This window comes from Peromyscus eremicus, chromosome 6, assembly GCF_949786415.1.
Source record: "Peromyscus eremicus chromosome 6, PerEre_H2_v1, whole genome shotgun sequence".
Lineage (NCBI taxonomy): Eukaryota > Metazoa > Chordata > Mammalia > Rodentia > Cricetidae > Peromyscus > Peromyscus eremicus.
This window is the reverse complement of record NC_081421.1, coordinates 14310380-14454558: the sequence shown is the minus strand read 5'-3', so window position 1 is coordinate 14454558 and position 144179 is coordinate 14310380. Positions and strand designations below refer to the sequence as shown.

The 144179-nt window shown below is 41.4% G+C and overlaps 1 protein-coding gene across 1 annotated transcript; it reads left to right on the top strand.

The window, feature by feature from the left end:
* Window positions 1–56927: 56927 nt before the first annotated feature.
* Window positions 56928–134271, top strand: Fat4 (FAT atypical cadherin 4). Its single transcript, XM_059265076.1, has 17 exons — window positions 56928–56990; window positions 57754–57885; window positions 65932–66193; window positions 67507–67857; window positions 73397–74319; window positions 75129–75303; window positions 90768–90948; window positions 97527–97777; window positions 99583–103932; window positions 113015–113119; window positions 117192–117499; window positions 120223–120308; window positions 121085–121264; window positions 122292–122416; window positions 123981–124198; window positions 128189–128450; window positions 131279–134271. Exons 1-17 carry the CDS (start codon window positions 56928–56930, stop codon window positions 133138–133140), a joined length of 9834 nt encoding a protein of 3277 aa, XP_059121059.1. The 3' UTR covers window positions 133141–134271.
* The last annotated feature ends 9908 nt before the right edge of the window (window positions 134272–144179 follow it).

Sequence of the window (144179 nt, the reverse complement as noted above, 5' to 3'; positions counted from 1 at the left end):
AGGGCATAGCATCTTCCAGGCCAAAGCCGTGGACCCTGATGAGGGTGTCAATGGCAGGGTGCTCTACAGCCTGAAGCAGAACCCCAAGAACCTGTTTGCTATCAATGAGCAGAATGGTAACATCAGTCTCCTGGCTCCGCTGGATGTCCACGCTGGCTCATACCAGGTAGAAATCTTGGCCTCCGATATGGGTGTCCCCCAGCTCTCCTCCAGCATCATTTTGACAGTTTATGTCCATGACGTAAATGACAACCCACCAGTGTTTGACCAGATTTCCTATGAGGTCACACTTTCTGAGTCGGAGCCTGTGAATTCTCGATTCTTTAAAGTGCAAGCTTCCGATAAAGATTCTGGGGCAAATGGGGAAATAGCGTACACTATCACAGATGGGAACACCGGGGATGCCTTTGGCATATTCCCAGATGGCCAGTTGTACATCAAAAGTGAATTGGACCGTGAACTTCAGGAGAGATATGTGTTATTGGTTGTTGCCTCTGACAGGGCAGTGGAGCCCCTAAGTGCTACTGTGAATGTCACTGTGATTTTAGAAGATGTGAATGACAATAGGCCTTTGTTTAATAGTACCAATTACACATTCTACTTCGAAGAGGAGCAGAGGGCCGGGTCATTCGTAGGCAAGGTCAGTGCGGTGGACAAAGACTTCGGGCCTAATGGGGAAGTAAGGTATGCTTTTGAGGTGGCACAGCCTGATTTTGAGTTGCATGCTGTCACTGGGGAAATCACCAACACTCACAAGTTTGACAGGGAGTCACTCATGAGGAGACGGGGAACAGCAGTCTTCACCTTCACAGTGATAGCCACAGATCAGGGCCTCCCTCAGCCTCTCAAGGACCAGGCCACTGTGCATGTCTACATGAAGGACATCAATGACAATGCCCCCAAGTTTCTAAAAGACTTTTACCAAGCTACAGTGTCAGAGACGGCGACCAATCTGACCCAGGTCTTACGGGTGTCTGCCTCCGATGTGGATGAAGGAAATAACGGCCTCATTCACTACTCTATCCTCAAAGGAAACGAAGAAAGACAGTTCACCATAGACAAGTTCTCTGGTCAGGTGACTCTTATAGGTAAGTTAGACTATGAGGCGACCCCGGCCTATTCCCTCCTCATCCAGGCAGTGGATTCAGGGGCCATCTCCCTCAACTCCACCTGCACTCTCAGTATTGACATTTTGGATGAAAATGACAACACGCCCTCGTTCCCGAAGTCAACACTGTTTGTGGATGTCTTGGAAAACATGAGGATTGGTGAACTGGTGTCCTCTGTTACTGCCACTGATTCTGACTCAGGTGTCAATGCAGACTTACACTATACCATCACAGGATCAAACAACCATGGGACTTTTAGTATTAGTCCAAACACTGGGAGTATCTTTCTTGCCAAGAAGTTGGACTTTGAGACACAGTCTTTATATAAATTAAACATCACAGCAAAAGACCAAGGGCGACCTCCTCGGTCATCCACAATGTCAGTGGTGATTCATGTGAGGGACTTCAATGACAACCCCCCAAGCTTTCCTCCAGGAGACATTTTTAAGTCTATAGTGGAGAACATCCCTCTTGGTACATCTGTCATTTCTGTGACAGCGCATGACCCAGATGCGGATATCAATGGGCAGCTGTCTTACGCCATCATCCAACAGATGCCCCGAGGCAACCACTTCAGCATAGATGAAGTCAAAGGAACCATCTACACCAGTGCTGAGATCGACCGGGAATTTGCCAATCTCTTTGAGATAACAGTGAAAGCCAATGATCAAGCTGTGCCGATAGAAACTAGGAGGTATGCTTTGAAAAATGTGACCATTTTGGTAACAGACCTCAATGACAATGTCCCAATGTTTATATCACAAAACGCCCTGGCTGCAGATCCTTCAGCCATGATCGGTTCTGTCTTGACTACCATAATGGCTGCAGACCCCGATGAAGGCGCCAATGGAGAGGTGGAGTATGAAATAGTCAATGGAGACACAGAAACCTTCACTGTGGATCGCTACAGTGGAGACCTTCGTGTGGCTTCTGCATTAGTGCCTTCACAGCTCATCTATAACCTCATAGTATCAGCCACAGACCTGGGCCCAGAGAGGAGGAAGTCAACCACGGAGTTGACCGTCATCCTCCAGGGCCTTGATGGGCCTGTTTTCACACAGAACAAATACATAACCATCTTGAAGGAAGGGGAACCCATTGGTACCAATGTCATATCCATAGAAGCAGCTAGCCCCAGGGGGTCAGAAGCTCCAGTGGAATATTACATCGTTTCCGTTCACTGTGAAGAAAAGACTGTTGGACGTCTCTTTACCATTGGACGGCAGACTGGGGTCATTCAAACTGCAGCCATTTTGGACCGGGAGCAGGGAGCCTGTCTCTACCTAGTGGATGTTTATGCCATAGAGAAATCATCTGCCTTTCCCAGGACACAGAGAGCAGAGGTGAGAGCTTGATTTCCTTTATTATCTGCTCTGGGTGGGCTTTTTCTAAATGTCTTTGTCGTTGTGATTACTCTCTATGATTTAACTGTGTTTTCATGGCTATGTTTATAAGCAGGGACAACTTAGAAAACATTGTCACACTCTGACTGTTTCAGAAAAAAATGCAGCTATAATCCAGGTTACAATAAATAATGAACTTTAAAAAAAAAATGAATGTTCCTTAATTGCAACCATGAGTGTTAGGCTACTGACAGAGCATTTGCCATTTGCAGAAGTAATTAAAGCCCATTTGTGTGAGCAGAGGCACTGTACTCACACAGACCTCTCAGTAAGGAAATCAGCTGGGGGATGGCACTGTACTCACACAGACCTCTCAGTAAGGAAATCAGCTGGGGGATGGGCGGTCTCAGAGTTACGAGATCCCTGTTCCAAGGTGAAGAGTTTTGCTAGATCTCTGAGTGGGTTAGATTTCTGAGCTGGATTGTGCTGGAGGCTGCGTGGCAGTTTACATCAGGACGGCATTGACCTCCCCATCCTCAGCAAGCTTGGCAGATTCTTTATAGACAGTGAGTAATCTCAACGTGGTGAGCCAAGTTTGTGGAGATTCCTGTTTTTTTTCTGCCTGAGGAGCTTACAAACTACCTCCTGGCATGGAGCAAACGCTTCTCTTTCTTCCTAAACTAACTCAGGTAGCTGTGAACAGTTAGATCTGAAGTTCCACTCCGACTCTTGGGATGAAAGTGTGCTGTTATGCGATGATGCAGGCGCTTGTCCTGTCTCCAGGTGGGAAAGGCTACTCTGGGCACAAATCAGTCCCATGCCCATCCCCCAGAGGCGCAGGCTGGATTGTGGCCTCGCCCATCTTACTATCCCTGATTGACATCTTCTCGGTTAGGCTCCTCCCTTCCTGGCCAAGAACTGATTCAGCTATCTTCTAGAATGCTTGATAGATGTTTTCTGAGTCCTCCCTCCTGCTTCCCACTCCCCTCAGGGATGTCCTAGCGTCTGCCCCTCAGCCCAAAACTCAAAAGATCAAGTGTGGTTTCTGATGCCTGGCAGAGGTCCAAACACAACAACGGGGGCTGCTATGTTTATTTGCTTGCTTTCTCCTCGGGGGAGACCAAGGATGCTTTCATTTTGAGGGCTTGTTTTTATTGTTATCTTTTGAAATTCTCCGTGATTATTTATTTTTTCTGATCGCTAGCTGTTGCATCCTGTGGATGGGATCAGAGGGTGTAAGTGCTCATTAGAAATATAATTCCCAATGGTGATGTCATTGTAAATGGATTTCAATTTTTCCTTGCACATCTTTGCCCGAGAGGCTTCAGAGTTAAATTGTCTCCTTATGTCTACTTACTTCTTTAGAGGTCTTGACATGAGAGGTCTTTGGCTTGGATCAGGTCATGATTTATGCCTAAATCATTATTTGATTAGAGCTTATTCCATCTTTCACTTTCTTCTCTGTAGTTATTTCTGAGATGAACAGCTTTGATTAGTTTGAAAACCAAAATATTTACTGAAGGCTGGCAATTAAGTCTCTCTGGATAATGGCTGAATTTGTTAAGCAGATGACCTGATTAGGTGTTTATTTCACTAAACTGCTTTTATTAGAGGAGTGTAGAGCATGGGAAGGAATGCTCATGGGTGCCATTAGAAGATCCATTACGCCTGTGATTTATCCATTCAATAGGGGAAAATTGGCTTGCCATAAATGTGCAATCATTTCCGTGATGTCTCTGAAACAGGCATGAAGACTAAAAATAATTATTACTATAAATAACTTTTGTTAGGAATGGGAGCAATATGCCCACTATGTCTTTACTCTAACCTCAGTTAATATCAGTATGAAACATATTCTTTCAGACTTCCAGGGTCCTCTGTATTGACAAACCAAGGGAGAATTGATCTGAAGACTTGTGTGTGTGTGTGTGTGTGTGTGCGTGCGTGCGTGTGTGTGTGTGTGTGTGTGTGTACCTGTATGACTGTACTTGTTTCTCTCTCACTTGTACACACACACACACACACACACAGAGACAGAGACAGAGATGGAGAGAGAGACATAGAGACAGAGAGAGTAAGAGAGCACACTCACCTATGGATCAGGATACCCTCTGTGTACTAAAGTGTAGAAATTGTAAACCAACTTTGAGTTCCCAAGTTACAGCCACTCCTGAAATTTAAAAGCAAATATTTTATTTGTTATGCCCAAAGAATACTGAAAGCAATAGCTTGGAGGTAAAATTCCATGTTATTCTTGATTGTGTTTTTCCAATATGTAAAGTAAGCTATTTTTTTTCTTTTGCTCAGTTGGTTTATTATGATTCTGCAATAAGAAGACATAAAGCGTCGACAGCAGAGGTGACTTGTACATTGTTCCATTCCAGGTTCAGACTTCTGAAAGTATTTGAAAACATGCATTTGTCTGACCTGATAGGTGTCTGGGCTGCTTGCTTGGGACTCAGGCCAGTGTCACAATGTCACTCATTCTATGTGATGAGAGGATTGGACGATTGGTCCACATTCTTTTGGGATGGGCATGGGGGATGTACCTTTGATATTGGTCACTCTGGACACTTGCCCAAAGGACACATTCTCTCAATCTGCCTGTCAAAACTAAAGCTTGACAGGGCAGGAATGCCTCCAAAGGCTGTCTTCTGTAATATGTCATTAATGAATTTTAATTAACATTTAGAAATCTGTTTTATTTGCAAACTTTCAGTGTAGGGTCTCAGTTAGACCTCATGATGACCGGAGACTTGGTTATATTGGTCCTTTTTATTTCAGTCTCATTTATTATCCAGCATGCAGTAGGTGCTCCAACTTGTTACGCTGAGTAACATGGTAGACGAACCAAGATCAGAACACAGCTCCCCCTTTGAGGAGTGAGTCCAAGAAAAGCTGTGGGAAGGGAGGGTGTTGGTAAATTTGATGACCCATCAGTTGAGTAAGGACAGAGGATAGTAATTACTTCTGCTCTACAAATGAAATGAGGATTGTCAGAAATTGGAAGGAACAGAGGGAATAAAGGGTGGTCTGACATAGGGTGACTGTGTGAGTGGAAGGGGGACTGCACCCAACCAGGGTCACATAGGCTGCTTTCCAGGCCACTGGCTTCTGGATCCCCTTATGTTCCTCTGAGACTCCTTCAGGGCCTCCTGGTTAAGGGTGCACCTTAACTAGTTTTCTTTATTAGTTGTGATTTGCATGAGAAATGTCCCCCACAGGCTTCCATACTTTGGAAATTTTAGGAGGTGGAGCTTTGGTAGAAGAGTCTTTGGGGAAGGCTTAGAGAGTTTGTAGCCCTGACCCACTTCTAGTTTCCATCTCCACTTCCTGTTTGCAGTAGAGATGTGATCTCTCAGCGTGCTGCTCCTGCGGCTCGCTGCCATGCCTGTCCATTATGGTGGACTTTGATCCCTCTAGATCCATAAGCCAAGGCAGACGCTTTTGTCTGTAAGTTGCTTTCAGTCTTGGTATTATATCTCAGGCACAGAGAAGTAACTGAGGTGCTAGTTTTTCCAAAACAACAGAAGATAGAGGATACTGGATTGTTAATATCACATGGGACATGATGTTCTTTTTTGTCTAAAGATGTTCAAACTTGAAAATCTGAAGTAATGATATCTTGAATTTAAAAACTCTCTTGGACTCATGACTTACAGGATACAGTAGGCATCTCAAACCTTCTTTTTTTTTTTCCTGGTAGATTGCACAGTGGTGTTTTGTTTTGTTTATTTTTCAGTTAAAATATCTGAGATTACTCCATTCTCAAATGGGTAGGTTGAGTAGAGTACTGGAAAAGCATTTTGGTTTGGTCCTGTCAGGTAATTATTGATTTTACCAACCCAGGAAGGGCATTGCCTTGGGACTTACTGGCAGCACATCAGGATATCGATCAGCAGTTGTACCGTGTAGTTATATGAAAATCTATGGTCTGTGCTGCCTTCCAAGTGGGTCTTTGCCTCTTTAAGATGTATCTGTCAGCCGTTGGTAATTCAGAAAATACTGGTATAAATGATGGAGACTCTCTCAGACAGGATTTTTTTTTGGTAGTTTATTTCATAAATTTCAAATATGCTTGTTTTAAATGATGGATAAATGAAGGTTCTGAAGAATATGTTTGTATGTGTATGAGTGTGTTTGTATGTGTGCATGCATGTATCTGTATGTGCATGTGTTTATATGTGTGATAGTGTGTGATTTATGTATGTATGTGTGTATGCATGTATGTATGTGTCTTTATATGTACGCATACATGTATGTGTGTATGTATGTTTATTATGATGTAGTCAAACCTTGCTACTCTGTCACTTTATTATGTAACACAGTTATTTTGTTATGAGAGTCCATAGCTCACACCTCCTTTACATGTTTCACAAATACACTGTATCATCAGCCATTGTGGTTGCCTTGCTGTGTGTTAAGTCTCTTGAAATACTTTCCTCTTAATGGCAGTGGTGTAGTTGTGACAAAGATCTGACCATCTCCCCTCCAAGTACACCAGACTCCATGAATCCCACAGTACTCTCGTCTTATGCCATCAACTCTCAGGTCTGAGTGAGGCACACAGATCATGTGGCATCAGCATGTGCTTGGTGAGTTCACTCAGCCGCACACCCTCAAGGCTCATCCATGGAACTGCAGATTTCAGGTCTCACTGTTCTGACAACCATGTAGTATCACTGTACATGTGTCATGTGTACCTTACCCACTTAGCTCCTGATGCTCTCAGGGGCTGGTTGGCTTTGTATCCTGGCTGCTATACAGTGCTCAGTCAACAGGGACATGGACTTGTCTCTCCAAGGTCTGCATTTCCTCTGTCTGGACACATCCAGTGATGGGTTACTGTAACCCATGGCACTTCTCTCTTTAATGTTTGTACATAAATTCTCGTGTTTTCCATGATGGAGCCACCAGTTCACATTCCACTGCTTCAGTTCAGATTTTGTTAGCTTGGTCCCTGTGGTGTCACTACTGAGGTACGGTGGAACCCTGGAGAGCTGCAGCTTTGTGGGGTCATTTAGGATATTCAGGATGTCCTTAGAGGAGGCCAGTGCCCATGATTCCTTCCTCTTCCTTTTTGTTCTCTGGCTCATGGTATAGCCAGTTCACTCTACCATGCACTTCTAACCCGATCTGTTGCCTCACCACTGGCCCAAATTGAGGATGCCAATGGGTCATAAACCAAAGCCTCCAAAACTGTAATCCACAATCAACCCTTTATCCCCATAAATTGATCAAGGGATTTCGTTATAATCATGGGGAAGCTGTCTAACCCACCAACCAATGGTCATGTGAGTAAATTCTTACAGCCTGCAGCTCTAATCTTGTCTTTAGATGGCGGCCATTCTAATTGGAGTGGAGTGTCACTGGAGTGGAGTGTCATAGCCTGGGCTCATGTTTGCCTGGAGCTCTTCGATGTTAAACATTCTTTACAGACTTGGCCATCTATCTGTGCATCTTCTTCTGGAACTGTCCAGTCTTCTGCCCATGGTTTAACTGTGTTGCTCATTTTGATGCTATTGATGTGTTTCAGTTCCTCGTATATTTTTGTCACTAACCCCTGTCAGATCCATCATTGTGGCTGTTTTCTAATCGATAGATCTTTCTCTTACTGTGTTGGTTGTTTCTGTCATTCTGAAGCTTTCTTACTCCGATTTGTATTTGCCTATTTGTTGTTTTATTTCATTGTCAGTATTTTTGAGCTTTTAATTAAAAAAAAAAATGGACAATCACTATTTTGGAAGGAAGTGCACCAGGTGAAGTGATTTATTCTAATGCTCACCTTGAGGTCTAGCCTTTCGTCTTCAGTCCGTTTTTACATGACAAAGAATGATGGTCTCACCTGATTCACACTGCACATGAACAAGGCTTCCCCCAGCACCATCGACTTGTCCTTCCCCATGGTGTGTTCTTGCAGACCTTTGTTACTGCATGTCAGTCCACCGGCAGCCTGTGACTTTGCCTCTGCACTTGCTGTCCTCCTTCAGTGATATGTGCATCTGTTTTTATGGTGACACATGACATTTGGCTTTCAGAAAACTCTTTGCATGTATTGACTCTCAGCTCCCCGGGGATGATTAAAAATTATTCACAATTCAAAGTTTTACTTGTTAGCTCAAATCTTACCACTAACATCGTCGGTTATTTTGCCTGAAGTGCCAGGCTCCCTTCATTCATTATACAAGTGAGCAGCTTCTTTTAGTGGCTCTTTGTGGTGGAAATGGGCTTCCCCAGACAGCGGCTTCTGAGGCTTGTGGCACAGTCAGACAGTCCTTATCTGGGTGCAGAGCACTGATTCTCTGTGCATGTGTAATCCCGTGTAACACAGAACACTGATAAGACATTGAGACACAATGGATAATTGTACTGTATTCTAAAGAACATTTTTCAATTTTTAGTGAAACTAGCATTCAGGTTTACTGTGAGTACTGGTGTGAACCTGATGTTGACCTCTGACCTCACACAGGTGAAAATATCCTGATAAACACCTATGTACATGGTTGGACTGTGTTTAATTAAGACTAGAAGGAACTTTAGCAATTGGATAACCTATTAATTTTCACAACAAAGCCATACTGATTACCAAGAGAAGGTGGAGATGCTGGGTGCTGGACAGTAAGTTAAAAAATGATTTTATTCCAGGCACTTTAGAATTAGAGTTGGTTAGTGTTAGATGAGATGGCTGAATTTGCTGGGCATGGACTTGCCTAAGAACTAAGGTAGCTAGACAGTGTATTAACGGGGGAGGTGTTACAGTCTGGCTTTTCTGAGTTTTAGTGACTAACAGATGTAGAATGCTCATTCAGGACAGTAATAACTGGCAAATGACTGAGGCCAATGTACATTTGAATGTTCCTTAAAGTATCCATAAAATAGAATATGATATTTCCATATTTGGAGAGTCGTTTTAAGACAAGGGTTCTCTGTGTAGTTCTGGCTGTTCTGGAACTCACTCTGTAAACCATATTGGCCTGGAACTCACTGGAACTCATCTGCCTGCCTCTGCCTCCTGAGTGCTGGGATTAAAGGTGTGCGCCACCACCACCCATGACGGTATTTCCTAATGCAAGACTTTCAGTAGTCTGAATAAGAGCATCCCACAGAAGGAGAGTGGGATACAAAAGACAAGGGGAAATTAATTATTACATCAATCTTCATTATAAGATAGACACAATGAGACATTAGGGTGACTCAGTAGGTTAAAGTCCTTGCTCCTTACCCCATGACCTGAATTAGATCCCACGGAAGGTAAAGAGAACCAGCTCCAAGGTTGTCTTCTGACTCCTACACACACTGTGGCTCGCTCCCAACTAATAATAATAATTACAATAATAACAACGATAATACATATGTAATGATCTATTAGCAATATGCTCCTATTGTACAAAAGGTGGACTCCCCCCACCCCACACACATGACAGATTAGACAATGAAGTCATGTTGATAAACAGGGATCTGATTGGCAGATAATTTACATAAGGCCAAGAACTGGCTCTAGGTCTTCTTCACAAATTTAAGAAACACATTGAGTGAAAATCAAAGAAGTCTCTGGTTTAAGGAGGTGTCAGGAGCCACTTAGGAACATGCTGGTGTGACTGCAGCCACATAGGCATTTGTTCCCATCCCAGCAGCTCTCATCCTTGCTACTTGTTTTAAGAATGACATATTCTTTCTCACTTTTGTAGATATAGGGTTCTAACTGTGTAAAACATTTCCGTTGTTCTAAAGGTTTCCACACTGCTGAAGGAGAAAAATCACAGGGTTGCACCTGGGTGCTGCTCCAGGGGCAGGGATGCAGGGATCTGACAGTCTAGCTAAGGTTCATCATGACCTCTTCCGGTCTTATTAAACTCAAGCAGGAGTGACTTCCATGCTTCCTGTTTACACACTCAGTTTTCCAAAGGAATCACTTGTTTTTATTTTATATCTGTAAGTATTTTGCCTGCAGGCATGTGTTTGTAAAAAGTGCATGTAGTACATATGAAGGCCAGAAAGGACAAAGGATCCCCTAGAACAGGAGTTATAGGTGATTGTGAACCTCCATGTGGGAGCTGGGGACTGAACAAAGGATCTCCGTGAGAGGAGCAAGTAACAGCTAAGTGACCTCTGCAGGCCTATGACTCCTTATACATTTTTATTAGATTATATTTACTCATGTGTGTGTCTGTCTGTGTCTGTGTGTGTGTGTGTGTGTGTGTGTGTGTGTCCATCCATACGCATCTCTGTCTGTATAGTCTGTATATCAGTGGACAATCTTCAGATGTTACTCACTCTTTTTTTTTTTTTTTTTTTTTTAAATCATGTGGATTCCAAGTTTGAATTCAGGTCACTAGTCTTGGCAACAAATGCCTTTACCCACTGAGACATCTCAATGTCTGCTGACCCATTTCTTAAATGTCCTTTTGAGAATTTTGAGAACTTTGAATGAGTTATCTATACTGCCCACTTGTGTTCTGTCTACCTCCAATGTCATTTCTACCGGACCTGAACAGTGAACAAGCTCTGATGAAATTGTTCTCACCTAGGCAGCCATGATGAGCATGCCATTTTTCACATTGGCATTGCAGATGCTTGCCAGATTTAATCTTCTCAAAGTATATAGTCCTAGTCATTCACATCTGTTAAATGCCTCCTTCACTCAGCTTCCATGTCACTGAAACCTGTGACTTCTTATTTTATCCCCTTTTTATTTCTTAGATTACACCCCCTCCCCCACAGCTTCTCTCCATCTTCCCACACCACGAACATGGTAAATTATGGAAGTGAAATCTGGCAGCCGGTTTGTGAATGGGAAGAGATTCCCAGGGGCTCTCCTGGGGGAATTCTCTCTCTGTACCTGGAGAAGGTCCTGTTGGTGTTTTCCAGTGGCTCTCCAGATTGTCACAGGGAACCTGACTAAGGAGCTTTTCAGAAAAACTGTAGCTTAACCTACAGGGGACCGTTTCTTTTTTGTAAAGCATTAGGCAGTGGTTAAAATACTTGCTATTGTCTCTAGTCATCTGTGGCCTAGAGTGTCTCCACTCATTAAGAAATAGAAACCGCTGGAGCTGTAAGCTAAGAGAACCACTGAAGAGAGGATGCTGCTTTAGACAGGTGACACGGTTTCAAACATTACAAATGACTCAGAATGACTGTTATATCCACTCATCCCCTGGAGAACATCTGACCTACCGGAGCAGAGGGACAGTTTAGAGACAGGGCCTGAGGATGGGAGCGAGGCCCAGGCTTTGAGTGCTACCAGGACTTTGCAGCCTCAGTTGGAAACGATAGCAAGACGGGCAGTGATTGGCAGTCTGCTCACCTGACAGATGTCAGTGGCAGAGATGTCACAGAGTGGAAATCACCCACTTCCCAGCCTCCACTCAGGGCTGACCCCAAGCTTCAGCCTGAGACTCCAGCAGGCCAATGAGCCCCAGAAAGACGTCTCAAATGAACACTGAGTTGAACTTGAAGCTGGAAGTTTGGCTGTGAAAATTCGGCTCACAGACAATACTTCTCGTCATCTCTCCCCACTCTATGAAACTGTCACGGTTCCAACCAGATCGCTGCTCTCAAGACATCATTTACACTGAAAAAAAAAATGGATGTAACCCTCTTTGTACACGATAACACCTCTGAATTTTCCAGAGAATCCTCAGAAATTTACGTTTCGTGTTCTGGAGAAGCTGTGTGTCTTTAAATTTAAAAGTATATTAAATATTGTCCTGATTATTTTAAATTTATAGCAATTTTCAGATTTGTGACATTTTTACTAGAGGTAGTATATAAAATGAGTCTCATACTTTATCCATTGCTTTAATGATAGTTTTAAGTGTGATTATGTCAAACTGTGTAATAATGGAGCTTTGAACCATAATTGCCACTAACTGTTACTGAACTGCTTCTGTTTCTCTGTCAGAGTGATTTTTTTTTCTCAGTAGGAGCCACTCAGAGTCCTGCTATTGCTACAAAAAGTTGAGTCATTGTCTATTTTTTAAGATAGTGTATTAAATCACCCACTAAAGCCATTAAAATAGCCGCTCATGTTTGTGTCTATGTGGGCCAGGGCTGCCAGTGTTGCAAAGCCAGCTTACTGTTTTATTACTCTGCATAATAAAAGACAGAAATTATCTTTCCGTTGAGGTCAGAATTAGTTGGAAGTAAGTAATGAATCTTTAGTGTCCTGAGCCCAGGGCCGGGCAAACTGAGAGCACCACTTGACCTCTGACTTATTGAGAAATGAAGGATGTGGGAGAGGAGTTTTCCTTTGTGGGGTAAGATGGCTTTGGACAGGAGGGTCAATCTGGCTTTCCAAGAACTTGGGTCAAACCAGCACAGACAGCTGATGAGAAAGAGGTGGCCATCCCTGTGTCCTCTGCTCTGTGTATAAGCACAGACAGCTGATGAGATAGAGGTGGCCATCCCTGTGTCCTCTGCTCTGTTCATAAGCACAGACAGCCGTTGCGATAGAGATCCTGTGTCCTCTGCTCTGCGTATCTGTGGGGGTCCATCGATGCTTTTTTTTTTTTTTTGAGACAGGGTTTCTCTGTGTAGCTTTGCGCCTTTTCCTGGAACTCACTTGGTAGCCCAGGCTGGCCTCGAATTCACAGAGATCCGCCTGGCTCTGCCTCCCGAGTGCTGGGATTAAAGGCGTGCACCACCACCGCCGGGCCCATCGATGCCTTTATACCCATGAAGAATATTTGTCACTGAGCATCCAAGATACACATTAGACACACTAAATGAATCCTCTTTGTTTAAGAACGGTGGTGAATGCTGGATTGGGGGGTGGTGCTGGGGGTGAGCTGTAGCAACACAGGAAAGAATGATTGTGTGGGACAGGACTTTGGCACGCTTGCTTGGGGTTAACTTCATCACGTTACACACTTATTTCTTAGGGCATTTCATCCTCCTATCTTAGGCGTTGTCTGAAGGAGACACCCCAAGCAGACCCCTGGAGGTCACCGGCCAGGCTTCCCAGCCTCCTAACTCCAGCCTAGATATGAAAGTCTATCTCAAAAACTCAAAGTGGATAGCAACTGAGAAACAAAGCTGAAATTGACCTCTGACCTCCATACCTCTTAAATATGAATGGGCACCCATAAACACACACACACACACACACACACACACACACACACACACACACATAAATGAAAAGTATATTTAAAAAGTGCTCTAAACACATTCTATTGGTTGATATAACATGAGACAAGGTGTAAATAACTGGAGAAATAAAACACAATTTAAATTTTATCTCTTTAAGTTTGGGATTTCCTAAAGTCAATTTTTCCATTCTCCATTAATGAACTTGATATACATTTCAATTTTGGGGGCACCTCTCTATTGTTTTTGATATTAGGTATGGAGGCACACTGCATGGTGAAGTATTATAGTCAACAGAATTTGAGGTTTATTTCTTTATGTATTTTATATATACATGAGTACTCTGTTTTCACATACATCTACGTGCCCCAAGAGGGCTTTGGATCCCATTATAGATAGTTCTAAGCTACCATATGGTTGCTGGGATTTGAACTCATGAACTTCTAGGGGAGCAATCAATGCTCTTAACCTTTGAGCTATCTCTCCAGTTTCCTGGTCAACATATTTAAAAAGGGGAGTAGCTTGTTCAAAGCCCGACCTGCCGCGGGAACTTCAGGCTGATGCCCAGCCTCTTTAAGCCTTGTGCCTTTGTCTGATAAAGAGAAGACAATGTAGCCTTTCAGTGAGGCTTGGGAGGAGAATGTGCTGCACAGCAGTATAGACTGGGCTTAAAGGTTGCTCGGCCCACAGTTGAGGCTCCTGCATTCGACTATTTACTCCTTGTGTGGTCCAGAAGGCAATGATTTCACAAAAATGTAAACAACTACTGGTCAAGGAAATAGCTACTGTTCACACAGGGATGGTGGCGACACATCTAAGGACACTGTGTGGACGGGAATAAACCGAGCATTTAAATGTAAGGGAATTATTAGATGCACATCAGAGCATCTTCATGGTAATTTTCTTCATTACTTGAAATCTAGCACAAAAGAAATATAATTTAAATGACAGCAAATGTCCAGCGAGCTGGAAGGAAAAGCTCAGAACAGAAAGGATTTTAGCTAAGAGAGGGAAATGACTCCTGGTTTTGAAATATTATTTTTTGCAAACATTTACTTTAGGTAATTAACAAAATTTGTCTTGTATTTTTTGTAATGCAAACCCAGATGGGCATTCTTTAGTTCATAGTCTGTGTGGATACCTGTTTGGCACTGAAGCCATTTTTAAGTTATATTCCATCTAGTGCTTGCTATGAAATACTGAAAGGGACATTGAAATTTCAGCGACTATGTCATAAAGGAGACTTCAGGCCATGTTCAGGCTGTAAGGACCTTTGCTTTAATTTAATCACTTATAGGGAATATTTCCTAATGGTAACCTTTGAACACCCTCGCCTGATGGCTGCACACTGCAATTTCTGAGTTGTGTATCTATGAAGAATTATGGTGGAAAGTGCCCATTCTGTTTACAGTTGTCTCACTCCCGTGCTCTTTTTTGGTGCTGTAGTGGAAGAAATGAAGCAAGAGTCTTCTTTTTTATTTGTTTATTTTGTTGTCAAAACAACGTCTCTCGAAATAAAAATGTTACATTTGCAGTGACCCTGAAGTCAGAGCTGGACGCCTACTGTCCTGAACAGATTTTATGGCTGACTTGACACAACCTGGAGTCACCAGGGTAAAGGGAACCTTTCCTAAAGAATTTATGAGATTGGCCTATGGGCCTGTCTGGAGGGCACTGTCTTGGTTGATGATTGATGGGGGAGGGCCCAGTCCACTGTGGGTGGCACCATCCTTAGGCAGAAGGTCTTGGGGTATTTAAAAAGTCAGTCAGCTAGCTGAGGATGAGCCAGGAAGTAAGGCAGTAGGTATTTTTCCTCCATAGCTTCTGTTTGAATTCCTGCTATGACTCACTCAGTATTCTTCACTCAATAATGGACTGGGACCTGGAAGTGTAAGATGAATAAACCTTTCCCTTTCAATGTTGCTTTTGTTTATAGTGTTTTATCACACCAATAAAAAAGGAACTAATGTACCCTACTTTACACAGAGGTTATGAGCAACCATGACCACAGGAGCACATTGTTTTGGATAGACTTGGATTCAAGTTCATTTGTTTCCAAAGCTTTTGCTTTCTAGTACACCCCTCTGCTCTTAATTACTATACATCGTCTTAAGTCATCACATGACAATAAGATGAAAAGATGAACCTTCAAGGAATGTGATTGACAGCACTCGGGCTGGCCCGTGTTGTAAATCCACCTTCCCATTTCATTTGTAGTTGAGTGAAGATTCGCCCATTTTTAAGTCAGAAAATATATTCAACCAACATTTCTGTGAAAGAGTTAATAGTGCTCACTTTCAGAGAACGTGAATATATCACATTCAATGAAGCATTAATTAGTTGCAAAGGGAAGTATAAAGTATAAATCAACACGATGAGGGAGGATGGCCAGCTCAAGGCTTGCCTGGGCTTCAAAGGGAGACTGTGGGAACAAAGAAAAACAAAGGGAAAAGAGGAAGGACATGCTTAGGGAACAGAAAATGTGTCTTTTCTCTGAGTCGCATTTATAGTTAGCTAAATTAAATTTGGATGTGAAGCTGACTTTGAAGGGGCCGTCTCTACCACGAATATAACTAAGTATGTCTCCTAATCAAATGCTCAGACATGAATGAGTTGGTTTTTGCTTTCTAGTAGTGGTTGTGGGGAAGAAAAATTCACCTTCTGTAGGCTAACTGTTAATGAACACAGACCTGTTAGTGGTGGAAGAGATGATAAGGAGCCTAACTGTAAATGGAATTTGTATCATGCAGACACGTTGCAGAGGCACATGCCCATCATACCAACAAAGGCCTGTGGCAACGAACCCAGACACTGTGAAGGTACAAACATGTAGCTGTAGAGAGGCCTGCCTATGGATGATTGGTCAGTAGCTTTTGGGTATGCTGGTTGGCATGGCAGCAGGAAGCACAGAGTGTAGTGGAATGCTCACCTCAGAGTGACCAAGAAATGGATAGAAGGAAGAGGGGACCACGTCCCCTCATAGTGACCAGGGAACAAAGACGGGGATGAGGGGACCACTTCCCGTCATAGTGACCAGGGAACAAAGCAAGGGATGAGGGGACCATGTCCCCTCATAGTGACCAGGGAACAAACAGAGAGAAGAGGTGGGCCTATTTCCCCATATTCCCTTGGGACACTCAGTCAATACCTGAGACTCCCTACTGGGCTTATTTCTTACACTTTCCTCTATTTTCTCATATCCTTGAGCTGAGGACCAAGAATTAGATGGTTGACTTCAGACCTGGGAAATCTCGACAAGAAACAAAGACTGTCTGAGGCTACGCAGAGTAATGAGGAAAGGAAGTGTTGGTATCTTTTTGCATCTGGGCAGGGATGCCTTTGTGCAGTCCGTAACTTACCATTTGGTTCCTTTTGGAAGTTTGTTCCATATTGCTGCTTTGGGATAAAAGGTGAGCACAGCCATGGGAGTCACCTGAAACAGATTTCATCATCTCAGCCTTTAGACAGAGCCAGTGTCGAAGAGTTTCCTTGGGTTGTTTCAGCAGAGGGTGGAAACCACTTAGCATTTCCAGTTTCGTAGAGAGATGGAAGACCGAGACAGGAGGATACTGGCTGTACTCCCGACCCTGGCCTTGGGTTGGAGTCTGCTTGTCTGTAAGCAATAGCCAGAGACTTCAGAACCAGAGGGGTTGCATTAGAGTCTTATTCTCATCTTTATTGTGAACAGTTTGCTGTGACCTCCTGGTCCTCAATCTCACCCCATTGTTCACTCCCTGGAATACTGTTGAGTACTGTGGCATCAATCAGCCCCACTTCAAATCCATACCTGCAGCACACAGGAAGTCTATTGTAAAGACCCTAGTCTGTTGTCAGAAAACCTAGAAGACTGCACATTGAGTGGTGTTTCCAGTTGATTTCACTGACTCATTATTTATCCCACACAGTCTTTTAGTGTTTATGGTAGATAATCTTAGTTGTCAACTTGACCCAAGTGGGAAGAGGGGCCTTTCCTGAGGAACTACCTGTAGCATGAATCTTAAAAGTTCTTATCAATAAAATCAAACCTGAGGCCAGTTATTGGGGTGAACGCTGGAAGATCAGAGAAGCAGAACAAGCCACAACTACCTCACCTTGCCAATTCCTCAGCTGATACCGTTTCCTCAGACTGGATGCCTCTGAGTCCTCATCCAGAATGAATCTCAGATGAACTGCTGCTCTAAAGCCTGAAAGCTTAACCAGCCAAAATGCTTCTAGTTTCTGGTCCTCACTCCTTATATATCTTTTTGCTTTCTGCCATCACTCCCTGGGATTAAAGGCTCACTTTCTGGTATTAAAGGCGTGAATCACCATGCCTGGCTGTTTCCAATGTGGCCTTGAACTTACAGAGATCCAGAGGGATTTCTGCCTCTGGAATGCTAGGATTAAAGGCGTGTGCTACCACTGCCTATCCTCTATGTTTAATGTTGTGACTGTTCTCTTCTCTGACCCCAGATAAGTTTATTAACATGCACAATACCACCACAACTACCTTCATCAGACTGGCCCTTGGGTATATCTGTGGGTCATTTTCTTAATTGCTAACCTATGTAGGAGGGCCCAGCCCACTGTGGGAGGTGCTAACCGCTAGCCAGGCCATCCTGGCCTGTATAAAAAAGGCAGCTGAGCAAGCAGGAGGGAGCAAGCCAGTCAGCATTTTTCCTACATGGTCTCTGCTTCAGCTACTGTTGACCTGCCTCAGTGATGACCTGTTCCTGCAAGTATAAACCAAATAAACCATTTCTCCCCAAGTTGCTTTTATTTGAGATCACCGAAGCAGAAAGCAAACTAGGGCAGTGTTAGATTTAGAGAGGGATTTCTTGGATTATTTGACCTGTGTGAAATGAAATTGATTTCTTGGTCTCCATAATGTGACATCTGCTGAGAAGATGCCTATCTTTGTTCTTTCCTGTTTTTCAATAATTTAATATGGAACATCATTATGTAATTAAGCGGACACCAGCTTCATTCAAGAGGTTTTCTCCTGCACCCAGGTCTAGGCTGCAGTCACTTCGAATGCCTGTGTTTCCTTCTTGCTTGGGTCCAGGCCCACTCTGTGCTACTGTGATCACTGTCTTTTTCCTTTCCTTCCTGTTTGAAACCAGGTCCACCCCGTGCGACTATAATCTCTGCTCTCCAGAAACTCTTCTTCCCCCAGAGGCCCTGTCCATTTGCCTACTTAGATACCATATTTGTAGAGCTCACTCAGGAAATGCAATTACTCACTGATTTTTAACATCGTCTCTAGTTATACTAGTAGTTAGTAAGCAGTTACTATGCACTTACTGAACAAGATCATTGAGCAATAATATACTACTATTCCTGAGACAATAAAAACTAGCATTCAGTAACAACAGATGGCTACTTATGCTCTTTCATTCAAACTTAAAATGATGCTTAGAAATAAGTTCTGTTGCTGGCATCATCTTGCAGATGGTGAAATGGAGACACAGAGAGAAAAAAGTAACTGCCTTGAGCATACGCTAGAAAGGGGTGGGGCTAGGCTTGAGCCGTCACTCTAGACAACTGCACATTCTGACTGCAATTTTTTTGTTTTTTTTTTTTTCTTTTTAATAACTATGTCAGGAAAATGCTTAACTGCTATTTTCATTTATTTGTCATACATTGCTATTACTTTTTATTGTGTGTGTTTGTAGCATAGATTACAAATACCACTTGAAGTTCTTTTAGAATGAGTTAAAAAACAAAAGTGATTTAAACACAGAAGTATGATTTTAGTCAAGTGAATGAGGAACGCAACTGCTAAAATCCTGACTTATAAAAAGTACTGAAACTTAACAAAATACTTTTCTCCAATTTTTTTTTAAATCAAGGCCTCTTATTCTTTAATCTATATGTTTTTTAGTAGATATATTCAATTTAAACAAAGCCAAATTTAAGGTTTAGAAAGATATTTGACGTTTGTGTGCAAATGTTTTAATTTGATTCATTCTCAAATGTTACTATACATGAGAATCCCTTACGTGGACATCCATTTATAATGTAAATTATTCTCAAAAGTTTAAGGAAAATCCTTGGGGGAAAAATGTGAATCAGAACTTAAGCGGTGATGATGAAGTAGCACCCAGGGCATCTTAGCAAAGATCCTCTTAGGAAAGGACTCCTGCTTATTAAACAAGAGGGAAGCACACGTTTGCATATTTGGAAGAGCAGCTCAGAGAGCAGCCAGCCTGGCTCTGAAACAGCATTTGGGGTAGAAATGGAAACGGTTGGGGCAGCATCAACATCTGCACCAGCAGTGTGGGACAACAGTAACATCTGCACCAGCGGTGTGGGGCAGCAACACCAGCTGAACCAGTGGTGTGGGGGCAGCATCAACAGCTGCACCAGCGGTGTGGGGCAACAGCCACAGCTGCACAGCTGTGTGGCAGAGGAATTCCAGTGGTGCCGGAGCAGTAATGATACTCGGAGCTACTGCAGAAGGAGCAGCTCCAGTACCATTAGGGATATGGCAGCAGCAATTGCAGCAGGTGCTCCAGCACGTGAAGAACAGCCAAAGCAGAAGCACTGGGGCCTGGAGCAGAGGTTGCAGAAGCTTCCACAGGGAGGCAGGCAGGAAGCTTAACCATGGCAGGAGCACAGAGAGCATGAGCATGAAGATATCAATGGGAAGTTGCTTTTTCTGATGTAAACGCTTTTCACAACTCCTGCATTATTTCGGCATTAGCTGACCAGCTATTACAAGTGTCTGTTGTCACAATTGTTTTTGATGTCTAAGGTGAGCTTAGCTGATGAAAGGAGAGAAGAAGAGGTGAGGAGAGTGCTTTGTTTCAAGTACAGGGAACAAGGCCCTGTAAGATGCCTGAGGTAAGCATGTAAGATGGACTGAAATCAGAGCTTTTCTTAGCACTCATTAAAAATGCCACTTTAACTCCTTTCGGAACGAGCTAATGTATGCAAATGGTTTCACTGTGTGGGATGTACGAATTGTTTTAAAAAGCACATGAGGTGCCCTGAGAAAGTCACTATCTGGATTTTTTCTAAGATTACAATTGGAAATGGACGTGGTAGATGGAGGACTGAACTAGCAAAACAGTGAAAAGACAGTAAGGTCCATTCAAAAGGAAGTTGGTTGATGATGGAGGAGAACTTAGAAGACCTTATCAGAATCGATCACATCCTCAGATGCGTTTTAAAGTCTGTACCAATGTGTTGTTACGGCTTAGGGTTTCCTTATGTTCTTCCCTATCTAAAGAATACCCACATTTACATTTAAGAATACAGTAGCCTGCAACCGTTGATGCACAAGCAGTGGTTTTTAATGTAAAGTCTGTGTGTGCAGGGGAAAAGAACACTTGAGGAGAAGCAGAATTCAGCATAATTGAAACGCGGTTAGCCATCTGGAGCACTCGGTGCAATACAAAGACATTTGGTGTTTTAAGTCGAGGATTTAGAATTAAAGCTGAGTTCCTTTGTGTCTTTCAAGAGCATTGATTTATTGAGACGATGCATGGCTTTCCATCATACATGAAAGATTAATGGTGTTCTAAATTCCTTTCATTCAGTTTATAAAATGTTCAATACAATTAAGCAAAAGCAAATCTTTGAGGGTATGTAAACCAAAGAGACAGGAAATATCCAAAATATTTTATTCCAAGAATTCACTAAATTGTATAAAATACAAGTTTTTCTCTAGAAAAACAGAACGAAAAATCCTAAAAACCAAAAAACCCTGGGTATTGTGAATGTTGGCCAAATAAGGAATAAATAGATTTATGATTTGTCGATATTACACTAATTTTATGAAATAAATTTCTTTTGTTGTTTTTCGAGACATAATTTTTAGTAAATCTAATGATTAGTCTATGAACTTCAACAATTTCATAATGGTAACTGGAGTTGAAGAACTTAAGGCATAAAGTTGACATGATTTTATGTGAATGAATCCATTTCAGTAAGACATTTCATGAGTAAAAATTTTTCTAGGCTCAAACAATTCTGAATCACATTCCTGATGATTCTAAACTAAATTTTATAGAATATGATTATCTGGAGGTGTCATTATCCTAGTTTTTGGCATTTCAATTATTGAGTGTTATTTTAATTTGCAGCAGAGTTTTATTACTGAAATTACAAATGTATTATTTACATGTTTTATTTAAGTCAAAGTGGAAACCTGGCCACTTCTTCAGTAGTCTACTATTATTCAAAATTTACATGTAGTTACTCTACATGTAGAAGTAAGATTTTGTTATTTCTTCTTAAAAACACATGAACCTCCACCATATTTAAATTGATGTGGCTTCCTATGGCACCATCTACGTAAGATAAGATCTGCACCAGAAAAATACAGAGAATAATTTAAAGACACCAATTCCCAGAAAACTCACTTCAGGGTTACTGAATTTACTCATCTCTTTAAAACAATTTTTGTTATTGTTATTCATCATCAGTCTCAATGACCAATATTAAAATAATCTGAATCAATAATTACATTTATTTTAGAATTTACAGCTAATTGTTTTACTTGTTTATTCATAACTAAAACAAAACACTACAAGACTTTAATCTCCTTGTTTATGTTGTATGGTAAGCATATTGATTTGCTAGAGTAGTAAAAATTATTTTTGAAAATAACCAAAAATGCACAATTTTAACTCATTCTTAAGAGAATAAGTGAATTGTAAGGGCATGGTTTGAAGGTTGTATTTATGTAAGTGAGTACATTTGTACATGATGTATTTTCTTTACTTTTATAACATTTTAGTGGTTGTGATAGGAATGTGTGTAATTGAGTCTGAGGTGTGTTGTATATACTCAAAGCAGTGCTCTTTAGTGCTCCGTGGCACTCTGTTCCTAATGTATGAAATGTTGCTTTGGGGTTTTCTTCATGTTGGAGTCAAATGTCAGAGCTCATGCTTTCTAAGTGGCCTCCTATTTTGGGATGCTAAGGATTACTTCTCTCTGTTGGAATTTGAAACGTCCTCATTGGAAGGGAAGGATGGCCACATTACCTGGTTTGATTTTCTGCATTCTCTATCAGACAGCACACTCTGTTCAGCATGATAAAATACCTCATTATACTTGCAAAATATTTCTTTTCCTAAGACTTGGGGCTTAGGCTGCTGTTCCCACTAGCAAGAGCAGTGTCCAGATCTGCTAGGAGAGCTGTTTCCCTGCATCTATCTATCAGATACATCAGTGTACATAAACGCAGACACACATCACTTCTATCCCACAGTTCAAAAACTTGTGGACGGACACACACACACACACACACACACACACACACACACAGAAGGTTTTTCACCAGCTAGTATTGCTGTTTGGAAGATTGTAGAACCTTTTTGAGGTGTGTTCCTGGTGGGGTAGACCTGAAGGATTAAAATCTGAGTTTATTGTCTGCTAGAGGAACTTTCGTGCTCTGTGATAGAAGTTGAAAGTGTCACATATGTGGAGAGAAGCTGCTACAGTACAGAAAGACCCATCCGGTGCATGTGATTAAGGCCAGTGAGTGAATATATGAAGAACAAGTTAGATAGACTCTAAAGTCTATTAAATTGAAAATCTCCTACAAAGAAGTTTTGTCTTGTGATAATATCAATGCCATGTAAAGAGACAAAGTATGAGGCATCTTTAAAGGTGAACTCAGCCCAAAATAATGTAAAAGAAAGCAAAAGCAAACAAGACAAAACCAACCACCAGAAACTGAGCTGGTCAGTCCTCCAGTCATGCCCTGAAACAGAACTGGCAAAGACTTAGTTCATTATATGAATTAGGAGTGCCAGAAAAAGGTATTTGGGTGGGTTTCCTTGAAAAACTGATCAACTTAAATTTTTGCAGTTCTGGGAACTTGTAGCTCAACTGCTACAATGTAAATTTTTCTGACAGCTATCTAGCAGTGCTGTAAGTTTAGGCAGAACATGCCCAAAAGATGTGACACACTGCCCTGGAGTAAAGCGAGCTGCTTTGGAGGGTTATCCTTTCACTGCACTGTGTGCATCTTTGGTTCTGTTTCCTGTGCTGAATGGATTTCTGAAGCACTTGGGGAAAATGTAGGTGAAAATTGGTTAGGTAAATGACTTTCATAAAGTACTCAGCCATACACCAACAGTTTAGTGAGAAGGAGCCTCTTGACGTCTAAGCCCTCCTCCTGTGAGCTTGCTGAGGGAGACTGGTCAGTAGACCCCAAGTTTTCATTTACTAGAAAATCCCAGAACATGCCCCAAACAGATGTTTCATGGGTAATTTTTATTTTTCCCTTGCTCATGATGGCCAATCTCATTAACCTTCCTGTCTGGAAGATTTCTTCTACTCTTTGCGTAGGTCAAAGGTGCAGCTTTGGGGAAAAGTGTCCTTGCTTGCCATTCAGATAGAATCATTTGCCCCTCAATTCAATCTCCTTAGTTCAAATTATTTTGTTAGCACCACAAATGTTGTGAATTACACTATCTGTCTCTACCACCACCCCCCACTCCAGATTACGGTCTCTTTGACCTGGTGTCCTTCTCCATCCCTGGGTCCTTCACATCCATCCACAGTGTTGACTGCCAAGTAGATGCAAAGAGACAAACACATTGAAGTCAATTGTGTAAATGTGAGCAGGCCTTGCTGTCTTTCTGCAGCCTGTAGAAGACCCATGTTGCATGTATGTATGGATAGGCATTTTTCCTGTGCGGTCTACATGCAGTTTGGTCATGGTGCAGATTGCTCGCAGCTTGCTGTAGCTCAAGAGTAGCAGGCTCTTGCCTAACACTTTATGGGTGACCGGTATGTGTTTACAGTTGCTGAGCTGAAAAAAAAAGTCCTGGAGGGAACATCAGATGTACGAACCGTCTTCTGCTTAATTGTGTGGATGTAACTGACTGTGGTGAAGAATGAAAAAAAAAAAAAAAAAAAAAAACTAAGAAGAAAAAATACTGGGCATTTCAGGTGCTGAGTTTGCCCTGTCTGAGATTGCAATTTGGGGCATTTCATGTTTCTTCCCCTGCTGATCCACAATTTTAGGACAGAGAGAAACATATGACTGAGAAGGAAGGAGGAAGATGGTGGTGACGTGTAGTATTTTCTTTTAAGTAAATTGTTTTCCTTTCACTTTTTCTTTCTGGGATTCAGAACTGTCCCCAAAGCTAGCACTTAAATAAAGGTCATTTTTCTCATTACTCCTGGTGGCACCTCTCAGCTTTCTCAGCCTGTGTACCTCCTCTCTTCCTTGCATTATTTATGAGCTTGCCTTCACATTTGCATGCTGGGATTGGTTCAGCCTCTGGTTCGGCTCCAATGGGGTGTATAGACCTGACCTAGACATTTAGCTATAGTTTTTTCTCCAAAGTCTGCCCTGTGTATGCTGAGCAAATCTTTATAGACCAGGCCTCTGATGTTAACCAGGTAGATTTTTCTCTGCTGGAGGTGCCAGACTGCAGGCACTCTCTGGTCTATGGCACTCTCTGGTCTGTCCTTGCTCAATGAGATCAGTTTTTGGAAGAAGGCAAAGGAGGTTTTCTTATTTAATTTGCTTCCAGCGAGCTCCCCTCACCCCTTTTCTTATATTTGAAGTAATGCTTTCTTAGTTGGTCATTAGACTTCGGGAGTTACTCACTTTGTTGGCTCAGACACTAAAACCTTCTGTCTTTTAACTCTGATTAGTGACACTTTAATAAAGTCATTTGAAGTTCAGTGGACTGAATTTTCTAACTTTTCTGATGTTTCTATGGTCACAGCAAAGCGACCTGCATTGAAGCCTGTGTGCAATCTTTTACATGCAAATTTTGCAAAACCATGCATAATTTTGTATATCTGACTTCCACCCGACTGCAGAGTGTGAGGGATTTGAATAAAAGTAGCTGCAATGCTTCCTGCCTTTGTTGTTTCTCCAGTTGGGGTGCAGCGGGCTGGGAAATAGAGGGGCTGTCAATTTGCTGTCAGCTGTCTGAATTTGGGTCTTTCAGGATCAGCAGTCTGCTGATAAAGACTTTTATGGTCATACTTTAGGTTTTCTTAACAAACCAATGTTGACACCACCTCATTTTCTTCCCCTTGATTGGATAATCCTGGTAATGCATGCTATTGAAGGAAATATTTCTCGGAGTCAGGTCAATGAATTTTTGGTCGAAGAGGTAAAGAGAGTTTTGTCTGATGGCTGTAATTAAATCATGCATGGTGAACTGGCTTTGGGGGAATTGACGCGTTTTGTATTGCATTACAACCTGAGTGAACATTGACAACACTTGAGAACGGAACGGATGAAAAATTATGGTTGTTTTTTGGTTCCCAAGAAGCCAGCGAGTCAGGTCATTGACTTGATTTTCATGGGAAGCCTAGCTCTGCCCTGCTCGCATATTCAGGGTCCCAGCAACCTGCATTGAGTTTGGGAGGGAGCAGGCGGCAGCATTGTGCCAGGGTTTGTTGAGGAGAAACAAGGCAAGATTTAAAACAAAGCCCTGAATAGGAACAGTAGGCCTGTGTCTTGCAGCTGACCGACTTTTCCTCGGTGCTGTTTCATGCAAGTGCCCCCTCTTTTTCTAAATAAGGCCACACTGTAGTAAGAGGAATATTTCAGATATAATCCAGTGATCTGTCAGAGTCGGAGCAGACACTACAAAAGGAAAAAGTAAGTTAGAAGTTGTGGACTACAGATGTCCCAGAGTGTGAGCCTGAGAGGGTGTCTCAGAGCCAGGCAAAGACAGAAGACAGCAGATCTAACTAAATGAATAATGGACCTTGAGCATGTTATCTTTTTCTAACTCATAGTAAATTTATGCATCTAATCACATAGAAAAGACAAGTCCACATTTAGTTATTGCCTCCATCAATTTTAGAGAGCTCTGTTAATCTCTGATAGTCTGTATAGATTAATTTAATAGAAACAAAATCAATGTTATCATAGACAGGATCTTGGCAGCAGTATCAGTGGAATCACTGGGGATCTGTGGCCTTTGCTTCCCTGAGTGGGAATGTCAGTGAATTATGATGGGGCAATGGTGGAGGACAGTGGCTCTTGGGAGCTGCGCTGTATTTTCAATAAATAATAGGAGATATTAGGCAATGATGGAAATGAGTATTTGTAATTAATGGCCTTCTGAAAGCTGGCAAAAGCAAAAATATTCTTTTTGAATTTTTAGAATTTTTTTTGCATCAAATAATATTTGTATGTATTCATGAAGCACAATGGAATGTTTTGTTTTATGAGTCACTGGTTAATGATACAACCAGGGCAAATGGTAACTCTTGCCCCTTAATCCTTTACCATTTTCTTGTAATCAATACTAAATTCTTTTTTTTTGTTTCTTTTGAGAGTCTCATGTTATAGATCACTCTGGCCTCAAATTCAATGCAGTACTTCTGCCTCAGCTTCCCAAATGTTGTAATTATAGGTAAGCATCAATATGCTTGCCTTACATTATTAATTGTTAAGATTCATTGTGAGGAATAGCTGTATAAGAAATTCTTCATTTTTGGTTTCCATGGTTTTAATTAATGATCAACCAACGGTATGCATTATCAACAATATTGTATAAACTCTTTATTATCATGATATGTAGTTGTCATAGTTTGAGCTTCTATTGCTGTGAAGAGACACCATGACCTCAGTAACTCTTATAAAAGAAAGCGTTTAACTGGGCCTGGCTTACAGGCTCAGAGGTTTAGTTCATTATTGTCATGGCAGGAAGCATGGTGGCATGCAGGCAGACATGGTGCTGGAGAGGTAGCTGAGAATTCTACATCTGGATCTTCAGGCAGCAGGAAGAAATAGCCACTGGGCCTGGCTTGAGCGCTTGAAACTGTAAAGCCCACCCTCAGTGACATACTTCCCCCAACGAGGCCATGACTACTCCAACAAGGCCACACCTCCTAATAGTGCCACTCCCTATGAGCCTATGGGGGCCATTTTCATTCACACCGCCACAATAGTATTGTATATATTTTATTTCTATGTCTCCTTCAATCTTAAGACTAATTCAGAAAATTTATAGAGAGACATAGCAGTACAATGGATGCTACTGAAAAATGGAATGATGGCAAAAAAAAGAAAGAAAAAACAAAATCGTGCCATCCACAGGGTTCTTTAAAAGCAAACATCAAGGGATCATTAGGATGGCTCAGAGGGTAAAGGAACTTGCTACCAAGCTGACACTCTTAGTTTCGTCCCCATGACCCACCTGTTAGAAGGAGAGAACTGACTCCTGCAACCTCTACATATACACTATAGCAGGAGTGCCACCCCTCAATAAAATAGATAAAAATGTAATTAAATAGTTAAGCAAATGCCAAAAGAATGTCTGGAAAACTTTTTTTTTGTTGGTAATTCTATAGTTTGTTGGTATTTATGAACAATAGTTGTCAAAACTAAAGCATTAACAGTCGTTTCAGAAAAGAAAAAAACCATAATTTGTATGTTTGCATGTATTTTCAATATATAATTTGGACTATATATACAAAATGCATAGACTTAATACAATCCTTGGGTACATATATCGATATACAGCACACTGTAACTTGTAATTGTATTGAATTCCTGTTTAGGAAAACCCATTGTTCATAAGAACCATGTAAGAACCAGTTGTTTGAAATCACTGTGGATCTGAGTACACATTTCCTAAAATTTTGACCTTTGAAAAGACTGAGACTTCATAGTTTTGATTTGAGGTCATGTGATTAGATATTATTGGACATTTGGATGTGGTGCATGACTGATTCACTTGTTCATTGCTGCACTAGGGATTTTCAGTGTACTCACTTCTGATGTTTAGGAACTTATCTATCCACCATTTGGGATGTCCAGAAATTGAAAAAAACAAAAACAAACAAACAAACAAACAAACAAAAACAAAAAAACAACAACACAATGTAACTCTGAAAAGCTAGGAAAATGCTGGATCTGGGAATCAGAGGGTCTGAGTTCAAACTTCAGATCACAAACTCTGTGGACTGGGTCAATGATATTGAGAAAGTTGCTAAATATTTTTTCATCTTAATTTCTGTATCAATAAAACAAAGATGTTGCTATCTGTTTTTATTTAGTTCTAGTCCTAATTATTAATAGTTAACCATCCCAAACACCCAACCAGGGAGTTTCCATATAAGCATCATACTCAAGGGAAGATCTGTTTGTTTTACACATTAGAATGTGTCTCTGGTGTATAAAATAACATTTAGCTCACCATCTCCAATTTTAGAGGACATTGGAGCCATGCTCTCCTCAGCCATGGAATGAGGCTCTTTGTGTGCTATGTTCTCTATCAAGTAGAATTCTGGTTTCTCCTGCTCCTTACCATGATCCCAGGGCTGAGCCCACACCTAATGCATAGAGCAATCTATCACGATTTGTTAAGACAAGGAAGTAACTCCTGGGGCTAGAGTGGAGTGGAAGGAAGTTAATAAGAAAATTGTGCTTATAATCAAGTTTATAGTCTAAAAGGCCTACTGTGCCTGTGTGTTCTAAGTGTATATGTGTGTATATATGTACATGTATATGGTGTGTGTGTGTGTGTGTGTGTGTGTGTGTGGAGATGTGGGGAGAGAGAGAGAGAGAGAGAGAGAGAGAGAGAGAGAGAGAGAGAGAGAGAGAGATTAAGTACAGTATGTGTCTGTATTAAGATTAACCAAGACAACAGTTCAATTTATACTATAATATTCTGTCAGTGTGGATAATCTCTATGATGATACTGATAATGGTGATTGAGCTTATTATAAAATAAGCTCAGGGAAACTTGCAAACACACACACACACACACACACACATACCATATACATGTACATATATCACATCTACAAGAAAACTGAAGGAGTACTTTTTGATGCCAAAGAGGGTGGAGGAATGTAGGAGTTGGTAGGCAATTCTCTAAAGAGAGTGAGCGGTTACTTCTCCAATGTCCAACCAGAGCAGAAAGATTAGAAACTGAATAAATCAACTAACAGTAAGGACTCTATGTAATGGGAACTAAAGGCAGTTGGCATTAAGCTTGATGACTAAAGTTGAATCTCTGACTTCCAAAGCAGTAAGAGGGGGCCAGCTCCTGAAAGTTGTCTTATGACTTCCACATGTGTGTAGCATGGCATGTGTGTGACCACACTCACAAAAACACATAAACATTAATGATAAATAAAAATAAAATAAGATAAATAAAAATTTGGATTCTTAATTCTGCAGATGGAAATATAAATGACAAAGTCACTGAAGATTTTTTAAATATTGCTTTATGTTACTAAAATGATGAGCAAATTATACATAGTGGCTACACCTTGTAGCTTGTAACAGATGTGGTAGAAGTATAGCACATTTATGTCTTTGTTATAAGAGATGAAATGTGTTGAGAATCTAAGTTTACAGGAGGTTTAACTTAGTTGTGAATGGTTTTGACAACCATCTACAAATGGCAACATGTTTCCCCCATCAGTGGATGAATACTGAAGCAAATGTCTTATGAAATCTGAAGTTCTTCTGTCCCAATATCAAAGTCCATGCTTCGAGAGAATTACAGTGACTTACACAGGGAAACAGCATAGTGGAATTATACATTATATCTATAGCATGTGCTACATGTTTCCTGTGTGTGTATTTGTGTGTATGCATGCATACACACATGCATCCTCTGGGGCATCTACCACAATTGCTTTCTAGAGTTCAACAATGAAATAATTTCGATTATGATTTTGTTTGCCTTTTATGTAACATTGGCTAGACTTAAACATTATAAAGATGCCCTGAGGTATTCCACAAACAGAACTTTTATTAAGTTTCATTAAGTGATTGCGTGCAATTACTACTCTAGTCCGACTTGACACTGTTCAGGGCATGAGCTCAATGGGAAACCGAAGACACATCCGACATTTAAACTTGCTGACGCCATTAAAACTGCTGTCAATTTGTGTGTGTGTGTGTGTGTGTGTGTGTGTGTGTGTGTGTGTGCAGACTGATTAATTTCAGTTAAATGTGAATGCAGAGACTTCTATCCAGTAAAGCTTGATTACTTGGTGTTTAAGGAAAAAAAAATGTATGTTTTGCATAGTTAGTGAAAATTTTCTTTAAGGTTTTTTTTGGGAGAGAAGAAGAGGGCAGCTTTTTGCAGAAACACAAAGGATCATAAATTTGGATTCTAGTTGTTTCTGGTCCTTTATAGCCCATTAAATGCACATGTAGCTTGGTAATGTTTCTCTGTGGTCAGTCAGTGTTTTCTTTCTTTAACCTCACTATGATGAGACATTTGGAGTTTTATCTCTGTGTGGGTCAGGCCAATTAATAAAAACATGGGAAAGTCATAGAGTTGGACTTGACTTTACTGATGTCATTTTATTTTTGTTTCCCAAATATAAAAACCCAAACTCCATTGTCCATGCTTGATGACCATTTTAAAGTCCTGTCCTTTAACACTGATTTACTCAAAGTGCGTCTTCTCCCTGACTTGGTTTTTTTGTGTCCAGCAGGAAGAATGCAGTTTGAGCTTTGTAAGTGTGAAAGCGTAGGAAGGAAGTGTGCCTTGTGCAGCCAGCGTTTCCAGTGGGGAGTTTTGGCTTTGTTTACTGTGTTTCTCATTCAGGTCGAATGTTCCTATCTCTAATGGGCTTTGGAGCAGCACCTTTGTCCAGCGCTGGCCTCCAGGAAGGCTTGGAACCTCACAAGCTGGGAGAATGAGTCCTGGCTGCCATCCACAGGAAAACAGCTTTACAGATCTCCTGCTGCTTTCCTTGAAAGTCCCCAGCCCTGCAGAGAGCCATTTAGTGTTACTGGGGAGGTGGGGGAAGGACTGAGCAGAAAGGTTGCTGAGCTGGCCCCTCAGCCTTGCCAGTCACATCCCCCATTGCATTTGCTAAGTGTCCAACCTCCAAGGTTGCTGTCCTGTTGCATTCCCTCTGGATATTATGGAAGGAAAGAATCCCACGTTATCATGGCTGTTGGATTAAAGGCAATAGAATGTCCCTACAGGACTTCCGACTTAGTCCTGCATCATGTAGTCTAGATCCACTCCAGGGGTTAAACTGTGGCTGGTCAGGTTGCCTAAAACCTCATCTCTAGTTTTCTAAATTCTGTGCCGTTTCGTCTTTACACAGTGAAGTTACATTTTAAGGCACTGAATCTTAAGACTGTCTGAATTTTAGAATTTAAATCTGCATGACTGTAAATTTCATGCCACTGACTTAGAATTAATGCACTTATTAAATCCAAGAACTGACTGTCTCTTACCAGTCACCAGGGCTCACTTTGAAAAGTGTCACAAGTTTCACTTTGGTGTGGAGTTTGATCAGTACACTTTTGTCCATTTAGTTGCAGAGCAGTTAGTTCCAGAAGTATCTATTGCTCATAGATCAGCAGACAGCGCTCTGGTATCCTTTGGAACCGTGAGTGTCATAGTGTGTTTCCCTTGGCTGTCCTCTGCTGGTGCACCAAGAGTTTTCTTTGTCTGTCAATTCCTGTTTCATTACCATTGAGATTGCTTCAGCATATTTGCTACACTGTGGATCTACCTTTTCGTTTTCTTTATTAAGAGAAATTCTATCTTAGTGTGTGCTAAAGAGTGCTGTTCAGAGTTTGAGCTTCTTGGGTAGTACTGATTCCTTGGCTGGGTCTATCCGACTGAAGTGCATATGATCGTGGGGTTAGGCATATCACAGATGGAGTGAGGAATCTGCTGTGACTTTGAAGTTTTTGTTAATAGAGGTTGAATTGGTTTTAAACTTCCATTTGAGTATGACCCCATTAACCACATTCTCATAGTCGAACTCTTCTGATCATTATGTGTTCTCTGTTCTAAGGTAGATTCTTCAGAATTTCACCATTTGTTACTAAAGTCTGGACTTTCCTAACTTGGGATGAACTTGGCTTTAAGGAACCCAGGCTTTATGGACCAGAATTAACAATGCAATGTCTCTCATTTCAGAAAAGGAGACAGTTAGTCCATATGCAACATTTTTTTGCAGTGGCATTTCCACGAGCAACAGGTGTTTCAGCTTTTAGATTTGCTACAATCCAAATCTTCTGCCTTCTAATAAATGAAGAGTTTATTTGAGGCTTACAATTCCAGAGGGACAGAGTCCATCACCATCACGGTAGGGAGCATGGCAACAGGCAGACAGGCAGGGTGTTGGAGCAATATCTGAGAGCTCACATCCCCATTCACAAGCAGGCAGCAGAGAAAGTTAACTCAAGATGGTGCAAATGGTGTGAGTCTTTTGAAAACTCAAAGCCTACCCCAAGTGACACACCTCCTCTAACTAGGCCACACTCCTAAGCTTTCCCAAACTGTTCCTACCAAACAAGGACAAAGTTTTCAAGTAAATCAGTCTATGGGGGCCATTATCATTCAAACCACCACACAAGCCATTTTCAGAAATGAAATTGGGGTTGTCTGCCTTTTATTCCCCCAATCTTGGTACAGAAGGACAAAATGCCAGCTCCAAGGTCTAGGAAATACGACTATGTGAAAGCTTATGCTGTTGCAGCAGAATTAGAAGAAAGTTTCTTTTCCATATTGCTCTACCCCCAGGCAGAGTGCCCTGCACACAGCCGAAGAATATGTTTTTAATTCCAATTCACTGTCTTCATACTGAATTGTTAAAATATGAGTCCACTCTAACTTGAAGATGTTTTCCAATCCTTCTAAGATTTTAGAAGGACTCAAGGGTGAATTCTTAATGACTAATAAAGATTTCAAATGAACCAAACCAGATTTTATTTCTCAAGAAATGTCTAATTCCATAGAAAGTTTGGCATTTAGTCAAAATGACATTTTTTTCTTCAAGCAGTTTTACAACAATTCAAAATGAAACCCAGCGGTGCTTAGTGACAGTCATCTACAGAAGCCATACCAACTCAAATCCAACATGAAGATGCTGTTCCTGCCCCTCAGGCATCATCACACATCTGTACCCTGTTGATTTGCCTGGTTTGATGTTGTTTAAGAAGATGTTATGAATTAAAACATTTCTTTATTTACCCTCCAGTTTACAACTATGTCCCAGATTGGAATTGACTCAGAAGTGAGATAATTGTGCTTTAAAGCAAACCCTTTTCAGATATATTTACAATCCTTTGTCAGTCTTGGTTAATTTAAGGCTTGGCACCAGGTTTAAGACTGAAATTGGCCTATTATAATAGAGCAATGCTGTGTCAGATCTTAGAATTATGGAGAGTCTCAATGCTGCTATGGTCATAAAGGAGGCCTGTTGATTCTATTGTGTGGTTAATCCAGCTTTACTCTATTAAAAGTTGATGTTTGTCTTACTGTTTAGAGTAAACTGTATGGTCTCAAAATTCAAAATGAAGATTAGGCAGAATATGCATTGGGTGGACCATTATGTTTGAAAATGTACAAAGCCATCATTATAGACTTTATCTACCCAAAGGTCTTATAAATATCCCATCATCAAGCATTGCTCCCCAGGACAGATTAACACTTAATCTTCATATCTGCAATCTTACTAAAACTTTCCAAAATGAGTAAAATTCACAAGATAAACAAGGAAGTCCTCAAAATAGGGTATGCTTATAAGATAAAGGTGAGAGATGAGATTATAGTTTAGGTTAGAAAAAGAATCTCAGAGTGTTATTACTAAGAGATTTTATAGGATTTGTGATAAGTGGGAAATGACCAGTTTAATCTCATCCACTGACGTCAAAATTAACTGCACTTTATTTTAAGGTATTTGTGAATAATGGCCATTTTTGTTTGTGATACTGAGTTCATATTGATTGGGTTTGGGACTTTTGTTCTCGTTATGAAGAAAGGAATATTTAGGATTCTCCAGGGTGTCTTTGCAAATGAAATCAACTTCCATGATTTTCATGACTTTTTAAATGTGGATGGCTGAAAATGGGCTGGATTATCTCTTGATGGTGGGCTATGTGAGAATTGTCTTTCTTTCTCATGTGGTGTACAATACAGTCAATAGCTACATACCTAACACAACTTGTAGGCCAACAAATTTATCCAGGAAAAGAAACTAAACCATCTTTTTCAAGGCCAAACTCAGTGCCTAGGAAACCACACCAAGCCTCAAACCCAACTGGGAAAATCTGTGGAAACCGAAGACAGGGGACTGTTGAATACAGGCTGTCAAGTCAGCCATGCCAAGTTCAAAGACAGCTACTGCCTGACCGCTGTGGGAGCTAAAGGATGAATCTAAAAGCTCAGTCTTCTCTCTTTTATTTTCTTGTGTAGGTGTCTGTGTGGTGTATACGTTTATGCATGTTTGCATGTGTGTGAACACTTATGTGCTTTTGTTCTCATACAGAAGCCAGAGGTCGACTGTAACTGTCTCCCTTCCTTGCTGTTTGCCTTACATATGGAGGCAGAGCCTCTCACTTGAATCTAGAGCTCAGTGATTCCACCCACCTATCCAGCCAGCTTATGACATGTCAGTGATACTAGACAGGAGAGTTAAAGAAATCTTGAAGAAATATTCATTTCTGCTGGGTGGTGGTGGCACATGCCTTTAGTCGGAGCACTGGGGAAGCAGAGCCAGATCGATCTCTGTGAGTTTGACGCCAGCCTGGTCTATAGAGCAAGATCCAGGACAGGAACCAAAACTACACAAAGAAACCTTGTCTCAAAAAAAAAAAAAAACCAAAAAAAAAGAAGAAGAAAAGAAATATTCATTTCCAAGAAAATGGCTTATAAATTATTTTTAAAACTAATTCTAAAAGGTGCTTGCTTCTCTACAGGAAAAATGAAGTCTCTTTTGAGGAATGTATTACTGCTGCCCAATCATAACAGTAGATTTGGAGGGTACACTTAGTATATTGATATTCTCTATTTTTTTTAAAGTACAAATTATTATGCCTTTTCTCAGAATACATTTCAGATGAGACCACAAATGTGTTCAAAAGTTGGAATGCAAGTGGCCCTGTACCAACTGGGAAGAATGATACACAAACTTTGTTTAAGCCTCTTTTTGGTGTGATTTTTCAACTTTTTAAAAAATATGCATGTGGGAAACACCTGTGTTCAAACATGGCCAGCATGTTGCTATACAACTTTCATTATACAGGTGAAATACCTTACATTTATCTCATTTGTTCCACGATGTACAGATAGCGTTTCAAATCTGGTTCCTCCTCTCCCAGCTAATCAGTGAACTCAAAAGAAGTAGAACCAGGGGTGCCTTGTGGAAGAGAAAAACATGAGCAATTACAGTGAGGATAGCAAAGGTGATTTCTAGTGATTTTCAAAGCATTGTCTTCCTGCAGGGTCAGCTTAGATACAATCCACAGACCCATGACACCTCCCTCCCTCTAGGCTGTCTGCACCAGGGCAGCTGTGCTCTTTGATTGGCATTATTACTTCTCGGAGGAGCACCCGCTGCTAGGACCCTGTTTGGTTTTCTGTCAGCAGAATGTTTTCCCTGCAGCGGTCAGAACCGCCCCTGAGTGGGAGTCTGCGCAAAGCAACACACTGAGCAACTTCAAAGAGCAAAGACACAACCCTGATCTTGTTCATGGGAGCCACTCGGGTGGTCTCATCACATAACAGTGTCTCCTGGCTCACATTCCCCAGCTCAGAGAGCAAAGTCACCCAACAGCCATACAGCCTCAAAATGTCGGCATGTCCTCAAGCTGGATCTGAGATAGAGGGACTGACATCTCTGCTTCCTTAGGGACTTTGTCTTCAAAGGCAGGCTAGACGGGTACTCTACAGATTTATGACATGCCTGAGCCAATATTTATTTTACACAGTCACTTGAACGAATCATATATAACGTTGGTATTTACAGAAGCAGCTGAAGTTTCTTTGTTTTGCTACTCAAGCAGAGGGGCCTGACGGGGATGCTGCTCTGCTTGGAGATCTAGGTCTGCTTATTTCTCCATGCCTTTTATGGGTTGTGAAGTAAACTTACGCATTTCAACAGATGCTATACAAATCAAGTGAAAAAGTAATTTGCGGGGTTTGAGGGATGGCTCACTGGTTAGGAGCACTCACTGCTCTTGAAGAGGACCTGTGCTTGGTTCTCAGCACCACGCAGAGGCTCACAACTCTGTAACTCCAGTTATAGGGGATCAAACTGCCTCTTCTGGCCTCCGTAGGCACCTGCATGCATGTGGTGACATATATATGTTCAGGCACACACATTCTTTTGTAGTACAGGTGACTAGACTGATACTATAAAAAAGTTGGATATAATTGAGTCACAGGATATTCTAATAATTTAGTCAAATATTGAGTCATGCAATATTCTAATAGTTTAGTCAAATGTCAGTCACATTAGATTAATATTGTTTGGGTAAATAGGAATACATGTCTATCATTTATTTCTATTGACACCATAGATACAGAGCAAATATAGTAATCATATATTACAATGATCTGATTGATACTGTGATAGCTGCAGTGCAGACATTTACCAATTAAGTGATAAGACATTCTGATAGATGGTGACATTACCTTATACCTACAGGAGTTTTATGACAGACATTCATGAATGTGACACTGTGGAATTAGATTTTCTGTGGACATGACTATGTCTGTGTGTTTCTTCTATTTTGTTTCATCATAGATGCCTCTTAATGAATAAGTAAGAGGTGAATGTATCCCATGATGTTTATAAAACACCAATACATTTTTTATGAACAAAATTGAACTTACTTATGCTCAGCTACAAATAACTGTGTCTCTGGACATATGCAACACAAAATAATTATTAAGATCATCTTATAACCCATAAGATCATAGACTGAAGTGCCAAAATTGTTTCCAGAGAATGAAAATGTCTGAATAAGGTCTTCTAATTTTGTGATGACTTTAGGCAGAGACTCAACTTCTTGACCCAGAGTCAAAATCGTCGTCTGTTCTCTCACATTGATAAGATTCATATGAGCAAAGGATTTGCTCAGCAAAGCTTAGAATAAATGTTTCTTAACCCAGAAAATATGTAGATGATTTGGCCCTAACAGTACCAATAGCAAAAAGAGGAGAATCGAGGAGAATTTTGATGATAGTTATTTTACTAATGTGTTCGTAGTATTGGCTAAATGAAATCTGTTACCTACCTCAGCTGTTCTGACAGTACTGTTTCTCCATTTGGACCAGTCTTCAATAAGAACTTTACTCTTTCTCCTAAGTGGAGAGAAAATGATGTCTTTCCTTATTGTAGCTCAGATTGAAAGCCCTGGTGGTATGTTTGATTCAAGGGTTTGTGCAAAGGCTCAGTGCTTCCTCTTAGGGGGTTGTCACTGACTGTCGAGCATTCTGATCACTGTGCTGAGCGGCTCCAGGTTGCATCATTCCTGCTTATTGTAGTTTAATGATGCAATGGCCACTTCTGAGGGGAAAGCCTCACTCCTTCCCAGGGTTCATGAAGATTCCCTTGACTCCTGGTGTTAGTTTCCTTTGTAGTCACTTACTATTTATGTAAACCTAACCAACCTTTCTTATGAGTTAAGGAAGCTAGACGTGGAGTAGACCTACCATGACAGGGTGCATCTAACAAAAGGCATGGCCCTTCACCCTGACTATTTTCATCATTTATGAAGAGAAAATGTGTGTTTAGTTTGAACTTGGTCCCTATCAATAATTAAGGCATGTTGCATTTTACGATGTGAGAGGTGCTAGCTTCTGTTACCATGAACTTCTGTAGTCTCCTGCTTTGGGGGTGTAGGTTACAGGCTTGGGGGCCAACACTCCTATCCTTTGGAAGGGAGAAGGAAAAGTCGTCTTAAGGAAAAAAAAATGCTGATTCTGCTTTCCAGATCCTGTGTCCCAGGCATCACAGATCCTCAAGAGTCCAATGGACCAAGATGACTAAGTCCCACCCCTGTTCCATTGGGAAACCAAAGTGTCAGAGATGGTCACTATTGCAGATTGGCTCCTATTAGCATTACTGTCAGAGTTGGACTCACGTGTTCATGAGATAACAGGTCATATCCATCCTTTGAATCTTCCATCATTGTACACCAAAGTACATTGGGTGAACACATGAAATCTTCAAAGAATAAATAAAAATATTTTAAAAATCATTCTTTAAAATGACAAGGAAAATAGAAAAATTATTCAGCTTTGTAAATATAATTGTTAGTAAAAATAAAATTAACAAAATAAATATTGGTTATAAAATATTACATATAAAAACATTTCACCTTGCAGTTTGCACTCGGGATAACTACACTGAGATTTAGATAGAATTTTAAACACTGAATGGTCATGCAGAAGATAGAAATGAAAACATGAAAATTATGATAATTTGTCTTAAAAACAAGCATAATAGAAACAGCATAGATGGCCAAGAAGCACTTCCTGCAGTCTGTCCTGCACACAATGTACTCCGTGCTCCTGGGATTTCTGTCTTGCACACAGTGTGCTCCGTGCTCCTGGGATTCTGTTCTCCCCATTTCCCTAGAAAAAAAATGAATGAAAGGCAGGTGGGGAAAATCACCCAGTGTTACTGAGGCCAAATGTGAAACTCCTACTCTGGTACTCACTGGGCACTTGTCAATCCTTCCTGGTACATGAGTTTCCTATTAACAGAACCCTAAGTTAGCCATGCATGGTAAAGACAGGTTTTCCCCAGGCATCTCCGCTAAAGGAACTTTTATATGCATACACATAGGCACACATGCAAGCATACACATCTATTTCAAATGTAAATCTTCCAGTGCAAACAGTCTACTAGACAGGTGGGTAGGTAATCTAAGATCTATAACACTTAAGAATGTAGCTCACTTACTATTAAACTGGAGAGATGGGTCAGCACTTAGAAGCACTATTTTTCCAGAGGTCCTGAGTTCAATTCCCTGCCATCACCTGGCTGCTCACTACTGCTTGTAACTCCAGGTCCAAGAACTCTGATGCCCTCTTCTGATCTCTGTAGCATCAAGCATGCACACAGACCAAACCCTCATACACATAAAAATACCTTAAAAATATTGGAAAGTGATAAAGTATCTTCAGCCCATTGTAAAAAAAAAACTTAATCAGTGTTTGATTGTCCTGCCCCACCCTTTTTTTTTTGGTAGACCTGGGAACCAAACAGAATTTTTGTTTTTGTTTATTTGTTTGTTTGTTTTTTTTGGCTAGGCAAGCACTCTGTCACTGTGCTATATCTTCAGCCTTTTACATTTTCTTTCAAATGAAAAGCATGAGCCTTCTTCCTTTTGGCGTGAATACAGCCTCAAATGAAGATGCTTCACAGGGAAAATTGAAAGACAGGAGAGTAACTGTCACAGAAAACCAGGCTCAACTGAAATCACAATGAAATGTCACATCAGCATTCAGGGGATATGGGCTCTGTGGATTTGTCTATTTGTATGTTTCTGTTTGTTTTATTTCCTTGACCATTTATCTTGTACGTGTGTGTGGAAACCATAGGTTGATGTCCCCCTTTCTCTCGGTCTCCCTCCATGTTCCTTTTTGAGATGGGTTCTCTTACTGACCTGGAACGCTCCAATAGGCTAGTCTTGCTGTCCACAGAGCCCCAGGGATCCTTCTATCTCCACACAATCAGCACTGGCTGTCTCGTGGGTGCTGGTGACCAAGTCAGGTCCTCATGTGTAGACGGCAAGGACTTGACTGAGTCCCCAATCTGCATGGCCATCTTCTGCTTACAGGTTCAAACCTGGAGCTTCAAGGAGCAGTTCCAAGATCAGACCTTTTATTCTCCTTCTCAAAGCACTGTGCTCCCTTTGGGTGGAGAGCTGCCTGTCTAATGGGGTGCTCTATCCGACTCCCCTGAGAGGATTGCTGTCTTCCCACTAGACAACTGTTCCTCACATCACCTCAGTACAAGTATGCTGAGATCCCACTGCCTCACTTTCATCTTGGCATTACCTTGGTCCCTGTGTATCCAGAGTGTTCGCCACATGCTTTGTCACAGTCTTGTCCTAGTCTGTCTCTGACTCCAGTTCTCCCACTGCCCAGGGAGTTCTTACCTCCTTCCCCTGTCCTGAGTCACCATGTCTAGTTCACATCCCACTTACCATAATCCACTCTCTCTCTCTCTCCTTGACTTCAATCAACTCCCTCTCCATCAGCTCCCTCTGATCTTACATTTCTCCTGCTCCAAAGTATGGATGGGAGAGATGTAAAGCCATGTAGTGACCTCAGTGCCTTATCAAGGAATTTGGAATACAGATTGCATATTAGCTGTTCTTACTTCTCCACTACAACACACTTTGAAGTCATGATTTCTCAGCTAATAATGAATTGAGGAGCAATTTAATCAGACTTGTCATGTCCAAGGACCCAAGGGATAGCACCTGTCTTCCAGGAGCTCCTTCACAATCTATATGTGAAGACGAGCAAGAAGGACATCTGGACTGTTTGCATGGCACACAGGGCATGGACATTTCAGTTAGTCCTTGTCTTTCAGGTGTTGAGGGGAATTCAAGCATGGTGAATGTGTCTCTATTCTTCGGGATTTTGTCTATTCTTAGCCAAGCTTCTAGGGAAGTGCTACATACGAAGCTATTCAGGGTGGTGAAACCACAGAAGCATAAAGCACAGGAGAAATAAAGGAATGGATCTGGAACTTTCCTCTGAGGAATGGCATGGGTAGATCAGCCCTGGACAATCAGCAGGATTGCTCTTGAAGCAGAGTCAGGAGAGGCTAGAGAAATAGAATGTCATCATGTAGTTAGGAAAGATGCTGTGCAGTTGGAAATGTGGGAAGCAACTGGCATGCTCACTCAACACCTGTGAAGTAATTTAAAGAGAAATGCAAACAGAGGGGACAGGTAACTCAACCGTTACTATAAAGTTTTCTTTTCTTTTTTGACTAAATTTGAGTTATTGGTAGCTGCAGAAGCTGTCCAGGGAAAGGGTAACTCACTCTGTTGATAGGTCGCACAGGATCTGACGTGCCTGACTCTTCTGTCTGTGGTATCATAGATGATGTATATTAATATAGATTTAATTTAAGGAAGAAGAGGTGAGATGTGGGCAGAGAAGGTTTTCCATATAGAAAACTGAGTCTTCTTATTCTTTTGTGTTTTCCAATCACTTAAGTCATGAGTGGGCATATCATTTCAAGGGTGAGAGAGCCAAAGTTTGGTGGATTTTAGAAGAGAAATGGTTCCTCATTTGATAAGATGGAGAAAATGGATAACTTTTTTTAAATATACGAATGCAAACCTGGCCAGAGGTTTTCTTCAGTTAGGAAGCTGGCTACAGAGACAGATGTCCAGCCAATTCCATGAATGAGTACAGAATGGGTTTATGACCAAAATATTCAAAATTACTATTGATAGAGAATGTATTTGTCTGTTTGAATTAAAGGATTATTAAGTAAAAAAAATAAATAAATAAAAGAGGACAGACATCCTTAAACACACAAAGTTCTCCTGGAGGGATCCAGCTGTGACAGCATCCTCCACAGAGAGGAGGATCGTCTTCTAGTTTGGCATACTTGATTAGCTTATATAAAAGTTGTGAAACCCTCATAGCCCAATAGGAAAATGCAATTGTCCTATTAGGAAAATGAATTTCTGTTTTAGTTCAAAATATAACTAAAGAAATAACACTGAAATTGTCACGGCAGAGGAGGCATTGAGTGCTGTGCATGCAGGTGCGCACCTAGATGGGAATAAGCAAGCTTTCCAAGAGGTGTGACTGGTGCAGCTGGAGAGACTGTTCAGTGGAAAAGAGTACACAGTGCTCTTGCAGAGGACCGGAGGAGTCTGGTCCCCAGCAACTACCCTTGGTAACTGTCAATCACCTGCAGCTCCAGCCCCAGGGTATTTGATACCGTCCTCTGGCTTCCAGGGGCACCTTCACTCACAGGCACACAGAAACATAACTAAAAAGATCTTCTTTCATTTTTTGTAAAAAATTGTTATTTGCGTATTGGTTGTCTTCTCAGATATAATGAAGCAATAGACTGATGATCAGAGAGGAGAAAACAGTGTGTGTGTGTGTGTGTGTGTGTGTGTGTGTGTGTGTGTGTGTGTGTCTATCCATCTTAGGTAGACAGGTATTATGGACAAGAGTGCAAAGGCAGTTTCTTACCTAATGGTGTAGAATAATGTAGCCCCGCCAGGCCTATGCTCTGTCTGTCTGTCTGCTTCTGTTTCATAGGACTTTCCTAGTAGATCTTGTGGTATTTGTTACTAGCATAGAAATTAGCTTTCTGGAGGGAGGATGACATGCTAAGCATTACAGGTAAACACTTTGGCAAAGAATGGAAGGATTCTGAGGTGACCTTTCACTTTGTCAAAGAACTTGTCCTGTCACTGGTGCAGGTCTGGGAGGAAGGGTTGGGAGGGTTGGAAGGGGTGGTAAGGTTGGACCAATACAGGTCTGAGGTGGGGCTGTGCAAGTTCTTACGGACCAAGGATGCAATTCTGAAGGCCATTCACTCCAGTGCCATTTTGCGATTATTTACCTTGGTTTTTAATGTCACTGGTTAAGAGGGAGACCCCACAACATTGCTAGTAAACCATCTATGTTGTTAAAATATGGAAAAGACAAAAGAAATGCAAACTGGAAAGATATTTTAGAACAGAACTGGAACAGAGCCATTGAGACTGACTTGGTGGAGTCTTTGGAGGGAAGCCAGGGAGTCTATGATATTTCCCTAAAGTACATACACACACACACACACACACACACACACACACACACACACACACACACATGCATATCATTGGATGAAATTTAACTCTTTCTTTGAGGTTGAATTTGAGACTTTCTTGATTTTGAAACTGAAAACTGAGTGCAAATTAAGAATGTTTAAAGTACGAATAAAAATACACCACATGCCCATTTGACTTTTGGCAAAACCTCGAATCTCTCTAGAAAGTCAAGATAGGAAGATATCCAAAGCCTTTTCTTCTTTTTTTAAGGAAAAGTTGGACCATAGCCAAATGCCTGCTGAGGAATTCTTAGGAGAATTTGTGGAAACTTTAGTTTTTAAGGTAATCATATTCTCCATGCTTTTGTGGCCCCAAGTATTACTGGAGTGGTTTTAGAGTCTCATTTATTTGTCTTGTTCATCCTGTAGACTTCGGTGGTCAGATTTCACTTTGGCAAGGTGACAGAAGAAGAATGTTGTGCTTGGCCCCATACACCCTTCAATTTCTTCACAAATGAGTGTGCCAAGGAGGGGTATTTTGTACAGCTTTAGCTAGATTTCTTATATTTGATGAGTATGTCTCTTTGTGTTAGATCAACCCAGACCATGCTTTTGCTTTCCCACTAAACTTGAACACATGGCAGACACTGGATACACGTGTGTTATGGTTGGAAGGCACAAGGGAGATGAGATTTCAGGTAAACCAGCTGTGTCTTTATCCCAATTTAATTGTAAAACCCTTTCTTTTGGTTGAGCCTGTGTCTCATGTAGCCTAGGCTGGCCTCAAACTGGCGATGTAGCTCAAGATGGTCTTGAAACTTCCAGCCTCCCATTTCCAAGTGCTGGAGTTGGTGGACAGCAACACTACGCTGATTACTGTTCAAAATTGTGTGAGCACAGTTGTCTCAGCAAGAAAGAGCAATTGCAGTCAGTGATGGCCCAGAGGGAACAAAAGCTCCTGACTTTCCTGCGGCGATTTCCATGTCTACTTCCTTCCTTCTTTCCTTCCTTCCTTCCTTCCTTCCTTCCTTCCTTCCTTCCTTCCTTCCTTCCTTCCTTCCTGCTTCAACATAAATGATGGGAATGTGCCATGGCACTTTAAAAAAATTCTGATAAAATACACATAACCTAGCACTTTCCATTCTAACCAATGTTAAATATATTGTTCAGTGACATTCAGGACCCTCCCATGGCTCTATAGTGGTCACCACTATGTGCTGCCTGTGTGGTTTTGGCTTCTGACACTGAAGCCCTACTCTGATGAGTTTTGACTGATTTGGTGACAGGCACAAGGAAGGGGTTTGTCTTATAATTGGTTAATAGCTGGATCATGTCACTTGGATAAGATCTGTTTTGTGCATATTGCAGCAAGTATCAGTTTGGCTTCTCTTTAAAGCTGAGTGACAAGTATTATAATATTATATTATGCACACACATCACATATTGTTTAGCTGGAATGGATATTCAGGGTCCTGACTGGTTTGCTGCCATGGCTCTTGAGATCTGAGATCTATGAGTCTAAACCAATGTAGGGCTGAGGTGACAGGACCACACTAGATCTATAGGCATGACGGTGATGTTGGTTCTTTGTGATGTAGGTTTCTACTCTGTATGGTGGAGTTGAAATTGCCTTTCATCTTACCGTTATCTTTCTCCCTTATTGAACACTTCCCTATCTCACCACATTCTAGATGCTTCCTTGTCCTTTCCTCGTGCATTCAGATGAGAAGACCGTGGGCTATCAAAGCCAAATGGCCACATAAATAAACTGTCCATTGAATCTGTACATTTGTCCTGGTAGTAAGGCCATCTTCACAATGTTGATTCTGCCCATCCAGAAGCATGAGTCGGGGGGAGCTTCCCATCTTCTAGCACCTTCTCTGACTCCCTTTTCAGTGTGCCAAAATGCTCACTGTCCAGTCTTTCTCTTCTTTGGTCAAGTGTATTTAACTTCTTTTGGAGTTTTTATGAATGGATTATTTTTCTTAATTTCTTGCCCTAGGGATACATGGTTGGTGCAAACGAAGGCTTTTTTTTAAATAGTGATTTGCATTCTGCAATGCGATTGATGTGTTTACTATAGTAGATTCTGTAGGGCTCTTAAGTACAGAACCAGGGCACGTGTAGACAGGGATTGTTCTCTCTTCTTTTTATATCTTTCTCCTGTCTAACTGATATAGCCTGAGGCTTTGAGCCCTTTATTGAGTAAGATCATGGAGAATGGGGATCCTTGTCAAGTTCCTGATGTGAGAAGAAGTGCATAAAAGTATAGCTGACAGTGGAAGTGTAAAACCCTCATTGAAGCTTTATGGCTTCAGAATTTCCATTCTAACTGCAGAGTTCACCAAGATGCCCAGAGTTCAGGACTGAGTATATGATTGAGAGGCAACATTAATCTGTTATGTGGTGTTATTACACCAAAGTGATTTTCAGTTAATTGGTCAAAATAAAATAAAAAGCTGCCCAGCACTGAACAACATACAGGGTTATTCTCACTCACCACAGAGTGCTGGCAGGTGCTGAAATCCAAGCACTATCCATGAGCCTGACAATGTCACACAGCCTGGTGGGCTGTGTGAGAATGTGTACCCTGGAGTGAAGAGTAACGTGAACAAGTGTGGAACAGTGAAAGAACAAAGGCCCAAGTGGTCTGGGGTCTTAGAGGCTGAGATCTGCAGCTTGCTTTTAGTTTCTAACGTATATACAGCGTGCTGGGCTTCCCAGCAGCACTGAAGTCTCAGTGATGGAGAGGATGTTAGCTCTCTAGTACTAAAGCCTTGTGAAACTGGCCCAAGTACTGATAAGACCTGAGTTCCCTTATGGATTCAAGCCATGTACACTGTCTAACATTCAGGGCATTCAGATGGACCCCCATTTTCTCTCTGTGCCTCTGTAAGAGCATCTAGCCTAATGAATGGTGTGTTGGTGGAAGGCACTCCTTCTTATAGTTGAAATACATGAATTCCACTGCATGTATGTAGCACAGTTTTATCAGCCACTCATCAGTTGATGGACATCTAGGCTATTTGCACTTCTGGACTATTGTGAATAGAGCCACAGTGAATAGGAATGTGCAAGAGGGATATATAATTCTTTGGGTATATGTCCTAGAGTAGAATAGCTGACTCATATGAAAGATCTATTTCTAGCTGTGTGGGGACCTCTACACTGACTTTCATAGTGGCCGCATCAATTACATTCCTACCATCAGTGGGTAAGTGTTCTCCTTTCCCCACATCCTGGACAGCTTTTACTGTCCATTGTTTATTTGATGCTAGCCACTCTGAATGGAGTTAGGTGGCTCCTCAGGACAGTTTCAAGTTGCATTTCCCAGGTTAATGGTCTTGATGATATTTTTAATGTGTATTTGCCACTTGTATTCCTTCCTTTGAAAGCACTCTGTTCAGATTCCTGGACAAGTTTTCAAAATTGTGTTGTTTCCCTATTTTGTAGGTTGTTTCTACACTTGACAGTTTCCTTTGTTGTGTCTAGTCTTGTGAGGTTCCATCTGTCGATTATTACTTGTATCTCCTGAGTTGTTGGGATTCTGTTTAGAGCATCCTTACCTATGCCTGGACTGGGAAGCGCACGCCCACTCTTTCCTCTATCAATTTCAGCTTCTCAGGTCTGCACTGAATCCTGTGATCCATCTGGAACTGATTTTCAAGCAGAGTGAGAAATAAGGATCTAGTTTCATGCTATGAGCACCTACCCAGGATTCCAAGGGCCATTTGTTGAAGATGCTGTCTTTTTCTACTGTGTATCTTTGTCATGTATCTAAAAGAATAGGTGGTTGTAGTTGTGTGGCCTTGTGTCCAGGTTCTCGTGTCTATTCCTCTATTCTGTTTTATTACTGAGTCTGCGTTTGTGCCCGTACCATGCTGTTTTTATTCCGATGGCTCTGCAGTGTAAATTGAGATCAGGCATGGGGACACCACCGGCAGCATCCCTTTTGCTCACGATCTCTTTCCTTCTCAGGGCTCTCTTGTGTTTCCATATGATTTTTAAGATTTTCCTCTATTTCCATGAAGAATGTCACTGGAAACTTGACGGGGATTCATGGAATCTGCCCTTGTTTTGGGGGGAGATAGGACTTTCAGGATTTCGATTTCTGTAATCTGTGAGCACGAGAGGTCTTTCTGTTTTCTTCAGTTTCTTTGTTCAGTGTTTTGTAGTCTTTATCATAGAGGCCGTTCACTTCCTTGGTTAGGTTTATTACAATGTGTTTTTTTAATCATTTTTCTTTGAGGCTGTTGTAAGTGGAATCGTTTACCTGATTTATACTCAAAGTTTTAGATCTAACGTCAAGGTCTTTGATCCATTTGGAGTTAGTTTTTGTCTAGGGTGGGAGATGGGGATGCTAGCTTCATTTCTCTATATGTCATGTCCAGTTTTCTCGCCACCATTTGTTGAAAAGGCTGTCATTTCCAGTGTACATTTTAGCACCTTTGAGTCACCCCTCCGTTCTATGGAAATTGACATTTTAGTTGGTATCATGCTCAACATCAACGATGTTTATTCAGCTATCCTGGAGCTTTCATCTGGCTGCCCTGGACAGGGGGCACGACACATTCCCTGCTGCCACACCTCATCCCCACAACAGGCAGCAGAGAGCAGACTGGCATGTTACATATGGCGGTAGAGCTTATCAACAAGCTCAGAGCAATAAAATATACCTCGAGTACCAGGCATACCTCAGGCCATGAGCCACTGGCTTTCTCTTTATTGTGTCTCATCAACCATGACTTAGAACATTAAACTTATGGACACAGTTCAGGGAGTAGATCCCTTCTGTTCCTCTGTGCACCTGTTCAGCTTGGCTCAGTATTGTTTCACAGTGAAGAACCCTGTACCTGACAGGGTGACAGGAATGCACTTCCTCGTGCATCTCTAGGTAGTTGTCAGTGTGGCTGCTCTAGGCTATGATTCAGGCAGGAAGCTCTAGTTTGGGCTACAGATTTCTCATCTTTGACAGCTCCACTGAATATGCACCATCCTTTTCCCGGGTACCAGGAGACTAACAGTTCAAGGACACTTCAAGCTTCTCCATTTGTGACTACCCTACCATTCAAATGGAGTGTCATAGATGAACTCCTAGTCGGGAGTCATTGGGAGAAATAACAAGGTTAGTGGGAGGGACGCGTAGTTATTTTTGGAGAGGGATGAAAAACGGGGGCCAGTCAGCTAATCGATGAATAACCACAGCTTCTGCTCTTAATACAAGCCTGACATTTCCAGTTTTCAGTAGTGCGCATGTGTGTGTGTAGCTGTGTGTGTGTGTGTGTGTGTGTGTGTGTGTGTGTGTGTGTGTGTAGAGGACAACATTGGCTGTTGTTCCTCTGGTGTTATACACTTTTGCCTTTTGTTGGGTCAGTCTCTCTCTGGCTGGAGCACATCATGCAGGCTAGCCTAGCTGGCCAGCAAGTCCCAGGGGCCTCCGTCTCTGCTTCCCAAGCTCTAGCATAACAAGCAAGCACCAGGATGCCTGGCTTTCTTTTGCAAGGGTTCTAGGGCTGGAAGCCAGGGACTCATGCTCATGAAGCAAGCCCTTCATAGACTGAGCTGTCTCCCACCCCTTCAGGAGTCTGCAGAGACAGTATCACTGCTTCATGATGTCTAGAGCCCACTTAGCAGGGAAAAAGTGGGTTCATAAATCTTGACAGAACTTTTTCATTTGTTTACTTTTTATTAAAATTTCCCTCTGATATGTGTCTCTGTTACTCAGGTCAACATCTACCAAAAAGAACATTCTGGAATGCCTTTGCAGAATGTTTGTTTTGAAGAAACTTAAAAATTTACTTAAGTTCCACATGAAAACCACACATCTTTTATTCCATCTTTTGCTCTGCATGCACTTTAGGGCATGTGTAAGAATCTGGGCAAATGTAGAAATTATGCAGTTTTGATTTCAGGAGAAGTTGACGTGGTTGCGTATGGTGGCCTTAGAACTCCTTATTTGGTTCTGACTTGAACAGTATTGAAAGCACCCCAGCCCTGGCTTCTTGTTGTGTCACCACACACTTAGTGAGCTATGGAAAGCACGCTGCCTGCAGAATGGACATAATTGCTTTGTGCCTGCACCCCTGGCCACCCTCATCACCACTGGCTCCTCTCCAAGTCTGTCTGTTACAAGTATTCCTTTCCTATGAGAAATGCATAAAAATTCCAAGAACATATGCTCCCGACTGCTGGGAGAGCTTTAGTGGTGAGAGATTAGCATAATGGCTTTGGTTTGAGAAATTTAATTGGGCATGGTCACATCCGTGTTGCGTATATGGGTAATAAGCTGTGTCTTGAAGCTCTTTATGTGATTTCCAATTTGCTTTTAAAGTGAAACTAAAGAATTGAAAAGGCACATGTTCCCTCTTCCCTGATATTCAGGAAGAACTGGACGAGAACAAGTCACCTTTGTGTGGAGTAATGGACACGTGCCTACCTGCACCTATAATTTCATTTAGACTGGACAATGTTTCAAATGCAGAAATGCATAATAGCCTTGCATCCCCAAAGCAATCAACTACTGCCTTCATTGTTAGCAGACAGATTACCTTCTGAATCGTATTTCTTTTACTAAAGTGTTTTCTGTAGAACAATGTATAGATGCAATGACAGTTAACTATTCATTTTCTAGTAAAATCCTAATGCATTTGCATTTTGTATATGAATATGTGTGTTATGTGAAAGTGTGTGTGCAGCTGTGCATGTATGGGTATGTTTGTGTGTGTGTGTGTGTGTGTGTGTGTGTGTGTGCCTACCTGTGTGTGGAGGTCAGACAACTTTGGGTGTTGGGTCTCCGAAGTGATTCACTTTTTTAATAGTAATAATAACAATGACAACAATAATAATGATGATAATTATTATTATAAACTACTTGAGACAGGGTCTCTTGCTGGGACTTTGCTCAAAGTCTAGGTTGGCCAGCCAGGGAATTGCTGGAAGCCAGCCATCTCCATCTTCCCAGACCTGAAGTACCCACCACCTTGCCCAGGCTTTTCACACAGATCCTGGGTTCAAGTCAGGCCTTCATGCTCATGCAAAGAAGGTCAGTAACTGAACCATTTTTCCAATCTCACAGAATTTTCCTCCAGCTGTCTGGTTTAAGGTGGGTCTTGTTCTCTAGCCTGGGCTGACCACTCTTTGGGCTGCCACTTGCCTAGGCCTCCCGAATTCGGGAGTTATGGTTCTAAACAGCCACGCCTGGCTTTCTTCAGTTCTAAAGTGGAAAAGATACCTCAGGGCTGGAGAGAGCAGTTATGAGAACTCACTGACTGCTCTTACAGAGGACCTGGATTCCATTCCCAGCAATGGTTACATTGAAGCTTCCAACTGTTTATAACTCCTGTTCCAGGGGATCTAACACCCTCTTCTGGCCTCCTTGAGCACCAGGCATGCACAAAATGCACGTACATATATGCGAGCAACACTCATACACTTAAAAGAAAAAGCAAATGAAATAAATCTTAAGAAACAAGATGCCTAAATATATAGAATTACTCTTTGGTGCCCCCTGAGACTTCAATAGCTTCTGGTCCTGTAGCAGGTTTCAGATCTCAAGAGTGTGGGGTTCACTGAGGCAGGACATACTTTGTGGCTCCCCTTGGCTTTCCTAACAGCTCACACACAGCCCCTGCCAGGCTCTCACATGGTGGGATGTGAAGTCTTTCCTCCAAAGTCTGATTTCTCCCATCAGGATTCCAGTCAGCCGTCGAAATGAGACACACACTCTTATCACCGCAGACTGTGGAACTAGGTCGGTTCTACACGATAAATAAATAAATAAATACCTGAAAGTATTGCTCATCGACTGACATGACCCTGTGTGCCTCCACAGTCCAAACACCGCGGTCCTGACATTTGGGCATTTAAATGTAAGCTGTTCCTTGTTAAGACCTTCTCATAACTAAAATGTGAGTCACTCGCGAACTGTAATGCATGTTGGCTCTGTAGCACGATGAACTGTTCAGAACACAGGGAAAGCTTCCCCCAGACTTATGGCAACAGAATTCCCAGTGGTCACCCCAAAGAGGGAAAGGATTGAAGAACAAAATCAAAGCAGCTGGGTGGACGCTGGCACCAACCTTTACAGCTGTGCTAGTTTTCGTTTTAAGAAGCGAAAGTACATAGAGCCCAAAGGCACACATTACAGAGTCAACAGGGCTTGGATTTTTGTTCTATTGATGAAGCCATCTGGTTAGTTCATCTATAACCAAATATGAAAACAAAACTAAAGCAGAATGCCAGAGTTCTGGCTGATAATTAGCACCTGAGGGGAGGGGTATTATAGCAAATGTAGGCTTTCATATGAGTTTAATCTTTGCTCCCAGGGGCTCACAGAGCATAATCAATGAGCCAATCCCATTGAATAATATAAATCACATAGTATCTGGTTCTAGTCGGAGTGGATATTAACACATTACATCTAAATTTGATTATCTACCCAGAGCTGTGTTTCTAATGAGTCCCCCTGCTGGCTGTGTAATAAACAGTACTCTCTAGTATCCTGGGTAGATGGTCAGGTCCTGTGTCCCAGCAATCCTGGGCTTTCTGCACAGCTGAGCCCAGACATCTTTGGGAAATGTAAAATCCACATGACATTTCAGGTCAGACAGGAAAGGTGGCGTTTTCCTCTTCAGGGCCAAAGGAAGTGACCGATCATACATGAGGACTGAACAGATCCTGGAGTGGATCAACAGGACCTCCATACAGAAGAGGGGGTGGGACCTCCATACAGAAGAGGGGGTGGGGCCTCCATACAGAAGAGGGAGTGGGACCTTCATCCAGAAGAGGGGTGGGACCTCCATACATAAGAGGGGGTGGGGGCTCCATACAGAAGAGGGGGTGGGACCTTCATACAGAAGAGGAGTGGGACCTCCATACAGAAGAGGGGGTGAGACCTCCATACAGAAGAGGGGGTGGGACCTCCATACAGAAGAGGGGGTGGGGCCTCCATACAGAAGAGGAAGGGGGACCTCCATACAGAAGAGGGGGTGGGACCTCCATACAGAAGAGGGGGTGGGGCCTCCATACAGAAGAGGGGGTGGGATGTCCATACAGAAGAGTAGCTGGTAGTTTTCCAGCATCTACATCACTCCAATAAAAATGAAAACTGTGTTCAGAGTAAAACTAGAATATTTTCCTCAGCGATTTTCAGTAGTGCATACCCAGTCTACATGCCTATCACCTAGGTCTCATTTAGCAAAGTGTCCCTGGAGGGACAGTCTGATGGCCTGGTGTGGGCCATGCTCACTGTGCTACTCAGCTTGGTTGCACCTGTCGTGGTGCTGGGTCCCGCTGAGGATTCCACGTGCTCTCTCAAAGGGAACCCCTTCTGCACAGGTCACAGTGATGTTTGTCTCGAGCTCTGCTAATGTTTCAGCCATCATTACTGGCATGGTGTCAGTGAATTATCACAGTGCATTTAAAGCCACCGGGAACACTTGGTGGCCAGAGGGATGCAAAGGAACTGGGAGTGCAACCGGATTGGGGCGAGTCTAGCTATCATGACAGAGAAGACAGCTTCAATCAGTGTACTCCTCATGTTCCAGTAGGAAGCCCCTGCTGCAGAAACCTAAAAACGGGTTTGCTTTAAGGACACGTCCCTAGAAGAAAGAGGCTGTTAGGAAGGGGTAAGTAGTAAATATTAACAAGACAGACTCGTCCTCTCCAAATCTCAGAATCTAGAAGTCACTATTTTGAGTGTTACTAACGGTTTTGGGAACTGGAGAGTCTCAGTGACAGGCTAAATGTCTCTACTCTGACAATCTAAAGTACTTCAAAACACATAGTGTTTGGAGGATGGAAATGCTGCCACAAATGGAAAATTCCATGCTTGCCTCTGGGAAGCAGTCAAGACACAGGCAAACTGAAAATATGCCATAAAATATATGTGTAGAGGGTACTTATGAAACAAAGTGAGTGTGGCATTTAGACTTGAGTTTCTTGCCCCAAGTATGTCATTATACCCATACAAATATCCCCAATTCCAGAAGCAGCTGCCCACCAGGAAAGCGCCCACCCTAAGCATTTAGAATAAGCATTTCTCGGTCTCTATCAACTTCAGCAGCATATGGATAGATGTAGAAAATTTAGAGCTATAACCTTCTATTATTGAGATATATTTTAGCAAAAACAATTCATTAAAAGTTGTACCCTTAGGGCTAGGGTGATAGCTCAGAGGTTAAGTGAATACACTACTCTTTCAAAAGGGCCTGAGTTCAGTTCCCAGCACCCATGCTGAGTAGCTCACAATCACCTGTAACTCCATTCCTAGCTCTGCAGGTACTGTATCTATGTGCATGCACATGAGTGTGCTCTTCTCTCTCTCTCTCTCTCTCTCTCTCTCTCTCTCTCTCTCTCTCTCTCTCTCTCTCTCTCACACACACACACACACACACACACATGCATACTTTTATATAATCTTGATGTAATCCCTCAATATCCATAGAGGTAGTACATGTGCATGTGAACTCTAATTTTTATTTTCGATGCAATGCTTTCCATAATTTATACAATCCAGGTATCTAATAGTACACATGAGATTTAATTCAAGTGTTAGTTCCACAGAGACAAAATGGCAGGGTTGTTCTGTCTTATGCTTGTCATTCAGCCAACTGCCTTTTCTGCCCTGACATAGTGTGGCTTGCTATTTCATAGTTTGCATACTTTCTATCTCTCCAACTACTTAGCTGTCAGTAATTTCTGAAATGTTTAAAGAATCTCAAAATTTAGGAAGAAAGCAGATCTTTCTGATTTTGAAAAGCAATCAATTACACCTGTATCTACACTGCAGCTGTATTGTATTGTATTGTATTGTATTGTATTGTATTGTATTGTATTGTATTGTATTGTAATATACACCTCGAACTTCCTACTGAGTGATTGAACTTGAAGACCCACCTATCTGAATATCTTTCCACAAGCCACAGATGAAATATCCTAAATTTGGGAAAACTGGATAAAATCCTCTCTCCTCTCCTTTTTTCTATTCTATTCTCTCCTCCCTGCTTCCCTTCTTTCTTCCCTCCCCCTCCCTTCTTCTCTCTTCCTTCCTTTCTTTTCTCTCTCTATTTCACTTTCTTAACCAATTGGCTCTTCATGCATCTTTTCAGTTATTAACTTCCTCAAACATAATTTTCATGTTATTTTTGAATAAGGACTGTAGCACAAATCCTAAATGGCCTTTTAATAAAAATCCCCAGAGTCAGATATCAGGGTAAATGCTGAAAGATCAGAGAGACAAAGGAACAAGCCACAGCTACTTCTCACCTCGCCAACTCCAAGAATCCTCTGAATGTCTCTGAATTGGCAGTCGAAAGGGCTTCTGACGAAAAGGCTTCTAGTTCGTGTCTCCTCACACCTTATATACCTTTCTCCACTCAGCCATTTCACTTCCTTCTTAGTGCTGGGATTAAAGGTGTGTGCCACCACTGACTGGCTCAGTGTCTCTCCTAGACTGAATCAATCTTATGTAGTTCAGGGTGGCTTTGAACTCACAGAGATCCAGATGGATTTCTCCCTCCTGAGTGCTAGGATTAAAGGTGTGTGCCACCACTGCCTGGCCTGTACCTTTAATCTAATGGCTTGTTCTGTCCTCTCATCTTCAGGCATATTTTATTAGGGTACACAATATGTCACCACAAAGGACAAGCTTTGAGTGATAGATTTCTGCTTTAAAACTAAGGGCAGAGACCAGTGGCCTTGGGTATATCATCAAACCAGCTCTGCATTCCAGACTCTACACTCAGCTGAGGAAAATTCAATGGATCCTGGCCCTGTGGCCTCTCATTGTTTTCCTTAGATAAAAGCACTTGACGTTTCAATGCCTTGGCTCACGCTCTTTGTAAAATAAAAGGATGTGAGCACGATGCTCTTCCAGGTTTCTTAAATGTTAATACATTTTGTAAATGAATAGCTCTCTGAGCTTTCAGTGTGCCACACATTCTATAAGCTTAAAGGGACATAAAACATTTTCTCCACTCATTGAGAATCGTTTTGCAAAGGCTCATGCAGGCAAAGACTTTGAAACAGGCTTCATGATGCCTGAAGTGCATGAACTGGCTAACAGGCTTGTGTATTTTAATAGTTATAACAAACTAGCACACATGCCACACATTGTTTTAGGCTGTGTGTGTGTGTGTGTGTGTGTGTGTGTGTGTCCGCATGCATGTGCGCATACACAAGCATGCACAGCCTTCTTCACGGGAGTCAGGTGTGAGGGTGTGAAGGCCCTGGGCTTAGTAACAATCCAGAACTACGGTGCATGTCAGCTGCAAGTTGTACAGAACAGTGTGTTACTATGAAAACCTGTGTGTATCCAACAAATACAGTGAGTGATATTCAAAAAATATAGCCAAACTATAAACACATTTTCACACATGCACAAATTATTCTCTTCTGGAATCTGGACTGCTTTGCCTGTGATATGCTCACTTACTCCAACATTTATCATCCAGCGTTTTGGAGTCTATGAAGTGCTGGGCCTGTGTTAGCCATGGACATCACAGGAGAAAATAGGACGAGACACTGTTCATTAGGGGAAAAGGTGAAAGGTGCTTATAGATGGATTGTGCAAATTGAGACATTGAAATCCTTCCTCCCCAATTAGAAACCTACTGTTGACAACTTGGGGAAAAGAAATTTGTCTCCTGACCCTGGAGATTTCTCTGAGCTGCCTTTTCACATTGGTGTGGTCATTTCTCTCAGCGAGTACAGAAAGGACTGGGCTTGGCTCACTGTCTTGACTCCTATGTTACCTGTTTTTATCTCCTGCCTGGATGAAGATGTAGAAAGGCTTGTTTTGAATTATCATATAAAACACAGAAATCTATCATTGGAAATTTAGCAAATATATCCAAAAGCATAATTAACATAAAGACCTCTTTCTTTCTAAATCTGATTTTTTTTTTTAAGATGGAACAATAATAAATAGTGATTTATCTGGAATGCTAAAATAGTTCATCAGATTCCTGAATGGAGAGAGTACAAGTTGAAAAATACTTTCTGTATTTTCCCTTAAAAGACAAATGAAGGGCCACTGTGGATCTTAGATCTGTCACTGGCAGGTAATTGTGCTCTAGTTGTTCTGGGAGTTTGAGGAGATATCTCAGGGGGTAGAGAACCTGATGTGCTAGGGTGAAGACTCAAGTCCTAATCCCTAGAAGTAAAGTGGGACACTGTAGTACATCTGTAATCCCAGATTCCCCAGAACTAGACAGAAAGTGGAGACAGGGGAATCTCCAGGTGAGCTAGCAAGCCTGGAGTATTCAGTGGTGAACAAGGTGCAAAATCAGGACCAACGCCTGAAGCTTTCAGCCACAGGAGACATGTGTGTGTGTGTGTGTGTGTGTGTGTGTGTGTGTGTGTGTGTGTGTGCATTTCTAAGTTTTCCTACGTAGACTTGATTTTGGCATGAGGGATAGAGGCCAAGAGACATGAAGTGTTCAGGTTCAGTTGGGCAAGGGGCAAAGCCCAATTTGTTTGTAGACGCATGGCATTTATAAGCCTTCAGATGCCTGGTTGCCTCTTACAGCTGCCATGGAGGCAACTGTAATGTTCAGAAGGAGGGTGGAGAGAGCCCTCACTGGTGGACAGGGAAGCTGCGGCTTCCTGCTGGCCTCTCTTGTCTTTGCCTCGAAGAGGCTGAGCTGTTTGCTGGTGAGCAAATCTCTTCCACTAAAGGTAGAGCGAGACTCACAGCAATTATTAGATATTAAATTCTGTATATTGTTTTCTTTTTATCAAATTTTCATCCACTTAGTTGTCTAATTTGTCTGAGTTTTCCCCAACATTTTGGGTCAGAAAGTGACATTGTGCCCACCTAATGCTCTCTTCCCCTTTCCTGTGTCTCTTGAGGTGAAACCATATTCTTTACTGGCCCCCTTCTCTCCTCAGTTCTCATTTTAACCCCTGGATCTGATAGGGTCTTCACAGGATAGCTATGAATAATGGCTTCTTACAGAACACCGATTCTGTGAGAAATACTTCCTTGCTGACTGGCTGGGTGAGTTTTTCTCCCTGACTTAATTTGTGATCTTCTCCAAGGAAGCTTTCACTGCACTGGTACCTCTCTTCTCAGAGGCTCTAATTCTCACACCCAACTCAGACAAGAAACACAGGGACTGGAAGTTATTGTTCAGACTTTGTAGATCTTTATTTTAGAAAATGTCTCTTAGGTAGGGAAATTAGCTCTAAGATCTTTCTAAGAAGCACTTCATACTTGGGATCTCTGGAATGTGGCATTTGAAGGGGGGCTTGATGCATTTTTGTTACTGCAAATGGGAGTCAAGATGGAAAGTGTGTAGTTTTTGTGTTCCCAAATTAGAGGGTTGATGTTACGTGGAGAAATTTCAAGAGCTTCCTGAAACAATGTGTGACTGTCATTACTTCCCACGGGCGTTAGTTAACACTGTGCAAACACTTCTGGCAAAACTGTTTATATCACCTCCAGTGTCACCTGACATCATGGGTTGTAAGATGGATGGTCCCTAGTTCCGGGAGAGCTTTAAAGGAATTGCAGTGACAACTCTCGGGGACATTTTCCAGTATGAACTCCATTGTGACCATTTAAAATCATTTACCATCAACAAGTCAGATGCTGTTTGATTGGCCTTATTTGTTCCTATGAATATTTTATACCCTTCCTTCAAGGAGTCCTGCTTTTTGGCTTGTTTTTGATTCATTTTGGGAAGGATAGTTGCATGGACTCCGGGTCTGCATTTTGGGTAGAGCCCTCATGTATGGTTTTGTTTCCTTTTTCTTTGTAGGTAGAAATAACACTTCAGGATATCAACGACAACCCACCGGTGTTTCCAACAGACACTCTGGACCTCACTGTGGAGGAGAACATTGGAGATGGCGCTAAGATTATGCAGCTGACTGCTGTGGATGCTGATGAGGTAGCTCATGTCTTTAGAATCTGAAGTGCATGCTGGGAGCTCTAGTGTGCAGTGTCTAAGGTTACGGATATTGTGTTCTTTCCCAGACAGCATCTATTAGTTTGCTCTAACTGTGATATAAGAATGCAATATGCTCAGTCTGTAAAGTGTATGTTTCACAAATGTGAAGACCCAAGTTCAAGCCTCTTCACCTTCATGAAACTGCTGGGTGCAGTGGTACTGGCTTGTAAACCCAGCACTGGAGAAGCAGAGGCAGGAGGGTCTCTAGGGCAGGCTGTCTGGCCCATCTAGACTATTTGATGGGCCCCAGGTCTCAATGAGAGACTCTGTGGTGGGACTGCAGAGATGGCTCAGCAGTCAAAAGCACTGGCTGCTCTTGTAGAGGACATGGATTCAGTTCCCAAGCCCCACCTTGGGTGGTTTACAGCTGCCTGTAACTCCAGCTCCAGGGAATCTAGCATACTCTTTAACCTGAATGGAATGGACACTGCACCCATGTGCATGTACACACACACACACACACACACAGACACACACACACACACACACACACACACACACACACACACACACGAGAGAGAGAGAGAGAGAGAGAGAGAGAGAGAGAGAGAGAGAGAGAGAGAGAGAGAGAGCAGGCAGACAGAGAGATGAAGAGACAGAATTAAAAATTTAAAGTTGGGTAACCCCCGAGAAACACCCAAGTTGACCCCTGATCTTCACATGCACTCACACACACCTGCACCCATGTAAGCCCATACCTAGCCTCCCAACACAAATAAGAGAAAAGAATGAGAACAGACAAGGTCAGTTAGGAGGATCTTTCTGATCAATAATTGATAATTCAGTTGTTTTTCCTTTGTGTTTTAGATTTCTTGGCCAAGTTATTTTTTAAAAATAAAGACATTGAAATTGGATTTTATTCTTACATTTTCTTCATTTCTATTTGCTTTCAAAGCACCAAGGATCTATTTTTATTTCATTTGTAATTGAAAAAAATAATTTAAATCTAACAATATTTAAGGTGACCTTAAAATCTTTATACTTTAAAATAATTATATATCTTATATATATTTATGCCTATATAAATTAAAAAATGTGTAATATCTAAGGCTGTCATGCACAAAAACTAATGAGTTTTTCAATTTACTGTAATAAACAAATTTCATACCTATTGGCAAATGTTAAATTTAGACACAATATAGATTACCATCCTCTATATTTTATTTTAAGTGTAGACACACAATAGCCATGCTACCAATAACCTAGGAGGTTACAGAGTTAATTTACAGTTCCCCACATAAAAGCTCCTTGCTTGGTTTCTCCTTTCTTGTGAGTGAAAGGTTTAATTATTGCTCTGATATCGAGTGGGAAGCCGTCCCAAATACCAGAACATCCTCCCATTATCCCTCAGCCAAAGCCCCACCCAGAACTGTCTTTCCTCCTCAACCCCAGGAATGTCTGGACATTTGATTTTTTTAAACTATGATTAAATGGTTTATAGATTTTTTTCTTTAACATTGAATAAGTAGGTAGAACAAGAATCCATTTGGTGGTGGACACTTTTAATCTGGAGGCAGAGACAGGTGGATCTCTGTGAGTTGGAGGTCAGCCTGTTCTACCTGGAGAATGCCAGCATCCAGGATTATGCAGTGAGACCATGTTTCAAAAATACATAAATAAAAAGGTAAATAAATGAACAAATAAATAAATAAATAATAGAGTCAGAAATATCATAGCCTAGTCATGATTAATTTTATAAAATTTAGTAAAAGGAAAGAGAATAAAACATAAATTTTTAGATAACTGTAGTTTTCTTTTGGAAAACATTTGATGATTTTTGTTAGTGTCTACTATTTTATTTTGTATAGAGAAATATTGATATTGATTCCCAGGTCAGTAATCACTGACAGTTGTAAGAGTGAACACCTGTACTGATTGATTCTATGTAACATCTGACATAGTTTAGCAAATAGTTCACTTTCTTAAAGCTTGTCATTGATACAATATATTTAGCTGTATCCATTTATGAAATTTCATGAACTCCAATTTGAATATAACATCAACATGAATATCATGCGGTTGATGTAAGATAATCAGCACTGAATGGCTGTAATGGCAATTGAGGAGGAGAGAAATGTAACTCATTTGTTTGAAATGTTTTGTTCTAATCACTTCAGAAAAATGAAGCAATAGCTATGCTAATCTTAATAAATATTTTAGTGGTACGGATGTTGACTCTGTGGGATATTATGATTGATATGGGATTGCTCAACCCAAATTGTGGTGGATTGCAAATAAATTGTGTATGGAAATTTGATTTTTTTCATCAGTATACGACTCTCCTAAGAACCGTCCCCTGGGGACTATCAGATCCATCCTTAACTATTATCTTGAGATGATTATCCTTACACTTCCCTTTCTAGAGCACATGTTATTGACACGAGTGTCATGTTGTATGCATGGTATGCTTCTCTTGGGGCTTTGCTATGCCTGAGAGTGAAGAGTGTATGGAGCTCATGCCCAGCTGCCTTCAAACTCATCTTTAAGATGTAGTCTTAGTGACATCTGAGGAGGAGTGGGAGATTCCTTATGTCTCTAGGTATTTACACCCAAATTGGTTTTCATACACCTTGTTTTATTTTTGTTGAGAGGTGGTTTTTAGATTTAACACTCAAGTTAGTATGCAGGTATGGTCATGTAGACACCTCACTTTACAAAGACATGGGATGTAAAGATGTGGAGTGGAACAGCTTGTTCAGGGTCAGGCAGGGTGGAGGTATAGGAGGGTAAAGCAGGAATAAATAGCCTTGGGGCACTTGTCAGCTGGTCAAGGCAGTAAAGGGAAAACCTTGGGGAGAAAACTGGGGTGCCAAAGACTCTAGGGCTGTGTGGGAGGTTGTAGAAAAGCATGGTGTCAGGGAGATTGAATCAGCAAACCCACAAGAAATCTGAAGTCTGCATTAGTACTGTTCTTTTCTGGTTTTGTTTTTCAAGACAGGGTTTCTCTGTGTACCAGTCCTGGCTGTCCTGGAACTCACTCTGTAGACCAGGCTGGCCTCAAACTCACTGTTCGTTGTTTGAAAAAGATGGAGCCCATTGGGATTCTTTCCTCCTTCAATACATCCTGATCTTAATAAGGGGAGATTCCCACAGCACCAGGATATTTCAGCCCTTGTGGGGAGCCGGCATTTCTTGGACTGTATAGAGCAGGATAGACACACAAGCTCCCTATAGGACCCAGAGATTTATCTTCTCCTCCGAGTTCTTTGTGGTGGGTTAATGTCAGTTGTTTTTGATAACCGCTCAGTCTATGGGCTTTGCTTTCTCAGCACCTCACCTCTTGGTTGGAATGTTTCCTGTCCACTGAAGCCCTAGCTGCACTTTGCTTTGTCAGAACAGTGTTGAAATGCAAGATGCCTCTTCTACTCTGTAGTGACACAGGAAGACTCTGTGTTATCGACTGAGGAGAAATGGGCATCTTCAAGGCACTGAGCATGTAGATGTTGCTGGAAATTTCAATCATCTTATTGGTTTTTAATCTATACACTTCTCTTTAATTAATATATTTGTTATATATTATGAAATACTCATGTATAATATATAATTAGATATATGTTATATGTATAATATAATATATATAATATGTTACATATAATAAGACAATATATATGATATGGAGATATTCATGTTTTAGAGAAACCACAGGTCACTGAGTAAAGTGATCCGTGTCAGAAGGCCACATTCTCCAGTTACCAAGTCTGCATGCTAAGAACAGCTCAGACCATTCAAAAGTTCAGTTTTTGAAAACAACACTTCAGGTTGGAAAAGTCAACTGCACGCTGTTGTCATTTACCCTGAAATCCTCCCGTGGGGCTCTGCCTCTGGCTGCAAAGGGGTAGTGCTTTAATGGTGTGTCCCCACTTGACAGGACTGAGATGTTAAACAAACAGACTTTACAAAACCCCCACTTTAACCACTAGACATTTCAGCTGTTCATGAGTAAATAGCACCAGCTGATTCTGAAGGGGAACAGATTGCTGTATGGACATGGTCTTCACTTCCTTTCAGGAGAACAATTACCATTTGAAGAACATTGTTTATTATCCTGAGTCATTTTGTAGATGGGGCTTTTCTAAGTATGGAATCATTTGAATAATGATTTCAAAATGTTCCTGTTTCTTCAAATTCTCTTAGCTTACTAGTCTATCATTTGGATGGTTCAGAATGGAGTGTAGCTGTTAACCATGGCCACGGCTCCACTAGAGTGGTGAAATTCTTCGTGGCATGGAACAGTCCAGAATGTGGGTAGATCCGCAGCAGAAAATGCTTTTTGAATGTTTTTGTTCATCCATAAAACTACAGTGAATATGTTAGATACAGGTGAATCCACAAAGAGAACGTGTCAAACTCAGCCCTTCTCTTATTAAGTTATGGGAGATTTGGAGGCACTTTCCTTATTAAATTTAAGACTGGCTTTGGAAACACATTGTAAAAAAGCCTATAAAGGACACTGAACATAAGTTTTGAATGAGAGTGTTTTTGCCTCATGCTGTCAAAGATGATCTTTTTACATGCATGGAAAACAGAAACACACACAGTAAAACATCAAAACCTCTGACATAAAAGCTGTCCAGGAGCTTAGGATCTGTAATCCAGTCAGTCCGCTTTTGATCTCCACCTGACACCATTTGCTTCCTAGTATTGCTTGTGAGAGTTCTTTGAATATTTTAATGAATCAATTTCTGGATAGTAACAAATAAGAAAAAGCAAATTCCTCACAGGATCTGTGTTTAAACCAAAACAGGTTTATAAAACCAAGAACTCCAGCCATACTTACTACCTTGGGGTTCCAGTCAGTGGTTGTAACAGGGCATCAGACCTACTTTCTGTAGGAGAACAGGGACTCTTCTCTCCAGTTGTAGACATCATCAAATACTTCCCTTAGAAAATGAAGGATATGGTTAACTAGCATTTTCCTACATCCTCTATCAAGGATCACTCTAACTGTGAAAACGGGTATTATCCAATTTAATCTTTGAAACAGCACTGTTTGGCAGGTAGTCACGTGATTCCAATTATGCCTACAAAGATGGCTAGGCAGAGAGAGGACAGTGTGTGGCCCAATGCAACACAGAGGTGCTAGAGCAGGGTTCAGCCTATGACAAGGAGCTCCGAGGATGACACCCCACCCTGCACAGTGTACACTTGGCACTTCCGTCACAAGGCACACAGCTTAGAATTTACAACTTCAATTGCTTTTTAGTTTCCAAGGACAGCAGTGTATTTATGAGACACTCACTGCTGTGAAGCCAGTGCCTCCACTAACAAATTGGCATGGTCTTTAACTTTGCACAGTCTCCTTGCATTCGAGCTTTGCTAGGATACCCTCCTCTCAGGCCTCTGCATCGACCTTAGGCAGCCATCCACCTGACCCTTCTCTCTGGCCCCTCTTCACCTTTTATCCATCATGGCTCATGACACCTTGTCTGCTCTTGAGCAGCCGATGCTTAGTCTTGGTCCTGCTCTTTCTCATGCACTCTGATTTAAATTCTCTCATTTGGGGACTCTCACCTCCTACCACGATCTTCTTAGATGTCATGTCATTCTCAATCTCTGATTGCCAGATTGCCGTTTCTGTGAGGCTGTCCTTGGTCACCACATTACTTCACCCAGTTTTTGGGTAAAGGAGCAGCAATCTCTTTGGCTACCATTCTACTCACTGTCTTCTCAGCACTTCCCCACTGTAGGCCATCTCCTTGTGTTTACAGTGTACCCGTGTCTGTATCCCCAGCTCCCTCTATCTCTATCTGTCTGTCCATCAACACATGCTTCCAGATGAAACAGAATCAGTTATCAGGGCTATGGAATTCAAGCTAATCTGTGCTACATTTGAAATTCTCCAACATATATCCTAACGTTTTTATCAAGACCATTTGATCCGAGCTCTTTATTTGCCTTGTTTACTCTCTCTCTGTGAATATTTGCTTACACTCAAGACATTTCCCGCACTCTATGATACTCAACACCATTGTCCTCTTTGCATTATATCTTCCTGAAACCAACCCAGAAGGGCCCCTCACTCTTCTCTGCCCTTCTATTCTCCAAAGTCCCTCCATTTAGCATTTGGCCTTTAATTGCCATTACAGCACAGCACTGGGGGGACATGAACTGAGTCTGGCTGATGGAGCTTAGGAACCAAAACTGACGCATTCAGTGGAATTGGTATATGTCAACTGGATCTCCACCCAGTGTCTTCCTCTCTAAGAATGGGAGGAACTGGCAATTCCTCACTACCTTCCCAGCCCCAGGACACAGCACTGTACTTCAGTTCCTTGACTACTTCAGATGGCTCATGTAACGGATGTCATGTGACCTCCATCCTCTGTGAGTCACATCTTCAAGCTCTTTTGAGTGAAAGGATTTTCTTTTCTGAACTAATAACCCTGCAAGCATAGACCACATCTCTTTTCATGTCATCTCCCAACCTTGACTGTGGAAAACAGTGTTGTGATGAAGAGGAAATTGTCAACCTCTTTCTGAAATACTAATTTTGGTTCCTTCACATAAATACTAAAAGTAGAATTGATGAATCCATTTCCAGGCTCTGTGTGTGTGTGTGTGTGTGTGTGTGTGTGTGTGTGTGTACTCTTCCTATTGTTTCTATTGCATTCCTCCTGACAGACAATGAGCTCCTTATTTCCCCAATTTCTTGGCATTGCTTGTCTCTTGTGGTGCTCCGATGTAACTGCCCTGTTAGGTCTGAGGTGGCACATCTGTGGAGTTTTGTTTGAATCTCCACGGCATTTAGTGACATTGCACACTTTTTACACACCTGCTGCTGTCCCCTACTTCTTTGGCGAGATGGCTACATGAATCCTTAGTAATTTGTTTTATTAAAACAAATATTTTGCAGTCTATGGGTATTTCAGGAATGAACCTTCTGTCACGTGTACAGTTTGCTAACATCTGCTCTTCTCACAACCGTCCATCCCTTCACAGGGTAGAAATCCTTCACTTTGATGTTACCTCCCTTACCTCTCCGTGGTTTTGTCACCTGCATTTTCAGTGTTGTGACAGTGACAGAATCACCAGGACCAATGCCATCAAGAAGAGAGACCTCTGCATCTGGTCTCAGAGACTTAGAGTCTCAGGTCTCATGTTGAGGAATTCACCTGATATTTGTTGACTTTTGAGCCCTGCTCTTTTCTTTGCCATGTAAACAATCAGGTTTGCCCACATCGTTTGCTGAATTGCTTATTCTTTCTGATTGTATAGAGGTCAGTTGACCATCCCCATGGATTTATTTCTGAGTTTTCTGCTCTGCTCTGTTATGAATCTGTCTAGGAAGGAATACAGTGTTATTACTGTAGCTTTGAAATATAGTATGCAGTCAGGAGGAGTAATGTCTCCAGCTTTCTTCTTCAACACTGATTTGTCTCATTCAGGTCCTTTGTGTTTCGACGTGAATTTTAAAGTTGTGTTCTTTTCTATTTAATGTTTATTTTTATTTATGTGTATGTGTAAATGTATATGCACTACATGCATGCAGGAGCCTATGGAAGCCAGAAGAGGGCATCAGCTCTCCTGGAACTACTGAAGTGACAGGCATTTGTGAGCCTCTGTGTGGGTTCTGGGAATGGAAGCCAGGTCCTCTGCAAGAGCAGTTATCTCTCTTAATGCTGAGCCATCTCTCCAATCCTCTGTGTTATTTTCTATTTCTATAAAAAGTGCCATGAGGGTTCTGAAAGAGCCTATATGGACCTTGTAGATTGCTATGGTATGTGTGGACCTGGCAGCCGTATTAGGTCATCCAGTGCACAATATCAGATGAATTTTTGGTCTTTTATTTCATTGATGATTTTTAATTTCTAGGGCACAAATCCTCCCCTCCTTAGTTAAATTTCTCTTCCCCACCTTTTGAAATTGTACACTGCTACATGCAGTCGAAGCCCCAAGGTCTTCCTTTGTCAAATTCATGCCCACTGAAAACATCAAGAAGCGACGCTCTTGACTCCAGCAGTTCACATGCCTGGTCTTTTTCCTCAGGGTGCAAATGCTCTGGTCACATATGCTCTCATTAGTGGAGCTGACGACAGCTTCCGAATTGACCCTGAATCTGGAGATCTCATAGCCACCAAGAGGCTGGACAGAGAGCACAGGTCCAAGTATTCATTGCTGGTTCGAGCAGATGATGGCCTTCAGTCCTCTGACATGAGGATAAACATCACCATCAGCGATGTGAATGACCACACCCCCAAGTTCTCCAGGCCTGTGTACTCTTTTGACATCCCAGAAGATACAACCCCTGGTAAGTGACATGCCCTGAGAAGCGTTTTGCAGGAACCACTCTTCTGGTTGTTTTAAGCAATAAATAGTGTTTAACACATGTTTACTTCCAGCTGTGACAGTATATACTTCACATTTTGTGATCTTCTGCATAACATCTTGTGTGTAATTCCCAAGAGAATGACTAATAAGTTAGAGCAGATGAGGTGAGGTAAGTTCGTGATTAATAACTACAGACATTTCTGTTTCTGAATGTACCTATACCTCAGGTCATCAGCTTTCACAACAGCCAGCTCCACTCTATTTTTATACTTTAAAAATGGATAAAACCCAAATGAGTGTGTTAGAGACTGTAGGTAGGGGTTCTAGGCCTCATTAGCTGTGTAACCAGGCTACTTAACTCATTTCCCAAGCATCATTTTCTTCTGTAATATGGAGACAATAATTATTAGAATCCACAAAGTGTTAATTTAGAAGATAAATGTGAAGCCGGATGTGGTGCCCTACACCTGTAATCCTAATACTCAGGAAGTGAGGCAGGGAGACAGCTGGGAATTAGAGGCTAGCCTCGACTACAATGTGTTGCTGTCTTCAAAAATTAAAATTCAGCCAGGCATGGTGGCACGTGCCTTTAGCCAGCATTTAGGAGGCAGGGGCAGAGGCAGAGGCAGAGGCAGAGGCAGAGGCAGAGGCACAGGCACAGGCACAGGCACAGGCACAGGCAGAGGCAGGAATCAGTCTCTGAGTGTGAGGCTAGTCTGTTCTACAGAGAGAGAGAGTTCCAGGACAGCGGGGGCTACACAGAAAATTGGATAGAAGTGACTCCCTGGTAATCCCTCTCCCTGACAATTCCCCCTTCATTTTCTGAGCTGATATGCCCAGTCCTTAATTTCTTAGCACATTTTTTCTATATTAATTACAGTAGTGACCACTGGTATCACAGGCTGCCAACTCTAGGACACACACATGATATTGTTTGGAATCCCAGTTCCCCACATTAGCTGTGGGCTCCAATGATCATGCATTGACTTATGGATAAGTGTATTGCTTGGTAGCACTGGGTGGAAACAGTGTCAGAAGTAAGATTACTTCTCTGATAACCCTTGCACTACAGCCTGAGCTTCATGGGGTGCTTGCCGTGGTCCTTGGATTGTGGTTTAAGGGGATGGGTGTGTCAGTCTAGAAGTCAGCAGAATACCAAGCTCCTTGTTTTACAAAAGCCATCTATTTAAAATCCTTGACTATAAAAACACTTTCTTGGTCAGTCTTTACTTTTAGACATACCTCAGTACCCCTTGTTCCACTAACTCTAGACCTGGTTTGTCATTCTGGCAGGTTCTCTGGTGGCAGCTCTTTTAGCCACAGATGACGACTCAGGTGTGAATGGAGAAATCACATATGTCGTGGATGAAGACGATGGGGATGGCGTGTTTTTCCTGAACCCAGTTACTGGTGTCTTCAACTTGACTCGAGCCCTGGATTATGAAACGCAGCAGTATTACATACTTACGGTCCGTGCTGAGGATGGTGGGGGACAGTTCCGCACCATCCGAGCCTACTTCAACATCCTTGATGTCAATGACAATCCACCTGTCTTCAGCATGAGCTCCTATAGCACATCCTTAATGGAAAATCTGCCTCTCGGATCTACTGTTCTTGTGTTTAACGTCACTGACGCAGATGATGGTATGTCATTTCTGTGGTGTCCTTAAAAATTCCACTAAAGTAGAGTGTATTTTTTAATGACTCCAGTGTTATTATCTTATTAACTGTTTTATTTATTCATATTTATTTATGAATGATATTCTATAACTATGTATCTAACGGTAGGAATTTGAGTTTTGACTTAACTGTAGAGGATTTAAAAAATCAAGGAATTTATAGCATAATTTTTCATAACAATCATACTATTGATTATAAGTTAATATCCTTAACAAATTTTATCTTGAGTTTTGCTTTCAGTGTTTTAGAAGCATTTTAGATCAGTAATCTGGTGGTCAAAGATTCATTCTGAGTTTGTGTTAGATAAAATATCTCTGTATACACATACATATTGCTCAAACTTTTAAATTTCATTTTTATATTTATTGATTTGCTTTGTGTGTGTCTGGGTATATGGATGCATGTGCCATGGTGTGTGTGTATGTATGTCAGAGGGCAACTTGTAGAAGTATTTTCTCCTTCTACTACATGGGTCCTGAGTGCGGATTCAGGTCATCAGTTTTCACAGGAAGCAGCTTACTCTGCTCGGCCATTTGGCCTGTATATTACTTAGACTTTGAAAGAGTAAAAATACAAAGCAAAAAGAGAAAAAAGTCTTAAAGAAAATATTTTATAGTGAATAACTAAATTATGTATTATTAAATTAAAAGTCTAATAATATTTTGGCAAGCATTTGTGTTTTCATTGACTGGAAAAGATTGTTTAGTTTATAGTATATAATAAAATTAAGCATTTTAAAAGAGATTATTTTATTTTAATTTCTGTGTGTGTGTGTGTGTGTGTGTGTGTGTGTGTGTGTGTGTCTGTCTGCATGTGGATGTTGCACATGTGTGCAAGTGTCTCTGGAGGCTGGAGGCATTGGGTCCCACAGACAATTGTGAACTGCTGCCTGAGATGGGTGTTAGGATCCGGATTCAAGTCCTTTGCAAACTTACATCACTTTCATTTATTGTAATCACTCCAGAACATGAATATGGAGCATTTGCCATGTCCTGCACACATTCTTGAGTTAATCTTTCTTGTGGATATGTCCACGTATGCATGTGTTTATGTGGTTACATGTCTGTATGTGTTCACAAGCATGGAGGACAGAGCTTAGTCTCTGGTGTCATTATGCAGACATGTGCACCTTGTTTTGTGAAACAGAATCTCTCACTGGCTGGAAACTTGGCTTGTCTGTCTGGCCATGGATTCTGGGATTTCAAATGTCTCTGGGTCCCCAGCATGTGAATGACAAGTGTGTACCACCAGGCCTGGCATTTTTATGTTAGTTCTGGGGATCAAACACAGTCTGTATGCTTGCAGGGCAAGCGGTTTACTGCTGGAGTCATAACTGCAGTCCTGGAGTCAGCTTTCTATGCTGAATATTTTTCTGCCTGGTGCCTACGTGGGCTGGGGTCTGTTGAAGCCCCAGCTATCCTTTGGAACAAATTTCATTTACCCTCAAAATTAAATGTAAAGGAATGCGAACAAGATTAAAAGGCACCGGTGTATGAATTTTTCAAAAAGTTTCTGGAACGATTCCTGCATGTGTAGTCACAAATCTTTTTCTTTCTTTCTTTTTAAGGGTGTTTCCCCATTTAATTGTGCTGGTTAAAGCTGTAAAAGTTTCAAACCGCTTTTAGCCATTGTTCAGCCTGAATACTTTTATCAGAGTCATTTCCTGAACCTTGACTTAAAATAGAGGACACAGTTCCCATTCCTTCTGGATTTGGAGGATAAAGATAAGAGTGACTTTGTTTGTAAGCACACCAGCAGAGTTACAGTGAACACTTCCATGTGTCTACAAATGGGACACTCAGTTTAACAGGTTCAACTTGGCTTCTGTTCAGACAGTTCCCAGTCAGGGACATTGCTGTCTTATACAGAGATGAATGCTCTAGGCGAGGGACTTTGACCTTTTGTGTTGTCAGTGTATGTATTCAGAGTTCAAACTTTAACACTTTGGGTTACAGAATCTTATCAATAAGGCAAATCTTATATTGATGTCAATACACAAGTCACAGCTTTATTAATACCAATGTGTCTATGGATATAGTTAGCAAGTATTATGTGGAACAAAAGTTATAGCTTAAACATCATGACAATATGCAGGTTACTGCTGTTGTATCCTTCTGGAAACCATGCCCACTTGAGGCATTGTGGCCGTTACAGGATATTTGAACAGTGACACACTGTCACTTTTTCTGAATGACTGCGTCCATTTATCTTTGGTGCACAACTGAAAGAATGCCCGTTCCATAGTCCAGTCCCTGATAACCTTGTTAAAAGCGCTCCCTGAAGATGAGTGGTAGCCCTGTCAATACTGTACATCTTTGTCAGGCCACAGGCAAGCAAATATTAGCCCTTGACATACATAGGACAAAAATCTATAAATTGTGGCTAAATGTGTACATTCATAATCCAGCTAATTTTATCATTTCAGAATGTGTTGCATTACTTATATGTATTTATATAATGTTCTATAGTTCTTGGGTATAAAACATATAGCAAATGCCAATATCATATGTTCACAATCAAACATGCACACACACTTATCTATAACTATGCACATCTCCCCAAACACAGACACATGTACACACCTTTAGCGGCTGCACAACACTCACACCAACCAATCCCAAGAATATTCATGGAACCACATGACTTCCAGCAAGTTGAACTTGAATGGTTGGAAAAACAGCCCATATTCAGTATAGTTATCTGCTGGATTGTAAAAGCCCCTAAATAAAAATGTTAACGTATTACTCAAAATTAAGTATATATTTATCATCTTACTGTTCAGACACTTGTTGCAAAGAGCAGGGGAATGATGAGATCTTTGATGTTTTCCAGACAGGGCCAGTGTTGAGAGGTTCTGAGTCCCTTTGGGGCCATGTGCATTGCCAAGGTTGTTGTATTTTAAAAACGGTGGGAAGGAGTCACACCATACAACAAGGCCCCCATGAGAGGTTTATTGAGGGGAGGGGAGAGAAGAGCAGAGAAGGGGCCAGAGACTGGTCTCTATGGATGAGAGTGAAGGAAGAGAAAGAGATGGGAGGTGGTCAAGGCCCGCCTTTTATAAGGGAAAGTAGTGAATGCACACGGGATGCTCTTAGTGGCTGCAGCTGAGAAACTATTCTATTAGGACCCCAAGGGCAAGCCAGTACAGATGCCTAAATGCTAACAAAGGTTACCTGATGAATTAGACTCTTGGAAGAGAAACATCCCTTCTTAAAGTGCAGCTCCCTATTTTCCACTATCCAGTTCTGATTCCAGTTCTGAGATAAGACCTATTTCTCGCCTCACGCTATTTAGTGTAATAACAGTTACATTTTGTTTCAAAGATCATAGTTATATGTGGTTTATTTTAAATGGCAATCCTTAATTTATTTGTGATTATAAAGTAAACATAAATGTTTTTATTCTCAGTGATAGTTAAAGGTTCACATTTATTAGTTCCATAGCTGATCCTTCCTGTCATCCTTTCCCTTCGTGAAAGGGCCCTTTCTGCTCTCTGTGGGGCCATGAGCCTGTGGCTTGCTCTTTCTTCTCCACAGTTTAACACTTACTTGAATGAACACCCATGATGAACAAGGATTCTCAGATCTTTGCTGTACTGGCTACCAGTCCCACTGAGTTGTGCAGCTCCCATTGGTCACCACTGAAGTTGTGTAGAATGTTATTATTGTTCCTAATTTCCATTGATCTTGACCGTGAACCATTTTGTATGTCTGCACAGAACTAAGTTTTTCATGGAGGTTTTTTGGTATTGCTTTGACTTCTGTGTTTTGGTGACTGTGGATCTCAAGAACAAGGATTCCACATTTGCTTCTGACCTTTGTGTTAGGAGACTCAGAAAATATACTTATAAAACTACACTTTATGTAAAAAGCACCCCTGACATATTCAATCACACTTTATAGCAGAGTAGGTGGAAGCATTCAGCTGACCTTGTCTGCTCTGGATTTCCCATCCTTTCTTCCCTGCAGGTGGATAGATATGTGGCCCCTGAACTGTTTGTATTTTTTCCTGGTGTTCAGGCTCCTAAGCTTATAACCTCTGCTCCATTCATCTGGGAAGAGTCTGCTGTAAGCTGCACAGATGAATGACCACATGGCACAGTCTGTGTCTCCAGAGATCTGTGCATCAAAGCTCACACAAGAAATTCTAGATCAGTCCCTCCATGCCCAGATTTGTCTTCTAAATGTGTTTCCTTATTTTTGGCATGTGAGGAAAGATGCTAGAGAGAGATCTTCAGGTCATAGAGACAGAGAAACAGGACCACATTGGAGGAGGAAATTCCATGACTTGGGTAATCTGCCTGAAAGGGAACACGAGATTGAAAAGAAGTGAAAAGCAAATGTACTCAAGTGTTGGCAGATCGCTGAGGAATAGCTTTCACAACAAGTTAGTAAACTCTTCTGGGAGGCTCTTGGCAAAGAGCAGACATTGTTCCTGGTAGGTAGGACTCAGAACGTTAAACAGTTGAATTTCCTTCAGATGAGATGGGAGAGCCCAGGTGGCATTGTGAGCTAGTTGGGACAATACTGCTCTGAGGCAGAAAATCCAGCCTGTCTTGGTTTTTGTTGCTTATGTAGAGTCTACCCTTCAATAACTTATTAAAACATGATGGCAGATATGCTTTCCTCAGTATCTTTGCCATAATTATTTCTGCAACTTTTAAAAGTGAGTATATAGTTTTTAAGTTAAAAAGTTATATATATATATGTGTGTGTGTGTGTGTGTGTGTGTGTGTGTGTGTGTGTGTGTGTGTGTATAATCTAAGCATGTGCCAGGGACAGCATGAACCTTTCTACCTGAAGACTTTCATGTATAACTTTATTGCTAACAGTTCCTTTAAGGGATACTTTTTCAAACGTTTGAATGTACATAAACCTTGAGAGGGGCTATTTCCTTAAAGGATGTTGCTTGGCCAGATGCTTAATAGGAATTAAAAAGTATTTATTAGTTCTGACAAGAAATGTAAAAGGAGACTTTAAGCATCCATGACTAATATCCAACATCAGAACATTTTATTACCCTTCTCTGAAAACTGGTGTCGGCCTCAATAAATTACTGAAGTTATAAATGTTTAGCTAATAATATAGAGAGTGACATTTGTAGTGTTGGGCCCCAGGGAGTTATGTGATAGAAACCAAGAAAAGTTTAGAAAAATATCTGCTCTCTGGAATGTTTTCTTCCTCTTCACTTCGGTAATTTAACATTTCAACATTGCTCTAAGTAACACACCCTGTATAGATCATTTGTACACCAGATTGTAAATGCCTTTCAGATCAAAAGCTCAATGGAGAAGAGTCATGTGTGCAGCAGTATTTACTAAGGGTATTTAGCTATAGGTAAAGCATTCACAATCACTTTGAGTGATTCATGTGGAATCACTCAGGAAGTCATTATAGTAGGTAATGGGTCAGAAATGCTCTAGTATGTGTCAGACCATTTGGTGTGGCTTGGACTACAACCAGCACCTGTTTAATAAGCTTAACTTTTCCTCTATCACTTCTAGGTGTCAACTCTGAGCTGTCCTACAGCATTGCTTCAGGTGACAGCCTTGGGCAGTTTGCAGTGGATAAGCACGGGGTCCTCAAAACCCTCAAGACTTTGGACCGTGAAAGCCAGTCCTTCTACAACCTGGTCATTCAGGTCCATGACTCCCCCCAGCCTCCTGCCTCCAGGTTCACAAGCACAGCCCAAGTCTCCATCATCTTGTTAGATGTCAATGATAATCCACCCACGTTTCTTTCCCCCAAGTTGACTTATGTTCCAGAAAACACACCTATTGATACTGTTGTCTTCAAGGCTCAAGCGACAGACCCAGACAGTGGCCCCAACAGCTACATTGAGTACACTCTACTGAACCCTTCGGCAAACAAGTTCAGCATTGGGACCATCGACGGTGAGGTGCATCTCACTGGAGAGCTGGACAGAGAGGAAGTTTCCAATTACAGCCTGACAGTGGTGGCCACAGACAAAGGACAACCACCCCTGTCCTCCTCTACAGAGGTTGTGGTTATGGTCCTGGACATCAATGATAACAACCCAGTTTTTGCTCAGGCTGTGTACAGAGTGCAGATTAAGGAGAACACCCTCACCGGTACAGATATAATCCAAGTGTCAGCAACAGACAGTGACGAAGGCACCAATGGGCAGGTTCGCTATGGCATCCTGGCTGGAAACACACAGCAGGAGTTCAGGATGGACTCTGTGACAGGCACCATCACAGTGGCTAAGTCTTTGGATCGGGAGACAACCCCTGCTTACACTTTAACTGTTCAGGCTTCGGATCGGGGCAGTAGCCCCAGAACGGATGTTTGCACTGTCACCATCACTTTACTTGACATGAATGATTTCGTCCCTGTATTTGAGCTGTCTCCGTATTCCGTGAATGTCCCTGAAAATTTAGGGACCCTGCCCAGAACCATTCTTCAGGTCAGTATGTTTAAACACAACAGGGCTTATCCTGCCCTAAGACATCAAACCAAAAGACTTCTTGAACTACGTTCAAGACCCCTTCCTCCCTCTCACTGCCAGGGGGAGATAGATGCAGATATAGAAAACCTTGAAAATCAATGCTTACGAACATTGTCCCCGAGATTTAGTAATTTCCTTTGTGTATACTCACTTTGTACCCATTTGTTCATTTGAGGAGGATTTTTCAATTTTGTTTTACGATGAGAATAATATTCATACATAAGATGATATCAAAATTTGGAAAAGTTCATTAAAAATATTGTTCTACCTTCCTTCTTTACAAAAAAGAAAAACCATACTGTACATTTATGGGAAGCCTTCTTCGAACCCTATGTGTTGGCTTTATGCAAATATGTGTAATAATACGTTACTATTATTTACTACTTTAATTACAAAATCTTTAGATTTAATTTTACTTTATATGTGTGAGTGTTTAGCCCTCAGGCATGTATGTGCATGTTACGTGTATGCCACATGTATGCCTAGTGCTCAAGGAGGCCAGAAGAGGGCATCAGATCCCCTAGTACTGGAGTTACTGATGGTTGTGAGCCACCACGTGGGTGCTGGGAACTGAACCTGGACCCTTTGCAAGAGCAGCAAAAGCTCTCTCGGCCACTGAGCTGTCTCTCGAGCCCTCAATTTAGAAATTTGAAACTACAGCCTTGTAGCACTGTCTCGCTCCCCACGCCCTTCCCGTTGTCTTGTGATGACTCATTTGTCTCACGTTAGGTGGCACATTACAACCGTGTGACTATTCGCCCCTGTAGGTGGTGGCAAGAGATGATGATCAAGGGCCTAATAGCCAGCTCTCCTATGTTCTGCTTGGTGGAAATGAAGACAATGCTTTTGCCCTCACGGCCAGTGGGGAGCTTCGGGTGACCCAGAGTCTGGACCGAGAAGCAAGGGATCACTTCATCCTGGTTGTCACAGCTGCTGATGCAGGTGCGTCCTGACTAGTTTGCTCCATTGTGAGTCAGATCCTCAGGAGCATGAATGTAGTTTAATTTGTAACTGGATCACATTTATTGAAATTTACTAATGCTTGGAATAGTTCCTAAATACATTGAGTATAGCTAGTGAGATTTCAGTGTAAAATGGCAAGAGATTTCCCGTATCACCACTGAGGGGCAGCTTCTGTGCAGAAAAATTTCCTTGCCGTGAAAGCTACCTGAGCACCTATGGGTGTGACCTTCTACTCCTACACACTGAGTAAGGAGGAATTTGAAGCATCTAGATAGTTCTAGAAGATTCTGGAGATGAAAAAGGTCCAGATTTCTATTTCTCTCTTATAGTTTTCTAAATGTCGTCATTATTAAGTGTATTTGCTGATCCCCAGAGTGTCCATGATAGTCTGCCTTGATAAACTCCCACAGAAATACACCTAATAAAAAACAGTATTCTCTAGCCTTCAGTTTTTGAAAGTAGCAATGACATAAATTGTTTGGCATGTAGCAACAGAATGTCCGAGTTTTACAGATGATATTATCTACACTGCCTTGTTTTGCTTAGTAGATAGTTCACACACACAGAACACTTGAAATTAAAATGAAAACAACTAAACTTTCTAAAGAATCTGTATGCCTTGACTGATGGAGTTAGAATTGTTTAAGTATTTATTAAGCAAATGTCTGACTAAACGTTTGAGTTTTCCAAAGATAATGAATTAATTATGGGATGATTGCCTTGTATACAATTTTTTTCCTGAGAATGACTGCCTTATGTCCAATGCTTTAATTATGTTGATTCATTTAAGAAAAAATATTGGTTGAAATGTTCAAGGCAGGTTTGCTGTGACCTCGGATAACTGAAATGATATATGTATATAGCCACATGTGCATACATTAGCGTATGAAGGTATGTATATGTTTTACAGGTGCTATAGATACACAAGTATCATTATGGAATATTGTAAGATTTTGAATGGGTTCTTTTTCTGTGAAATTTCTTATATTAATACAGCGTGCTGAAATTCTTGTTGAATATGCTCAGTTCCATGCAGTCAGCATACTGTTTAAAAGCCCCACTCAAAAGCCAGTGGAGGACTTTGGGATTACAGTTAACGACATATTCCAAGGACAGTGCCACTCACTTTTAATTGAATGCTACCTTCCCTTTTCTTGCTCCGGCCTTCACTTCCAACCTTTTGGGGGAAAAAAATATTATCCCTTCTATTTTTGGTGTGTATGAATTACCTTGTTACATTGTATCAAAGCTTCAAAACCCCAGGGAGTGAGGAACAGAATTCGGTGTGTCAGCCACATACTTAATCCAAATTAATCTGAGACCTGTTTGTCACGTCCGTGTTCTGTATCCTTTACAGCCCTCAGACTCTAGGTGTGAGCATCCTCCCGTAAAACCAACAGAAACTGGCTGTGCAAATCAGCCAAGGTCCCTGGAGAAGAGGGACTGAACTCGGTGGAAACTGGTAGGGACCTGGATTTCAGAACCAGGGTTTTATTGCTAAGCTAGGCCAGCCCCAGCTGTCTTCACTTATTAGAGCTGGAAGGATGTGGCCAACCCCAGACACTCACAAACACAAATACAGTTTGTGGAAACAAAGTGGCAGGGAGCAGAAACTAGAGGGAGGAACATAGCCCCTCAAGGCATCTGTCTTCATAAAATTTGCTGTACCTGAAGGGAGTCCAATGATGGTAGTCATTCTGGCTGGCGTGTGGGAGGGAAATAGGATTCGGAAGTGCAGTTTGGGGTAATCTCTGACGGGCGGGGCACAGCACACAGAGGGTCCTAGCAGGGGTGTCTGACTTTGAAGTACTCCAAACCAAGAGGCATGGCGGAAAAAGACCTTACCACGTGGGCCAGAATGCCCTTCCCTCTAAGGACTCCCAGGGATTAGAAAAATCAATGGGCTGGGCAGCAATTGAGGGGATATTGGGTAGGTAAAGGGATGTTGTTTCTTTTTATAGCTACTTGTGACAATAAGTGCAAAGTTTTATAGAGGTTAGCCTTTTCTGCACAGGATTTTTGTTACCATCTCTATTATCCACAATCAAGTTTAAAGCATTTAGTCCTTGCTGAGTGACACATAGCCAGTGAATGACCATGTCAAAATGAAGCATGGCCTCAGAGCTCAGGATATTCGAAGACTTTAAAGTTCGGGAAAGGGGTATTCAGATAAAATATTCATACCCAAGTCATCTGGTAGATAACCAGCCATATCACAGCCAGCACAGGGAAGGGGTGAATTTTTTTTTAATTCAAATTGTGTTTGTTTGCATTCTGGTTTCTCCATCATCTGGGTGGATTGTATCATCATTCTTGACCTTCTGTTAAATGGTGTAATGGTGTCTGAGTTTTTATTCTTGTGGCTGTGCTAAAATATCCTGAAAGAAACAATGTAGTGGGAAAGAGTTGGTTTGTTTCTTAATTTTAGGTTACAACCCCTCATTGTGAAGAGGTCAAGGTGGCAGGAAGTCTGAGCTGTTGGTCACAACACATCCACAGTCCAGGGCAGAGGGCAATGTGTGAATACATGATGCATGGGAGCACTCAGTTTGCTCTCTCCTCTCTCTTCAGTCTAGGGCTGAGCCTGTGAAACGGTGTTGCCAACAGACATTGTGGGTGGATCTTTCCATTTCAGTTAGCCCAATTAAGAAAATACCTTACAAGCCAACCTAATCCAGGTAGTTACTCATTGAAATTCCCTTCACAGGTTATTCTGGATTATGTCAAGTTGACAAAAACAGACCATCACAAAGAGCAAATATAAAAGTCTTCCTGTGAGGTGTAATCATGTGCTATATGTTAAATTGTTCATTTTACTCCTACTCCGCAGTGCACACAATAATTTAATAATAATTTCCACTAGAGTCACTGGTAGCAAAATCCCCAATGAAGACTCTGAGCATCACTCACTCCTGTACCCACAGACAGCAAGTAGACATCATGTTGAACATCTGTGCTAGTAAGCTCAATAGTCAACTTGATATGGATAGTCCAGAGTCATCTGAGGGAATGTCAATTGGGGATCTGCTCAGATTAAATTGCCCTGTGGCCATATCTGTGAGGAATTGTCTCAATTGTTGGTCGATGTGGGAGGGTCCAGCCCAAACTTAGACAGTGCCACTCCTAGGCAGGTGGTCCTGGTATAAGAAAGCAGAATGAGCAAGATGTAAGGAGCAAGCCACTAAGCAGCATTCCCCTGTGGCCTCGGCTTCTGTTCCTGCCTCCAGGTTCCTGCTTTGAATTTCTGCCCTGACTTCCCTCAGCAATAGTCATCTGAAAGTGTAAGCCAAATAAACCCTTTCCTTCCTCAAGTTGCTTCTGGTCATGTTTTTTATCTGGGTAACAAAAATTGAACTTAAAAGAGTTCACTAGAATATTTTCAAGCCATTGACAGTCATGACCTTGATGACTATACCATGTGCCCAAATCATTTCCACAAATATTTATTTATATGTTTTTTTTTAGAATTTTATTCTTGAATATTGTATTTACCCCAACCCTTCTTTCCCTAACTCCTCCTGTGCTCCCCTAACTCATTCTCAAACACACAACTTCTTCTTTCAATATTTTTGGCACACAGATGTTTGAATATAACCCACTGGATCCATTTAGTGTTGCTCATAGGTGTATGTATTTAGGGATGAGCCCTCTGCATCAGATAACCTATAAGGACCTGGTACATGTCTCAGCAGCCATTCATTGTCTGTAGCTCTTCATCTAGGGGAGGGGTCCTGTGAGATGTTCCCCATCCATGTTGGAAAATTAACTGTTGTCAGTGTACAGGTCTTGTTTAAATAATTTAAATGAAATTATACCACTTAAGAGTCATAGACTACTAAAAGCCCCTGTGTCAGGCATAGGAACCCCACCTTTAGGGCTGTTGGTAAGGAGAGCCTGAGGGACACCCAAAACAATACAGGCTTTTGCTGTTGCCCTTGGTCCCCCTCCCCCCAGAGTTGAAGGTAAGACCCCAACACATTTGAGAGAATGAGTAACTCCACTTTCAAGGAAATATAAACATTGATGATATGAGTTCACTGAATCTACAGTTCACTCATATTTTCCAGGCTTGAGATCTCTGACAAGGGACTAAGATGCATACTGGTTGCTATGATTTAATAGTCAGAACAGTAGGTGACATGAAAAAAATTCAGAAAAAAACGAAGGAGCTGAGATGACATGTTGTCAAATCTGTAGTGTTCGAAGATCAGAAAAAAAAATGTTAGAATACTCTTCTGAAAAATGTCTGACAGTTTCATGCCATATCTTACAAATCACCTTTGCTTTATTCTCTTGAAACTTTTACCTTCTGGCAGCCTAGGGTTGACCAGCTGTGGCAATATGCTAGGAATTGACGCCATAGTGTATTAACCAGGCAGAGCTCTAACCCCTGGCTTCTGTCCTTTATTTACTGATTGAGGGTCCCCAAGGCAGTGCATGGAGAAGCTCCCTATCTAATGTTCCTGGGAAGCACCACTCAACTGAAAAAGTAAAGCAGAACAGGCCATATAAAAATTCCAGCTCACCTTTCTTGTACCATTAAAATGCTGAACATGCTGCAGCTTAACTAAATGTGATATTCTGCTTGTTTTCAGTCAAAGATACAGGCATTTTGCTTACTTTATGTGTTGATTGTTGGCATTTGTGTTATGTGATGCTTAATTTTATTTCTTCTTGAGTGTGTAATACAGCAGAGTAGAGGCCTCCTGAGCCTGTGTTGCTTTCTCATAGAGAAATAAAAGCCATCTCGGCTCTTCTGGTTGAGATCATGTTGACACATCAAATGTCCTTCATAAGGCTACATGCCCTGTTTCTAAGTAACCTCCCTTGCAAGGGTTTGCCGACTTTGTTCTCACAGTGCAGTACACAAGATGTCTTAGGCATAATAAACAGCATGAACAGAGAAGTCACCACAGTATACTGAAAAATTTAGTATGGAATGTTAATTTATAAAATGAAAAGCCAACATTGGAGTTAAATACATAGACCTTAGTGTTCAACCTAGGATTAGAGACTTCTTCCATGTTCTAGCTACAATGCTTTGGACACATTGCCTGTAATTTATTAACAATATTAATGCTGGCATGCATTTTTATTGTACAAAACAGGTAAGAGTCTGGGTTATTAGTTCTTGGTATCAGGTCTCATATTAGATAGACATTTCTTTACTCTTCACATTTACATTTGCTGAGACCAATGGTCTCTGTGTGACCCACATTTTATTTATAAGGCTTCTTAACTTCCTTCACCTCCACATCCTTGCTCATATCCAGATGGCTGCACCTTCAAAATGGATAGAATCATTAACTATTGCCCAAACGAGGTTTAGAATTCACAGTATCTCAGCATACTGAATATTTTGACATAAAGGAATTTGGGGAGGTGATGGATCAAAAAAGGAAGGTAGCCTACAGTCTTCAGTGTGGGGAGAGGCATGGGCCCTGTCTCTATAGTCAGACTTGGCTCAAGGAAGATTTTAAGCACTTCAATCAGTTTCCTTTGTAGGTCCTTACACACACTGTCACCATGTCACACAGAGAAGCCTGAACCTCAGATACTCCTCCTTGTTAGTTTGAAGCTAGCCAACATGTCTTCACATCACAGAACCCGGCAGCTGCAGAACATTTGGGTTCTTTGCATCTCAGGATCAGATTTTAGGGCAGATAATACTCTCAGTGGCCCTCCAGGACTTGAGAGTAAGATTCTGTCGCTGAAGACACCACATACTTGGATCATGGAACATGGAGAAGTCAAGCTGGTACCGATTAGAAGCTTCATTCCTACTGACTAGCTTCACAGTGCTGGAAGGTGATACAAATAGTAAGGAGGAGAAAGTAATTACCAATATCACCCAGCTATGAATCCCTTGAGCTACAATAATGATTGGACAGACAGTGTTTGACCCCCAGGGCAATAGTGACATGAATTTTATGAGAGTAACCAATCATTTCAGACTGGATTTAGGGCCTGTTCTGTGGGATAAACCCATATCTTGCATTGTTATTTGGGCCAAGAATCTTGGCTAGACAGATCATAGGCCCTAGGGGAGAACCTACTACTATTATTCTGCTGAGTCCTAAAATAACTCCTATTGACTTCACACTACGCCCACAAATCAGTGAAATGCTCATCCCTCATCAGAGAAGCTTCCCCTTAGCAGTTGGCACAGATGTCCTTAACTGGTCAGTGTGCAGAGAATAGGAGACCATGGAGTGCTCATCCCTAAACAGGGCATCTGTATCACATCCTCTCTCCCTAGGCTCAGGGATTTTCATAGTAGATGGCCAGAATGTGAGGGTCAGAGACAGTGGAGGACTTCAAGGAAACTGTGTTTTCTGGACATAACAGGGCAGTTGCACACATGAATTCACAACAATTGTGACCGCTCAAGCCAGACAAAATCCTAGCATAGAAGTGGGGTGTGGGCATCAAAGGAGCTAGAAGCTGTTGACAATCGATGGCTATTGTTAGTTTTCTTTGATGTGTAGTAGCTTGTCAAACTCCATAGCAGGCCTCACACCTAAGAGTAGCTGGGCACCAGGTATAGCTAAAACAAGCAAACAAACAGCTAAGCCAACACCAAAACCAAAGGCAAAGTTGGATGGGAAGGGAGGTGAGTGTAGATCTAGGAGGAGTTGAGGAAGGGGAGTACATATGATCGAAATATGTTGTGTGATATTCTCAAATGTTTAATAAAATATTATTTTAGAAGAAATATTTTATTAGTGGAGATTATCAAGAATTATTTTAGACATGTTTTATTTGTGATATAATGAGAAATCCAGTTAGATAAGCTAAATGGATGCTGGATATAAACGTTTATTTCTCAGAGAAGATACTCAGGTAGGTACACCTTGGGGTATGATGACACTTTGTAGGTATGAATTCTGTGTACACCTGGGTGCTTCTAAGAAGAAGACAGCGCATCATCTCCTTTACTCTCACAATAGCTAATTGGTTACATATAATTTTCAAAGTTGGTGATTTAAAAATAAAAGCCCAACCCCTGGCTGATTATCAGTGTCAAGGCCCTTGGGTGAGGTCTTTCTTAGCTACCATTTTGGGCACTTCTGAAGATATCAAGAACAAGTTCTTCACTGAGCCTGACTATTTTCACCCATGTGCTTTGCCAACCACATTACCTTCTACAGAATATCTATGAGTGTCTTCTTTGGGGACTGACATTTTTATTTAAAAAACACTGACTTAAGAATTAATAAACTATTTGTAATTCTACATCAATAAAATAACTCTTGTGGGAGTCTATTTGTAAATTATAGTCTCGCATTTACCATCCTTACCATATTGGGAAATGTACATTCAAGGGTTTCATGCAGTACCTAGTATATTTATATTGTACTACCATGGTATGACATGTGTGATGAACTTTGTCAGTTTGGTTGTGGCTTTGCATTTAATAAGGGGGTGAGATTAATCTGAGCATAAATAAAGTGCTTCATCTCTGATCTATTTGGAGACTAAGAGAGTGCAATAGTCTGACTGCAGATTTGTCCAGAAAGTTCCTCTTTAGAGTGTCTGTGAGTTGGGATAATTAATAGGTCTGTGGGGACAAGTGCAGTTATCAGCTTTTCTAATTAAGGACATTTATCATCTGGCTGAAAGATGGAATGGGCTGCATTCTGAGACAGGATGGGAACTGTTGTTTTGGTGGAGGAAAACATGTGTTTGCAAAACTTAACATGAACAACTAAAAGAACCAAACACCATGTGCCATCTTCCACCATTGTGGGAACATGATGACATTTCGAGTTAATAATGTTCATCCCATTGCTTAGTCGAATGGGAGGTCATTGTGATAGGGGAGATCAAGTGGATCTGCGATAAAAAGAGGCTAGGGTGGTTGGTACCACCTTACACATCTGAAGAGAGTTTTATTGAGTATTTCGGAAAGGCTGCATTTTGTTGGCACAACTATGTCTTAGGAAAGATTGCCTTGTGTGGTATGGGGGATTTTTAATGATGAAAATCAAATCCATAAGCCTATGAGTGAAACAGTGGTGGGTTTCCTTTAGTTATCAGCAATCAGTTTCATGGACGCTTGAGTCTATGGGGTGACTTTGCTTGTGGCCAAATAGTGATTTTTTTTCCTTATTTCTAAAAAACAAGTTTTGATTTTAGCCAGGAACTCAGTAACCAGTACTTTAATGATTTTAATTAATAAATTAAAATCTTAATTTCAAAATGATTGTTTCATTTCCTCTCATTTCTAATGAGGCTTTGTTTCATGTCCCTTAGTAACATAAATATAACAATTGATGTATTTAATTTTTTTATATCACCTAGCCTTTAATAATAAAAATTCTTACCATGGAGAGTTTAATTTTCTGGAGATTCAAAAACAGGCAAATTTTAACTTGAAAAACAGTACTAAATCAGACCTAGGATTTCCATTACATTCCATAAGATTAAAACATAATAAAGCATCCTGTACTGTCACTCTTCTGTGAGCTTTGGAGATGGGGACACAAGAACTCTAACCCTGAAATGAGGAGAGACTGTTCCCAGTGTCAAACAAAACTTACATAAACATTATGCACAGCAGATCGTGGCTTGATTTCTCGATTCTGTGAATCTGTAACTTGGCCTTTCCGTTGAGTGGCAGAGCTGATGGAGTTCAGTATTTGCACATCGCTCTGGTGTTTCATGGTTTCGCTCTCTGGGTTTCTGTTTTCAACTCTACACAGCAATTCCTCACAATGCGCTTTCTGTCAGAAGAAAACTTTTAGCTGACGCTGTTTAATTTTATAATTTTTCAACATTCTTGTAAAACGCACATGCGGCAAGATTTCAACCACTTTGACTGCACAGGCTCCTGATGCCTAGGGCAATGTATGGCCATTTGCAGAGTGTTACTATTTCTTTCTGTTCACCTTCTCTCTGCAGGATGCAGCTTGTACCGACAATCTTAAAACATGAGCACATGTCAAGTGATAGCCACCTGCATATATTTGGTTTTGTTAAAGCAGGCTCACAGAATGAGTGACTGGTCAGAACACAGTATTCTATGAAATTAAAAAAAAAATAAACCCAAAGCTGTCAGTCACATTTAAAAAGGCACGTATATTCCATTTGCTGTGCTTTATGGATTCATGTGTAAATATAACCTGCAAACCTTTGATGTCAACCTGGAGTGGCTGAACTTCTGGCCATTTTCGGGGATGACTTGGTAACAGTGAGAATATTTGGCCAGTATCACAGGGACAAATGCAACATCTAGACATGTGCATCCAACACACATGTCATCACACGGATCATCACGTGGAGCATGGGGCACATTGTGTGAGGGCGATCAGGAATGAAGTCAGCTTTGCTGAGAGGCAACAGGACAGAGTGAAAATTCTGCTTCTGCTCCAGCTCTTCCCACTGGGGAAAAATGTGTGTAATGGTGAGGGGCTTACATCAAAGTTCAGTTTGTGTGAGGTGCAGACTCTAGGGATGTAGTCCCAGTGATGACACTGAATGTATGTTTTGTCGAAGAACACTTTTCGGAACCATCTTCTTTTGAAAGTAGTCCTTTAAACTTACTTAAGCTTCATTTTGATGTGTTGGAGCTTACAATGCCACCAGTCACAAGGACAGTACAAATTTAACTAGTTCCCAAATTCACGAATAGAAAATATGACTCAGAAGCCAGGTATGGAGAATGTTTGCTACATGTTGTCAAAATCTAGGCAGCATCTAGCAAATTTACCCACATTAATACATTTGTGAGCACATACATGTGTATATAAATACACACATGCATGTTTTTATATAATATATATAATTTTACAAATTGAAATCTGAAATTCCTTTATCTTCTGACTGCTGATTGCAATTAGACTTTTGGATTATAATTGTTGTTCCAGCTTCTAATTCAAGGGTCCAGCTCTGGTAATTACTGGTTCCTGAGACCTTGCCTTCTGCTGGTTTGTGTACTTGGTCTCTTTCATTAGGCCACATTCCACTGGGGGTGTGTCTCTCTATCTGCCTCTCCTCCTGATTGCTCCTGGTTCTGATCAACGGGTCCAAATGACATGGGACCATGTGGCATTGTCACAGCACCATTATCACATCTGCTGGGGCTATACTTGGGCTTCTCCCTTTCCCGGGATGGAGACTCCATTAGGCCTTCTGTGCAGATCACTTAGAAATCACGCAACCTTTAACCTTTGTCCCCAGTCTTGCTCTCTGACCCCAGCCTGAGGCTGAAGTCTGCCTTAGAAAACAGTGTCACTAAGGTGTTCGGCTCACTGAGCTCCACCCACAGAGTTAGCCTGTGGCGCTGACTTCCACATGTAAAACAAAAGCAATTACATTAATCGGAGGGCACATGAATCTTCACTGTGGACCTTTACAAAGATGAGAAAGTTTCTTCTTCCCACATTCAGCTTCCAAATTAGAGGAAAGTGACAATGGAGAGTAAACATGAGCAGTAGGGATGCCATACTTTGCCCTCAGATTAATGAGTGGAGGAAAAGTTGTTGAAAGAATTGATAACTCCATACTCTTGTCTGTAGTCTGAATAAAGAAAAAAAAAAAAGACGTAGTCCTTTAAATTTCAGAGTACCAGTAAAACTAAAAACAGCATCTGATTCATGTAATGTGCATTGAAATGAGAATTGCCCACACTAAATAACTGTAGGTCAGATATTAAGAATTCAGTAATAATATTGGGGCTGGAGAGCTGGGTCATCAGATAGGAGCACAGAACTGTAATATTGGGGTGGACAGTGTCTCAGTGGTGTACTGCTCTTCCAGAGGGCCTGGTTTGCATTCCCAGCTCCTATGACAGGAGGCTTACAACTACTTACAACTCCTGCTCAGGGGAATCTGATGTTCTTTCTGTCTTCTGCAGACACACACACACACACACACACACACACACACACACACACACATACAAGCACACACACATATACACATACAGGCACATACATGCACACACACACACACACACACACACATACACAAAGGCACATAGATACACACACATAAACACAAGCACTCCCAAGGGTAATACCCACACATGCATGCTGGCACATAGACATATACACATCATAAATATGCAGGCCCATAGTCACACACATCACACATATACACACACAGATACTGCTCAAAACAGTCACCACACACACACACACACACACACACACACACATACACATACAAGCGCACACACATATACACATACAGGCACATACATGCACACACACACATACACAAAGGCACATAGATACACACACATAAACACAGGCACTCCCAAAGGTAATACCCACACATGCATGCTGGCACATAGACACATACACATCATAAATATGCAGGCCCATAGACACACACATCACACATATACACACACAGATACTGCTCAAGACAGTCACCACACACACACACACACACACACACACACACACACCTCACACACACACTAATTTAAAAACCTTAAAATTCTCTGCTTTTTTCCCATCTGCTCCTGAGTAAACAAAAGTTGTGAGGATGGACATATACACATGATAATACAGTGGGCTGTATCACTCTGAGAGGAGTCCTCAGCTTGGTACATGGTTCTATGTCGCTTTGGGATCATCTGCGGGACCGCTCGTCAGGCCAGGAGTATAATCATTGGTTCTGCTTGACGCTTCTTTAAAACTGTTACAAGAAGGTAATTTGCATGGTGAGGACAGTGGCATCGAATGTGCAGAGTTGCCATGCTTTCTGTTTTTTACTGTCTCGGAAAACATCAGCAGCAGCTGTAGACAAAGAAAGACCCTGCATGCACTTGGTAATGACTGTGAGTCATTGCTGTGGTAGGCTTCCATGCTGTGAATCATCAGGGTCTTTACCTTCTTAAAGATGAACCTTCACTTGTGGATTCCCTAGGTCATTTCTCAGCTATGGCGGCTCATGCCCTTCTGTAGCTCCAGTGCCAAGAGACACAGTGACCTTTTCTGGTTTCCATGGGCTCTGCACACACACAGTACACATGCATACAGGTGGACAAACACTCAAGAACATAAAATAAAAATAAGTCTGAAGGATGAGAAGAGCAATGAGTAACAAGGAATATATTTAATTCATTGTATTGTTTACTGCCCCTTTAGGGTAAGTTCTGTTTTTATTCTCTGTTTAGCAAACAGAGTGAAATAGCAGGAGAAGATGTTGAAATAAGCATTGCAGCCAGGCGGTGGTGGCACATGCCTCTAATCCCAGCACTCAGCACTCGGGAGGCAGAGCCAGGCGGATCTCTGTGAGTTCGAGGCCAGCTTGGGCTTCAGAGTGAGTTCCAGGAAAGGCACCAAAGCTACACAGAGAAACCCTGTCTTGAAAAAAACAAACAAACAAAAAAAGATGTTGCTTATTCCCATATGCTGCTGCTGGGACCTTGATCTATGTTTTGCTCACACAGATGCACGGATACTTTCTGGCTGACTAATTTTTAGTGAAGCCAGGCAGAGGACTGTGAACATGAGTGAGACTGTGAACTTCCATCTCAATAAACTGAGTACAATTAAGTATTGGTGAAATTATTAAGGCCACTCCATGTAGTTAAAAGGAGATTTATTTAGTGGCGTAACTTACAAATGAAGGGATAGGTAGGTTGTGGGGTCTGGGGAAGGTGTATCGCAGTCCAGCGGTGTTCTCTGGAGCTCTGCTCGGTCAACCTCCACCGTCAAGGGTCCAGGAACAGAGAGAGCGCTGGCCCATCCAGATCTCAGGTCTCCAGGTGCCTCCCTTGACCCTGCCTTGTAGGCGTGACAGTTGCCGAAGCCTCAATGGGGGTTGGAACTTCCAGATCAAAGCTGGAATGGCTACCCACTACAATTAAGAATCCAAGAAATGCAACCCAGATATTAGTCACAAACAGTGCTCCTCAAAATGTTTTAGCTTGAATACTTTACTTGTGAGAAATTTTACACCTGAGTCAAGACTATTGAGTCAATATGCCTCATGGGCTAAAGCAGCCTTGTTACCTCCTGATTTTTGTTCCCTGAGCTTGGGGACAGCACTGGTGATTTTCACAGTTTACCAAGCCATGTGGCCCTTCCAGCTGTTGGCTCCACCTTAGGCTGAGTTCTGGGCAGACTTCCAGGCAGGGACCTATGTTTCCCATCTTGGCTCTGTTCCCCTCTAGGACCTGGTACTTTAGCTTTGCAAAGGTCCCTTGAGCTTTTTAACCTCTGTTTTACTCACATGTAAAAAGGAATTCACAGTAGTGTTCTTTCACAGGATCAGGGACAATCATGATGTCAGCTTTGTAAATACATGCATACACATTGAAGAACTTAGTAGAAGCATTCTGTTTCAGATATCAGTGTGTTCGTGAGAGGTTAATGTCATGCTTAGAGATACTTCCTTGGGTGTATTCACAATTATTTTTGTGTGTGCAACATTCATAACATAACCTTCCTTCTGCCACTTATACTAAGCAACTATTCAAAAGACAGAGTATAGTTTTAAAGATTACAATGGATTATAGGTAGAATATGGTGGGAGCTAATTTTCTGCCCTGTGTGTAAACCTGGTCTCTGATAGGTAGTATTTCTATGATCATGAAAATAAATGTAAGTGAAATACACAATGTAACATAAAACATCTTATTTAGAAGGACATAGACACATATACAGTTTATTACATTGATTCTCAACATACAGCCCCAATTCAGTGGGATAAGTTTCTGGGAGGGGCTGTGCTTCCCTCCACTGTCTACCTTTTTTGCCTGTGAAGCTTTTTGTATTTGACATATAATTTAGTACCCACATCCAGGACCCATGTATCAGATCACCAGGACCACTGTGTCATTCTGTAGTCTGATCGCTGTGGTTCCTACACATCCAACCATATAGTTGTTTGGTCCTATGTCTGAGCAGCCACAAACTTCCATTTGAAAGACATTTAAATTGTGTCAAAATAAATATCAGCAAATCACAAGATTACAAGAAAAAAATAACACAGGGAAGCAGGGAACCTCAGCATCACTCTGGTGATAAAGTTACTCCATGAAGCTTATTCCAGCAACCAGAAGTGTGGCTTTCATCTCAGAACATGATGGGATAAACATGAAGACCATGTGAGCTTCCTACAGAGGAAGAAATGTTGTTGGCTATTTTTGCTCTTTTACTCTTCTGCCTTTTGGGGACGTGCCACCCAGCTCCCAAATAAATATACATAGAGGCTTATTCTTAATTATAAATGCCTGGCTTTTTCTTGGTTTTTTGCTGGCCAGCTTTTCTTAAATTATCCTGCCTCCCTTTTGCCTCTGGGCATTTACCTTTTCTTTCTTCTGTATATCTTACTTTCACTCTTACTCCTTGGCTGGCTGGGTGGCTGGTCTCTAGCATCCTCCTCTCCTTGTTCCCTTGCTTTTTCCCTCTCTCCCTCCCAGATTTTTCCTTTTCTTAATTATTTCTGCCTTCCAGCCCTACCTATCCTTCCTTCCTGTCTCACTACTGGCCATTCAGTTCTTTATTAGACCATCAGGTGTTTTAGACAGGCACAGTAACACAGCTTCACAGAGTTAAACAAATGCAACATAAACAAAAGTAACACACCCTAAAATAACATCCTACAACAATAAAGCTTTAGAAGAGACAAGTAACCCTGCAAGGAGAAAAGGAGGGAGTCTGGACTGTGTTTTGTCTTAGATAAAGGCTGTGAATTGCATCGCCTTTGTTTTTATTTGGAAGAGTTTGCATTTGAAAAGAGTTTACATTTTGAAAGCACAACAAAAGGAGATGATTTTCTTTTCAGTTATGAGGGCGAACCCACAGCATCCCAACCATTCACCATAAGATGAGTCTGCTGAATTTGAGTAGCACAGACGCGGCACTTGGAGCTTTGATTAAGGGTTCAATTTTGACTACATGCTGACAACAGCCGAAACAAAATTAAAATGACTTATTTCAAGCTTATATTAACTGGAAAGGATATACAAAGTGACTTTATGAAGATTATGCTGGAAAAATAATCTGAAGAGTTTCTCCTCTTTATACACAAGTATTCATTATACAGAAAGGGCCTTAAAACACTTGAGTCTTATTGGATGTTCGTGTAGTAGTGGTGATGGTTACAGCAGTCATGTCATTTGTAGATCTGTACAGTTAGCGGCCAGTTCTTCCATTCCTGCAGGCTGTCCCAAGTCTTTGCACTATTTTAACATAATTTCAGATACATTATGGGTAGTGTCTCTTCTGGGTTATTGTTCCCTGCATTGATGAGTCTATACTTTTGAAACAGAACAGGAGCATGCCAATGCGTTTTTGTGGAGTCAGGAGGAGACAGTTCAGACCTTAGGTCAAATCACATGTCTTACATGTTTACAAATTTTGCTTCCATGTTTTATAACTTTTCTACCACATTTCTGTCTACAGCTAAGAATGTAACCATGTAACTGTATGGTTGTGGCCATCTACAAACATTAAGACTTTATTTTCTTTTCTTCCCAGGATCCCCAGCCTTGACGGGAACAGGGACAATCAATGTTCTGGTAGATGATATCAATGACAATGTCCCCACTTTTGCCAGTAGCATACACTTTACTGCAATTCCTGAGGATGCCCCGACGGGGACAGATGTCTTGCTGGTGAATGCCTCGGATGCAGATGCTGCGGCAAATGCCATCATCAGGTATGCACACTGGACTGTGTAAGCTAGTTTTTCACCAGATCTGGTCTTTAAAAACAGAACATGATATCTAATTGCAAGGGGAATTCCGTATTAATACACAATACTCTTCCTGTGTCCTGGAATTGAGAATTAGACAGTAATAAGATTGCTTCCTCTAAAGCTATCCATTTTATCATTTACATTGTCTAGTGATGGTGCAGCTATGATTTCTTATGCTGTTTGTTGCTGATTCTCTATTTTATGTTCTGTGTTCAGCATGGCAGTGAAAGGTCCGGCACCATGCAGCTGCCTGGTGATTCCCAGTGATATTTAGCTGGTGTGAGGGTGACATCACATGCACGTGCTTTATCAGGGTGGTGCAGATTAGGCTCAGTTTTTCCCTCTCTTCTCTCACAGATCCATGACTTGTCAATGTGCTCCTTATGAGAATAGTTGACGCTTGATATGATGACTATGTGTTTCAAGAGCTTTAGATGAGGGTTACTGGTTGTAGTTAAGGTCAGGCCTATAAGTGTCACATATCACTTCCAGAATGTTCTATGTTCAAAGCAGCATCACCAGTAGGATGAATACACCCCAGCCCTGAAGGGAGGAACTTTGAAGCCTTTGGGCATTTATAACCAAGCAATAGCTCCAAAATTAACATTCATGTTTTCTTCATTTAAAATTTCTTTATGTAAATCCTGGCAATATAGAGGACAGCAGTGTGGACATTTGTTCAAGGAGATGAGGAGGTGGTCATGTGTTTTGTTTGGCTAACATAGCCCTGTTCTCTTCTTCCCAGCTAGTTCTAAATTGATAAGGAAAAAATTTCGTATTTCCAGGGCCAACTCTTGAAGAGAAATTTTTGCAATTCCATGTGGGTGGTGTGGTTAGGTGGCTAAGAACACAGTGACAGAATCTAAAGAGGTCTGACAGTTGTCATAAAAGGCTAACATATGTATTAATATGGGGATGGCTTCATTAATGATTTATTTTTGTCACTTGCTATTAATTTCTCATGAACAAGGGCCTCTGGGGAAACTGGTCTCTTCCTGCTGGCAGAGATAAGGCGTAAGTTAATAAACATTGATTTGCTGGTCTGAGCATGAGTCAGATAAGGCAAGAGGTCTGCTTTCATTGAACTTTCCCCCCTTGTCAGGTAGTCAGTGAAATGCGATGAAATAAGATAGTCTTGTGTATGACGTTACCTCAATACAAAGTTAATGACACAATTAGGGGTGTGTGATGGGTGTGCTCTAAAGCTTAAAATTTGTCCTTGTAATGGTGGCCATGTTAGTCCCTGTTTTTACTGTGACAGATACCTTCTAGAAGATGTTTCAAAGAAGGAAGGGTTGATACTGGCCACAGTTGCAGAGGCTTTACCCAGGGATCCATGGCTCTGGGCCTGGGATGAAGATCAGCACAGCTGTGGGAACATGTGATAAATAGGGTTGCTTAGTTCATGGTAGCCAGGAAACAAGCAGGAGTCACAGAAAGGGTCATGACCTCTCAATGCACACCCTAGTGACTCACTTCTCCCCTCAGGTCCCACTGCCTATAGCTCCAACCTCTAGCAGTCTGTTCATATTTTATGCTCAGATCATAGGTTTCTTGATCTCTGAAGACACCCTTGCAGACACACCCAGAGGTATCCTTTCTCAACCTCCAGTCTCTATGCCCAATCAAGTCACACCATTAACTACCACAGTGTGTGAAGCTATAAAAAAATATTTCAAAACAGGGAGCCTACAAATTGCTTTGGTGTATTGTATGCAATATTAGATGCTGGGAAAGACAGGGTCATGGGGTTATCAAGGCTACAGTCAAGAGGGGATGGTTTCTATGATGGCTCCTGATGCTACATCCTCTAGAGGGGATGCTGCTGCAGCATCACAGAAGGGATGAGCAGATACAGATGAACATGTCCCCAAGTCCTGTGGACATTAGAGGCCTCACCCAAGCACTTAGCAGATGGCCTCTGTCAGGTGATGTCCGTATGTTAGAAGGATCAGGCAGAGGGAGGGACATGAACTTGGTACATCTAAGAAGGACACCATGCCAGGGTCAGTGTGACAAAGAGGCTGGAGAGTTAGGAGCAAAAAATTTAAGGCACTCTAAAAGCTTTTGGGTTACAGTGTAAAATTAAGATCTTTAAATTTTGTTTGCATATGGGAGACTGTTGGAATGTTTTAAAGTTGAGGTGCAAATAGAGACTTGTGTATTCAGTTTGAATTAATGAAGTAAGGCCCAAGACTGTAGAAAGAAGCATGGAGACCACATAGGACTAATTCACATAGAGACCCAAGCACATGCCAAGGTGGGCTTGCCTAGCTGGTGGAAAGGAAATTGAGGGACAAGAATGGAGGCGTGAATGTCACTGGAAGTGCCATGCAATGCAAGGACAGAATGAGTGTCATCTGTCAGTCAAGCCTTGGCCTTGAGCACTTAGGCAGACCATGGTAGTGGGGAGACTTGAGGGGGAGCAGTGTTGGAGCAAATGTAGGGTTTTATTTATTTATTCCTCCCTCTTCCCCTTTAGGTGATGTGGGGTGTGTGTGTGTGTGTGTGTGTGTGTGTGTGTGTGTGTCTGTGTGTGTGTGTGTGTGTGTGTGTGTGTGTGTGTGCGTGTGTGCATCTAATTCTGTAATTTACACTGTCCTAATTCCTGGAAGGCTGAAGCCCCCTTGGTTCAGTTGCTGCTCAGTAATTTTCTGATGGAGATTGTAGGAGAGCTCTCCTATCCTAAAACTTAGTGTTGTTGTAATTCTTTATTACCCAGCAAGAGGAAATCCTCTCCAAAATGAGCAGCTAGCACATCGCTGGTGGGTGGTGGTAACTGTCTGAAATGTTTCAATTCCCAGCCTAAGGCTGTGGGCTCACCAGCTGATGCTTTCACTCACTGACCCACAAACTATTATTATTAGTGTAAAAAGCTATGGCATTCTGCTGGTTTGCTCCAGCACACATGAAGATTCACTGAACAATGCCTTTCTGTGATTTTCAACCATGGCGCTTGATTTAAAATTGGTCCAGCAATGCCTTGAGAGCTGGGGTCCAGCCCAGTGGCAGAGCACTGCATGCTAGCCTATGTGAAGCCCTGGGTTCACTCACTAGTTCCACGAGAGTAGAATCCATTCCTTGAACGAATGTCTCTAATACTCTACGGTTACCACATTGTTTGTTTGTTTTCAGCCAGGGTCTTGCTGTGAGGCCTAGGCTGGTCTTGAACTCCTGGCAATCTTCCTGCCTCCTAAATGCAGGGATTAGAGCTATGTGTCACAACCCTGGCTCTACCACAGAATTCTTGAAAGGAGGTTCACACAACTTTAGTTTCCCTCTGCCATTTACTCCCAACAGTCTTCCACCCGGATTTTTTCTTCATTGTGTTACTAAATTACAGACTCTACCAGGGGCTGTTGAATCTTGTCTTCTTCCACCTTAGGTAACACTTCATTCATTCTCGGTGCATTTCTTCCTCTCTTTTCTCTGACAAGTGTTCTCCTCACTGACTGCCTTGAGTCATCGTGGCACTCTGGCCACACATCGAGAGCTATCTGAATTTTCTTCTACAAAACAGTTTAAACATTCCCCACAGCATTCCCGACACTTCCCTTTTCAGAGGGAGGGAGAGATGGAGGGAGAGATGGAGGGAGAGATGGAGAGATGGAGAGATGGATGGATGGATAGATAGACAGATAGAATATGAAGTACCCCTTCCTTTGGCTGTGCCATGTTTATGTCAATTATTATGCACTATGTCTGAACTGTACCTGTGACTGTGTGACTTCATTCCTTTGTTCATTCATTTGTTCCTTCCTTCCCTCCCTCCCTCCCTCCCTCCCTCTTACTACCTTCCTTTCCTCCCTTGCTCCCTTCCTTTCTTCCTTCTTTTCAACCTTCTTTCTCTCCCTTCCCTTCCTCCCTTTCTCCTTCCCTCCCTCCTTTCCTTCTTCCTTCCTTCCCTCCCTTCCTCTTTTCTCTCTTTCTCTGTTTCTGATACGGTCTTATTAGGCCATTCTGGCAAGCCTGGAACTTGCTATGTAATTCAGGCTGGCTTCAAACTTGCATAGATCCACCTGCCTCTACCTCCAAGAACTGGGATCAAAGGCATGCATCAGCATGCCTGGCCCCGGGTATGGTATTTCTTATATTCACTATACAACCTCACTAGAGGTTTTCCATCTTAATATCATAGTATGATGGGCAAGGAGCATGTTGAAACCACCAAGGCCATAGCCCCCATCTAGATCAGCTATTTTTGTAGCTTGTGAACTTCTTTGTACATAGATTTCCCCATAGATTTAGATACTTCATCTACAAAGATTCTAAGGTTGAAACTAAATGGTTAGAATCATTTTGTATTTCAAGGAATGAATATAGAAATTTCCTAGAGAAGGTAACACAGTAAGATTTTGATCACATGTTGGAAATGTTTAAGGAACAGCCTAGACATTCAACTAGTAAAAGAACACCACTAAGTGGTTCAATGATATCATGACTGTCCAACAGTCCCTGAGGGCCCCAGAAGCCCAAGAGTCTCCCCGGTGCTGAGAACCCAACAGAGCCTCCAATAAGCGAGGCGTCAAGCTCCTGGCCCAGACTTTATGTGACAGTCTATTTATAGAGTGGCTTGTGTTGCTTTCCTCTCTTCTCAACTTGGAAGCATAAATTAGCAAGCAATGGGTGTTACCGCATACTTCATATTTAAAATAAACTTTGCATGCATTTCAGAATTTAATAAAGCCCCCAACAAGAATCATATCAATATGGTAGTTTTTTTAATTGAAATATATTACCTATTTTAAAACAATCTTACAGGCAATTCTATGTTTGAAGGCATGGAATAAATGACCCATGTTTTACAATAGGAGCTTCCTTTATCATTTAGTTAAACTTGCAGCTGCTGGGACATGATCTGCCTTTCAGCCATTGCTCCTCGTTCTCCACCATGCAGAAAACATGAGAATTCAGATTCTTTCACTTTTTTTTTACTCACAGTTTTTAATGGGCTTTAGTGGAAGAAATGGTTGAAACTTGATCTTTGTTGCTGTTAAACTGTTGAAGAATGTTCATAGCAGAATAAATCTTTTCTTTTCCTATTAATTATTGGAAAATGCCTATGTCCACCGATGCTAAGTTTTCAGAGTAGAAATCACGTGCTTCCATGACACAGCTCCCCAGGAACTCTCAGAAAGGCAAGTTCCTTTGAGTAGTCCACAAACCTTGGTTTGATAACTTTTAGAATTTTGTCTATAAACCTCTGACATTTTTACTTAAAGAAAACGATTTTAACTGTAGAGGGGTGGTAGTTGTACCTTACTACAAGACTCTTCAACTCTATGAAATACAATTATTTTTATCCTGATTTAGGTTTAATTCTGGCATATATGTATGCCAAAAATGGTGAAGCCCTGAACAATATCACCTACTTTATACATCCTTACGTCAATTCTCGACCAAATCCCTTCTCTACTATACTTCTGATTCAGTTTTATAGGACCTCTATTCTTTGTAAATATGAATTTCAAAATGTGTCATATCCCTAAAATAGTATAGAAAAGCTGGCATTAGCTTTTAGCTGTGGGCATATTGTAGACTATGCACCTGGCTGTTGTGATGTGAGATGTGGGTGTTTCTTGCCCTGCAGTTCCCAGTAGACATTGTCTACTGCTTTGTTCACATGGCCAAACCAAGGCACACCTCTGACTCCAAGGAGGGCACTTATATAAAAAGGGAAGATTTTTTTAAAGACATCTACTTTTTCTGATCTGCAGTTAATGGAGTGCAGATTGTTCTGTGAACTTTCAAGTCAGGCTGCTTCTCTGACTGTCGCACTGGACTCCACTTCAGACACAAAACCATGAACAGACACAGATAGCCAGCCTCCCCTTCAGACAGAGAAAATGGAGAAGCTGCACTCAGTGAAAACTCCTGAGAGTTAACTGATCTGTTTAGCATCAGACTGTCCAGGAAAATGTCATCCTTCCCTGGCAGGGAAGCAGTGAGGCCATCTGAGGAATAAGGAATGAGGCAACATGGACAAAGAAATGCCTCTCTGTGCAAACAGCCCTTTTGCTTGTGCTGGATAGCCAACATGCTACAAATCCAGTGTTTTGTCTTTGAGAATAACATCCCCAAGCGATCCTCTTTATTACAGATAGAGCAGAGAAATGCTTTTAAAGGTGCTTTAAAAATGTCCACTAGTGACTCTGGCCACCAACATCAGTGTTAGAACAAGGCATAGGTTGTAATACCTAGCTTACTTGTTTGAACAGCAGCTGTGTTCTAGGCTGATTTTGTGACCGTGCAGTGATCTGATCTGAGAGTTTGGAGACTCCTAAGGACCTTGCAGGGCCCTTGTGGTCACTGAACATTTTAGAATAATGATTGCTTATGTGACAGCACAGAACATTTCAAGTACCTGTTTTCTATCTGGATTTTTTCATTGCTGTGTGTTTAAATTTTTTTTGTTAAATATCTACATTTTGCCATTTATTTATTTATTTATTCATTCATTTATTTATTTATTTATAGAAAGCAGGGTGTCATGACATCATAGCTGAACGTGACCTACTTCTCCTTGCTCTTTGCTTCAGTTACAGTATCATCGGTGGAAACTCGCAGTTCACCATCAACCCATCCACGGGACAGATCATCACCAGCGCATTGCTGGACAGAGAAACCAAGGATAATTATACTTTGGTTGTGGTTGCCAGTGATGCCGGGTCTCCAGAGTCTCTCTCCAGTTCTACTAGTGTGCTTGTGACAGTGACGGATGTCAATGACAACCCACCCCGGTTCCAACATCACCCGTATGTCACACACATCCCATCTCCTACTCTTCCAGGTAATTCAATAGTGAGATCACTCAGGTGTGTGTAACTTATCAGACACCTTCTGTGAACAGAGCTACATACAATACACATAATACAGTCTCATCTGGAAAACCCTCTAAAGTTCAGGGTATGAAGTTTAGATCCAATGAAACTGAAGAGAATGCCAATTCTTACCTTGTAAATCATTTTCTTTTATTCAGATTAGCTGTGTACATGACTTCACAACTGTCACAGCTCCCTGGTTTTTAATTCTTATAATATTTCTTCAACACTCTAAATGAGTAAAATAGATCTCCCTCCATCATCAGTGATGGGACTATTCTGACATATCATTTGTATGTAAGTTCCTAAGAGGGGAAGTATTATCTTTATTCCACATACCAATTTCCTCATGGTTGAAGGAAAATAAATACTTCAATTCTTCATAGATGTATTTTCAAAAAGTTGAATTAGTAACTAATTCTAAATATTGCATTTTCCTATCTCAGTCCTGCTTCTCTTCTCAAGCTTATGAGCCTATTATGAACTATAATCTTGGTAGCAACATGAGTTTATCTTCTTGCATTAAAAAAATTAATTTATCATTTATTTCATAAGTAGTGGTATATTCTCTCAGGAACTAAGCAGAGATGCTGGCATTTGTAATTTTTGATGAAATTATAAACAATAAAATATACAAATACCAGTAATATTATCTTCTTTCCTTAAAAAATATTTTATTAGGAGAAAAAAATGAGTGGATTCAGTATTTCTCCCCATGATCTTTGATCTCCTAACTCCAGAATGTCTGATACCAGTTGAATGAGGAAAATCTATAAATGGTTATGCCAGATTTCCATCAAAAAGAAATACAAATAAGAAGTCATAAATTCCATTTGAAAATCCAGCTGGCATGATACTGACCGCATGATTCTGATCCATCCAGTGTGATGTACAGAGGAGAATCCTTTAGGCAAAATGAGGTGCTGACCATGACCACTTTTATCTCATTACATTCATATATTTAGCAAGATTCGTTGGCTCTTAAGGAAATTCCGGCTTTTCACTTTTGTCACAGACACTTCTGTGGAGATGTGGGCAAGGTTTTCTGAATGAGATATTGATCTTTAAAAAATACCCGTCTGGATGCTTCTCTGCATATTTCCACTACAGTCTGTTTCAAGGGCATCCTGCCAGGGACTGGTTCTCAAAATCCAAATTGAGTCCATGACTTCATTTCTTATTTTTACTATCTTACACTTATTTAAATCTATTACACATATGTGTCTACACACATACTTTATCTCTATTTGGTAGTAGCTCAGAGATGAAAGAATTTTGCCAGGAAATAAAAGGCACAGTGACCCAAAAGCAGTGTTTGGGGATGGTGCATATTTGTTGACAGGCTTTCATGGGGAGCGACCCCAGGGTGTTTTCAGATGCTAGGGTGTGGTGAACACTTCACTGAGCAGGAGAGTGGCTCCTGGCAGAGCTCGTGAACTCTCGTGTCTGTTGGAAGGTGGTACGCAGACAGGATCTGTGATTCCAGATAATCACCCTGTCCTCATCATGGTTCTCTCAAGGGCTTTTTTTTGGAAATTAATAAATAAATCTAGCACCTTGTGTGGGGCTGGCTGAGAAAATTAAAGGCCAGTTTCTGAAGTAGTTAGTCAGATTTGACCTGGAGACCTCAGAGACAATAAAGTTGGTGCTGTTCTTTCCAGTAGTGGTGGGACGGTCGAACCCAGCAGCAGCACAGCCTCAGACTAACCAAGGACCCACCCACAGGAGTCACAAGACTCCCTGCAGTTTTAACTGAAAACCTCCTCTCTTGCAGGTTCCTTTGTCTTTGCTGTCACAGTCACTGATGAGGACATTGGATCCAATTCTGAACTCCATTATTCACTCTCAGGTAGAAACTCTGAAAAATTTCACATCGACCCCCTGAGGGGGGCAATCATGGCAACTGGTCCTCTAAGTGGAGCTTCTGAGGTGACATTCTCTGTCCATGTGAAAGATGGCGGCTCATTTCCAAAGACTGATTCTACTACAGTGACTGTTAGGTTTGCCAACAAGGCAGATTTCCCCAAAGTCAGAGCCAAAGAACAAACATTCATGTTTCCAGAAAATCAGCCAGTAGGCACACTGGTCACCACAATCACAGGGTCCTCTTTGAGAGGAGAAACATTGTCCTACTACATTGCAAGTGGAAATCTGGGCAATACTTTCCAAATTGATCCGTTAACAGGACAGGTGTCCATCAGTCAGCCTTTGGACTTTGAACAGATACAAAAATATGTTGTTTGGATTGAAGCCAGAGACGGGGGCTTCCCTCCTTTCTCCTCTTATGAGAAGCTTGACATCACAGTGTTGGATATCAATGACAATGCTCCAGCTTTTGAAGAAGATCCATTTGTGTCTGAGATCCTGGAAAACCTATCCCCTCGAAAAATACTTACAGTTTCAGCAACAGACAAGGACAGTGGGCCCAATGGACAGCTAGACTATGAGATTGTGAATGGGAACAAGGAGAGCAGTTTCACCATTAATCATGCTACAGGTGAAATCAGGAGCATTCGACCACTAGACAGAGAAAAAATATCTCACTATGAGCTCACTGTAAAATCTTCAGACAAAGGGTCCCCTTCTCAGAGCACCTCAGTAAGAGTCATCATCAATATTTTAGATGAAAATGATAATGCACCCAGGTTTTCTCAGATATTCAGTGCTTATGTTTCTGAAAACTCCCCCTTGGGATACACGGTTACCCGTGTCACAACTTCTGATGAAGACATTGGCATAAATGCGATTAGTAGGTATTCCATAGTGGATACAAGTCTTCCGTTTACAATCAACCCCAACACGGGAGATATTGTCATCAGTCGACCTTTAAACAGAGAAGATACAGAGCGATACAGGATCCGAGTATCTGCACACGATTCTGGGTGGACTGTAAGTACTGATGTCACCATATTTGTGACAGACATCAATGACAACACGCCAAGATTTAGCAGACCATCTTATTATTTGGATTGCCCTGAACTTACTGAGGTTGGCTCCAGAGTTACTCAAGTATCTGCCACAGACCCCGATGAGGGGTCAAATGGACAAGTGTTTTATTTCATAAAGTCACAGTCAGAGTATTTCAGAATCAATGCCACCACTGGAGAGATTTTCAATAAACAGGTGTTAAAATACCAAAACGTCAGCGGCTTCAGCAATGTGAACATCAATAGGCACAGTTTCATTGTGACGGCTTCTGACAGAGGCAGCCCTTCCTTACTCAGTGAGACCACGGTTACCATCAACACAGTGGACAGCAATGACAACCCACCCCAGTTTCTCAGAAATAACTACTTCACTCCAGTTACCAAAAATGTGAAAGTGGACACTAAGTTAATCAGAGTGACTGCGGTGGATGACAAAGACTTTGGATTAAACTCTGAAGTGGAGTATTTCATATCCAGTGGGAACCACTTAGGGAAATTTAAGTTGGACAATGATACCGGGTGGATGACAATCGCCTCTCCCTTGGTTTCTGATCTAAATCAGAACTTCTTTATCACAGTCACAGCAAAGGACAAAGGGAACCCTCCACTCTCTTCCCAAGCAATTGTTCACATCACGGTCACTGAAGAGAACTACCACACGCCTGAATTCTCTCAGAGCCATATAAGCGCCACCATCCCTGAGAGCCACAGCGTTGGGGCTGTGGTCAGAACTGTCTCCGCCAGAGACCGGGACACAGCCATGAACGGTTTGATCAGGTATGACATTTCTTCGGGGAATGAAGAAGGCATCTTTGCAATAAATTCTTCCACAGGTGTGTTAACACTAGCTAAAGCTCTGGATTACGAGCTGTGCTCAAAGCACGAGATGACCATTAGCGCCACCGATGGAGGATGGGTGGCGAGAACTGGCTACTGCAGCCTGACTGTGAATGTGATCGATGTGAATGACAATTCTCCAGTGTTTGTTCCTGATGAATTTTTCCCAACTGTCATGGAAAATGCCCCGAGTGGGACCACTGTCATTCACCTAAATGCAAGAGACGCTGACTCGGGAGCCAATGCTGTGATTGCATACACTGTGCAATCATCAGACAGTGACCTGTTCGTCATTGACCCCAACACAGGGGTCATCACCACTCAAGGCTTCTTGGATTTTGAAACCAAACAGAGCTATCACCTCACTGTGAAAGCCTTCAATGTCCCTGATGAGGAAAAGTGCAGCTTTGCCACCGTTGACATCCAGTTGAAGGGGACCAATGAGTATGTGCCTCGCTTTGTTTCCAAGCTCTACTACTTCGAAGTCTCAGAAGCAGCTCCTAGGGGGACTGCTGTTGGAGAAGTGTTTGCCAGTGACAGGGACATGGGTGCTGATGGAGAAGTACATTATTTGATCTTTGGGAACAGCAGGAAGAAGGGCTTCCAGATCCACAAGATGACAGGGCAGATCTATGTGTCTGGGCTTCTTGATAGAGAAAAAGAAGAAAGGGTGTCATTGAAGGTATTGGCCAAGAACTTCGGCAGCATTCGGGGTGCAGACATCGATGAGGTCACTGTGAACATCACTGTACTTGATGCCAATGACCCGCCAGTGTTTAGTCTAAGCACCTACAGAGTACAGATTAGTGAAGGGGTCCCCATTGGGACCCACGTGACCTTTGTGAGCGCCTTTGACTCAGACTCCATCCCTAGCTGGAGCAGGTTCTCATACTTCATTGGATCAGGGAATGAAAACGGTGCCTTTTCCATTAACCCACAGACAGGGCAGATCACAGTCACCTCGGGGCTGGACCGGGAAAGCCTTCCTGTTTATAATCTTACGGTCTTGGCTGTGGACTCAGGGACCCCCTCTGCCACAGGAAGTGCTTCCTTGTTAGTTACTTTGGAAGACATCAATGATAACGGCCCAGTGTTGACTGTCAGTGAAGGAGAAGTTCTAGAAAACAAACGCCCGGGAACTCTAGTAATGACCCTGCAGTCCACAGATCCTGACCTCCCCCCAAATCAAGGCCCCTTCAACTATTACCTGCTGAGCACAGGCCCGGCCACTAATTATTTCAGTCTCAACACTGCTGGAGTTCTGAGCACAACCCGGGAGATCGACAGAGAGCAGATTGCAGACTTCTATCTGTCCGTGGTCACCAGGGATTCTGGGGCGCCTCAGATGTCGTCCACGGGAACTGTACACATCACTGTTCTAGATCAAAATGACAACCCCTCACAGTCCCGCACAGTGGAGATATTTGTTAATTATTACGGTAACTTATTTCCTGGCGGGAATCTGGGCTCGGTGAAGCCCCAGGATCCAGATGTGTTAGACAGTTTCCACTGTTCCCTCACTTCAGGAGTCACCAGCCTCTTCAGTATCCCAGCAGGCAGCTGTGACCTGAGCTCCCAGCCCAGGTCCACAGATGGCACCTTCGATCTGACAGTTATCAGCAGCGATGGGGTTCACAGCGCAGTCACCAACAATATCCGAGTTTTCTTTGTAGGATTCTCCAATGCTACGATAGAGAACAGCATCTTGCTCCGCCTTGGAGTTCCCACCGTCAAGGACTTCCTGACTAACCACTACCTTCACTTCCTGCGCATCGCTGGTTCCCAGCTTACAGGCTTGGGCACAGCAGTGCAGCTCTATGCTGCCTATGAGGAGAACAACAGAACATTCCTTTTAGCGGCTGTGAAGCGAAATAATAACCAGTACGTGAACCCCAGTGGTGTAACCACCTTCTTTGAAAGCATCAAAGAGATCCTCTTCCGTCAGAGCGGGGTAAAGGTGGAATCCGTGGATCATGACCCATGCATTCACGGCCCATGTCAGAACGGAGGCAGCTGCCTTCGAAGGCTTGCTGTGGGCTCTGCGCTGAAGATCCAGGAGAGTCTGCCTGTCATCATCGTGGCCAACGAGCCACTGCAGCCTCAGCAGTGCAAGTGTGTGCCAGGCTACGCTGGAAGCTGGTGTGAAGTGGATATTGACGAATGCCTTCCGGCCCCTTGCCACAATGGGGGGACCTGCCACAACTTAGTTGGGGGTTTTTCCTGCAGCTGCCCAGATGGCTTCACTGGGAGAGCCTGTGAGAGAGACATCAACGAATGCCTGCCCAGCCCTTGCAAGCATGGAGCTGTCTGTCAGAATTTCCCTGGAGGATTCAACTGTGTGTGCAAAACTGGCTACACAGGTAAGGCAGTGTGTTACTTCCTGTGTGTGTCACGGCTTTCCTTTCAAACACTTAAGTCTTGGTATGAATGTTGCCACTTAAAATATACAGTTGTTTAGTTATTAAAGTTTTTGAGAATTTCATACAGGAATACTATATTTATGCCATTCCCAGCACTCTTTCTTCCTCTCCAACTCTTTCTGCTTTCCTCCTGATTCCCTCTCAAGTTCATTATCTCTTCTATTTTTTGTTACATGTCTATACATACACAGATATCAAGTCTATGTAGGCCCTTTAGTGGTGCTTATATGCACATGGATAGGGGTGAGGGCCCTGTGATATTTCCAGCATTCATACTGGCATGGCAGCTGCTGTGGTCATTACACAGGTCTCATTTAGACAACCATATTGTTGAGATTTCATGGGTATGGCATCCTTGCTATGTTTCGAAGACACCATCTGAAGCCAGGCATCCTGGTCCTTGGGCTTAAAGTCTTTCCACCCCTCTTCAGTCATCTTCCCTGAGCCTTAGACATAAAGGTTAATAGCTCTATTTTTAATTTTTGGATTTCTTTTATTTTATCTGTGTGAATGTTGTACCTGCCATGTGCCTGGTTCCCATAGAAGTCCGGAGAGGGTGTCAGGTCACCGGGAACTAGAATTATAGACTGCAGGCCACAACGTGGGTGCTGGAAACAAAACCAGGATTCTCTGCAAAAGCAACAATTACTCTTAAGTGCTGAGCCATCTCTCTAGCCTTTATTTCCAGTTTTAAAGTGTTAAGTCAAACCTAATGGGCCACACAACAAATCCCAGGCTCATGTATGTGCACATGCACCCCATGGCAGAATTTACAACAATGCTTTCACTAGCTACATATGACTTCTTCTTATTTTATAATTCTATTCTTTTACATAGTCTTTATTTTTATGTAGCTTATATATCACTTGTTAAATAACACCTAATAATTATGTGTATTTATGGAGTACCAGAAGGTATTATGTTACCTGAAACAAGCCAGGCACAGAAGAACATATGGAACTAAATCAAAACAGACATCGAACCTTTTTTTCTTCCCATGTGAATTGATCATACACATATTAAAGCATTTTTATTCCCTAAGCGTCCACTAATTCCTTTAGAGCCCATGGTTTTCTTTTTATTGGCTCACGCTCATTGCACAGTGATGGCCCCTAAACATGTTTTCACATACGTTGTGTATGTTGGTCATTCATTATCCTTTTCTCTTCACTCTCTTCCCCTGCTGTTACAATCCTGTTCATTCCTACAGACAGTTGCATGTCTGCTTTTCTGTCATATATAATATATGAATATATATTAATATATGTGAATATATAGACATACGGCTTTCATATATATGATTTTATGTGTCTCAGATACAGGGGCTGGGGAGATGGCTCAGTAGTTAGAGCACTAGCTGCCCTTGCAGAGGGCCTAGGTTCAATTCTCAGCTCCCACATGGTGGTTCACATCCACCTGTGACTCCAATTTTCTTTGTCTACTCATCTGCTGATGGACATGTAGGTGGGTTCCATGTCCTGGCTTTTGTGACAAGGGCAGTATGAATGTCCATTCTCTCAGTGCTTGGCTGTGAAGTCCTGACATATATCAGGTCTGACAGAGCTGGAGTCCTCACTCTTCTAGTACACAGGACTTGCCCTCCTCTGCATCCTCGTGGCATTCTGTATTATTGGTTTGCTTAATGGTAACCACTCTGGTTGGGATGGGAAGTAATGCAGTTTAATTTACGTTTTCCTGGTAGCTCAGGATTCTCATGTATCCTGGCCACCTGTACCCTCTTTTTTGAGAACTATTTGTTTCATTGGCCTCTCCACTGGTTGGATCATCTGGGTTCTTAGTACTTAAGGTTTTTAAGTTCTTCTGAACCTGTGTGGTTCAGTATTTAGTTCTTTATCAGATGAATAGTTAGTGAAGATCTTCTCCCATGCTGGTTTTTCCCCCACTCCGTTCTTTTCTTCATCGTGCATAAGCTTTCTAATGTCATGCAACTTTATTTGTGGATTCCTGGTTTTGTTTCTTAGGCTACTGGAGTCATTTTAGCAGGTATTTTAACCCTAGCTGTTTCTTGTCATGTTTTCCCAATGTCTGTGGTGTACTTACAACATAATCATCAAGAACATTCTCATAGGACTATAATGATTTTTAAACAAGTTTTTAGTTTTTGCTAACATTTTATGGAAATAAATGTTTTCCAAGGTTCTTAAGAAAATTACTGTAGCTGATATCAGAGGCTAAGGAGGTAGAGGAGAGGAGGGATGGAGTGGGGTTGTACCACAGGTGCAAACTTCTTTTGTAGATGTCAACTTATGGCAGTGCCCTTTTAAACCCATGCTTTGTTAACCACAAAATACATATCCATGTGTATTTTAACAGAGCTGTTTCACATCATGTGTATTTCTCAGACTCCGTTTAATGCTGTGGATCTTTTCTTGTGTTTTATCTACATTTTTAAAGCCTACAGAATTACAAATTATTACTGTTCAGTGATCCTCATATTTATACATCATATACATGCAGAGGGATAAACCGATAGGAGGGGTGACAGAGAGAAACAGAGAGAGACAGATACAGAGAGACACACAGAGAGAAACAGAGAGAGAGGGATAAGGAGCAGGAGAGGCATTGCTGTATGTCACTGGGCATGGGAAGCTCTGCTAACATTTAGAAGAGGTAAGAAGAGTGAGAGGTTGAGATTGATGTGATCCTAGCAGCTTTGTGTGGGGAGAGATCCTGTGTCTGAAAACTCCCAGTAAAGCTGTAAGCATGAAAATGATGGTTATGTCATGGAAGCAGGAAGAGGGCACATGATTATTGTAACATTATCATTGATTCATTACCCAGTTTTATATCCACTGAATTTTGTTTTCCAGTGTAGATATAGGACTCTACACATAATAAACATGTGCCAATTTTTATAGGGATGTATGATTTAAAGAAATTGATCATTAATTTTGTATAACTTAGGTTCCTAATCCTTAGTTACCAGAAATAAAACAAAAGAAAATAAAAATAGTGAGTCTGTGACCTCCACCCACTTTCTTCATGGTTCTGTACTAGTGACTTCTGCCACTGCTATGATAAAATGCCCGACAGAGTCACCTTAGGAGATGAGGTTTCCCTTTGGCTCAGTTTGAGGGTACAGGCTATCACAGCATAGAAAGCATGGGGGAGGGAATGGGAGGTGGGTGGGCACACTGCCCCCCAGTCAGGAAGCAAAAAGAGGTGAATGCTCTTCTCCCCATCACTTTCACCATTTTATTCCGCTGGAGACTCCAGGTCAAGGGCTGAGCCACTCACATTCATGATCTTCAGTTAAACTTCTCTGGAGACAGACTCACAGACATACCCCGAGGTGTGTCTAAATCCTAGAGGTGACTCCAAATCTCAGCAAATTGATGTTCATGATTAAAGCTAATAGTTTTTTTTGTTTAATTACACTTTCTAATAATTTCAATTTCATGTTACAGAGTGGATTTCTGAGTAGCTGTAGTCTAGAAAACACTAATGAGTTTATTATATGATAGAACACCTGAAAAGATTTTCTAGGTTTTGCCACACGTCTGGATGCAGGTCAGGCATGGCTTTGGGAAGTATGCCTTGGGTTTATTACCACGTGACGTTTCCCTCTGCTCTGAAGCATGTCTTGTTATTTCAGGGGGAAAGTGAAATTTGTCCATTCATCACTTTTGTGTCAATTTATACTATATTTTTTTCCAGACAGAAAAAAGTTATATACACAATGTACATGGTAATTTTTCCTAAGGAGCTTGCCAAACACATGCTTTCACAGAATGGACAGAGTAAGAGGTATTGAGAAGAGAATCCCAAGTTACACGAGAGCGCTGTGATAACTGTGTGGTGATAGAGATGTGTGATAGAAAAGAAAAGAAATCTGTGAGTAGTTAGGGCATGCCTTTCTAAACAAAAAAATAACTTGAAAAAAGCATTTTGATGGATTAAATTTCTTGGTGGTAGCTTTCCCTGGAAAAAGGGATGGAAACATTTTACACAGTGTGTAACTTTAAAAGTTTCGAAGGGTGGGAGAGATGACAGCAGCTAAGAGCACTTTTGCTTTTGCAGAGGACAGGGGTTTGGTCCTCAGCAATCACATGACAGATCACAACCTTCTGTAACTCTAGTTCCAGTGGGTCTGATGCCCTCTTCTGGACTCTACAAGTACTGCATGAATTTAGTATACAGACATAACATGCAGGGAATACACTTACCCACATAAAATAATAAATTCTTTAAAAATTATTCCAAGCATACATCCTCAGAATGAATAACACATACCTAAATATTAATGATAAAATATATTAATAGAGTGATTTGCATCTAAAATGGACTGCAAGAGTTCCTATATTCCCTTTCTCCTCTGTGTGTGAACACGAGATGCGGCAGCATTTCTGGTGGCAGAGCATAGCTGTGTTAGAGAAAGCAGGAAGTCCCACCAACTATAGGATCTCCAAAAAAATCCTTATCGGCACAGCATGGCTCTGTTTAACAGCCAATAGCTAGCTTAGCTCCACTCAGTTATCAAAAAAGATACGGTGTTGAACAATTAAGCCTTGAATACTTTTCCTTAATAAATGTACTGCAGGCACTTCCAACAGGGGCAGTCTGGGTTCACCAAACACTTCCATCTTCAGCCTGTGTTTAGTAAACCGTCCTGTATTCAGTCTCTCTTGAACGGGCTCTCCCATCTTCAGTCTGAGTTCAAGCCACCTCCCGGCTTCTGCTGCAGACCATGCATCTTCGGCTGAGCACTTCCTGTGCACTTAAACTATACTCTCCGGAGTTGTGTGGACACACCATCTAAAGATTACATGTGAATGTTCACCTTCGCTAGTTCCCATTTTCCAAAATGTGATCAGAATCTTCACACCCGGAAGCGACTCTCCATTTTTCTGTGATATATAGTGATTATCAGCACAGTTAATGGCCAGATGTCAAAGCAGCAAGAGCAATTCATTCTTTTTTTTTTTAATTAATGAAAAGGATGCAATTCATTCTTTAAAATACCTGCTACGATGATAAATGTGTCTGCACTGAGAAGACACACTGTAGACACACAGATCTGCTCTGTGCCACTTCCAGAGAGCTTGCAAGCCTCTTATAGGTACTGCTGATTGACTCAGAACAGTAATTAAGTCAATTAACCAAGAATTGGTTCCTCTCTGCTGCAGCACACAGAGTATCATACCAGGAGATGCTGTAGTGACTGAAATCTCCCATCTCTGACTGAACTTACACCCTTAGCAGAAGCATTTTGCAAGGGAGACCCACACAGAACAATTCAGGGTTGACTGTTGGTTCCCATCTGGGACTTAGAGTCTGAACTTTAAACACCTGAGGAGACATTTGGTGGCTCTGTTAGAGTCTGTAATTTAAATTAAATCCTTAGCTTTTCAAACTGTGTCTTTGAATATGAATATATAGCTCTACTGACTCTTGCAGTACAATGAATTTTAAGTAAGTTTTACTCATTAAAGGAGCACTGAAGAATAAGTTTCCAAATGGTGAATAACTCATAAACTCTGAAGTAACTTATGTATTTTGATCATTGTCTTCTAAAAATATTCTGAGAGAGTAAAACTTCTTTAAATTAAAATGCTTAACAAAATGATAGTTTTTTTCCCCTGAAAATCTCTGTTTGTTGTGAAGATAATCATTCTCTGAATATTTCTTATTTTCTAGCAACTTTAGCCACTACTGTAGTTACTGTATATTTTAAAATGTGAGATCAAGGCTTATATTTATTTTAGGGTGTTTTTCTGCTCCTCTTTGAGCTAACTTAAATAACCTTTAGTGAACATTTAAATCTGAATGATAAGAAATTCATATTAAAAGTACACAAAAGACATGTGAATTTATTTTACTATTTAAATAGAAAAATTCAAAGATGATATTTAGATTAGGATTCAACTTGAGTTAGAGTTTGTTTCTTAAGGATTTATTCTATTTTAAATTATGGGTATGTGTCTCTGTGTGGTGGTATGTGCACCTGACTGCAGTTCCCAGAGATGCCAGAAGAGGGTGTTAGGTTCCCTAGAACTGAAGTTATAGATGGTTGTGAGCCACCTGAAGTGGGTGCTGGGAACCCAACTCCAGTCCTTTGGAAGAACAGGAGTTTCTCTTAACCACTGAGTCATCTCTCCAGTCCCTGGTGTAGAAATGTAAAAGATTAGCCTCATGGGTTTAAAACTCCTATTGTTTCTTAACTAACATGGGAACCCATGTTCCTGATGGTCCAGCCTAGGTTTTCTGTCCTTGCTTCCCTATCTCTGGTCTTTAGGAAGTGAGGCTGGCATTTTACAGCCTCCTAATACGTTGCCATGATCTGTGTCTTACATTCACTGCCTCTAAGATACATAGGCCTACATAGATAGTATAGATCACTTTTACTGTTACTCTAAAAGAAATATTCAGATAAAGAAGAGAATAGAGAAACCAAACAGTACTTACAGTGTTAGTAGATTTGAAAATTCCATATTCTTTTACAGTGAAAGAAATAAAAGAAAGATGTTGTGTATGACTTTCTTGTAGGAAAATAGTAGAAAGTTGAGTCAGTGGGACTTATTTAAATCTGTTTTGTATAATGATGGCATTTTAACAAGGAAAAAAAAAACCCCAAACTTCTACAAAGAGGTATGCCTTATCCAGTAGGAAAATGAGTTGGCGGAGGGAGGGGGATGTGTTTCTAGCCAGCATCAATGGTGTGAAGTTCAACCCAAACTTACAATAACACGGTCTAGCCTGTGTCTCACTTCTGCCACACTGGGAACTTATTTTTGGTGCCTCTAAATGTGCTACTTGTTTATTTTCTTGTTCTCTCCTTAGAATTCAGGAGTGTTCTGAAAATGTGCTGTGTTCCGCTTTGTCAGGAGGTGACTGGTGCTGTTTATAAAGGAAAATTTTGTATGTGTGATTCTGTGACACTCAGAAAGTGGCTCACGAGGCTTGCCTGACTCAGATTTATAATGTCAGACTCAAACCACTGTGGCTTCAGATTCAAGCCACAAAAACAAAAATGAGTTAAACAAAAACGTAAGATGTGTTTTCAGCAAAGTTGCTGTGATGTAAGGCGTTGTCTGTGGTCAGCCTTCTCTAACTATGGGGGCAAAACATATCTGGATTGCAAGACACACAGAGTGCTCATCTGTGCAGTATAAACAGCTCTGCAGAGTGCTTGCCTAGCATACAGTGGATTCAACGTTCAATCTTCAGTACTGAAAAAGCAATTGAGGGCTGGGGCAATTGGTTGAGACGGCAAATTGCTGGCAGTCGATCATGAGTGGCCCAAGTTCAGATCCATAAGACCTGCTTCAAAAGCTTTGTGTGATGAAGTGTCTGGAATCCCAGAGTTGGAGAAGGTGAGAGGGGAGGATTCCTGGAGTTGATCAGCCAGTCAGCTTCAGTCAATGAACTCTAGGTTCAGTGAAACAGGAGGTAAAAAACTAAAGTAAATAGGCATTGAGGAAGACTCTTGGCATAGACACATGGCCTCTATACTCATTTATATATATACAGTGTGTGTGTGTATGTGTGTGTGTGTACGCCCGCGCATGCGTGCGCACACTCATGTACATGCCTACACACACATATGCATAAGAAAACACATTTCTTGAAGATGACTATAACAATTAAGACCCTAATTTCAATAAATGAAAAGTAACTGGAAACTACATGCTCTCACTGTTTGTTAGAATTGGGAAACTAACAATTTTCAAATAGATCTATTGAAATAGCACTTCAACTTTATAGAACAGTTATTCATGTTTACATAAAAGTAATCAGCAAATTAAGGCAAGATTTAAACAGTGCATTTTGGCTGCCAAGATAACAAGTGCTTGCCCAGCGCAGTATGAACAGAGCACAGAAGCAGAACTTGCTTGGTCAGTGCTATCATCTATCACCTCTCAGGCAGGAAACTTACTTCCATATTAGTCACTTTTCTTGGTCCTGTGTCAAAGTAGCCAAAAATAGCAACCTAAAGAGGGAAGGCTTTACTTTGGCTCGTAGTCTGGGGAAGTTATGTCAGTGGGAGCAGGGGCTGCTGGTCACATGGAACCCACAGCAAGGCCGAGAGATGGACTCTGGTGCTCAGTTCTGGTTTAGTCCTGGGCTCCAGCCCATGGAATGGTACCACACTTCACGTGGGTTTTCCCACTTCCGTGAACAGGATCTGGAAATCCTTCACAGACAAGCCCAGGGACTTGTCCTCATGGAGACTCAATGTGCTGCCAAATCAACAGTGTTACCCTTAAACTTCTAAGGACTCTTCTTGTGACGTGTGTCCTTCTTTCTTTCCTGCGGGGTCATCTCAGCTGTGACAAAGGAAATGATATCTTCAGGGAGCTCCCTGCTTTCTTATTTGCTATTTCTCCATCCATTCCCTGCCCGGCCCAATATTAATGCATCTGATTCAACAAGATCTACCAGAACAGCATTTATATGCTGGAAATGTGCAGCATATTCTTATTCTTTCAGAAAAAAAGACAAATTGTCTATAGCCTGTGGTAGAGAATCAATGAAGAAATTGAAAGTGTGATTGATGGGTCTTCTTATTTCCTATTCTGTTTTACACAAGGCATGGAATAAGTTCAGGGACCCTTTTTTGTAGTAAAGATGTAGCTTGACAAACTCAATCCCGCCAACTCTCCCTTTCAAAAGTCGGAGTCACTGAAATTCCTATGACGGAAAGAATGTTGTCGAAAGTTTCAACTCCATTCCCAGCGTGTCAGTGTGAAGGTTCAGCCTTAACATGGGCAACAAGTCAGAGAAATAATTCGAATGTTTTCACCATCAAAGTCTCTTGAAATAGGACTCTCTCCAAGATGGTTATGTAAATTATACCAATTGCGTATATCTTTATAATAGCACATCTGGATAGGATACAGAACTCTGAGGTATGGCCCCAGTGTCCTGTTGTGGAGGAGAGAGTCTTCTGTGTCTCCTTTCTGGGATTTAGTCCTGAAGGATGTAGTTTTTCATACAGTTACAGTGGATGTGGTTCGTATATTTATTTTTAAGTTTTCTTAACGAATTTGATACATTTTAGGAAAAATGTGTGAATCTTCTGTCAATTACTGTGAATGCAATCCCTGCTTCAACGGTGGCTCCTGTCAGAGTGGCGTGGAATCATACTACTGCCATTGTCCGTTCGGTGAGTAAAATGTGTCCGTTGTCATACTGATCTGGGGATGTGACTTGGTCGGTAGAGAGCCCTTTAGATGGCTCAGTGGGTGTAGTTACTTTCTCTGCAAACCTGAGGTCTGAGTTCAATCTCTAGAACTGTGGTGGAGAGAGAGAGAGAGAATAGTGGACTCCCCAAGGTTGCCCTCTGATCTCCACATGCATCCTCTGTCATACATGTCTCCCCGCATCACATACACACAATTATAATTACTATTATAATGACAATAATAAAACATAATTATGAAAAATCAATTTTACCAATGTCTCTGAGTCTCAGAAATTAAGAGAGAGACTTATCCAAAGTCAGAAAAATTTGGCAAAGGATTGCACCATGTCCACGAGACTGGAGAACAGGTGCTACTTGCAACCCATGGACATTGCTGGTATTGTGCCGATATTACAGATTTTTAAGGTCTCATCAAAATGCCCACAAAGCAGTAAATGTCTGTTCATATGAAAACAACCATTGCCTCAGCTCTCCTATGAAGCCAGTTTTTTGAGATCCCACAGTCAGGCTTCATGACTTAACTTGTGTTTTGGAATGAAAAAAAAAATAAGTTGGAGTGGAAAGTGGAAAATAATTGTCAAATGACTGAGAGAGTGTTTATGGTGTTGGAATCCCTCACCATTTCAAAGGCAAGTATGCATATTCACAACAATTAATGCCAAACAGGAAGATAGTTTCCCATATGGTGCTGATGTAAAACCCACTGTATACGGGGGTTCAGGGGACGTACCTTGGGACCCAGTGTACCTTTCCTCACCCTGCAGACATCCCTGGGGAGTGGAAATAGCACTATAAATTACAGTAGACATGAGGCTGGCAGTCCAGGTCCAACCTAATTCCTTCCAAAGGCAAAACCCGAAAGCACTGTTGAAATGTAGACACTGTCAGCTGACCAGAGAAGCATTTAGAAAGAAAAACAAAGTAAAAAGCCTTGGAATTCATCATTCATCCAATATATTGTTCCAAGTTGCACAGACTGAATTAGAAGGAAAAGTAATTTGCCTTCACAAATTGACTGTGGGTGACACACACAGAAAGAAGCAGCAGAAGGAAATGCCTCAGACTAAGACCCGGGGTGGTGAGACACAGGGTGGTGAGACACGCACCCCAAACACTAGCTTCCTTAGGGTTTGAATTAGAAACAACTGTTCTAGTTATAGTCTCATGAGCCAAAGATTTGTTCTTTAGGTTTTGATACGTTTTTATATTCATAGATATGTAGGTAGGTAGGTGTAGACAGATAGATAAGTAGATGACAGATATGTAGGTAGACAGATAAATGCTAGATAGATAGATAGATAGATAGATAGACAGATACATACATAGATGATAGATATATAGGTAGATAGATAATAGACTGATGATAGATAGGTAGCTAGATGATAGATACATAGATGGACAAATAGGTAAATGATAGGTAGCTTGATGGTAGATAAGTAGATAGATGATAGATACATAGACAGATGATAGATAGAGATACATAGATAAATGGCAGATAGATAGATACATAGATAGATGATAGAGATGCATTGATACATGATAGATAGATAGATGATAGATAGATAGATAGATAGATAGATAGATAGATAGATAGATGATACTTAGCTAATAGATAGATGATAAACAGGTACATAGGTAAGTAGGTAGATAGAGAGATGATAGACAGATTGTATTTTAGGAAAACGAGCATGCCTCCAGCTTTACAAGATGACCTAGCCTGTGAGATTTCAGTTCCTAGAATTTTGTTATTTTGTTATTGCATATGTCACACATATGCAAGGATTATGTGTGTGTAGTCACATAGTAGCCTGTACACTATCCTGTGTGTTTGTGTGTACCATGTATTATATATGTGCAAATATTATGTATAATTGCTAATTATTTTATGATTATAGAATACTCTTCTAATAAGAGATACTGGGGAACATATATTTAAAGTAGTTTTATAATTTCTCTTGATCTTTATCTGGCTTATTTCACACAGGTATTTGGAAGACAAATTTTAAAGATGCATTAAATTTTATTTTTATATTTAAAAGACAGGAAATTCCTTTTCATAGAAATAGTAACAAACACTTGAGGAAAATTTATACACATACTTTCATATTTAAAAAAAGTGTGAGTATTTTCAGTACAGTGTGAGAATAGTGTGAATACAAATGTGAATCTCATCACCTGATATTCAGTCACTTCACTTACATTCAAATTTTATCTTTTTATATATTTATTATAAATATAACAAGACCCACAGGAACACACAGTATAAATAATTTATCTTTGCTTTTTATTTCACTTCAGTTACTCTTTGTCTGAAGAAATAATGTACAAAATTATTCATAATTAATATATGAGCATTACTGCTTATCTGTATAAATAGTATGTAATACAAATGCATAATAAAAATAATGTATGGTAGATGTAAATTAATGACATATGAAGCCTATCTATACATTATATTATATATATACCATTCCTCTATTTTTTTCTTTTATAACTTTGGTTTAAGATTTAAAGTAATAAATTGTATGTATTTCCTAGTTATTTTATCGACTTTTATCTCTGCCTGGATAGAAAATAACAAGATAATCTATGTAGACATTGTAAAAGCTTTCAGGCTATTTTATCTCAAAGACTGGCTATAAAATGTGATGATGCAGTGAACACGGTTAAGTAAGATCAGTGTATATGGCTTTAAAGTTTTTCTCCACTTCCTGTGGTTCTGTGACCTTGGTTCAATTTTAAATACTCTGTGATAGTGACATTCATTCCTTTGAGCTGAGCAGTTCCCAGACTCTAACTCAATGCATTTACAATAGATATAAAATCCAAACTAAAGAGTGAAACCTTTTCAAAGGTGAATATAAACCCTGACTGCTGCTATGGGTTACTTTCCAATCATCAGTCACATCTCCCTGTGTGTGGAAGAGAAGGCTTTTGCTTAGTACAGTGGCATCAATACAACTCACTTTCAAGTTAGAAAGAGACTGTGCACACAAAGGGAAACACCAAAACAAAATGATTTCTATGAACTTCCTGTGACTCATCCCAAAGCAAGTTTAAAACTCAAAACAGGAGAGATGGCTCAGTGGTTAAGAGTACTGGCTGCTTTACCAGAGGACCTGGGTTCCATTCCCAGCACCTACCTACATGGTGGCTCACAGCCATTTGTAATTCCAGTTCCAGAGCATCCAATACCCTCTCCTGGCCTTGGTGGGTATCAGGCATAAAAATGGTGTACATACACAAAGGCAGGCAAAGATCCATTTGCATAAAATAAAACAACATGACTAATAAACAAACTTAAAACAGTGACTTCTATGATGGAGGAAGCATATCATTTCCTCATTTTGTAACTTTGGAAAATATCATTGAATTGGGGACTGAATTTTTTAAGTCAAAACAAATGAGTCTACCTGTCTTCAACTGAATAAATATGATTTTTTAAAATTATAATTCTGTATCATGGCCTACATAGTGATGTGTGCTTTTAATCCTAGCTCTTAGGAGGCAAAGGAAGGAGTATTTCTGTGAGTTTCAGGCCAGCCTGGGCTATACAGTGAAACCCTACATCCATAAAATAAAGTAGAAAGAGTAAAATTACATAATATTAGAAAAGTATTATAGTTGAACATTATAGTATTGTAAATTTTACAAACATCAAGAAACTAATTTTCAAAGTATTTTGGGAGAGAACTCTCTTCAAACACACTCCTTCCCATTGTCCTTAATTTTTAAAATGGAGTAACACTTAGGTAAATTCCTAACTCAGCAAACAACATTGGCATCTCATCTCTCTCATAACTGTTCTGTGTCTTCCTTTTGCAATTCTGTGAGCAGGGCCTGCTTCCTGCCAAGCATGACCATGGAGCTTCCTCTAGTTACAAGACTGGCAACTTTGGATAGGACTTGAGGAAGGGGCGGTGACAATGGCATTTTGAAGTGCATGATTCAATATTACAACTGAAAGATGTTGTTAAGAATAACTCAAGGAAACATAGCTAGACTTCAGTGTCTGTCTTTCTGTCCCCTGCAGGTGTCTTTGGGAAACATTGTGAACTGAACAGTTATGGATTTGAGGAACTATCATACATGGAATTTCCCAGCCTGGACCCCAACAACAATTATATTTATGTCAAGTTCGCAACTATCAAAAGTCATGCTTTATTGCTTTATAACTATGACAACCAGACGGGAGAACGGGCAGAGTTCCTGGCACTGGAAATTGCTGAAGAAAGACTCAGATTCTCATATAATCTGGGCAGTGGGACGTACAAACTGACCACTATGAAGAAGGTGTCGGATGGACAATTCCACACAGTGATTGCGCGGCGAGCAGGAATGGTGAGGTCTCCCTCTTCCCCAAGCCTCCATTCACTACTCTGCAGCAGTCAGTCAGCCCTCCTGGGAAGCATGCATAGAGGTCCACATTAAAGGACAGGATGTGTGTTTATTGTATAACAACTATGCCGTTGTCTCAAGAAAAAAGAAGGATAAGAAGTGAACAGCATTACGCATTAGCAGCCCACACTTCTTAGAGGTTTGAAAGGCAACCTAGAACTATATTTACAATGACTACTGTCTGTCTGGGAGTTTCATTATCTTAACTGAAGAAACAATACAAAGACAAAGGGGGCTGAAACTGAGAAAAACAGTAAAAGATGATATTTAGTATTTTTCACAATGTATTGAACCATTCTTTCTCCATCTTCTGCCTCATTATAAGACATAGCCACAGTTACCTGGTGAAGCCTTCTACCTATGCTGCAGGGAGAGCTAGACTGTGTAGCAACTCTTGAGTAATACTAAATGTGAAAAGAATATTTCTCTCATTATTAATTCGGTTACAGGGGAAAATGTATCCTTACTTCAGAAAATATTTTAAAGCCCCTATTTGATTTTCATTTCAAAACAAAATTGTTGGAAGCTGGAAAAATCACTAGCCTCTAGGCTTTAACCATCACATAGGCAGACTGGAGATGTCTCAATTTACACTCTTGCTGAGAGGAAAAGAAAGAATATATTTCCTAGAAAATGTAGTATTATGAGGTTGTGTCTATGATAAGCGTTTAAAGAATTCCAAAGATTAAATCACATGAATGACTAGGACTTTAAGATCTTCTTTGATTTTTATCCCCAAGCTTTTACCGAAAAGGAAAATACATTACAGCCAGAGCTGACACCTAGTCAAGTACATGAGCACTGTATATTTTGTAAAAGGGTTTGGGGTCTCTAACGTTAGTATTTTACATAGTCGCTGTGTAGAGGTGTGCTTCCAGAAGCAGGTGGAGTGAGTCTATGAAATGCAATGCCGCTTTTGAGACCAGTGTTCCTTAGTTTTTGAGGTAACAGACCAAGGAGTAAACAAAGTGGCGAATTAATATCTTGACATGTGATTGGAAGAGTACATTTCCCCCAAAATGCTAACATTTATTATAGTTTACTTGAGTCTGGGATACCTCACTCAGGATGATTTTTTCTAGGTCCATCCGTTTACTTGAGAGGAAAGTGAGAAAAATATTCATGCAGCTCACAAGAGTTTGTGGAGATTTCAATGGCTGCTAGGTATATTAAAAGCAAATAAATAGTATGTTTTAATATTAGTGTTTTAATATTCAGTGGACAATAGTGATAAATAAACTGTATTAATAGTTTCTGAGATTGTGAGAGGTTTATGACAAACTTTTCCAAATCTTGTCTTTAATAAGCCATGTTTGTGGACAGCCCTCCAAACTCACAAGCGGTGCTGACAAAGTGAAATCATTTGCATTCATCATGAATATGGCCTCATTATAACACAGCGAACCTGGTATCTGCCCTGTTTACATACAAATTAGACGTGTTGGTGAACTTGCTTCTGCCATTGTGGTGTTTCTACTGTTTTGGTAAATCGATCCCACATGCCACAGTCATGCGTGGGAACTTAGAAAGCAGTGTCACATTTGTATTTCCCTCACATGGGTGTGCCACGACATTAGAATCCACTTAGGAAGACCCCTTTCATTGTACCAGGAGAGGAACGAAGTTCATTCTCCCTGTAACTGGGGCTATCTGGCCAGTGTTACAACACTATACTCGGAACCTCACACTCACAATGCTATTGACTAAAATATGAAAGGCTTTGGCATTTTGTGACTCTTACTGACAATCAGGGAGTGGTCATCTAGCTTCACTGTGAAGAACAGAATAATGTGGAAATGCAGCCCTATCTCTAACAACAGTAGTCTCCTTGGCTGTTGCCCATAGGGAAGACCTTGGCCTTGATCCATTCATCAGACTTCTGAACACAATAGTTTTTTTTTTTTAATTGATCAAGAGGTATATTCACACACCTGACTACACAGGAAGCTCTGGAGGGCTGTCATCCCTCGGCTTGAATGACAATGTCTGTCAATTGTTTTGGAAACACTTGAAAAGTTTTGACAATACAGCCATGCATTCTGTTAACACAGGCGTGTGCTACTGTTATTTGAAATAATAATTCTTAACATTGACGAGGGCACTTATCTGATGTTGTATGGTTTTACAAGGAGATGAGGGAAGGGAAACCATAATCAGAATAATTGCATGAAAATAATTATTTTCAATTATAAAGAAAAAATGTTTAAAACAAATTGCCACATATTATAGTATATATGATATACTTTCATAATCTTTTTGTTAATATGGCAGATAGAGTAAGTCTTTTGAAAGATTTTTTTAGGATACTGGATAGTAGGATAGATATTTTTATTGAAATTATAATCTCACGGAGTTGAAGTTTTCCAGGAAGACTAATGACTTCTTAATTCTCTCTTGTATAAATGAGGCACAAGGAGCGGACAATTTCAAGGCAGCCTCATCCCTCTGAGGTGTAAAGATAATTAGAATTAGAGGTACCAAGGAGATCTGTGCCCATAACTTAATATGTGAAGCACGTTATGGGATGTTAGGTATACATTAAATCAAGAAAAACATGGTAATAATAATTTCAATTATCTCCACATGAGAGCAGTGCTGGTAGTGTGTCCTTGGGAGGCTGATGTCATCAGAAGGCACGTGATGACGGTCCCCTCTCTTGCTTACAGGCGGCTTCTTTAACTGTGGACTCCTGCTCTGAGAACCAAGAGCCAGGCTACTGTACTGTCAGCAATGTGGCGGTTTCAGATGACTGGTAAGTAAAATCATAGCTCCATTCCTATCATGATTAAAATTATGATTTACAAGAACTTTAATTGTTCTCCACATGGAATGATCGTATACTCCCTCAAAGAGATATTCATACTTTAAAGTAATTAGTGTCAGTGAAATATTATTTTGTTGGATTAAAAAGTCACAAAGTGATAGAGTCAGAAATAAAACCAGGGGAAGCAGTGTCTCCTGTAGCCACGAAGAACAGCTTCGATTTTCCTTCATGAAATGCTTTCATGTTTCCTGAGTTCTGTGAGAGCGTAGGGCATGACTGCCACTCATTCAGGCACATTCTCTTCTCGTTTGTGTGGTAATTAATGCGTGTTTTCTAATAGCACTTCAAGCTGAGTTGCGGCATTGGCCAATCAAAAGCAGAGGGATTTTGTCAGCAATGAGAAATGGAGATGTACAGCGACCTCCCAACCCACCCACTGTTTTTATTCACATGATGCACGGCTTGCCATGGCCTTAAAGGACCCGAGAACCTGTAGAAGGAACAGTCTTGGCTTCTGTGCATTTATTTGGTCTTTTCTAGAAAGCTTATTTTTGCTAACAACATTGCCGTGTGCATCCAATTTGGATAGTTTAAAATAGAATGTTATAGCTTTACTGTCTTTGTAATATGAAGACCAAGCAACTGTGGGAATACCTGCTTTGAGGCTGAGTGCTGACCTCGACGCTCATTCTGGGACAGCGAAGTCCTTGATTGCAATGTCTTGTCTTGTTTTTTGAGAGCTTTACCCTTTCATGTTCACGTAGGACCCTTGATGTTCAGCCAAACAGAGTCACTGTTGGAGGAATCAGGTCTCTAGAGCCAATCCTTCAGAGGAGGGGGCATGTGGAGAGCCATGACTTTGTGGGCTGTGTAATGGAGTTTGCTGTCAATGGACGACCCTTGGAGCCCAGTCAGGCTCTTGCAGCACAAGGCATCCTTGATCAGTAAGATTTTATTTTATTTATTTTTTATCTATCTATTTACTTATTTGTTTGTTTGTTTATTTATTTGTTGGTTTTTTTCAAGACAGAGTTTCTCTGTGTAGCCCTGGTTGTTCATGAACTCACTCTGTAGACCAAGATGGCCTCAAATTCACAGAGATTCTCCTGCCTCTGCCTACCAAGTGCTGGGATTTAAAGGCATGGACCACGACACCCAGCAAGATTTTATTTCTTACCATTAAAAACGCAAATGTAGATACTGAGCATCCCGATCCTCCAGGTTGAGGTCTTAGCTGGCTGACAGAGCTTCTGCAATGTGGCCTGAGCTGCAACTGGTCCACACCCTCTTTCTGGTCACGTTGTCCCTTTGTTTTCTATACCCAGTGTTCCTAGTTCACAGTAGGACTTCGCACTGCTGTTTCCTCAGCCTGGAATGATCGTACCTTGCGATCTCAGTACAAAAGCACCCCCTTACCCTCAATGTAGGGATACAGAAACCCCCTAAGCTCACATACTCTTCAGCTTGTACAGAGGATCTCTGTCTAACATGCCACATATTTACTCTTTCCCTTTATCGTCTGTCATTCACACAGGAAAAAAAAATCCTTCTCCATGAGTATGTGGGTTTATTTCATTCCCTTATGTCCATGCTTGGTATCATACATGGTTTGTAATTGGGCAGTGAATAAACCATAATTATGAGCGTCTTTGTGGGGTACACCTGGACCTAAGTAAATATGTGTCTCTGGGCCATGATAATAAGGGATTTCTGGAGCATTGTGGCCTTATGGAAGTTGTCACCTTTGTTGGTCATTGTATAAGATATTTTTATTTAACCTTCTTTTCGGATGTGAGGAAGACTAGGTTACGAGATTTCTGTGTTATTAATTGCTGCAGGGTAGCTGGGCCAAGTCCCTCCCTATACTGCAAACCTGAGATTAAGCACATTGAACAGTCTGTGTCTGCTTCAAGTCAAATTTCCTCCTTCCAGGTTGGTGCTTTACCCGTCTTCTCTGTGACTCTCTTCTAGGTGCCCTAGGCTAGAAGGCACGTGCGCTCGCAACCCTTGCCAGCACGGTGGCACCTGTGTGGACTTCTGGTCATGGCAGCAGTGTCAATGCATGGAGGGGCTGACTGGGAAGTACTGTGAGAAATGTAGGTCACCATCTTCACATTCATGCGATGCTGTCACAGCCCCAGAAAGCAAGAATATGTGCGCCTAAGCACGTTACTGCACTTTGACTCTAACATGGCAAATCTTAAGTGTGCCAAATGGGGTGAAATACGAGAGTTGTAAATTGACTTTTTAACCTGAAGAAGGGTAGCATTCTCTTAAAGAATTGGATCTTAATTAGTTTAACATTTAGATGTTAGTTTCACCTTATAAATGTATCACTGGGTTACTTTATGTCACGTATTGGGGAGTTAGGAAATTTAAAGTCAGCAACTGTACTCAGGTTGTAGATAAGTCCACTGTTGGCGAATATTTCTCTGGTCAGATTTTTATGTTTGGCAGATAAAATTTGCAGTATCACTGAATAACACCCAGCTCCAAACATTGTGTAATAGTTAATTTGTTAAAATAAAAACCACAGTTTATTTAAGTTGTTTTGGAGCAGCACTATTCAGTCTGCTCATTAATTAACCCCCAGTTGCACAGTGATCAAGGCATCAGTGATATTCAAGCCATCAGTAAAGACTTGCTCTCTGACTGGAAGCTGTGTGTTCTAGTCTTCCTTGTGCCCTTGGGGCCACCTTTACAAGAACTGCTTTATTTTGAAATGAATGATTACCTCTTAGTTCAGCCACTAGCATCTGGTGACTTTTTAAGCAAACATTTGTGGCTACTGTAATAGGAAAATGAAGAGAAGTAAGCAATAACATTGGAATTTAATAGAATCCAAAAGATCTTAGAGGCAGACAACATAGATGTATAATAGAAAAGATGCTATAATAGAAAAAGAAAAAATGAGTTGCCACATAGTATTTCTTTAATGACTGTACTGAGACTTCTTTTTGTAAATTTAAATATAATTCTGCATGTGCTATTCTGTTTATCTGTTTAGAGTATAACACCCAGGGTAGAGTTACCCCTGATTCCATTTCCCCAGTTTCCCTTCCTGAGCTATGCTGTTGGTTATGTTGACATAAATGTTGTACTTCTGGACTGGGAGTCTTTAAACAGGTCATGGCATCTGATGATGCACCATCCATGGTGATGGATCCAGGGAGAGCAAGTTACAACTAGTAGTATTTGACTGGACACTTTTTTTGGGTTCATATTTCTAAAAATCAGAGACTAGAGGGACTAAAGACTAAAGTTCCAAAGGTTTCCAACTATAAAAACATATTTGCTTAATAATTTCAGGAATGCATTGAAATTGGTTCAAGTTTTGAGTTGTGCATTTTAGCACTTGGCTGTGTCTTCTATGTCCAGGCTTTCTGTCCCATAGCAAGGAGATTGGATGACAAGTCCCCCAAGTGATTAATGACTGTCATCAAGGATTTTATGTTTCACAGATCCAAAAGGACTCAACCATTGGCAATATACTTACATAATTATTCACAAATGGAAATTATTTTCCCAGAGAAGGACCAGGGACAGTAATTTCAGAAACTTGAACTTTTGTCATTTTTAATACCTTTTGCCACTCTGAAGAATGCTCTAAAAATGCCTAGTGAAAGCCTTCAAATTTTCCCCTTTCTTCTTGGCTCTCAGCTGTCACTCCGGACACTGCTTTGTCACTAGAAGGCAAAGGACGACTGGACTACCACATGAGCCAGAGTGAAAAGCGAGAATACTTGCTGACACAGAGTATACGGGATGCTGTGTTGGAGCCTTTTGGTGTCAACAGTCTAGAAGTAAAATTCAGGACTCGAAGTGAGAATGGCATTTTAATCCATATCCAGGAAAGCAGCAATTATACCACGGTGAAGGTGAGAAAGGAGCCCTTGCTTACCCACTTGACAACTCCTACCTGCTCTGGGGCAGCAGTTCCTTCTCCCACAACTTCTGTCCTTTTCTTTCTAACCTTAGAGGTCTGACCAAAGCTAGGCAGTGATCCAATACCATCCACCCTCAATGTTCCCATGGCTTGGGCCAAAGTAACAAAGATCTGAGAGGGCCAGTTTCTAAACACCTTTGTCTTGTTTTAGAGTAGAAGCCACTGCCAGCCAGGCCAGCACAGAAAATGTAGTCATGTCTGCTTTGCCTGATAAAAATCTGCATGGCTTTGCTAATACTATAAGCAAAGTAAAGCATGAAAAGAATATGCCATGGTATGGAGAATCATTTTCACCAAGAATTATTTTAAACACTGATAATATAGGTCAAATGGTAAGATTAGCATACTTAGAAATGATTGGACTTTATTTTGAAATACACATTCTATTTATTACCTAGGTAAAATCCATAAAGTTAAAATTTTTTGCTATTTATTGTAAGTAAAATTTCTTTTCATATCCCCAAATAAGTTTCAGTGGCCAGAGGGAGAAATGTATTTTCAATCCTATGGAGGGATATATTCTCAGTCCTATGGAGACTAGAAGAGGATATAGGATGGCCTCCCTCTGCCTTATTTCCTTTAAACAGGATCTCTCTTTGCATCTGGAGCTCTCATATCTGCTTTCCAGCACAGACTGACAAGTGTGCTTCTGGGATCTGCTTGACTCCTTTGCAGCTATTGCTGGGGATCCAAACTCAGATCCTCACATCAGTCCAGAAGGCAGTCTACCTAGTGAGCCATCCCCCTGCCCACTTCAAATAAAATAAAGAATTCAAAAATGTTTTTCAAAATTTGTATTCAATAAGAAGAGTGGGTTTCTCTCTGGGCTTTTACTTCACTTTTCCTTCCTGTAGGCAGAAGTCAAAGCCAGTCATCCATTAGCCATGAGCCATTCTTTGCCTACCTCCTGTGACCTTCTGAGAGTCTGAAATGAGAACCACCTCCTTTCATAGACAGACATTAGCACCAATTCTCCAGCAGATCTTGTGTTTAGTTTCATCAACTGTTTCATAAGACCATTGTGTGTTTTATAATTCTATTGATATTATTTATATTCGTTTCAGTAAATTCTTAAGAAAACAAACCCATGATTACTGACCTATTTTTCCTATCAATATTTTGAAACACACAGAACAGAATTAGCAATTACTTGATTTAATTCACAAATTATATTAAAATTAAAGTTGATGCTCATCCCTAAATTTTAGGTTTGGGTTTTCCAGGTTTCTTTGTGCAACTGACTCTCTGTGTTTTATCTTAGGTGTCTGTTTATCTTAGGTGTCTGTTTTCAGTAATGCACACAAAGACCATTCCCTTTTCTGGTGATCCACTTGTATCTTCCTTAGCCCATCTGTTTCTAGATGGAGATGATTTTTACTCCTATGGTAATTTGACAGTGTTTAGAGATGGTTTTTATTGGAGAGATGAGGGTGTTACTACCATGTAGTTGCTGGAGAACAGAGTTAAGCATCCTATAATACACACAGTACCCCTGGTAGAGAATCATGTGGTCAGAAATGTCAGTCAGTGCTGAATTTGAGACAGATCCCTGATTTCCTACAGGGACATCTTTAAATTTTCACTTTACCTTCACTACTTAAATATCCTGGTTACCCAATTAATATAACTTGTGAAACAGAGAACTCTTGAGGTGTTCAAATTTGCTGTTGATAATTTCCATTGAAAAGCAAATTAGAAGCAATCAAGGCATAAGTTACAGAGAGAGCTGTGACTTAAAGACAGTGGCTTGATCTGGCCAGAACACCATGCCCTGCTGAGAGGGGACCCTGAGTGGCCTCTACTCAGAGTTCCTCCATTCTGAAAGGCCACACTACAGTCTTTGCATGAGATTATCTGTTAAGCTGTCTCCAAGTCCCCATGCCATTTAAATGACATATGACACACTGCTATTTGCAGTCTCTTTCAGCCAAGAAATTCAGTCAACACGCTACATGTCTGAAGAGTGAAATCTTCCACTGGGAAGCAGCTGAGTGATAGGGTCTGTCTTTGTTCCTGTGAAGTTCAGCAGGATGGCAGCTTGCACCTCCACAACATGGTGCCACAGAGCTAAAAGGAGAATTAGGCAAAATGACCAATAATTAGCAGCCACGACATTTAGTGAAAACTGTGAGCAGCAGGTTTTCAAAAACAAGGGCCTTGGCGGGTGAAATAAGTAGAAAAGGAAAAAGCATCCAGTAAAAAGAGCAAAACAGACTCAGAAAGTAGCCGTGATGGGCAGGAGGTGACTGGGTCTGCCGGTGTGGTTGAGGAAGCCTTGGACAGAATGTGCTCAGCTAGTGTTAGCTGCTGGCCATCCAAGAACCCAGCTTTTGCTCCCTTTGGCTAGCCTTCTTAGCATTTCTTTCTTAAACTCTCCATTTATTGAACTCCCCGCTTCCTTCTTCTCTCTCTCTCTCTCTCTCTCTCTCTCTCTCTCTCTCTCTCTCTCTCTCACACACACACACACACACACACACACACACACACACACACACACACACACTAATGCCCATGATAGGGAAAATGAGCAAAGTTGTTGGGTGAAGGAGATCCTGGATAATTTGAGTATATCAGAAGATAGAAGAATTGAGGGGAGAATACTAGAAAGGGCTCTGCTATGGTAATTTAATTTACATATACATATGAACTACATATGTATGCAGTGTGTGAGTATGTATTGCATGCATATGGTGGAGGTGGGCATACACTGGAGGCCACAGCCAGACACCGCTTGTCTTCTTCTACTCTTCACTGTCCTATTATCTTGAACTGGAAGCCTCACATATTGCTAAGCAGTCTAGCAAGAAAGCTCCCAAAATCTCTGTCTCTGTCTTCAGAGCTGTGGTTACAGGGCACATGGCTGTACCCAGCTTTGATGTGGATGTTGGGGATTTGAACTCAGGGACTCATGCTTACAGAGGAAGCACTGAGCCATCTCCCAGCCTATGAAAAATATTTTAAATCTGGAAATATTCAATTAAAATATTACTATATGATTGCTATATGTAACTTTGTTACATGAATTTTCCACAAAGCACAAATGAACAGATTTTCAGTTTTTCTGGAAGTGTTTCTTGCATATAGACAGAGTCTGAGGTGAGTGACACACGAAACTGACCTCTGCTTTCCCTTCGGTAGCTCCTTGGACACTTCATCTCTGTGCCTGGATGGCAGTCCTATCTGGCAGCAGAAATGAGAATGTGCTCTCTGACCCATGGGCTCATCTTGCCTTACAAATTATTCATTTTCTGAAGGGTCAGCTCATAATACTGGAAACTTGCAAGTTGGAAACTAGAGTGTTCTATTACCCAGTGTTTTGCTGGGTGAACTAAAAGAAATCAAATTCCTTTAGATAAAGTGAAGAGACAGCTGTAGTGAAGTCTTGGCCAAATCTCCTTCTTACTTTATGGTATTCCAAATGGAATAATGAGCCCCATTTTGTGTAAAACTCCAGGGTAGTGGTATGTAAAGGTGAAGCTATTTTGTCTTTTTTTTTTTTAAATACTCTGCCATTGGATCGTCCCATTCACTTTTTTGGTTTTGCATTTTCTTGTTTATCTTCTAACTCCTCTAGCCTTTTTACTAAACTTAGTGATTTAACATACTTCCTTCTGTCCTTGAAATACAAATAATCACAATTAGTGTCAATTACATAGCATACCTAGTTAATACAGTATTTCAGTTTTGTTCTGGAAAGTTATATGCCCCTCAAGTAGCTATTTATAAAATTAAAAACTGTTAGAATTAGTAAATAAGCAATCTTGTTGTCTAAAATTACAGTGATGATATATGTAAGTGTGTTATAATACTACAGACTCCTCATCCATTCAGCTCCTTTGGATTGGTCAATATTTTCAGTGAATTATTTTTTATTTAAGGACATCATGTTCTATCTGTGCATTGTTTTTAATACATCTTGCAGATTAAGAATGGCAAAGTGCACTTTACGTCAGACGCAGGTGTTGCTGGGAAAGTGGAGAGAAGCATTCCTGAAGCATATGTTGCAGATGGCCACTGGCACACCTTCCGGATCTCAAAGAACGGAAGCACCACGATGCTGTCTGTAGACAGAATATACAGCAGAGACATTGTCCACCTCACACAAGACTTTGGTGGCCTCGAGGTGCTTACCATATCTCTGGGAGGAATCCCACCCAACCAAGCCCACCGAGACACTCAGACAGGTAAATGTCTCAGGAAAATCTGCTCCTCAGAATGTAGGTGTTTAGCACGAATCTTAAAAGTTCTTATTAATAAAATCAAACCTGGAGCCAGGTATTGGAGTGAATGCTGGAAGATCAGAGACGCAGAACAAGCCACAGCTAACCTCACCTGGCCAACTTCTCAGCTGATCCTGTTTCCTCAGACTGGAAGCCTCTGAGTCCTCATCCAGAATGGCTCTCAGCTGAACTGTGCTGCTCAAAAGCCTAAAAGCTTAACTAGGCTCTAGTTCCTGGTTCTCATGCCTTATATAACTTTCTGCTTTCTGCCATCACTTCCTGGGATTAAAGGCGTGAGTCACCATGCCTGGCTGTTTCCAGTGTGGCTTTAAACTCACAGAGATCCGGATGGACCTCTGCCTCCCAAGTTATAGGATTAAAGGCGTGTGTGCCACCATTTTCTGGCCTCTATATCTAGTGGCTGTTCCGTTCTCTGACCCCAGATAAGTTTATTAGGGTGCATAATATTTTGGGGAACACAATACCACCACATAGGTGGTTTGGGTGGCAAATAGGAGGAGGGGCTAAAGCCCAATTTGTTTTATATGACTCTATTCCACAGAGTAATTTTATCACAGTATAGTTTTTGCAGGAGTAGTTGGATTTCTGATATTAGTAATTATGAATCCTCTAATTAACATAACCGTCTTCAGAGAGATTGTGATTAGTGGCACCGTCACTTCCATTAACTGCTTTCAACTGTACTGCTGAGATCTGATTTAAGCATGGGCTCCTCTTGATGCTTGGCTTGTCCTCAAGGCCTTTGTCTGTTCAGTCAGTTCATCAAACCAGTCTCCCCAAGTGATGCAGGAGACAGGGGTAACCAATATCAATTAGGTCCTCACAGGATGTAGATGTTATCTTAGATCAGTGATACAAAGGAAAATGGAAACACTCATGAGTTCTTACATTAGCAGGAGGGTGAGAGTACTGGAAGGTTTAATTGATGGATAATGTTAACAAATGAGGCCAAGGCCAGGGAACAGCTCATAGGCAGCTAGAGTAAAATAGGGTGTTCAGGTTGGAAAATGTGGATGCATTGATTCCACTTGCAGAACAATAAGGAGTAATTAAAATTTTAATTTTAAACATGCAGTAGTGTTGAAGATCTCTCAGGCTGGTTCTGAGGATGAACTGGGGGAGGGGTTCCAGGACTCAGGTGTTAGTGGCCAGTATCTGGAAGGCACTGCAGGAGAAGGTATTGTTTGCGTTCTAATGGAATAGTCAAAGAGTGAAGTCAAAGTGAATGGACCCAACTTGTTCTGGGGACCATTTTCAGTAAAAATCAAGGAGAATTCTGAGTTTTCATCTTAAACAATAGCACCACCAAGAAAGAGAACTGCTGAGGAACAGAGAGGCAGTCTCAGGAAAGCATTTAGTTTGCTGTGGGACATATGGCTTTGAAGCGCATTTGAAAGGACATTGAGTGGATGACCTGGACTCAGGGTAGACCCAGGAGAGGTGTCAGTACCAAGTAAGTGAAGTGTTGGTGGGAGTGAGATGGTATAGGAAGCCCCGGGTCTAGCCTTGAGTAACTCCAAACCAGGAGAGCTATAGAAAGAAGAGTGAGTCAGTATAAATGTGTGGAACTTTCAAAGAACACAAAATGTCACAAAGAGGCCGGGCGGTGGTGGCGCACGCCTTTAATCCTAGCACTCGGGAGGCAGAGCCAGGTGGATCTCTGTGAGTTCGAGGCCAGCCTGGGCTACAGAGTGAGTTCCAGGAAAGGCTCCAAAGCTACACAGAGAAACCCTGTCTCGAAAAACCAAAAAAAAAAAAAAAAAAAAAAATGTCACAAAGAGAAGGGCGAGCCACTAAGAGGAAAGGAAGTCGGAATCAGGGGACGCAGAATCAAGATGCAATATCCTAGGAAATTCTGGAAAAAGTAAATCACGCTGACAAATGTCACTTGGGTGGGAAGGCATGTCAAAATAGAGGAAAACACAAAATGTGTCACAGATGATATCATTAATGCATAAAAATTGAATTCTGGGTCATAAGTCCTTATTTGGTGGATGTTAGAGTATGCACAATCTATTTGGATTTTGTAAGAAATCAAGACAGTGTAGATTCTGCTGGTCTGTTAGTCAAAGTAAATCTTTGTAACTTCAGATATATGATTCCTGACATCAAATCCAATGTTCAAAACCAATAAAGGATCTCTTAATTGTTTCTATCATTACCACTCACTACTAACAAACTCCTTGGGATATTTTTGTCTCCTGTCTTCAGCATCCTGACCATTTACAGTGTGGGTGCCACAGTCACCTCCCCCCATCCCAGATACCTCCCAAACACTGTAGTGGTCAGTGTTTTTCTTTTGATCTACAAGGGCCCATACCAGTATCTTTGGCAGGCATACAGTCTGTGCACACTCCATGGTCTTGTAGTTGAAGCAACTGGCCTTTAGTTTGCTCTTTCTGTTGTTCATAAAATAAGTTTTATCTCTAAGTAACTCTTGGTCTGTGGCATGTAAGAATCAAACTGATGAATCATTAAATAGATAGATAGATAGATAGACAGACAGACAGACAGACAGATAGATAGATAGGTAGATAGATATCAAGACAATCCTGGTGCAGAGACCTTCCAAAACTTTCCAATTCTTCTCATGTGTCACATAACTCCATGGTTCTGGAGTTAATGTCAGAAGACATGCATTCCCATCTTTGAGGGAGCCTGGTTGGGGACCCTCCTGGGGGACTGTGGATCTTTCCTTCTTCAGATCCCATAACTTAGAGGTGAAATGGTTGATTTTCTGTAAAGCAGCTCTTGCTGTGTTTCCCCCACAGGTTTCAATGGCTGCATTGCCTCGGTGCTCTACGGTGGAGAGAGCCTCCCCTTCAGTGGCAAGCATAGCTTGGCCTCCATCTCCAAAACCGACCCTTCCGTGAAGATCGGCTGTCGGGGTCCCAACATCTGTGCCAGCAACCCCTGCTGGGGCGACCTTCTGTGCATCAACCAGTGGTATGCCTACAAATGTGTCCCTCCTGGTGACTGCGCATCCCACCCCTGCCAGAACGGAGGCAGCTGTGAGCCAGGCCTGCTCTCCGGCTACACCTGCAGCTGCCCAGAGTCACATACAGGGAGGACCTGTGAGACGGTGGTGGCCTGCCTTGGTGTCCTCTGTCCTCAGGGGAAGGTGTGCAAGGCTGGAAGTCCCGGGGGACACGTGTGTGTCCAGACTCAGGGCCCAGATGAGCTCTCCTTACCTCTGTGGGCTGTGCCGGCCATCGTGGGCAGCTGTGCCACGGCCCTGGCATTGCTTGTCCTCAGCTTGATTCTATGCAACCAGTGCAGGGGAAAGATGCCCAAAAACCCCAAGGAGGAGAAAAAGCCAAAGGAGAAGAAGAAAAAGGGCAGTGAGAACGTGGCCTTTGACGACCCCGACAACATCCCACCCTATGGCGATGATCTGGCAGTCAGGAAACAACCTGAGGGGAATCCCAAGCCTGACATCATAGAGCGTGAGAACCCTTACCTAATCTTTGATGAGACCGACATCCCCCACAACTCAGAGACTATCCCTAGTGCCCCGCTGGCTTCTCCAGAGCAGGAGATTGAGCACTATGACATCGACAACGCCAGCAGCATCGCGCCGTCAGATGCAGACATCATCCAGCACTACAAACAATTCCGAAGCCACACGCCTAAGTTTTCCATCCAGCGGCACAGCCCTCTGGGCTTCGCCAGGCAGTCCCCCATGCCCCTGGGAGCAAGCAGTCTGACCTACCAGCCTTCTTCATATGGCCAGGCGTTAAGATCCAGCTCTCTCAGCCACTCGGCCTGCCCCACTCCCAACCCCCTGTCCAGGCACAGCCCAGCTCCTTTCTCCAAACCATCTGCATTCTACAGAAACAGCCCTGCCCGGGAACTGCATCTTCCTCTGCGGGATGGGGGTACCCTGGAAATGCATGGGGACCCCTGCCAACCTGGCATGTTCAACTATGCCACCAGGCTGGGGAGGAGAAGCAAGAGCCCCCAGGCCATGGCATCCCACGGCTCGCGACCTGGGAGTCGCCTCAAGCAGCCCATAGCACAGATCCCACTAGAATCCTCTCCTCCCGTGGGACTCTCCATCGAGGAGGTAGAGAGGCTCAACACCCCTCGCCCTAGAAACCCCAGCATCTGTAGTGCAGACCATGGGCGGTCCTCTTCCGAGGAAGACTGCAGAAGGCCCCTGTCCAGAACCAGGAACCCGGCAGATGGCATCCCTGCCCCAGAATCCTCTTCTGACAGTGACTCCCATGACTCCTTCACGTGCTCAGAAATGGAATACGATAGGGAGAAGCCCATGGTCTACACCTCCAGGATGCCCAAGTTGTCTCAAGTCAACGAATCCGATGCAGATGATGAAGATAATTATGGGGCCAGACTGAAACCCAGAAGGTACCATGGACGCAGGGCTGAGGGGGGACCGGTGGGCACCCCTGCAGCAGGATCTGGGGCTGCAGACAGCACCCTGAAGCTGGGGCAGCAGGCAGGCAACTTCAACTGGGATAACCTTTTGAACTGGGGCCCGGGCTTTGGCCACTATGTGGACGTCTTTAAAGATTTGGCCTCTCTCCCGGAAAAAGCAGCGGGTAATGAAGAAGCTAAAAGCGGGGCAGCTAAAACAGCCCCCAAAGATGGGGAGGCTGAACAGTACGTGTAAAGTGTATGTGTGGGCAAGAAACACTCAAAGCAATATGTGGCTGCCCACTCGCGTGGGTCACCTTTGTAAAACAGGCCAGTATAGACCGGTGGCCGCGGGACGCGTTTAAAATTAACCACAAAGCTGCTCACATAAACTCCAAACGACTCTTTAATTTAAATGTGCTTGGTGGAACGGTCCTCCTGCATGCATTGTGTTTTGTGATGAGTTTGGGGGGCATGCAACATTGGGGAGTTTTGCTTTGTGTTTGGTTTGTGGTTTTTACAATTAATACATTACAGTTGCAGACAGGAGCTTGTGCTTTCACAGTGGGGTGTGCTTGTTTCCATTGTAGTGTTACGATTGTGTTTTACATTGCAAGATCGCTTAAGTTGAACCACTCCATGCAAAGTGCAGGAAGGAGGAACACTTCCCATCCTGGGATGAAGGACTGCACACTGACAACTCTTCAGACGTATAGGTTCTTAGCTGACGTTGCTCAGACATGCTAAGGGCTTGTTTCACACGACGGTGGGTACTAAGATTAAGTCATTTGTTCAGCACTTTAAAGCTTGCTTAGAAATGGTCTTGACACTCTGTGTCTCTGTGCGAACAGCCATGGTCTCCTGACTTACCTCAGGCTTCCACAAGGAACAAGATGACCGCATACTGTCCCCAGAACACTGCCACCTTTCTCTTCCGGAATAACGTTCTCAGCACACTTCTAAGAGACATTTTTTAAAAAAAGTTATTTATTGAAAAAAAAAAGTTCTATGCTTTTAACATGTAACAAATTGACCTAAGCAGGCCCTAATTGGTTTTCCTTTCTAGCCATTCAACATTTACCCCAAGTACCCAGTTTTATAATTTATATAAAGTCAGATTGCAACGTTTCTTACTTTCTGTCCTTTTCTAGGTCATTTTTTAATACTGTGTAAAACTTTTTTTTTTTTTTTTACACCTGAGCTATGTTTTTGATACTGATATTTTCCTATGCCGGAAACTTTTCTTGCTTTCAGGGAAGGCAAGAAACTGCGTTTTTTACATTTGTTACTTATGTAACATTCATATTTTCACAGTTTGATATCTGTAACATACTGTATGCTTTCTACCTGTAAATGCCAACAATAGAATTAAAATATTTATTTAAAATACTGTGTCCTAGGGTGAATATCAGTTTCTACCTTTCTCTGTTCTCATGTGGGCAATTAAGAATATTCTCTTTTTGTTAGCAAGGCATATAGCAAGATGAACTTCCACGGACCACAACAATTACTATGGATGACAGCCAGCAAAGACATCTAAAAGCCACCCAGTGCATTCCCGCTTACAGTGTCCTGGGACTTCCTTTCAGTGTGCTGAGTTTAGACTAGCTGAGTCCAGGAAGACTAATGTTATTATGGGCCCTGTTTAAGCACATTTACTATTTAGAAGTTCCCAGTAGAATCTGTTCTATGAGAGACAACTCCAGATGGGACTTATGGCTGTAGAAGCAGCCATGAATTAAAGCCAATTGGGAAAGATCTCTAGCCCTAGTTTTCTTCAAGTGTTTAGCGCCATTTTTTGTTTTGTTTTGTTTTGTAAATCCAAGGCAGGTAGGAGAAATGGTCTCCTACATGTATCCATCTCTAAGTTACTGTCCACTCTCATGTGACATGTCTACACAGTGTGCATGCTATTGTAGTCAAGGCTAAGTTCTGTTTTCCAGAATTAAGAAAGCAAAGTGACTCCAAAGATAGTGGCCCCCAACAGGACCTATTTGTTTATAAAGAGCCACAGAACATTTTTAAATGACATTGTTCCACATCCCAGAACATTTTAGAATTAAATATCTTACTCAAACCTTGTATTTGTGGAGAGGATTCTTTAACACCAGCCATCAGCACACAGCTGATGGATTTTATAATATAAAAGAAATCTTAAATTAAAACAGCCAAATTGCAATAAATCCTGAAGTTCTTTCTGGCATTTAAAAAAAATTGGGGATTATTGTTTTTGTTTCAGGATAAGATGTAAAATGTGGATTACAATCTAAATCATGATAGTCATTTAATGTGATTTAAATCATAGAATTAAATGCTGATCTAATTTTGTCTTTTTGGGTCACCTGTGATGGACCATACTGTCTTAGCATTTCCCCATGCATCTTAGTGTTTCAAGTTTATTCACCCAACATGGGGATGTGTTCATTACTTTGTATAACTCAGAACAGAGAGCTGTCTTCCTTTTGAGGAAATTCTGAAGCATCTCTGAGTCCTCGAGGAAACAAACTCTAATTCAGAACAGAGCTGAAAGTAAACCAGCAAAGAAGATCACCACTAAGGGTTAAGGGCAGAGAGCTCTGCATGAAGAATCCTTGGGAGTTCAAAGTCTTCTGCCCTCTCAACTGATCCTAACTAACTTAGGGCAAGTGGCACTCTCATAAGGAAATTCCCAGTATTTTCTCCTATTAGCTCTTCCCTTCTGAAGCAAGGGCAAGGTTTATTGCAAGGAAAATCAGATCTGTGTATAGTGAAGTCTCACAGAGAATCTAAATCAATACCCAACTTTCCAAAGTCACGAGGTGGCAGGAATATACTGTCTGGGGGATATGATGGGAAATTTGACAAGGTAACAATCTCAACAAAATAAGTGGCTGATCTGCACTTGAGTGTTTGCACACACGATCACAACCTTGGAGTTTTAGATAAACCATGAACAGCTCGCTGGGTTTCCTGGAATATGGCTGCACCATTAACTCTCTTGTGTCTCTAAGCTAAGTATTTCGATGGACTTTCAAGATGAACCTTAACCCTTCCAGGGGGGAGGAGGGAGGGGAAGAGAGGTGAGAGGTTTGTACTACCAGCCAGGAGCAGAGCTAGTTACCAGGTCTTTAGGCCACAGGCAAAACACAGAGCTCACAGGACTCTGTCCTGAGGAGAAGATCCCTGTGGCTTTCAAGGTTGTTTCTAGAATTTCCTAAGTTAGCTGATTCATCGATAGCTCATTAAGATAAATTAAGACCATTTTTTTAAAGGAGACTGAGAGGAGCCTGGAGCACAGTTCTCCCCAGCTACATGTTGTTAAGGAAACGCTTACGAACAACAAGGCTAATGGGAAACAGAGTCCTCACACTACTGAAAGTCATGGGCTTCATAAATACTTTATTTATAAGAAAAAAATACATCACAAAGCAACTTTATTCCCTCCAGACATTCCATCTAAGAACAAATCACTGACATCACAGGCAGACATGCATTTTATTTTACTTGAATTTAACATTCTGGCCGAATAAATCAGTGAGAAGTTAGAATGCTTTTTTTTTTTTTTTTTTTTAACATTTTTGAATCAGTTCAGCAGAACAGGGTTTTCTTTCCTGTTTTATCCTGTGGTCCCAATTTTTAAAGGAATAGTATTTCAAATGGCTGAAAAGGCTTTTCCATGGGAGAAGTGAATTCAGGAATGATGTGTGCTCTAGCCCTTAACCGGGCCTCTCAGTGAGTAGCTTCTTGGTGTGAAGCAAGGCTCTGCTGTGAGTGGTCACCTGGTGTGCAGGGAATGACCGTGGAACACCAGTCACATGGTTGGGCACGGTCCATTTGTTCAAGAGGAGCAGCAAGGTATTTGTATATTTCAGCAGATTTTTTTTGTGTTCAGTGAGGAGAAAGACATTCTATTCCAGTGATTCTGGAACAAACAAGTCAGTATCAGTAACTCCTTCCTTACCATCATACATATGGTATTACGGTATCTATATGAAAGGCAGTCCAGACAGGCAAAGCTACGGAAGGACTTCACAGCATGGGTGTTCATCCACTCGGCTTTTATGTCCAAATGAGGCTCAGAAGATGAACCAGACAGATACAGCTGTGAGGAATTCCTCTGGTGACCCTGACTCTTCTCTACTGTCCCTTTGAACATCCTAAACGTCAAGGAAGACCAGCCGAACAAGAATTATCTCCGGAGAGCTGATGGCAAAGGTGTCCATTTTGTTGTCACCAAGGCTTGTGTGTGTACACAACACCCTGATGAGCGACCGGGAGAAGATTTCATGTTAGAAATTGAGTTTTATATTTAAGAATTGATCAGTTGTAACAAAAATACTTTTCAAAGTGAATAAAACAGATGCATTTTCAGGGAAAGAAGAACCCCAAAGCCATGGTTACTAATCTCTGCTCGAGCTCAAGACAATGAAGAATCTAATCAGAAGCTTCTTAGGTTTTACTCTGTGATTGGCCTTTGAGACTACATCTTGATATGTAGCTCAGGCTGCCCTTGTACTCATAATCCTCCTGCCTCAGCATCCAAAGTGTTGGGGTCACAAGTTACTACCACCACATACAGTCCTCAAATAGCATTTTAATTAATCTTTATTCATTTGAAATGAGCATAGGTAACTCCATATCTGCATCAGTAACACAGTTGTTTTTTTTTTTTTTCAAAGTATGCTGAAGCATCTGTGGGATCCAAGTGGAGTGTGGGGAAATGAGATTAAAATCGAAGGACATATTTTGGTCATTAACTGTGACCAAACTCTTGGGGAAGTCTTTTCATGCACTATACAACATGCAAACAGTGAGTCCATAGTTATAATTAACATGAACAGTTCTGAAAATGCATAATTGTTATCAACACAGATAAAGAACACTTGCATTTAGTAAAGGAATGTGTTAAATTAATGCCAGACCTTTCAACTCTTCATAAGACATGTGATATGTCTGAAGTAGATTTCCTAGCATTCATCTGTGAGGGAGTCTCCTTGTCTGAAGGAATAGCCATGGAATTTACAAAACTATTCTCCCTAAAGGCAGAGCTTTCAGGTGATCCATTCAGATGTAATTTTATTAGTTTATGAATCTGTTTTCTGAGCTCCCGAGTCAGGTTATAAGGCACAATCTCAGTATTGTATTCTGGTGAGAAGCTGGAATGGTGATCTCCATGCTGTTCTAGCCCAAATAAAATAACCGAGTACGGACAAAGTTCCCTGGCAATGTCATTGATTCCTAATTTCAAACTGAAACCACATTTCATGTGTTGCTGATGTTGATCAAAATAAGATTCCATTTTGCCTCAGCCGTCTTCATGCTCAAGTCATCCTTTTCATCCTCTGTCTGCCAGTCCTGGTCTAAAATGTGCCTTAGCAGTTGTTGTTTGACTGAATTCGAAAAACAAAATGTTCCAGGGAAATGTTTCTTTTGAGAAGTGGTATAATGAGAGCTTTTGATCTACTGCAAAAATGTGTTCATTATTTTACAACTGCTAATCCAAGGGATGAGAAATATGGCTGGCTACTGAGTCTGAGGTAATGCCACACAAAGTCAGGTCATATGGTTGGTTCATCATAAGATCCTGGTAAGCTGTAGGAATAGCTTGAAAAGAAAGTAAAAGGTTTGTTCTCTGTTGCTTTGGCAAACCATCCTTGAGAATCTTGAATTGATGGGCAGCACAAAGTAGGCTAAATGGTTTAATGCACAAAGGAGAGAAGACACAAAGCTTGGTGGGGCGGCAAGGAATGGATATCAGAGGAGCTGGGGGAGGGGTGAACATGATAAAATACCATGTATGGAATTCTCCAAGAACTAATAAAAGAGAAAGAAACGTGAATTGACAATCACAGTCATCACTTGACAAGGCCATTTGGATCCTCCATGTAATCCAGGCTCAAAGATCAAAATGACATCTACTGCAGAGTGCTGCAATGATGTGGGAGAGAACTGAAACCACACACTTTGCTTCTTGAAGCTCAGAGAAAAGAGAACTGAGTGGCACTCCAAGAAGGAGGAAGGCTTGGGCTGTCATGATGTAACTCGAAAAAAAATGAGTTCATGGAATGCCCAGCAGATGTTAAAGCATCAGAGATAATTGTAAGAGACAAGCTACCTTCTATGCTGATGAAAGAATATCCCCAGGTGTGATGGTCAGCTCTCCACAAACTGGAATCACCAGAGAAGAGCTTCTCAATGGGCAATTATCTACATCAGGTTGACCCTCAGGTATGTTAATTGACAGAAGACCCAACCCACTGTGAGCTGCACCAACTCCTAAGCAGAAGGTCCTCAACCCTGAGAAATTGAGGAAACAAGCGAGTCAGTAAGTGAGCCTCTATTAAATCAGTGCCATATTCTCTGGGATGTGGATATGACATGACCAGCTGTTTAAAGGACCTGCTTTGAGTTCCCACAAAAAAGAACTGTAACCTGCACTATAAGTTGAAATAAACCCCTGCGATAGTGAGGGTTTATATCTCTGTGAAGAGACATCATTACCACAGCAACTCTTATAAGGGAAAATATTTAATTGGGGCTGGCTCACAGTTTTAGAGGTTTAGTCCATTATCATCACGGCGAGAAGCATGGCAGCATGCAAGCAGACATAGTGCTGGAGAAGGAGGTGAGAGTTCTACATTTTGATCCACAGGCAGCAGAAGAAGACTGTGTCCCACACTGGGCGTAGCTTGAGCACATGAGACCTCAAAGCCTGCCCCCACAGTGACACACTTCCTTCAACAAGGCCACACCTCCTAACAGTGCCACTCCCTGTGGACCAAGCATTCAAACACATGAGTCTATGGGGCCCATTCCTATGCAAACCACCACAACGTCTTTCTCTCTTAAATTGCTTTATATCAGGATATTTTATCTCCCTAACCAAATGAAACTAGAACACATGCCATCCTGCATTCAATGGCCACCTTTGAACTGGTCTTTGTGTTTTATCAAGGAAGGAATAACTCTGCCTTATGCATTATCCTGTGAGTCTGGGTAACATCATTCTTTGACTTGCTTGACAGGAGTCTTTAGCTGCCAACCAACACAGAGAACTATGAAAATAAAAGTTGACTCTGACAAAGGTGGATTTGCAGTTTTGGGTGACTAGACTGCCCTTTGTCAAATTTGGTCAAATTTAAAGGCTTCAAAGCCCCTTCTCCCTAGATTATTGAAATATTTCCAAAGAACAGTATGCTTATGTAAAGACCTGGCAGAAATGAAGATGTTCTAAAGAGACCTTTGTGTCTCTCATTCCCACTATCAGGCTGTTGAAAACATGGACTCTAAAGAAATGAGGAAAAAGAAAGAGCTCCAGCCAGAGGGGGATCTCATCCCCTGGAGAGAGATGTCACACAGCTCTACCAACTCACCGACCACCTTTCAAGACGAGCCTGAAGCCCTGGCAATGGCAGTCAATGGCAGGACCACATCTTGGCCAGGACTGCTGGCTTAGATGGGCCATCCTGCCCACTCTTTAAGCTTTAATTTCACTTCAGGTCCCAGAGGTGGATATGGGGGCTTCCCTGTACCACACTGTCCCTCTCCCCAGTGTAGCCACATAGAATAAATCTCCTCTTCCTGCTTTCCATTACTATCTTGGCTCTTTTTATTGCTTTATTGAGGGTGAGTGTCCTGACACAACTTGAGGTACAGTCACAGGACCCCCAAATTTGATAACCAGTAATCCACAACACCCCCACATACAGTATCTGGGGTGATCAACTGTTTCAATGGTTTCCTAAGCAGTGGTCCTCAAACTAAGTTTCAAAAGTAATTAACATGTGTTGTGCGCTTTAAAGAACAGTTCAGTTTACGATGTTTTCAGTAGTCTTCTGTTGTCTTAATTAGCTAAGAGTGCATTAAAATCCTGATGTTTGAATACTATCCCCATGAGCTAACCCTCCAGGCAGCGGCTGTCAGAGCACAGCCATTTTGAAGCGGGTCCCACTGATTTTAGGCGAATACAGTTACAGATTGGGTGTCATCTCCAGGAAAAAAAAATACGTTCATTTTCCCAGACTATCATGTTTTGCTGAGTTTGTGGTAAACAAGGCTGCTGTCTGCATTGGTTAAAAGTCCCAAAATACTGAGTAATTACTTCTGACATCTGTCCCCCTGTCTCAAAGCTCCCTAAGCGTTGCAGTCGCAATGTTGTTGATTTTCCATTTTAATTTCCCTGGGCTGCTTGAGCTGACACAGGACCCTTTGTGGCTGCAGCCTGTGGAAAGAAGACGTTCAGAATGAAGAAGAGAGATGGGTGACCACACGATTCAAGTATTTTCTGACATGTGTTTCTCTAGCCATACATTTTTCTGATTATTCTGCGGAAGCTGAATAAAATAGCTCTATATATCCTTGCTTTGCAGTAAATTTTCTCTGGCAAATTTGACATAATTTCATTTCCCTTTAAAAGGACTTTATTCTCTTATTAATTATTTAAAGATTTTACATTAACAATGTTTGGTGTTATTTTTGTTATAATAATTTTATCTTTTTTAGATTATAACTCCATCATTTCTGCCCTTCCCTTTCCCTCCTCCGACCCCTCTCAGACACACACCCTTGCTCCTTTTTTCAAATTCATAGACTCTTTTTCTTTAATTGTTGCTACCTACGTGTTGCCACATGTGTATGTGTGTGTGTGTGTGTGTGTGTGTGTGTGTGTATGTGTGTGTATTCCTAAACATATAAATACAACCCACTCAGACCCAGTGGTGTTACTTGTATGTATGTTTTCAGGGACGCCCATTTGGTACTGGATAACCAATCTGTGTGCTCATCCTTGGGGAGGACTCTCCCCTTCCCTCAGCATTCTTTAGTTGCTATGTTCTTTGTGTAGGCTTGAGGCCTCCTGGGTTTCCCTTATCCATGTTAGCATGCCTATCGATGTTGTCTTTGTTCAACACACATTTGGGCAGTCTAGCTGGTGAGACGTTATGGTAGCTTTTAACATTCCTAAGAGACACAATATCTTAGTGGCAAACTCCCTGTCCCTCTGGCTCTCACAATCTTTCCACCCCCTCTTCCACAATGTTCCCTGAGCCTGAGGTGCCAGAGTTGTGTTGGAGATGTATCCACTGGGATCAGGCTCTGTTGATTGCTTGTGGGTCTCTGTCTGTTGCAAAAGGAAATTTTGCTTTTTTTTAGTTTTCTTTGAGTGCATGAGGACCATACTTGTCTGTGGGTATAAGGATCAATCTTTAGGATGTTGCTAGGGATTATGCTTGTTTAGTAAAGTGGTAGTTATAGTTTCTCCTCCAAGATCCATCACTTCATTAGCCCTGGGTAATTGGTTAGGTTTCCAGTACCATACATGCTTTCCCTCTTGTTGAGCAGCTATTAAGTCCAATTAGAGAGCTGTTGGTTACCACCAAGGTATGTGTACCACTACTGCCTTTATGGGGTCACTGTGTCATGCTGGCCATTGTTATGGCTAGTAGATATCATAGATGTGGTATGGACTGTTGGTTGATTCCTTTCTTTGAAGGCTCATATGACACCCCTTCTGGTAGGTGCCATGAAAACTTGTCCTTAGGGAAGAGCCTTTCTGGTCAGATCCAGCTCAAGTCTTTCAGTTCCTTGATTAGGTTTACTTATGAGTCTTTGAGGCTATTGTGATTTGGAGTGTGTTCATGATCCCTTTTTCTGTATGTTTACTGTTGTTGTATAGAGAGACTATTGATTTTTGCAAGTTGATTCTCTATCCTACCACATTGCTGAAACTGTTTACCATTTCCAGAAGTTTTTTGGTAGAATTTTTTGAACCTCTAATATATTGTGTTATTCATCAGTAAGTTGGAATCATTTGACTTCTTTCCCTGTTTGTATCCCTTTAGTTTCCTTCTTTTGCCTTATTGTTGTAGCTAGTATTTTGAACAATATATTGAAAGTGAGTGGATATAGTAGACACTTTTGTCTCAATCCTGAGTTCAGTGATGTTGCTTCAAGCCTTTTCCCATTTAGTGCTATGTTGGCTGTGGGTTTTTCATATATAGCTTTTATTATGTTGAAGTATGTTCTATCTGGCCGTACATCCTCTAGGACTTTTTTCATGAAGGCATGTTGGATTTTGTCAAAAGCTTTTACTGTATCTATTCAGATGACATTACTTTTGTCTTTAAGTCCATTTATGTAGTTTATTACATTTATTGACTTGCATATGTTGAATCATTCCTGCATTTCAGGGATAAAACCAACTTAGTCACAGTGGCTAAATTTTTAATGTGTACCTGTATTCTGTTTGTAAGCATTTTATTGAGAATTTTGAAGTCTATGTTCATTCAAGACATTGACCTGAAGTTTTCTTTTCTTGGTTGTTGTCTTTACCTGGTTTTGATATTAGAGTCATACTGGCATCATAGAAGGAACTGGGGCATGTTACTTCAGTTTCTATTTTTTGGATGATTTAAGAAGAGTTGGCCATAAATCGTCTTTGATTCTGGACTATGTAAATGGAGAGATTGAGCTGAACAGTAGCAGGCAGGCATTCATTGTTCTCTGACCTTTGCTGTGACATAATCAGCCACTTCAAGCTCCTGTTATCCTTGCTTGCCATAATGATGAATTCTAACCTTAAACAGGCAACTAGAACAAACCTTTTTTCCACCTTAACTTCCCTTTTGTCAGGACATTTTATCACAGCAACAAGAAAAGAAACTAAGATGATATCCTTATAGACTGAATTGGAAGAACAAATTTTTAAAAAGTAATTCTTGGTTGCACATTTGATGCTATTGGAAAACTTGGCTTTACTTTGGGAATATACTCACTCAGTTATATTTTGTTTAATAAGTAAATCATTCCAATAGCAAGGTAAATAGTTTATAATTTTGTAAAAAACAAAACACTGAAACAGAGGCAACATGGAATAGTGGGCAGGATTAGAAGAAGAAAGCAGATAGGTTGTCGTATCAGACCTGGGAAAAATTTTACATGCTTAGAAATGTAGTCTCTGTCAGATGTCTCAAATTTAGGAATAATTAAATATTTGGAGGACAATTGCATAACAAGTTAAAAATAAAATTGTGTTCTAGTAAGGTAAGATGATTTCATTATTTTCGTAAAATGAAGATTGTTTTAGACTATCAACACACATGGCTGGGGAGATGGCTCATCAGGTAAAGGTGCTTGCTGCCAAGCCTGATGATCTGAGTTAGATTCCTGGAACCCACGAGGTGGAAGAAGAGAATTCACTCCTGTAAATTGTTCTTTCACATCCAAATAAGCACTGTGGTATGTGTGCACACACTCACAACCGTGCCTCAAAATAATAATTATAATAAAATAATTTTTAGGGAATGTCAATATACAGAT

What these genes read in the sequence shown, in the direction of transcription:
- Fat4 (XM_059265076.1), top strand. Translation starts at nt 56,928, where the DNA reads ATGAATAATGGCTTCTTACAGAACACCGATTCTGTGAGAAATACTTCC. An exon ending in GTGGCGGTTTCAGATGACTG is followed by an intron (nt 120,309 to 121,084) that starts GTAAGTAAAATC and finishes ATGTTCACGTAG; the next exon opens with GACCCTTGATGTTCAGCCAA. An exon ending in GCACAAGGCATCCTTGATCA is followed by an intron (nt 121,265 to 122,291) that starts GTAAGATTTTAT and finishes ACTCTCTTCTAG; the next exon opens with GTGCCCTAGGCTAGAAGGCA.